The sequence below is a fragment of the Pseudopipra pipra genome, chromosome 1 (genome assembly GCF_036250125.1).
Source record: "Pseudopipra pipra isolate bDixPip1 chromosome 1, bDixPip1.hap1, whole genome shotgun sequence".
Lineage (NCBI taxonomy): Eukaryota > Metazoa > Chordata > Aves > Passeriformes > Pipridae > Pseudopipra > Pseudopipra pipra.
The window spans coordinates 119,620,368-119,735,717 of NC_087549.1; the positions used below are offsets into that span (position 1 = coordinate 119,620,368).

The following is a 115,350-nucleotide window of genomic DNA, read 5'->3' on the forward strand; positions in this document are numbered from 1 at the left end:
TCAGCGAATTCTTCTATGTCCAGGGAAAGAACATTTTCTAGGCTTCTGTGTAAACTCAGGGCCACTACAGAAACATTTTATGTCTCAGCACTACTGAGCAGTTGTCTACTGATTCCATTTCCCTCAGCTTGGGAGGGATGAACATGATGAAGCACACCTGCTTCTAAAATGGCCCTTATTCATGTTTTTTCAAATTATTAAGCAGGTCCTAACGTCAGTCACATCAGCACTAACTGCAAGCAGAGCTCCTTCAACCAAATGAGGTTTGGTTACTTATTCTTTAAAATAAGCTTTAAAACTGTTCTTCCGAAGAGCATTTTCAAATAAACAAGACTGAAATATTTTTGCATTATAAGCCTTGACTTCTGTCTCTTCTAGACTCTTTGATGTGTTTTTGAGAAACCATACCTGAACATAACACAGTATGGTGACTGAGCTGGGTGCAGATGAAGGTGTAGCAATTCTTACAGGCTAAAGATACGCGAGGAGTTCATTGTTTTTGTAGCATTTCTTATTCACATTATGCTTTGTAATACTTCAGTGAGATAAGTCTGGCTAGTATCTGGTTTATAACCGTCTCGGTTCTATTTCTGCATGTTAATCTTCATGCTGTGGTGGACCCAGCTGTGCAGTCCATCTTCTAGCAGAATGGTACCAGTTGCCATGACAGCAGAGAGCTACCTACTGGTGACAGAATAATAGGCATGTGACTTCTTTAGAAAGTGTCACACTGTCATTTAGTCGTGAGCCAGCAGGTGGGGCATGAAGCTAACAGAAGCCAAATACTGTTAATTTAAAAAACCTTTCTCTTGGGCAACACTACGGTCTGCCTTTTTACAATAAAAGCTGTCCATCGCAGAATATAGCAGTTCTTATTGTAGACTAGTTAATTTCTGGGTTAAAAAGTACAGCTGTAAGAAATGCAATGAGAGCACTTTGTAAGATTGCCAAAGGTTGTATTATGAGTTGTCGTGGGTTTGGCAAAAAGGCAGGGTTTGTGAGCAGTTTTGACACTGGTTCCGAGTGTGTCAACAGGATAGAACTGGGCACTCATAGGGAAACAGGACTGGAAAGTTTAAACCACTGATGTATTCCATAGCTGAAAAATTTTTGTCAGCTTATTTGTAACTCTTTTCAGTTCCTCTCTTTATTTGTACAGTGCTTATAAATAAATCCTTAAATGAACTTGACAGTATTTCAAAAGGATATGAATCAGTGAGTCAGAAAAGGCTTTGGTCCCCTGTTCTGCTTTCAGGTAAGTCTAGTTTATTCTGCAATCCCAAGAATTTGATAAATACACAACAGTTAAAGAAAGCCCGTTAAGAGATATTCAAAACTCAGTATATTCAGAAGGTACTCATTTAGCTACCTTCTTTGTTCCCTTTTTTACAGAGGTGGGGTTGAAATGAGTAAGAACATGGACCACTTCTTTAAACCGGGTACTCATTCCTGGTCTCTCTGTTCTTGTAAATGGAACACAGTCACTGGCAATGGATGGGAACTCAGTGCTACCAGTGCTCAGTGTTACCTACTGTTTTCAGTGTTTCCTAGGACCAGATCCCTCTAGGTTGGTTGGAGGAGGGGAGTTGGTTATCCAGCAGAAATTGTAGATAATTTAATTTTCTGTTGCTGTGTCTGCTTTCCCTAGGGAATTGTGATCTCTATGAAATGTTTGCTTTCTTGGGTGACATTTTCCAATATCAATGATGTTTTATGACAGTATTATGAAGCCAACAGTGAATAGACTAAAAAAAAAAAAGGTTCACCTACATATTCGCTTATCTTGTTATTATAGAAACACCACTAAAGAAGTAAAAAAATTAAAGTAGTATTTTTGCCGAGTTTCTACATTTAACAATCTTAGTTAATAAACATATAAACATATTAAAAATAAACAATCTTAGTTAAGAGCTTCTGTACATGTCAGATCAAATTTTGTCTAATTCATTATTGTACATCATTATTGGAAACCTGTCTCTAAATGGAAGAGTAAAAGGGCAAGAAAACAGATCCTTGAGAACACGCTCAGCTTCTAGTAGGTTGTTTTGCTCAGGTTTTGATCTTTTATTCTTCCTTTTGGTATACATTGAAGAGAATACGAAGGCAGGCTGTACTAGAGTATTTTGCCACAATGTCATAAAATGCACAACATTTGTTGTATGACTCCAGTATGTTTTGATCCTTGCTTTACAGACTTAGTAATGCTTTAACCTAAATAGCAATCCATTAACTTGCAAAAAAGCTGTTACTAAAAAAAAAAAAAAAAAAATTAAAAAATGAAATTATGAAGCAAACTTCTTTCACGGATGATTGGAATTCTTTAACAGATTTTTTGCCATACTCAATGTTCTGAAAAGAATTTAAATTCTGTATAAAAAACCCAACCCTATGATGGAACTGCCTAAAAAGAAAGCAGTAGTAGATAGTACTATGTATTTAGACCTAGAGTTTTCCAGAAGTACTCACTGTCTGTTGTGAATATAGTAGTTTCAAGTGCAGTGTACATGCTGCCTAAGCAGCCAAAAATATTCCTGTATGCAGAACTAGAAGCAGCTCCTGAGGCCACAGGACAACCTAAGTCAGGAAACTTCTCATGTATATGATGAGATATCGTCTGAATAAGATTGTTATAAAAAATGTAGGGGACATACGTAGCCAATGATGATTCCTGACGTCATCTTGAAGCTTTGAGTTTTGGCAACAGGTCTGTTACAAGCTACTAGAGTGGTCTCTTAATCCAAGTGGCAGGGGTCTGTGTTTTGGCAGCAGATGATGTATTATCTCAAACCAGCCTGCTTGGCTTGTAACATGCAGCTTCAGAAACTATGAAATTCATGTTTCTGTGTCTGTTCCCTCACATATGTACAAGCTAAGGATGACACAGAATTGTATTATAGTACTGTTAGTTATTTGGAAAGAATGCTTTTCAACTTGGAAAGCAAATGTCTCAAACCTAATTAGAAACAGAATTCTGTCTTAGTTTAAGGACAGGAGCAGTTAAGGGGATTGGCCGAGATGCCCATTAAGTGCTCCTGGCAAGGCTCTGTGGGAAACAGAGAGAATCTCTGTCTTGCCTTACTCGAGAACAAAGTTTGATTTACTTTCACCTGAATTAAATAACATGGAGAGTTAAACTTCAGACTCTTTAACATGTTAGGAAACTGAAGTTTGCAAACTAGATTTTTATGATACTAAATTTTAGGAGTCTTGTTATCTGCTCTTTTAACCTGTGTGTTGCACTTCATATGTAGTAACAAAGAGGTGGAGCTAGTGGGGAAAATGAAATGCTGTAATTAGTTACAAATGCCATTAGTTTTCTTACTGTATTTGTTACTTATGACAAGGATATACTTTAAATAAACATACTTAATTGTAAGGTCAAGGATGAAACTTAATGGTTTTATTTTTCAAATACCGTTTCCCAGGTGCTTTGCATGGCAGAGTAAGGTTTCTAAAGATTCTAAAGGTTTTTCACCTTACCATCCCAGAAAAGTAAAATAGTGCAGAAAATACCAACCTTTGCAGTTACAGAAAGTCGGTCAACTTAAAATATTTATTTATTAGTACAAGTGCACAGATAACATCAGACAAGTTCATGTTTTGTGTCCATATGGAAACGCTGATGAGTATAGAGTCCACATTTATCTTGTTCGAATGCTACTTGCTTTGTTAATTCGTCATGTGCTCAAGCACCTTCTCTTCAACACCATTGGCTTTCTGTCTCTGGTGTCCCAAGGTTCTGAATGCTGAAATCACTTTCAAAATCACTTCTATAACGGAACTGCCTAGAACGGTATGGTTTTACAGTTTTCAAAATCTGAAACTGTTCTGTAGCTACTCCACTCATGCGTTTCTCTTGATGACTGAGTCTTTTCAGAGCAGGCTATTCTTGTCCTGCCCTGTTACTTCTAGTTGGATCTAGAGTAGAAAGTGCTCTTTGATACTCATTCTTTATACTGCTTCTTAGGAGTCTGGGTAAGATTGTGGTTCTTGTTCACTTTCTCTTTTGTCAAACTTCATCTTATTAGCTATACTTGATCCAGTTACACAACAAAGATATCTGAAAAGGGCCTTACACTTTTTACTGGGGAGGGTGAAGCACTGTTTGAATACTTCTAGGTCTGAGAAGTTTAAAGAAAATTTAGAGTAGGGTAGTTCAGGCCACAGTGATACTTCTGGTGTATAAAACAACACACTTGGAATACACAGTTCATGTGCAACTTGTGTGAGATCCTAAGTTTGCAGAAAGGATGAATTCATTACAACTTACTTTTTCATTAATTTTCAAATCTTTGCATTAAGTACTGAAATTCCTAGGACTGTATCTATTCAGATGGTAACGAGCAAACTCTTTCCACAAGTTATTACAAACAAGACTAGAATCAGGTGTTCATAACTTTAAGATAGTGACCCATTAGTCTTTTGTCTAATCTAGTCCCTGTTTTGCCATTGGAACATAGCAGTCTATAACTTCCTCAGGAGGGGGGGAGTGGAAGGACACACAGTGATCTCTTCTCTGTGGTGACCATTGAGATGACCCAAGGGAATGGCATTAAGCTGTGTCATGGGAGGTTTAGGTTGGATGTTAGGAAAAGGTTTTTTACCCAAAGGGAGCACTGGTACTGTTCCAATACCACTGGAACAGGCTCCCCAGGGAAGTGGTCACAGCACCAAGCCTGTCATAGTTCAAGAAGCGTTTGGACAGTGCCCTGTGGCACATGATGTGACTCTTTGGGCTGTCCTGTGGAGGGCCAGGAGTTGGATTTTGATGATCCTTGTGGTTTCCTTCCAACTCAGGATATTCTATGATTCTGTGAAATTTGTGGAATAGTATTTTTCTGGGGTGTATTTTACCTATCCGTCTACTACAAAGATAATGGACTGTTTAACACTTTGTAAAAATTTCATTAATTTTTGCATTATTTAAAGCCTGGTTGTCTAGTCCTTTTTTATATTAGTGAAATCTGTTCAAATGAGAATCTCAGCTGACCTCACTAACACATTTCGGCACCAAGTATCTGGTAGGTGGAAATCTAAAACTTCAAAAGTTCCAGAAATTACTTTCCTTTATATGTGATTTAGCTTAATGCAATGGAGAAATGGAAAGATGCATTGATTGGTTTATAGTCTGGAATGTTCAAGAAACAGAAATATGTATGAGTACATATCTAATTCCTTACTGATGGTGCTAAGCAGTGCTTAGTCTGGATATCTAATGTAGGAAAAGGCATATATTCCAGCTCCTTCAGTAATTTAGTGTTTCTTGTTAACATGAAGTCTTTGCCTTCTGCACTGGCTTGTAACTAGCTGACCTTTTATAGAGAGCTTTCACTTGCAGGTTTTTTGAAGCACCTGTGCAAGAGAAACAGCTCGTGGAATGTAATCTGAAACAGGTCATAGCTTCTCTAATGCTTGCTAGGCCGGCCCTTATGACAAGGAAAATCTGGCCACTGTTCTCATGACATAGAGCAAGAGCAGCTTTAGTGCCAACTTGATACAGCAGTAAATCTCAGTCTCTGGACAATGGTCTTCTATATGCAGCCATTTGGGGACATATCTCTCTTGTTTCTGAAGGTTCTTCTACAGCTTGGATTTAACCAAAATTATTAATGAGATGAGAATGTGAAATCTGTGTTATATGTCAGGTGTGTACAGAAACATTCAAGAAAGGTGAAATAAATAGGGATGAATTAAATATACTGTCAGTAATTCTTAAATGTTGCCACAGCTTTCCTCTTGCTCTACACAGGCATATCCTGTCAGATACTGATCACATCAAAATTACGTCCACATATTGTTATATAACTATGTGTAGTCTTCAGAAATTTATGGCCATAAGTGTATTTTAAGTTTCAGGAGTACAGAAAGCACCTTTCAGAAAGAGCTTCCAAACAGAAAACTGGTCCGTAATTATACCCAGCCTCTGCAGCTCCCTAGTAGTTGCCGACAAATGAGCAATAGAAGCACTTTATTAATAAGAAATATGTTGTCCTGTGCCATTAAAATGCTCTAGTGGTAGAACTCCTGTTGAAGTCACTCTTCTTGGGAAATAAAATATGAGCTATTTTAAATACCTAATTGGGCTAAAATTTTGAGCTAGTCAGAGGCACAGGCTGCCTCCATCTTCTGGAACCCTGGAAAGGCATAAGTAGCTTCTGCTTCTGAGCAAAGGTTAGGTTGTGTGCTGCTGCTGCTGCTTGGGCAGAAAGGGTTATATCACCATCACCATTAGCAGCCGGGGACTGGTCTGATTCTCTCTTTAGCAGCAGTATAGATCCAACTTCTCCAGAGCTTTCTAGTCTGTCTGAGTTCCTTCAGATTTGGAGGCAGTTTTCCTGGTATTACGGAGAAGCTATGGCTTAGTTCTGAATAACACCTGATGACATAATTACTTTGCAATAAGGAAAGAGTTCATCAAAAATTGAAACTTTTTATTTCCACTCAAGCTTATCATCACCTCTATGTCTTGAGTCCTTCAGCCTGTTGAAGACTCAAATGTTGAAAACTACAAGACATTCAAGACCTTGAGAGTGCAAGAGTCTTGGAAAAACAAATCGGAACCAGACATGGGTCAGACGATTGCAGATTCTTTCTTGGAGCTGCCACAGTGGCAGGTTGCTTGGCACTAAGGAATTGTGCAAAACTAAAGGAATTGTTTTTCCTAGCGGTCATACCGTTTTCTACCAACTGAGGTGGAAATGGAAATGAGTACAGGGGGGATGATGTGTTTGACATTGGTAAGACAGATGTACTTTCTACTACAGGGCCCAAAATAAAAACTAGACATCAAAAATGAGGTATCTCAACAAGTAAGAAAAAGGTCTGATCCTTGGGTAATTAAGATGTTTCACAGCAGTTTGCACTGGTGATCTGAAACTAACTAACAGTAAATGAGGAAAATATGCTAAATGACTTGTCTACCTCAAATGGAGCCTAGTTTTTCTCATTTTGTATTTTCTTTCTTATTTTGTCTTGTTAATAAAAAATTCATTAGATCCTAAACATGCTTTTGCAGAATGATAGGTAAATAACAAAACTAATTTTCTTTACTGATATTTTGGTATCTGTTTTTGATTAACAGGAGTTAGTCAGAAGTAACTTAAGTTTTGCCAAATCCTGTTCAGTGTGATGTTGCAGGTGTCTCTTGCTTTTTGACAGAGGAAACAAATTTTATTCTCAATGATCTTTAAATATTTTTCACGCAACTGCAAAAACCAGAAAAATGGGATATGGTTAACTCGGATGCTGGAGTCTAACTTTGTAGTGAAAATAACAGCAACTGGCATTGCACTGAGTGTCATGCAAAACAATAAATGAATGTCTTTGCTTTGCACCTGTGTGTATCTTTCCAATTAGTTGCTCAAATAATGCTTGGAATAGCCAAGCAAGGGGTTATTTAGTCGCATAACTAGAAACACCTTGCACAAGAGAGAAATGCTGTGATGTGATTTCATGCTGCTTTTCACAATATGTAATAATCTCTGCCTAGGCCAAAGTAAGTACAGATATTTGGTCAAGCTGAATTATTCAGTGCCCTACCAGTAGCAATTTACACCTACATTGAACTTGCCTTACCCAGCTGCACCTAAGACTACAAAGTGCAAATGGAAAACATGATCACTCCTGCTTGTGATACAGGAGGTTGTGGAGCTCTGCACTGCTAAATGTGGGGATTTACAAAAGAGATTACGCTGGCTAGACACAGAAATAAAACGTATCAAAGCGCTTTTTAACTCCTAATGTAAACTAATATTCCCTAATGGAGTGTCTAGGGGCAACATCTTACAGTTGATTAAAGCAGGTACTTCAGTTGTTTGTAGTTAAATAGTTGTTAGAGCAGTATTTTACTTTTTAATTACCAAGTCACTTGTGCTTTGCAGTAGTTTATTGTTCTGCAGATAGGTATTTGTGTGTGACTGTGTGTATATATATGTATAGATATACATACCACAACTCTGAAATGTCTAGGATGCTTGTTTAGGTTTTTTTCAAGTTGATCAGATTTCTTATGGAAATAGTGTTGCCTGTTCTTGGAGTACCATGTGAAATAGCTGTTACTGATAAAATATGTTCTAGATCATATCTTATCAAATCTGTACCAACATGGTCTGAAAGAGGCAAATAATTTCAAAATATGGCAAAAGTGCATATTAAAAAGAATATATGAATACTAGTGAGCCAGAATCGAATTCTGAAGTTCTTACAGTGGTAGTCTAGAAACAATAGTTTAGATGTACAGCATCAGTGTAGATTTTGTGCTGTGCTTCAGCTTACATGCCTTGATACCAGGCACTTGAACCATCTTTGTTTTGCTGAATTTCAGTGTTGGCACACCGAAATAGGTGATAGTAGAGGTGTCTATCTTGGTAATCAATCTGCTGCTTCTCAAATATACTCTTGTAGTTAAAGGAAAATGTCTTAATGGCAAAAATCCTACGGAACCAACTTTTAATTCAAATTTGCCTCTAATAAAAAGTGCAGGAATGACATAATGGGTTATGTATTTAATGCTGGAATAGAAGAGTTCCAGGTTGAAACTGGTGCATCAAAACACCTCGTATCTGATCCCTGTTAAGTTTGCAGACATGTCTGATGCATGACTTTGAAGTGGGCAATGGAAAGATGTTTTGTAGTGCCTGGGTTTGTGCTGTGTGACCCACTGTAAACACTAATTTGAAACACTTTTCATGTGTACAGGACTGCTACTTCATAACAATCTACAGACATCTAGGAATGTTGTTTTTCTAGTGTTGATGTTCCTTTATGTGAGAAGACTGCATCAGTAAGAGTCTTCAATGTTGTCAGACATCCTTTCAATTCAACCCCCAAGGTGTAGATCTGCATTTCCCATGGTGTCAGCAAGCTCTGGTGCCTAGGATGCTCCTTCTGGAGCCATCTATGACCTGATGTGTTTACAGTACAGGGAAGGCTGCACTTTCGCATCTTCCTATACACTTAGCAATCCTTCCCCATATGCTTTAACAGTAGTATTAGAAAAACAGCTCAATTACACGGCACCCTGATGGGACTGCATGCTGCTTTCTCACATGGTCAGAAAGACAGAGAAACTAATGAGTGGAGGAAAAATGACAAGGGACAAGGAAAGAGGAAAAACTGCGTGTATAATTAAAAGAAATGGAGAGGATAAAACCAAAATACACAGAAGGAAATAGAAAAAGGAGATGGGTAAAGTTCCCAGACAAAATGCATTGGTAGTGTTTGCTTCGTAGTTCAGTGCCGGTGAAGTAACTTGATTTCCTCATTTCAAAATGTTTTGATGTTATGCTTTTGGCTACTAACTGCTCGCTAATGGTGATAGTTGTGCTTTAGGAGGACTTAAGGCCACTGGAGAGATCTTTTTGTTCCCTGATAGCACTTAAGGGAAAAGTGGGGGCAGTGCTTTCAAATAGATTTTATCCATCACAATAGCAGCACTTAATACAGAAATGTTCTGCAGTTAGGAAGGAATTGAGGTGCCAGTGTAGCGTTTGCTTATATATTTTTACATAAATTAATTTTGTTTATGCACCTGCACAGTAGGGAGAGAGATTCTTAAGTGGACCATGTATAGCAAATGTAGTCGTGCCTGCTGAGCACGAGGACTTCAAGCAGTTTCTGTGTTAATCGGGTGTTTTAGGAGTTGCTGAACAGGCTTTTGTCCTAATAAGGGAAAGTACAATAACAGGTGGTACACAAAGTTCCAGACTTGGTTCACAAGCACAACATTTAGGATGGATACATGGATTTCTAGAGCTACTGGAAAGATGAGGATGGAGGGTTGCTCACTCTGTAAAAAGAGTAGCTGAAGTGTATGGAGCTGTCGGATGGACAACAGGCTGGTCCAGAACGCTAAGGCTCAAAGGAGGACTACTGAGGGTGATGGTGGATTACAGATTAGCTACTCATGATGAAGGTTGATTAAAATAGCAACTCAGTGACATCTCTGGCTCACAAATCCTGATTCTTGGAGAGGGGTTAGTCTTTCTGACAGCTGGATGGGATGGAAACAACCTTGCAGATTTCAGGAAACCATTGTGGTAGATGCACTGAATGGGCCAGCCAGGGCCATGGATGTCCATTAACAAGGAAAAACTGTTTAGAAATGCAGTAATAGAAACTCTGGCTGTGGTCATGGTCTTACAGTGGAGCTCAAGATCCTGAAGGGAGCGAGGACTGCAAGTTCTTGGACTTCAGAGAGCAAACTTTGGCTTATTTGGAGAACTGATAAATAGGAGGCAACTTTGAAAATGAAGGGAGCATAGGAAAGCAGGCAGATTTTTAATGGGAGCCTTTTTCCGATGCAAGAGTGACACATCCAAATAGGAAGCCATCTTGATGAATTGGGATACCAGCTAGGCCAAGCAGGGAACACCTGATTGGACTTCCTTGCAAAACTATCAGGGTGGAAGCAAGAACAGGTTATGGTGAAGAAGTTACAGAAATGTTGTCAAAGCACATAGGATGTGGTTGACACACAGAAGGGCTTGTGGAATCTCATGTTGCTCTCAAAAAACCTCTGTGAACAGTAAGAGGCTGAACAAGGAACATGTAGGCCTCTTGAATCCGGATACAGGTAAGTCTGATGTACTCAGAGCTGCTTTTGCCTCAATGACCTGACCTATGTGCTTAGAGGGAAGATTCAAGCAAGCAAAAAGCTGCCAGCAATGGATGAGGATCAAGAGAGGGATTCTTCTGAGAAGTTGACCTGTACAAATCTGCCTGGGCTGGGCTGGGGTTCTAGGCTGCATCTGAGGGTGCTGAGAAGAGCTGATTGATGCCTCGAGAGTGGCTGTATTTTGCGGTGTGTACGAGTGACAGGAAGGAGAGTGGGGTGAGGATAGTCCACAATTAACTAAAGCAAGGCCATTTCCAGAAAAGGCAAGAAGGACAACTTTGGGGAACCATGAGGAAATCAGTCCCTGCTAAAATCATTGAGTCCCCTTGGAACAGACTTGCTTTTGTATATATCATGTCTAGAAAGGGTGCCATCATGCCTTACCAACTGCTTGCCTTCTTTGATAAAACGTAGGCATTTGCAGGCATGGGGATAGTAGTGGATGCCATGGCAACTTTAGTAAGGTGCTTGGCACTGGTTCCCATGCTATTTTTGAATGTGCTTAGGATTCTGCAGTCTGGATGGGTGGACAGCTAGGTGGGTAAAAACCTTATTGCATGGCTGGGGTCAGACAGTTGCAGTTTAATGGGTTGCACTTTGCCTGGAGGGCAATACCAAGGGGAGGCCTGTTGTATTTTTACATCTTTTTCAAGGACCTGGAGGAGATGACAGGATCCACTGTTTGCACGTGACTGCATACTGGGGGTGCTGTTGACAAGCTTCAGGGCTGGGCTGCTGTCCAAAAGGACCTGGGCAAGCTCAAGAACAGGCCAGCATGAACTTTTTGAAGTTTAACAAGGACAAACATTCAGCCTCTGGAAAGGGAGGATACCTTGCACAGATCCAGACTGGGAACTGCCTGTTTGAGTGGCAGGTCTGTTAGTAGGCAATAAGCTGACCATAACCATAAAGGTAACAGCATGCCAGTAGCTTGGAAAAAGTGATGATCCTATTTGGCAGTCATTAGGGCCCTTCTAGACCATATGCTGTGTCCAGATGTGTCATTCCCCTCTCAGAATCCTGCTGACAAGCTGGGACAAGTTCAGTGGAGGGCCACCAAGGCTAGGGCTGGAGCATGTGTCCTGCAAGGAGAGGCTGAGTGAGCTGAACTCATTTGACCTGGAGCTGGGAGGGCTTGCCACCATCTGAGAGAACAGGCATGTTGAAAAGAGATATGCAAGGCTCTGGGCATAAGAAGACCTGTTCCACTGTGTGACCCCAGCTCTGGCTCGACAGTGTGGAAGCTGAAAGCACTAAGCCTATGCTGGCTGGGGGCAGAGGGGAAGGAGCACAGCTGTAGTACGGAGTCACAGAGTACCAATTCTGTGCCAGGTTGGAAGGCACCACAGTGGGTCATCTGGTCCAACCTCCCTGTTCAAGAAGGGTCATCATAGAGCTCATGGCACAGGATTGCATCGAGACAGTTCTTGAATATCTTCAGTGAGGGAGACTCCACAAACTCTGAGCAATCTGTTCCAGCATGCAGCCACTTGCACAATAAAGAAACTTTTGTGCATCAGTTTCTGCCCATTGCCTCTTGTCCTAGGGGTTAGTACCACTGAGAAGAGCCTGGCTCCATCCTCTTCACACCCAGCTTTTAGATATTTATACACATTAACGAGGCCCCCTCTCAGTCACCTCTTCTCGAGACTGAACAGTCCCAGCTCCCTTGGCCTTTCATTGTAAGAGAGATTCTCCAGATCTTTGACCAGCTTTGTAGCTTTCTGTTGGACCTGCTCCAGGAGCTCCATGTCTCTCTTGTACTGAGGAGCCCAGAACTGCACACAGCACTCCAGATGTGGCCTCATAAGGGCTGAGTAGAGGGGCAGGATCACCTCCCTCGACCTGCTGGCAATGCTCTTTCTAATGCATCCCAGGATTCCGTTGACCATCTTGGCCACAAGAGCACACTGCTGGGTCATGGACAGTTGCTTGTCCCCCAGGTTCTTCTCTGTAGAGCTGCTTTCCATCAAGTTGGCCCTCAGCCTGTACTGGTGCCTGGGTCTTATTCCTCTTCAGGTGCAGGGCCCTACATTTGATGTTGCTGAATTTCAGAAGGTTCTTCTCTGCCCAACTCTCCAACCTATCGAAGTCCCTCTGAAGGACCACATAGCTCTCGGAGGTACCGGCCACTCCTCCCAGTTTGTATCATCAGCGATGATGGGGGGGAACATGGGGGAGCCGTACCTGGGCCGGGGTGTGGGCTGAGGCGGGCAGTGCAGGGGGGACTTCCCGCCCTGGCCGGCGGGCGGAGCAATCCGCCTTCGGGCCGTGTCGCAGGAGCGGGCGGGAAGCGGCGCTGCCCTCACGGCTGCCCGGGCTCGGGCTGGGCGCGGGGCTCGGCGCCGCCGCTCGGAGGAAGAGGAAGTGGCCGCGGCCCCCGGCCGGGCTGAGCGCTGAGCGCCGAGCGGAGCCGCCGCCCCGGGCTGCGCCGCACAAACTTTGTGCCGGGCGGCGGGGCCGTGTGGCGGCGCGGCGCTGCCCCGGCACCTCCCTGTCGCGGAGCCGAGGGGGGAGCGGCCCCGGAGCGCGGCGGGCGGGCACGGGCGGCAGCCAGAGGAGGAGGAGGAAGCGCTGTCAGCGGGGCCGGCCGTCTCCGCCCGCCGGGCATCCTTCAGCACCGCCGGGCTGCGCTTCGCCCGCCGCCTGCCCCAGGTACCGCCGCGCACCCCTCCGGCCCAGCGGGCAAACTCGGCGAGGGGGCGGGAGGGGGTTGCTGCTGGGCAGGGTCGGCGCGGAGAGAGGAAAACCGCTCTGGGGCTCCGGCTCGTCCCGGTGCTCTGGCTCCCGAAGTTCCGAGCGGGGCGCGGGCTGGCCCGGCGTGCCCTGGATAGGAAGGGGCTGCTGGAGAGCCTCGCGGGGCACAGAGGGGCACTGCCTCCTGCCCGCTCCCCGGCGGGTTGCGCTCTGTGCAGCCTCTCCGAAGGGTCCGCCCGCCGCGGTCCTGCCGAGGGGCCGAAGCGGAGCCCGCCCGGGAAGACGCCGTCCTGTCAGCCCGTGTGTGCAGAGACCCCCGGGCTCGGCCCGGGGGGACCGCAGGCGGCAGTGCCGGCAGTCTCTCCCAGCCAGCGCGGAAGTCCGTGTCCAGCCGTGGCCGCCGTGGGGCAGAGCCGGGAGCGGAGCTCTGAGAGGAGCCGGGTGTCCGCCCGCCCAGCCCGGCGCCCTCTTACATGCCGGGCACCTGGAGGCGGCGGTGCCGGGGCGTGCTGCCGTGTGGCTGGCTGGGGTTTGGGCTTTTACAGGTCGCTGTTTTCTAGTTTTAATGCCTTTTAGACTTCTCGATGCTGTTTCAGCACGTTTTTCTTGGAATGTAAAGAGAGGCAGGATGACCATGGGGTCAGCATTTGTACGTCTGAGTATGAAATACATCTCTGGTTTATCTGAATTCTTGTCAGAGCAGCCTCTTCTCACAGCCTATGTGTTTCTGGAAAAGGGGAATTTAGTTGGATGGACTTTTAGAGCTCTTCTGTGGTACTTTCAGCTTAGTCTAATAATTAATAGGAGACATTTGTTTTCCATTACGCCTGAGCGTGCTTCCCTCCAGAGCGCTTCCAGCTCGGACCCAGGAAACGAGCTGAACCAGAGGCTGCTGTGTGGCAGGACGGGGAGCGGTGCTGGAGCCCGCTTGTGGTCTTGGTAGGGGTGGCTGTTGTGCTAAAGCGATTGCTGGATTTAAAATGATAACAATATAATTATACCCGACAGAATGTTCTTTAATGTTTTCAGCCAAACTTTGGAAGCTGTGGTATGATTGTATGCCACTTCTGTTTTTATTCCCTTTAAAAAAAAAAGATTTTATTTATATATTTAGTAGGAGAATAACTAACATTATGAAGACTTAGCTGATCTCCAGCTTACGAGGGGAAATCTTTTTGTACATCTACTTTTATGTTTTATTTTTAATGAATCCAGTCCATTTCAGCTTCTAGTAGTGAATAACAAGTTGCTGGCAATCACAGTGCTAGTGATCACATTTAATTTCTGATCATATTTAATTTCTGTTTTCTCTAAGGAAAAAGAAAAGTCTCAGAATGAAGGGTTATTTTAGGAATCTGACTTAACCTCAAGTTAGTTACATTAGACAAGGGGCTTTCCACCCTGTGAATGCTGGCATTCCCTGTTCCAAGAATGAGAATGTAGCATGAAATGATTGTATACAGCTGTGATTAAATACCTAAGGGAGTTCTGAGCTGCGGTACTGGGAAATGCAAATACCATGTTGGGTATAATGAAGTGGTCTCAGACTCTGTGGTGTAAAAGCTGGAGTCATAGACTTGTGAAGAAGAAAAATCAAAATTGATGAAGTTTGTATTTAAAATAAGTAAAAAATATTGGCATAACTATTATTCCATCCCCAGCTTTACGTGAGATTCCACAGTTTCACACCTGACACCAGTGATCCACTGTAGCTTTTGCCCTCAATCAGTTGGCTGGGGTTTTGCTCCATGGCAAACTGGCAAAAGGCAGTAAGCATAGAACTGTCTAGTTTGTCTAGTTTTGTGTTTTACCATGGTTTTACTCACTGTCCTGAAGCAACTGTGCATACATTGCAGTATGCATCTGTTTTTCATACCTGTTTTCTGTGGATTCAGAGTGGTTTGGGGCTAACTTTAAAGGAAAGTTGGATTCCTAACATTCCTACACATACTTTTGTCAGGTTCATTCAGTCTTTATTTTCTAGACAACAAATGTTAGCTGCTGTGATTTTCCCTTATGTTTTTCAGGGTAGTTCTCTAGTCCTTCTTAGCATTTTTGTAGTCTCCTGTCTTCGGGGGAGGCAACTTGCTTGAACATTTGCATGTGGTGTTTTGAGATAAATTTTACCTGTGCCTTGTTCAGTGACATTAACACTGTTATCTTGACCAGAAATACCCTGTGTGAAAGTATTTTCTAGAAATATGAGGTACTGTTTGAATCTTTTGCTGTGCTGAAAGACAGCATCGTGGTATCACCAAGTATGAGATATTTTGGATGAGCATTACAGGGGGATGTGGGTAGGGTAGAAAACAAGGGTCTCCCACCAGCCTACTGTTCCTCAGATTGCTCCCCAACACTAACACAACTTGACTTCCTCCTCTATCAGTTCTCCCTGATCCTGTTTGCTCTTCCCCACATGCACACACACAAACCCCAGCTTTGTTTCCCTAGAGAGGGTTAAGTGTGGCTGATGGCAGCCCCTGGTTATGGGCAGGAAGCCCACAGAGGTGGCCTGATGACCTGCAGGCCCAGGGACAGCACAGAGCAAAGTAAGTGTGTGTTATACAGGGCAGCAGAGTTGAGCCCAAGTCAGTGTTTTAAACACTGCAGTAAGGACAATAGCACCTAATAAGAGTTTGTTGAAATCATGTTATCATGGTGGCGTGTTATTTGACATGCTGCATGCTAGGGCTGTGCTTTCTTTGTGACTTGGGTATACAAGACCTGTCAGGGTCTACTTTACTGTTCTAACTTTACGGAATCCATATCGTATTTATCCATGTATTACTTTGTTCCTCAAGCTTAGAAACTCTTGAGGCTAGACTAGCAGTTGTCTTAATTGACCAAATTATGTTCTTCTCCATTTTTTTTGTGTAGTCAGTACATTTTCTTGTCTCCCAGGGAGACAGTACCAAACCCGATGCAATAGTTTGGTTTTTAATCACAGAAATGCAGTTCATTATGACAGGGCATCCAGAGTTTTTGGTATGAGTCCAGGTTAGTCCTGATTTGTGTTCTGCTTCTGTTGAGTTGTGCTATCTTTGACCTCTCCAACTTGCCTTGGCTTCTGGCACATTTCATTTCATGCTGGTGTTTCTTGATCCAAGACTATAGTTTCCTCTGCTGAACTTTGTTCCTGTCCCTTGACATCTCTCTGCTTTTTCTAGCTTTCCTTCTTTATTAAGTAAGTCATCTTGCTGTGTCTGGAAACCTTCTTACAAATCCTCTTGTCACTTTCTTGGGTTCTAAGTTCTGCAGATACTCATATTATAGTTTAAACATGTTCCAGACCTCCCCTGTGCTCACATCCTCCTGTTTGTTCCTGTTCATCTCACTGATGAATTCTTTAGTTTTTGAGATTTGCTTTTAGAAATTGGAAACCTTAATTGCAGATTTACTTGGGTTGCTCTGCAGTTTAATTTAAATCAAATCAATGATAAAGGATAAATCTGGGATTATTCTTTCACCAACCTTTCTGTAAGCTGAGATTTAGTTATCAGCCTCCAGTCTAAAATCCTGACAGCACTGCTCAAACTTGTAAGTATATGGTGAAAAAAAATTGGTCAACTGTAACATCCAACAATAGATGGGACTATTGGTAATTATGGGATTTATGGTAATTATTCCTTGTATTTTCAAAGTAAGTATTTAAGAATCTTTCAAGTTGTTTGGTAAACTTAAGTTACTTAAACAAAAGATCCATCTCCACAAATAAAAATTATTTCAATATTTATTGAGTATATGCTTACATACTTTCCTCTGGTAACACCCACTTGATCTTCCTTTTTTTTCCAATGTATCTCTTGGTAAGGAATTTCCCTCTTAAACAGTGTAATCTCAGAAAAAACCTATGCAGTGGTAAGCCAGGGCAGGAAAAATGGGGATATGTCACGGACAGGGTTCTGTTCTAGGAACTGACAAAGGATCATCCTGGCGTACTATTCTGCTTTCTTTGTTTGTTTGTACACCCAGTTTGTCAGGTCTGATGTTCTTAATTCTTTGCTTCAGTTATGCTGGTTTTTTGCCTTGTTATTCCTCCTCTGCTTCATTGCTTTAACTATGCTAGGAAAGGGACTTGACCATAATTTGCAAGCTCTCTCAGGTTTTGTTCAGAGCTGAGTGGGGGACTAAACACTCTGGTTTTTTGCAGAGTGGGAAGGATGCAAGAATTAAGTGACCACATGCTAGCAAGTGAACTGAGCATGAAGTGCTTATTATGTTGAAAATGGAAAGGTCAGGATTGCAGGAGTGAAGGTTTAAGAAAATAAGCATGTCTCATTACTACACAACAAATGTGAAGTCCTGTAATTATTTGTAAATGCCTTCTAGCATCCCTGTGAGGTACCTAAGTATTACCCATGAAAGGAGGAACGAGGATAAAAGGTCTTAAACAAAATCAAGAGAGAAAACCTATTAATACATTCCAGTTATCTTGTTTCCCAGCTGCTGCACTCATCAGTAAGAATACTATATTCCATAATTTTGTGAAAGGAACTTTAGCAGTAAGTTATTATATGTATTTTAAAAAATAATTTGTGATAAACCTTACAGAATGCAGTCACTAGTCCTGGACAATAAACACTTTAAAAATACTAATGCAGGAAAACTTATTTTCACTAATTGTGCTTAAAAACAAGCTGACTAGCATGAATTGTCCATATAGCACATTGTAAATACTAAAATTACCTTGGTTCTATTTCATATGGTAGCATATTACATTTATATGTTTGTTAGAATATTCTATCTAATGCTATATACTTAGCAGTTGATTCTAATATTATAAGTATTTAAAAGAATTGCATCAGAATTCTTTTCAAATTATCCCCCTAAGTAGTCATCGACACAATGCATTGATACAGTTGAAATAAACTATTTAGCCAATATGTACTTAATTGATAAAAATCCCTTAAATTACTTACTCTGGTAATGTAGTCAAGCTTCCATTAGCCATGTGGTTCTGTTACATTTCAGTGTAATTTTCATTATTATTCCTTGAAGATAAATTGTTATGGAGTTTCATGAAAGGATGGATCAATAAATCAGAAAATTAGTTTAATTTGTTCCCCAAAAACTCCAAACAGAAAATCAGATCAAAGGAAAGGTTTTTTTTTTTCCTCTTCCTTTTCTTTGGGCTCTTTTCCTGCTGAAAAGCAATTCTGGGGCTTGAATAACTATTAACAAGAAAATAAGTTGTTAGCTACATGGTGTTATTTTATCCTTATTGTTCTTTGCTAATTCTGAGCTTGTTGTATTTAATCTATTTTGGACACACCCTAGCAGTGTGAGAAAGCAAACCCAAGCTCCAGAGGTTATTTTAGAAAGCTTAGGTTCAGAGATCAGTAGTTGAGAACTCTGTGCATCTCTATAAAAGCTGTAAAAATTCTGATGTTATATTTGAGATACACTAATTTTCGTGGGTCACAGAGGTGATTAAAAATGGAAATATTGTTGGATTTTTTTTTTCTCTTGCTGAGTACAATTTGTTGTCATTTTTTGGCTTTTTTCATGGCAAAGGTTTCAATAAAACCTGTTTTGGGAAGGAGTGTTCACAGGGAGGTCATGTGCCATGCTAGGGTGAGTTTCTATCCTGTTTTCCAGATGCTCCACAGAGCTCCTCTACTCCTGAAATTCATGAGTAATGGGAAGGAGGAGGTGGCAGCAAGAGGCTTTTTCTGTGGCTTGCAAGTTGGACATTTGCTTGGGTTGTATGAATTCTGGGTTACATTTTTGAACTCGGTTTGCAGAAGCAAGCTGCTCCTTCCCTAACCAGTGAAGGCCTTTGCTGTCATTCACAAGAGAAACTTAAGAATTAATTGACTAGGCTTTGCTGTTGTTCAGCAACTCATTGTACCTTCTATTTTTGATGCTTTTCAGAATTAAAGCGAGATACAGACTAAAAAAACCCAATCTGTTGTTAGATTTGGGTTTCAGTTCTAGTTTTATCATCACATGGCTGAACACATGAAAAATTTGAGATTAACAAGATCAGAAAGCATGTGTAAGATAATTTGCAATCTAAGTGAGTTTATTGACAGAATTAGTTTTTCTGGCATGTGTAGTTGTAAGAACTCATAGCTAAATCTTAATTTTAGTGGTTAATATTCTTCGTTAGATGTTACTTTTTGAAGGTATTTCTTGTAAGTAAGGAACTTGTGACTTGATAATTAATTTTTGCATTCATGAGAAAGAAAATGTGTGTCTTAGAACCTACTGCAGAGCAAAAAGAATTTGAAAATTTGGTAGTGTTTTTGAAGAATTATTTTTCAATTTACTAAAAAGTGGATATTAGTGATAATATTTTGTTTTAATATGAGTAAAAAAAAAGTGGAATTCACATGCAAGTATAGAAAGCCAGGATAAATATAAGTTGTACAGTAACCTTAAACATCCCTTGTAGCCAAATAACATACCTCCTGAAAAAGTAGATTGAAATGTGTTTAGGTTACTTTGAATACATCAGTGATGAATATTTCTTACAGCACTCTTTGATAACTCCAGTGTAGAAAATTAATAAGGTGAATAATGTCCTGTTGGCAACCGAATTTGTAACTGAAAAGCAAGGAGATTTTGTCAGATGATGGTGGGAAGACTCTGAACAGCACTAACTTTGCTGCAAATGAAAGGAAGAGGGTAATAACTAATGTTGAAAGTCTTTGGAAAGTTATAAGGCAAGCTGTCTCAGTAGGAAGTTTGTGGGATAACTTTGAGGAGAATCTGGTGATTCAGTAGTGACTTGTCATATATACATCACCAGCATATTTGAGAAAACTTTAAGTATTTGTACATCTCTGGAACTATTTTAATACTTAGACTCCTGTATTAAAGTAGGAACTTAATTTTTTAAGATTTGTTTTCTACTGCTGTAGGACTTGCATCCTAATTACGGTGGAAAAGGTTGTGATGTTGTGAAGCTTAATTTTTTCTCTCAATCCCTCATTTTTTTTCAAGAGAAAACATTCTTTTCCATCATCCTTTTCCATACTTTAAGTAACATAAGTGTGTATACTTAATGAAATGCGAGGAAGCATTTATCTTCAAAGATATTGATTGAAATTTTAGCCAAGCAGCACAAAGATGAAAATCAGTCTTCTAGTAAGCAATCACTAGGGAATTAGCACCAAAAAAAGGGTGTTTTCAGTCCATTTCCAATTGGGCAGGTATCCCATGCTGAATGGCTTGTGGGTTGGCAGTGTTCGCCGAGGTCATCGCTCACATGGACAATGAGGGTTGACCAGTTTTTCTCCAAAGGGCTGAGGAAATGCTTGCTGGAGAGGCACAGGAGAGTGTCTGTGGCTGCTGCTGGAAGCACAGTCTTGTATTTTCTAGCACTTTCACCCCAATTTAGGAAAGAATGCAACTCTCCACAATGTGAAATACTGAGTCCCTGAGGCCTACTTCTGCTGCCATCACTCTCTGAAGAGTCCTGTGGATTTCAGACTATTTGTATAACCAAAAGTTGCAGGCACTGTGGCCTAATGACCTCTGAAATGGAGTTCTTTTCCTTATGAAGTGCTGTCCCGTGTACTTAAGATGTATAAGAATTACTGGCCTACTGCTGAAACAGGAAATTTGATACACTTTCTAATACTTACTACTATCTCAATTCCTTACTAGCACAAGTATGCTGCTAGATGTATTCCATTACAGCTCATGGAAAAATGCCTAGTATCTTGTTAGGCTCATTAATATGTGGTAGATGTTTGTGTATTAAAATAAATAACATTTTAAACTGAAGCTAATAATATTGCACAGGCAGACAAAAGAACCTGCTGTATATACAAAGATGGTAGTACTTGTTACTACCAAAAAAAAAAAAAATGGTAGAAAGTATCACTTTGGGAAAATAAAAAGATCCTGGGGATTTTCAACATTAAATGCCAAATGAGAAAAAAAAGTCACAAACCTTGATTTCATTGGTAGAAATTGTTAAAGTAGTTTTTACTTTTCTCTCAAAGTAATCAGGGAAGGTTGTTTTCTGTTGGATGAATCCACCAAATATTGAAACTTCAGGAACACATATGATGCGTCATCCACTTTTTTTGATGCTGCAGGTCTTTCTAGGAAATGTTTTTTTCTGTTTCCAGGTTTTGTGTCATCAAATATTTACTATGTTGCTTTTTTCAAGTTTGGTGTGTTGGTCAGTCCAGTTTTGATCTATTTATTAGTGACTTTGCAAGAAGATGTAAGTATGCATTTATGGACTCTGCAGATGATCAGAAGATGGGTGGTATTGTTGAGCCTGGAAAGACTTCCAGCTCTTTCTTCCAGGAATGCAGGAGAATGGGATGAGATTATTACTGAGCAGTAGAAATGCAAAGAAATATAGCAAAGTTATGAGGGATGAGTTGGAAACTTCTCAGTTAGCTGTGTTGGATAAAAATAAAGAGAAACAGGTTCTTTGTCTGCTGGGAAGTTGACAGTAAACTGTGAACGTGATGATTTAGCTGTGAGTGATGATCTTGGGTGCAGTAGGTGTGTTATTTGCAGTAGAGACAAGGAAGCATCAATGTTATTTTAATAAGCCTTGTTAAGATCTCTTTTTGAGCATATGGTCACCTGTGTTCATGTAGAGAAATGAGAACAGTGATGCAAATGAGAGTGAGTGGGGTGGTGAAGGGAACAGAGATCCTGTCTTGGAAATGGCAGAACAGGACTTGAGAACATTTGTCCTAGCAAAATATGCTAAGGGATTTGGTAATTATTAATAAGAATGATTTCACAAGGAAATATGACGGAGTGAAAAAATGTATAAAAGTTAGAGCACAATATAATTATAAATAAATTTCTTGAAGTAGATTCCAAATATGTTGAGGCTGGAAATTTGACTTAACTTTCTAAGCATTTGGGGGATGGACCTGTGGCATGAGCTTGCAAGCAGCTCTTTGGAGATGGGCAATCTGAACAAGGTTTTCATTTTCTTCTTTAGGTTTATTAACTGTCAAGGTAAAGGCAGCCCTAGTCTGTGACTGAAGTTTTTCACGTGCTCATTGCTGTACACTGGAGGTTGCAGGGAGGCTGTGACACTGATCTTCCTGATGCTCTGTGCAGTTTCTTTACACTGAATGGATCCCATGCCTTGAGGGGTGTGGAATGGCCTGGGGGAGCCACTCTGTCACTACTGAGTGTTAATTCTGCGTTTCCCTCTCCATCCCAAAAGCATGAGTTTCTCCATGTAGGTGGAGGCAGGATGCTGGGTGGGTTGTAATGAAAAACCTACTTGATCTGTCTTTATTGTTTCATACTTGCTGCTGGTTGAAATAATTTGCTTCAGTCCCACCAATGCTGGTGAGAGGAATGAGAGAGTTTGGATCATCTAAGTATTTTAACCAGGCAGTTCTTCCATTCTTTCATACTCAGATAAGCCATAATGTGCGGGATATTGAGAAACATTTAGTGTGTAGCAGGAATGGTTGTCAGAAGTAATCTTTTAAAATCTTGTGGACTAGCAGCTTATTAAAGAGAAACGTATTTATCTAGTCCAGTTCTGTAGCCATGCCCCTCTTTTGTATTGAACGTGGCTTCTGGAAAGTGCCATTATTTCCGGTGGTTTACCTAAAAAAATGAGGCAGGAGGAAGTGAGTTTGTTTTGTAAATGCTGTTAGTTCTCTGCAGACCTGCTTTTTCCATTGAATTAGAAGGCTAGATACGAATTTTAATGTTACACAGATCTGTGTAAAGCTTAATACTAGCTGCTCTCATAGTAGTTGCATATATAGAAATTATTATTAAGTTGTCAACCTTTATATTAGCAAGTTATTTTGGATTTTCAGCTACTTTTTATAATGGCATATGTGTCTTCCAGAGTATACTATTGAATACCTTTGAAAGATGCAAAATACATGCATTAAACTGTCAATTTTCCAATAAAATAATAGCATGCCTGAGGGTTGATATGAGTACTATATACTTCTGTTACTATCTGAGCATTTATTTAATTATACTATTTCATATAGTTTGTAGTTAACTTGTATTTAAAATTAAAAATCCCCAAATGTGCTAGTGTAGGGCATGAAACCAGAAAGAAAAAAGTAAAAATTAATCGTGTTTATGCGTTTTCCCTTTTCCCTTTCCCTATCTTTGTATCAGGAGCTGCTGAAATGGGTTGTGGATTGAACAAACTAGAGAAGCATGATGAAAAACGACCTGGTAATATCTATTCAACTTTGAAGAGGCCTCAGGTAGAAACCAAGATAGATGTTTGCTATGAATATCGATTCTTGGACTTCACAACACTAAATGATAGTAAGTACACAGTATTTTTCTTTAGATTTTTTTTTCTATTCAAATTAACATGTTAATTGCTTCATAATAGCTTTTAATAGTAGTTAAGTTTTTTAAATGTCTTCAGTTTCTTTAGGTATAATGCCTTCTCTTCAGTCATAATATTTACGTGCTGAGAGCTTAGTGAGAATTTTGTGTTAATTTTTAACCTTAGAGATAGTTATAGGCTATCAGATTTTAGGTTCTTTTATGCCCCATCCCCTGTTTTTGGTTGTTTTTTTTTTTCTTTTACTCTGGTATAGATGTTTGTTTCCTTAATTTGCATTTTACCCAAGTTTTGTATGGTAAAGCCATTCAAGTCTGCCAGGTTATATACTTTACTGCTCTTTTTTTCTTCTTCCCTTTCTGCTCTTTGTGGTCTCTCGGGGATATTTTGAGAAGCTGGTGTTTTCGTTTTTGCTAACTTGCCTTAAATAACTCTTATGCAGTTACAGATGCTCACAGGTGCACCCATGTAGATGGAAACAGGATGGTGGGTGGCACTGAAGATCTAAAACATCAAAGGGGTGATGGTCCAGTCTCATGCAATTTTTACCTTAGGTTTTTTCTTCTCTCTGAAATAGTCTTGTTTTAATTCACACGACAATCCACAGACATTCCGTTTCTTTCCCTGCTGATTGACATCAGGTATCACTGCCAGTTTTGCTCACACCATTGCCATTGCCCTCTTTCACTTCAGAATTAGCCTGTTCTACAAGCAATTACTCCTCACACCATTTGGAAATCTGAAGCTTGAGCAGAAGGCTGAGACCTGCTTCTTGCTATATATAAAACAACACAGTACCAAAATCTGTTACAGCTAGCTGGCAGGATGCCAAGTAGGAGCCTCTGTGCTTTTGCCCTGTGACTTGTCTTGTTTTGCAAGTCAGGTCAGAGGAAAAGCCAAAGCGGTGCCTCTCTCACGGTGTGAGACAAAGAGCTGCTGGTACGTTGCTTGATGCGACACCTCTTGTGCAGTTCAGCGTGTCAGTCCAGAGTAATGGGAATTTGTTGGTTTTTAAAACTTTCTGCAAGTAAACTGGAATTTGGGAAAAGGTGGAGGTTTGGAATAGGTGGTTGGACAGGGCTGTGCTTCTGTAGGCAATGTGAGAGTTGAGAAATTTTGTCTTTGCAGACTTTTAGTGCCGTGCCTCCAGCACTTGTGTTCTCCGGTGTTTTTTGATGAGCTAATTGGGATGCACTGCTGTTATTGAGAGCACCAAGCAAATGGTAGAGGAATTTTTTTCATATTTATGTATTGCAGTTGTTTAGACATTTATGTATTTTTATTTCAAAGTGAACTGTTTATGTCCTTTGATAGTTTGACAGCTTTTACTGAGATGTACTGCAAGTTGTGTCATTAGTAAAAGTGAATTAATATTGAGGACACACTTCTGTGGGCTTTTCTGGATTGTTCATCACTGTTCTGTCTGGGTGCCTCGCAAACCTTTAGCATGTGCATTCTCCTGATACCTCATGAAGTGTCATCTTTGGTGTTCCCATTGAGTTTTGCTTGGGCATGTTGTATCCCCATCACTCCAGTCTCTGAAAATGTCAGCAGATAGGCTGATGTGGGGGGATGGAGCTGTTGTTCCTGCTTTTTATTCTTAGTATCACCTAAGGCTGTGTGCTCTCAGGATGGGCAGGGCAACAGGTTGTGGTTATGCAGCTCCGTCCACGTTCTACTCTTTGGCTGTACGAAGGCTCACACCGCGCTATGTGGCGTTACGTCGTTCCAGATTTTTCTTGGTAACGGCATCACTGGTTGATTTACATTTTTGCTGAGAAATAACCCTTGTAGATAACCAGAGTTAACGATGAGTGTTTCACCTATATCTGTGTGGATTCAAAGGCTTCTAAAAATGGAGTGCTCATAGCTGTGTAAAAGGAACATTTGGATTGTGAAGTCTGTCTTCTGTGAATCTACTTTAGCCCTTTCGGTGTGTGTATATATCTCCTGACATCATTTTTTCCACAAGTTTTCTGCTTCATTGGGTTTTTAGAATAAGCCATATTAAGTTATGAGTGGCTGCAGAGTACTTTATTGTATCCTTATGCTGGGCCTTATTTACAAGAACAGGGAGCCTGGCAGTGCAGACAGGTACTCATTTTTCTCTGGAGCTTTTCTGTAACACTGACTGCTCTGATAAATGTATTTCTAAACTAGCGTTTAATCTTAATGGTGAGAAGGATGCGATCATCTCTTCATGTTGCAAGTGGGAGCTAATTCACAGGTTACTGCCAGAAGGTTTCCAAATGCTTAGCATTTCCTCATGTGTTCCAAAAGCAGCTCATATTGACTTCAGACGTAAAGGTGTATGCTCGTCATATCTGCGGTTTAGAACTGCATATATTGGCAAATCTGATATCCAGACAATTAGAGACCAGTTCCAGAATGTGGCATTTGCAGTTTGGCTGGCAGCTGGGTGGATGTAAGTTTTCTGCAGCTTGGGAAGATACTACTCTCCTCTCTTGCCTCCTATTCAGTTCTGTGAATTGATTTAACTCATGTATCTGGCAGGTTATGCAGCTTTTTTGTTTCGTTATCCTCTGCCATAACAGTGTCTTGTGGAAGGGTCTGAAGAAGGCTGGAGCCGGTATAAGTGGTGGGAGTATGTTGTCAAGAAAAGAAACAGGACCTTCTTTAAATCAGCACACGCTGTTATGAACTCACAGAATCACAGAATGGGTGAGATTGGAAGGGACAACAGTGGGTCATCTGGTCCAACCTCCCTCCTCAAGCAGAGTCATCACAGAGCCCATTCAACAGGATTGTGTCAAGTTCTTGAATATATCAAATAGGGGAGACTGCACAATCTCTCTGGGCAATCTCTTCCGGTGCTCGGTCACTCATACAGTGAAGAAGTTCTTTCTCATGTTCAAGTGGCACTTCCTGTGCGTCAATTCCTGCCCATTATCTCTTGTCCTAGTGGTTGCCACCACTGAGAAGAGCTTGGCTCTTCCTTTTGACACCTTCCCTTCAGATACTTCTATTTGTTGATGAGATTCCCTCTCAGTTGTCTCTTCTTAAGGCTAAACAGGCCCAGCTCCCTGAGCGTTTCCTCTTAGGAGAGATGCTCCAGTCCTCTAATCATCTTCGTAGCTCTCTGCTGGACCCACTCCAGGAGCTCCATGTCTCTCTTGTACTGAGAAGCCCAGAACTCAACACAGCACTCCAGAGACAGCCTCACTAGGGCTGAGTAGAGGCTAAGAATTACCTCCCTTGAACTGCTGGCAGTGCTCATTCTTTTAGCATCACTGTTGAAAACAGGGATAAAATACTGTCCTGGTGATCATTTTTCTGCTGTGTTTGTTAGCAGTTTAACTTTGCTTGCTTGCTGTTTCTGGTTACTGTTTACCTTCTGGCATACACAGCTAAAGGAATATAAGAAATATGCTCCTGTATTAAATATTTTTATTCTTTTTCAAACTTTTGCCTTGCTCTGCATTGATGCAGATGTCCAGTGGAAATAGCGTTTGATCACTTGTTTAAGTACTGTATAAATAATGTATAGATGCAAAAGACAGAATTAAGGTTGCAAGCATAAACTTCATCTTTACATTTCCCAGTGTTACAAGATTGATATACTTGAAAGTAAAGTATCTAGGGAAAGATTTTCCAAATTTTCAAGGAAGTAGACTATGGAGAACCCATTGGTTTCTGTTGTGTGCCCCACGCTGATAATCTGCATGGTTTCTTCAGAATTAAAATGGTTAGATTTGCCACTGTCCTTTATTTCTTGAGCAAGTGTGGAAATTGATACCAGCAAAGGGTTATCATCTAGTGTAGACTGGCACTTGAGGAATAAGGGGCACCTTCCTAAGGCATTTCAAAACCTTGAGGTGGGCATGCTTGTTTTGAGTTATTGGCTTTATAATATCTGCTTATGAGCATTACCTTTCTTAGTTCTCCTAAGGTGGCCTCTCTTCCAAGAAATCACAGTCTGTCTTCCATGTTGTCCCTTGACAGTGTCATCCTGTGCTCTATTCTTTAGTCATCTGTACTGTCCAAAGCTTGTAGGCTGCTGCTCTTCCTCAGGTGAAATCACACCAGTTTTCACCCAAATTAAATTGATAAAATCATAATGCATTTTTACTTGTGAAGAAGACATTAGATTTGTGAATTGGGTGGCTCACTGCTGGGTTGGCAAAGTGCCAGAGGAGGTGCAGAGGAAAAGCAACATCTTCCGTCTGCTGACAGCAGTGACCTTACTTGGTTGCCCCAACTGTGACACATAACTTCATTCCTAGTGGGCTCATCCAGCTCCTGAACTCTGCCCACCTCGCTGTCATCTCGTTGCTGTCATTCCTTCACAAAGTCAGGCTCATCTGTCACTGTACGGTCCAGTTTCGTGTCATCTCCATCTTCAGCAGGTTTCTTCAGACAGGTTTAGACCCCCAGTCATTTCCTCTGCCGCTCCCTGGAGTCATTCTGTCTCAGAGACCGGCCACTCCCACTGGTGCCGTGCAACAGGTGCAGGTAATGCCTAGGAGAAGGTGTACAATACCTGTATCTGCAATAGGAATGTTTTTCTAGCATTCTGCTGGCAAATCCTCACTTCACACTTGCTCAGTTGGTTGCCTTCTCACTGCCTTTGAGACAGTACTAATGTTAAGTGGCAATGATTGAATTTTATAGCAATAAAACATTTGAGGAAAGTAAAAGACAGTAGCATTAGATGAATGCTGCAGCAAACCTTTTGCTAGAAAGCTGGAAGAGACAAATTAGGGTCTATCTGTATATACTTCAGGCCTTTACTGGGGAAAAAAACCCAAACCCAAAAGATTATATCACCTGCCCGAAAGTAAAAAATTGTTTTTATTTTGCATCTGTCTCCTTATATATAAAAGGAGCTGAATAATGATCATCTACCTCTACTATCTCCAAGTTTTATTAGAAATAAGAGGCAAATGGTGAGCAAGCCTCAGGAGGAAATGTGCTTGCAAATGTAACAGCCTTAATTTAAAGCAACCGTGTTTTCAACAGTGCCTTCGTGGGGTAAGCTGTTTTTTGTTTGGTTATTTTTTTGGAAAGAGAAATATTTCAATAGTCTGCATTCCTTACTTGCTCTTATCTCATCTACTGGTTTTGGAAAACTTCGCTTACAATGACAGATCATACAGAAACTAAGCTAACTTCTTCATCCTTTATTTCTTTTCTTCTACTTCTTTTCCATTATGACAGAAACTGGGAATCTGATAGTAATTTATTTCTTCACTTCTCGGAATAGTGTGGAAGTTTTGGTATTTAGGAGAATTTTTTTTGACTGACTTGATTAGATCTTTTTTTTTTTTTTGCTTTGCTTTACATTCCTATAATAAATCATTGGCCTGATGAGTTACGACAGGTTTTGGCCTTGAATAAAGTTGGCATGAAACATATGCTAGCCATGTGATGAGAATGAAATGGGTGTATAAATTTTTTTAAATGGGGAAAGGCTATACTCTGAACAAGCCATTTGTGCTATAAAACCACTGAAATCCAGATGTTTTGACAGAATGAAAAATAGCAATATTTCACATGTTCCAGAGAAGTTTTTAAGTTATAATATGAATACATGGACATATGGTTTTTATCCTGATTATCAAGAATTTGTCTATTTAGTAAAAAAAAAAAAAAAAAGAAGAAAGTTATTTAAAAGTAAGATTATTAGTTACATTCCAACATTCCTGACAGTACTCTCAGTGTAACAATTTTGCTACATACATAAAACACTCTGATTTGAGACATTTTCATGTGTATGTGCCTATATATATATATGTGTGCATATATATATGTGTGTGTATATATATATATATATATAAAAAAAATCTGAAAGTGTATCTTTCAAGTTTTGACAAGCATATGGATACTTTACTGTAATGTTTTGGAGCCAGTTATACTGCTCAAAAAATACTTGTTACAGTCTTATTAAAACTGCTAGGGCTGGGCTTTTGATTTTTATTGCTGGTTTTCCAGTACAAGACGTAAATAATGTGCTAGTGAACTTTTACAGAGGACATTACTATATTAGAATCAATAATTAAGACTATATCCATACTTGAGTTTTCTTTAATTTGAAATTAAATTTCAAAAAATTAAAAACAAAACCAAAAGAACCCCCAAACATAAAGAAAACCAACCCACTTCTCCAAGCAAGCAGCTTGTATGATTGAAAAAAAAGAACAAAACCTTCAACTCTGCATTTGCAGGTGTTATTTGATTTAAGACTAGTAAAAGCAAATGTTTCCCCATTGGTGAAGTTATTTAATTTTCTGTTTTCATTTCTGTAAGCAAAAGAACATAAATTAAATTAGCATTTGAGTTTTGTATTTCAAGTTGACCAGGTCTGTTACCACCATTTTGTCCTTGGGAGTGATGAAATAAAATTAGCACAGCAAAATATTGTTAGGTTATTTATGAGATGTGATAACTTGAAGCAGACTGTGTATAGATCATCTATAATGGACTAAAACATTGCTTCAGAGGAGATTAATATATACCAGGTTCGGAGCAGAAAGATGAGGAGCAGAAAAGGCCAATGGATTACTTCTGTGTAGCCCAGATCCTGCTAATGCTTCCCCTTTGTTGAAGCTTTGTCCATGTGCGTATCCGATTCAACTTAGTTTGATTATATGCACGTGATAAAACGAGTCGTCATAAGGGTTTTGCTGGATTTGGGCTTCAGTCCTTTCTATTAACGCAAGTATGAAGACATGAAATGTTTTTGGCTTCTCTTGGTTTTCTTTTTCTCTTGGTTGTGAACTACAGTCTGTAGCAATACGGAACCCTTCAGGACTTGCCATTGTGAGTCACAGCAAAGTGAAATGTTCCTGCTGTAACAGTTTATAAAACTTGTGTGTCTTGGGAAACTTGCAGTTTGACATAAAAGGAGCATTCCATATGTTAGGAGTTTAATAAATGCCATAAATTACATCATAAATGTAATTGCTTTAAAGAGTCATTAGATTTGAACGTTACCATTTTTTACATTTCACTCAAGTGAAAACTGTTAAGACGTATTTCAGTTTCTAAGTGGAAGCTTTGCTTTCAGTAATTATTGTACCTAGATCCTTGTTGTGGTAGACTGCATGCACACACTTCTTTTTCTATATGTATAAGCTTATCTGTATCTGTGCCTCGATAATGTCTGCAATACACAGGCACACGTGTGTATTGTATATGCACTTGTTGAGAGGGGTAATTCATGGGGATACAAGCTTTCAGTCACATTTTGCTTTATGGTTACACTTAATTGTAATATAACAGAAGGTACAAAGAGCTTTATCTAAAGTCCTGTGATGACTGTGACAGAACTGGGAATAGGTCCTGGGCAGTTCATGGTACTGGTAGCTAGATCATGGCCTTCAAAGCACCGTTCTCACTGAATCTAAGGCAAGAAGCCAGTCAATATTATGAATTAAATATCCTAGCATATATCTTACCAGTTATAGACCTGCAGGAAAGCTGTACCATTGAAATAATTTCAAATGGGAAAAAAGGCTAAAGTTTGCTGACATTGCCTGTCCCCTTAAGATCCAGCTGTACTGTGGCGCTGCTATTCTGAGTTGGAATAATACATTGTAGACTAGATGAAAGCTTTGATACAATATGGTATGTGTATTAGAACATCTCAAGTATGTTAAAGAATATGAGTATGATGTGTTTTGGAACTGTACTTTCAACTGTGATTGGAAATACAGGGTTTTTTTAGATGCTTTTATGGAATCTCACCCCCAATACATCTAGCAATATCATAGCCGCTTTTTCTATATGGATTCTGCATGTGTATTTAGGCAATGGGTGTGTGTGAAACAAAAATGGACTAGGAGGAAAGGAACATCTGCAGGGTGTTTTTTCTATTTATGCATGTTCCACATGCATAAATACTACTGTGTGCCACAGTAGTCATGTTTATGCTAACTTTTCTAGTCTGCACCTGTTCATAGACTGAAGATGGTGTGGCTGTAATACTCCATTCTTACCATGTAGTCATTGATTGTATCTACTGTCTTAGCTGAAGGTTCTTCTTAGTGTAGTTAGTGAGTTCTTACCAGAGTTCCATACCGTACATCACACATACATGAATGTTGTAATTCACTCGCATCATGGAAAAATACAGATATGTCTAAAAGGAGCTCTCAACTTCAAGAAACCTTTTCTTTCTATCAGCAACTGCACATGATCCTTCTGAGTGGCTGTGTCCTTTCTTTGGCCTTTGACTTTGCACATTTTTCCAGTCTTCATGTGGTTTTCATCCTCTTGATGCTGCTCAAGATCTAAGGAGCCAGACCTGGCAGTCTGCAAGGCCAGCGGTCAGGCGTTTCTGATGGAATGGTGAAATTCTTCAAGCCACAGGGGCCCAATTCTGTTTTCTCAGAAACAAAACCCCCCCTGTGTTTAGCTGGAACAGGAGATCACACAGTGGCTTGGAACTTCAAATAACAAATGCCTTATGGTTTTATTACTGGAGAGAAGTGATGAGTCGTCATCATCTCTATAGTAATCTGCTTAGTCATTTTAGGACTTGTTACTACAAATTCCTGGACATCATCCAGATAAAAGATGATGTGCAAAATCTGTGCAATATTGTAATGGAGTTCTTAACACATTTACAAAATAAATTATTGTTGTTTGGTTAAAATCTCACGCAAATGAAAGGTTGAGAATTGGTTAATCCTGAGTGGAGGATACCCCCTTTGAGAGAAAAAAGGACCTTTTGGTGTCAGCTGCTCTTGATCTTGAGAAATTACTTCTTTTATTCATACTGAAAGTAGATGTACATTAATTGTGGGGGAGTTTTTTTTTTTTTTGTTTCCCTTTATATTTCTCATTTTCTTGTATGAAGAATGAAGAGTCTCTGTTGTGACAGAAGTGGCATTTCACATGGCCTGTAACAGTGTCGTGGTGGGTCAGGCCCAAGGGTCCCCATAGCAGAGCGCTGATTGGTGTCAGGCTGTGTGTTATCTTAAATCAATAGTGGGGTGCAAGAGGAGTAGACAACCAGATTGGAGCAGTTGCTTCTGGGAAGTTTACACCACATTAAATGCGTTTTGAGGGTTTTACTTCAGACAAGAAAGTTAGTGTCTTCCTGTACACTGGACATCCCACTGCATGTTTCAAAGCAGCCTGCAGGAAAGGTATCTGAAAAATGTTCCCATCTGGCTTGCAAGCCCTTCTGGGGGCCACTCCAGGAGGTGCTGTTTTGTCCCAATGTCTGTCTCATGCACATGACTCTGCTTGTCGTTGCTCTGCCAGTGACACTTGTAAAGAGATTTCACATGCAGAAACACGTCTTAATTTCTGTTCTACATCTGTTCTGGGTTTGTTTTCTGTTCCTGCATTTTCATACATGCTACCATTGCAGCTACTGCCTGACAACTTCTGACTTTTTCTGCCACTGGCAGCTACTCTGTGAGCACACTCCAGATGAGCTGACTCCTGCCTGCTTCCTCCTTACCTTTGTCTGAGGAGGAAGACGTGGACCATGCTTTACCTTCGTGAGTTTTAAGTCTTCTGTGTTCTCTGCCCTATAGACAGTGGAGGGTACCATGGATGTGGGACGCAAAATTCAACTGCTAGGGCTAGTGGTTCCCTCTCTGCACTTGAGGATGGTGTGATAGGCCAGAATTTGCACTTGTACAAGCTACTTCCATGACTTTGCTATCACTGGATGAAATTCTGGGAGTCCAAACTTGCTTTCAGGGGTGTGTGGCTGTCGCCGTATGGAGTCCCATGGTTGCAGTAGCTGATGGTCAGTGGCTGGCCAGTTTGGGGAGGGAGGACAAGTTTGCAGTGGGCAAAATTATGATCAAGTTCTGCAGTGTTATCCTCCAGACTGTTCCAAACACTGTTCTTGCAGAGAGGATCAGCAGAGCTGAGTGTCTAGAAGTGAGCAGATTCACTCTTTTCCTGGTGCCATTTGGCTGTCCTGCATGGGCATAGTCTCTTGCCGTACTCTCAGTGCCTGTTTTGACTTTTTCTCCCTGTTGACAGATGCCTTCAGCTGCTGGCTCAATGGTCCTCAGGAAGAATAACAGACTTCAGACTCAGTTGTTTGCTAAGGAAAAATATGACTGACAAGTAGCAGCAGCAAACTATGCAGGAAAAGGGAGGGGTGAGGGTCAAACTTGAGCCCTGCTCTTAAGAGAAGTGACAGAGGAAGGAGAATTGACAAAAGAAATGGTAATAAAGTCTGCCCTTCTGCTCCACTAGCTTGGAGGGGAGAGACTTCTAAGGAGAAGGAAGGGGGGTAGTACAGTCTGATGAAGTCCTGCTCTCCCCTACTCAACAAGAAAACATGTATCTCTCCCTGGGAAGCATCTGTTCCTCCCTTACTTTTCTCTTAGCTTGCGGAGGAAATGGCCTGCCAGTCCTGTTCCTAAGCTTTTGGCTGAAGCACCCCATTCAGAGAAGGACCGTGCCCTGTCAGCTGCTTGATAGGCTGTCAACACTCAGCTGACGTGTCAGCTCGTATGAAGCTCCAAAAGGTCTTCATAGCCAGAATCCTTCAATCCTAGAAACTGCCTGCACACTCTTTCCCACAAAAAAATGCAGCAGTCAAGATATCTGTCAGCCTTGTGTTGAGCTATAGCATCCCTAGCCCAGGCTCCCTGCCATAGCTTTCCTGCTGCTGCACCCCAGAAAACACACAGGCTCTTCAGGCTTCTCCACTGAAACAGTGGAGTGGAAGGCACAGCTGCAGCTAAACACCAATGGGTCAGAAAAAGAGTTCAAGCAACACCTTGGCCAACTTTATTCTCAGATGAGACTACCATGGCCCAAAAGTTACAAGGAAAGTGTTATGAGGAAAGCAAAGGAGGAAAAGTGGGATCTAGAATCTCAGGAGCGGGGGCAAAGACAACGAAAAAGGGTGATGTGATGACATGGCATACACCATAAACATTCCTCAGTGGATCATCATGACCAGAGAAGTCACTGGAGCAAAAACTAGCCCAGCTTTGGCGTCTGGCACTGCACCTACAGACATGAGGAGAATGTGAGAGATATGCACCCTGTCTGCAGGCTGCATGTTGAAATGGAGAATAAAACCCAATCTTCCAATATCCTTACATTGAGTAGAACCTACCCCAGTACAAAATGATGTGTCCATGCTGTGGGTATCTCTGCAGCAGATAACACACAGAGCTAGGAGGAGTTCCAGGGGCAGGACCATGTTACTAAGGGGGTATGGGACCAGGTGACTTGTCATGAGTGCAGAAGGGGAGGGCACCACCCTGACAGCCTCTGACACCTTAGTACTATGTCTTCTTGAGAGGTAGAACCACCCTGGCCGGGACCAGTTGTAGGTCATGGACATGGAGACCCCAAATGTTGTGTGTAATGCTATTGCTGTGTTCCTCTGTATTTGGACAGGGAAGGGGCTTCACAGCAGTGCCTGTCTATGTCTGGAAGCCTAAGAATGTGGTGTTAGCATGACACTTACTATAGCCTGCTCAGTTTGTTGATAGATGTGAGCACTTGTGCATGGTGGGAAGAAGAGACACAATCTTTACAAAGGAGAGGACAGCAGGAGAAAATAGAGCAGATAAAATAAGGAAAGAATATGAAGGGGCAGGAGGAGATGAACACACAAACTAAAAAAACTTGAGGGTCATGGGTGACTGTAAAAATGGAGGGACAGATATCATTTGACATGTTAAGCAGGAAGAGAAGACATGGCATTGCATGAGTTTTCAGTGTTTGGGGAATTTTCCATGGCCAGAGGGATGCCTTTTTGTTGTATTGTATCAGTGAAGCCTGGCAGGGACTGCTGCTGTCATTCTGACAAGATTTGCTGTCAAGTTTTGCCTGAATAAAAAAACCCATGGTATCATGCATGGGCAGGCACATGGTCTTTTACTAAAGAAGTCAACTTACATTTCTGGATTCAGATCCCTTTTGGGTCTTTCATGGCAACTTTTTTTTTTTTTTTTTTAATTTGAAGTGACATGAAAAACCTCCTCTGAGTGTCTTGGACTTATTTCGTTACTGGGCAGGGAAAGGTTACTTTAAACCTCAAAACGCTATCATTTCTAGGAAAGATCAGCATTCAATTTAAATTTTGCTTGAAGGATAACCTGAGAACATTTAGGTAGCTTAAATCTATCATGTCTATTGTGCATGGAAATGGCAGGATTTCTAATTTTCTTTGTCCAGTTCTGTAAATACATAGAATTGTTGCTTTAGCAACAATTTGTGACTGCAACTTAAATAAGGTTATGAATATTGTACTCAGCAAGATAATGTAGTTTGCAAACCTTAATGATTGGGTCTCAAGTATTAACTGTTTTTCGGGTTAGTGTTCTTACAGCATTTGCACGGGTTTTGTGTGTGAATGTCTGACCTGAGTTTTCTTTACTTTTGCTTTGTATAGAGAGAGGCGTTGATCTTATGTCCACGAATCTGCATTATCTACCTGAGCCCTTTGCTACTGTTTTGTTTTTCAGTACCTGTGTGAATATGCACAGGTGATAGGTAGCCTAATAAGTCTGTAGAAGATGTAAATGTACTGCCAAGCAAACGCGTCACATTGGGCCTGGTATAATGCACCTTTTTTGCATTAGGTCTCAGTTTAGTGTTGCATTCCAGTGCTTGCTGGTTCATGGATAGTCTGCAGCAGCTTCAAAACTCTTCAGTGTAATAATTTGGTGAAATACCATTTGAACATTACTATCTTGCAGCCATAACATATTACAAAGCTGATAAAGATTGATCCAGGCCTCCAGACTGTGGCCTTCTCTTTAAGCGATGAGGCAGTCTGGAAATATGTTAATGGCTCATGTAGAGGACAAGGACTTATTAGCATTTGCCAAACACTAGCTCCTTTGGCACTCGTTCAGGTATCTTGGCAAAACCCTGACAAGTGTTGTATATTCTTTCCCAGTATCTAAAACACTAAACACAAGTCTTAGTGACTTGGTTTCATCTTATTGCAGTCATACGAATATGTAATATCCTGGGCTTCAGAGGAGTCCGAGTGACGCAGTTACCGCATGAAATTGCAAGTTGCTTTCTGTGATATAACTTACACACCCAGCAAACTCTTGGTTTGTGTGCAGTCATGCTTTTGCAAATGATTTGATACTTGTGACACATTGTGCTATATGATAAACTTAGGATCAGAGTAGTGTCAGGGAGTTTCCGAGATACAAGGTGGCATATGAGAAGTTTCAGCTGAGTCTGATGCTTGCTCAGCAGCCACTGCAGTGAACTGGTATGACTCTTCCTGGTAAGTGGTAACCCATGCACTGTGATAAAGTCTTGCACAGGAACTGCAAGTCGAAGGCTTCCCAGCCAATTGCTTTTTGCAAACCCTGCTTATTTCATATACAAATTTTACAGAACTCTCAGCTTCCTTTTCCCCCCAAGTAATCATCCTCTCAACTTGAGACTTGCAGTGATTAGCTACAGATTCTTCTTGAAAAAAACAGTCCTTTCAAGGGGAAGAGAATCTCATTAAGCCTTTGCTGCAAGCTGCAGCTCTTGATCAACACACAAAAGACAAGCTTGACAGTCATCAGGTGAGTTAAGAACTGCAAAAACATTATCTGTCTCTGTTAAACAGTCATCAGTTGAAAGAGTTCATCTCAATCTGAGAATACAGAGGCTTTTGGTACTATGTGGCACATAAAAAATTAAAGGATGTGAGAAGTGTTAAAGATGCCATGTGTTTCCAAATGAGTTGATAAAAGGCCTTAAATCTGAAAGAGAATGAGGTATGAGGTTTACAAATAAATAGATACAATTTTTTAGAAAGTTAGAGGTAAGCCAAGACATGGTTGCTGGTGAAATATAAATAAATAGCAGTCTACTGCTGTAGCTCCTCAGTTGCTAAGCCCTCTGCAGTGTTCTTTTGTTTGAACAATTGTTTCCTGAATTTCTTAATAACAACTGATAATAGAATTGACAAATAGTGCTAAATTACATGGGTTAATTCGCTAGCAGTTATTGCACAGATTATTAGTAAGCAAAAAAAATTAGCATCTACTTCTATCTCAAATTACAAAACAAAAGAACAAAAAGAGAGTGACAGAATAAATGGTCTTTTGTTAAGTTAATGTCTCATAAAGTTTGGAACTGTGTCAGAATTGCTTTTTTTGTTTTGTTTTGTTTTTGTTGTTTATTTACTTAGGAATGCTCGGCTCAGATGCAGCATCTGTCTTTCTCTGCAGTCCTTCGACCCTATTTTTCCAGCTGGGTTGAATGCCTTGATGAAGCCTTTCAAGTGATCAAATAGATAAAATTGTACAGATTCTGTGGGATTATTTTCATTGTTCTTCACCACATGTTCACTGAATACAACACTTTATAATTGTAAGACTTTGTTTTCAAGCTGCACTCTTGCACTACTTGTTGTCTTTGTTTTATGTTTAGTTTTTCTTTATTATAGTAAATTTTTGTGAAAAATTGGTCTTCTCATCAAGAGGTACTTCCAGGGAACCCTTCCAGAAACATTGATGCAGACTACTTTATCAGTGATATTTCATTATTAGCCAGTAGCAGGTCTGGCCTTTCTTGACATAAAAGAACTTAGAAATGGTTCTCTGTTTTACAGAATCCATTTAGGACTGGGGAGAAGTGAAAGTGTCTTCAAAGTGACGTGGACTGTCATATGATTAGAAGTTAGAGCCGTGTGAGGTTGCTTGTGACCTCTCTTTGGGTTGCTTTATTAGGAACAGTAAGAAAACGGTATTAGCGAGGGCATAGAGGCACTGTGCTTCGTGTTCCTTCACAGGTTTGCCCCTGAGGTACTTCCTGTGCTAGCAGGAGCTGACAGGAGTAACAGCCAACAGTTCTGTTGTGTGCTCACCGTGAATATGCATCGTCACACATCACTGTGCCTCCTGTAACGGGTATTTTCTGTTCCTCGTAAAGGGGACTGAGAAAGTCATCTGTTTATTTGCCTCTGTATTTTATTATTTAGTCAGTAAGAATGTGCATTTATGGAATTAAGGTTTTCATGTCACTAACCCGAAAGGGAACCTTCCAGGGGGTAAGGGAAGTCTTCAGTCTTAAGATGGTCTGCGTAATGCTTTTTAATTACCACCTTCATATCATAAAAGAATTCTGTCCCTGTTGGAGAGGACATCTGTTACATCTTTATTGCATATACTTACTACTTTGGGATTAGATTATATTAACTTCATTAACTTATTCCTTAACATCTTTGAAGGTAAGGTGTCCCTGGTTCTTTCCTTTTCATTTCCAATAAGTGTTTTCATTGAAGCACTTTTTCTGATGGAACAACACTGATAAAACAATGCCTTCTCATAAACACTTGGAGAAATATTCTGCTGCTCTTTGCAAAGAAAATTGCAACAAAAAACATTTTTTTGCAAAATTAAAAAAATAAAAAATATAATTTGTCTTTTGTTGTTCCATTGTAATGATGCTTGAATTTGTGGCCATTTTCCCATGACCCATATTAAACAATGGATTTGCATGCTATCATTATTACTGTGTGGGAATTCTTCATTTGAAAACAGAAACTGGCCACATTTTTCTGAAACGAGGGAGTAGGAGTTCAGATTCTGGGGAGTGACAGGAAAATTTGCTCTAAGCAAAAAAAGCAGGGTTTTTTTGCCAAGAAAAACTTTTTTCTTCAGTAAATCCATCACCCATGCTCTAGCAGACTTGCTTAAAAAAACAAAACAGTACTTTTGGGAAGTGCTTTGTTAACTTTTAACAGCCTTTTCCACTACTCTTTGGCTTTCAATCAAGCGTTCTTGCCAAGTTGAAGTGATGTGGTGTGTTTGGCAGTGACATATACTGCTTTTAGGTGCCAGTGGTGAACTATTGCTTGCTAGTCGTTTTCAATATTCTGTGAAAGCCTTATCACTGTTAAATACAGTCTTAGAGGTGTTACAGAAGGCAATATCCCATAATACCTTTTGCAGGATTTTCTTTCGAGGTCCTTGTTTTTGAGGGATTTTTTTTTTTTTGGAGCGTTTGTAGGTGGTAGTGTGATGGATTTTTCTGTTTTGTTTCTGAACTGGTTTCCTAGGGAAACGAGAGTTAAAAAAGGCTCACAGTCTGTCTGTCTCATTCCTCCAAATAATTATAACTGCACAATTTCAGAGCAATTTGTGAGAAATTTTTAAAGACAATTAGGCTTCTCCTAGTTTCATGGAAACTGGCAGAAGACAGAGACCTCTATTAGTCAGGGAAAGGCAAGGAAAACCAAGATGTGCACACTCTCCCTGGTAACAGCTCGCTGTCCAGTGAGCCAGTGCATTGCTCCAATGTAGCCATATATCGCTGTTTCTCATCATTATGAGGAATCCAAGAGGTGGGAAGAAAAAAAAAAAAGAGAAGTTTGAGGCTGTGGCAGCGAGGTTGAAGAACAAAAGCCTTGTCAGTGGGAATCTCTCTTCATTAGCTAATGGAAAAAACTTGCACAGGAATTTGTAGAATAGCACTACAAACAGACTTTATTCTAGTGATACAGTTAGCAAAAAATCAGCAAGTGTTTTATCTAGTACTGATTTTAATCATGTCTTTAAACACCTTTGTGTACCACTTGGTAGATGCAATAACATCTTGACTGTAAAGCAGGTCTTCTTTGCATAGCTAGAACTCTCCCTTACCTCATTGTGCAATTGCTTAATTCATGCGATTGCCTGATCTGTTGTGAAGTAACTGATCCATTTGGTGGGTCCAGCTTTATATCTTCTGGAATTAGTTTTAGTTTATATGGTCATCTGAAAATCATAGATGGGTTAATACATGGCTCTTCCATATGCCAAATTAATCAGGAACCATTGGAGAAATTGCTTGATAGGGATTTCTGCTGCCCTGTATTTTCACGTGTTCTCATGCAAATCTTTGCACATTAAGCATGTCGTGGGTTTCCTGTGACAATTTTAAACTGTAAGGATTTGGACCACAAGATCTTCCTCTTCAGCTCTGTTTTACTGGAAATATCAGAAAAGCTTTAGTTTCAGCTGGATTGCTCCCTTTGATGCTGTGAGGTAGCTGAGATCTCTAAATACTGCTCACCAGTGGCACTGAGGGCAAGACTTGTGAGGGTGGTATGAGGTCTGCTGTCACAGTAGAATTTTGATCTTGCTTTTGTACAGACACAGACTCTTCACATGAAATTCTTATACCCTAACAGAGGTATTCTTACAGTTTACAGTGGTAGGATTACAGTTCTGTTACCAGTAGAAAAAAAAGTAAAAGTGTTGGGCAGGAAAGCTGAGAGGAATAGTAAATACTTTTTGGAGAATGTTTTGCATTTGGTTTTTCATTCCAGTTCCCCAGACAGACCTACCGAATGGAAACTAAGCCAGATCTAATTTGCTTTTATTCCTTTTTAAAATTTGGTGTTTTTCTGAAAATTTTGATGGAGTTAGATGGCTCAGTTTTGTTTCTGTTTATAATCTAACAACTGTGTTGTGTTGTGGGTCTTGTATAGGTGTCCACAGAAGTGTTTGTCTTAGAATCACTACAGGATAATGTGTTTAAAAAAAATCCAAATGCATTAAAATGCCCTTTCCTCTGAATTTAGTTTACCTGCCTCTGAATATCTCTGTTTATACTGAATTTAATCATGTAGCATTCTCTTACCTAACTTTCTTTTTCAAGCATAACTAAACATGGTGCCAATATCTAATTGAGAATACACCTTCAAGTAACACTGCTTGGTTAGTTCTATGATGTATTCTACATTTTTGGCTGCTTTTTTCATTTATTTAGTTTTGCCAGTAAAGCTGAAAACAGTTTAAGAGACATTTATGAAACATTGTAACATTGTCCAAATAGGGGAGTTTGATTTAATGGAGGCCAAAAAGAACACTGAGAAGTTACACTTTATGTTACCTTCCAAAGGAAAAACACATATAATTTGGAAGTGTGTTCTCTTTATCTAAAAAATGTAACAATTCAAGCCAGGAAAAAGATAAAAAGATGGAAGTTACAATGGTACTTATTCTAATTTAAAATATTAAGTGCTTAGTGTCTGCCACTCCCTTTTGAAGAAAAGGAATATTATTGTTTGATGCAGCCAAGAAATGAGAACATATGAAATAGGGCAATATATGGACTTTGATGACACGACTGGAAAAAATCTTTTTTTAGCTTTAAAAAAAAATCAAACAAACTTGTCATGCAGTATCATCCTAAGTAAGATTTTACAAGAAAGACTGAAACACCTATTAGAAGGGGCAAATACATATGAAACACTGGAGATATAAAGTGAAAAGAAACAGAAAACAGCAGGTAACATTTGAATAAAGCCTTCAAGCATTCCTAAAGCTATCTGTCCTTTTCCATGTATATAATGCAAAGTGTTATGTATAAAATATATACAGGCGTGACCTGCCAAGAGGATTTTGGTTTCCCTGGAGACTATCAGTTCTCTGTTGCACAGGTTGGCTTGGGGAATAAGAGCTATCTTGATAAATCTTAACCTTTCTTCCTGAGGTTATTTGATATGTCAGTAAATTTAGATCTTTGTGCTGAAGGCTGAATTTATAAAATTCAAATTTTTAAAATGTTCTATCTAATTTCCAGTTATTGAACTGGGGGAAAAAGGCCACCTTTATTGTAATACTTTGATGGCAATTTTATCTTCTTGTTTGTCTGAGTTGTATCAAGTCTTTGATTTTAATCACAATTATCAGTGTTTCATGAAAAACATGCATCAGATCATAGTGAATGTATTCAGCCATATTTACCACTGTGTTGACTTCCTTCTCCTCCCTTTTCCTTAAATGTTTGAAATCCTCGTGTCATTTTTCAGTTTGAAAACTAGGCTTCAGCGAGATTTATAGTTATTAACTATCTTCTGAGTATGGAAAAAAATCTCATGTAATGAACGTGAGCTACTTCGTTCACCTCTGCTTGATTAGAATTAAAAACGGTCATGTAAAGGTTGTTCTCAGTTGGTTTGGATGGAAATATGTAGATTGATATGTGGAGCTTTCTGCTTTTTAACTCCTTAAAGAATCAGCACATGCAGCATTTTATTAACAATAGGATATAGTGATTTGAAAAGCTAAGAAGTGCTAAAAATTCCATTTCAAAGGATATTTTTCTCATCTAGCAAAGTATACTGTAAAAAGAATACATTCTGCATGACTTGAAACTTATTAAAGTAGGCATTTTTTCTGCTCTTCTGAGGATATTATCTATGCTTTTTATGTGTTTTTTTTACTGCAATGTAAGTTTGCTTTTTTGTGAAATTTGCAAAGAAACCAGCGTTACTTCTTTGTTATATTCTGCAGAATCTGCAAAGGAAAATTTGCCAGAAATATGGAAAGAACATTGAAGTGAAGCAGAGAGAAGGAGAGGAAAAGGAAAAGGAAAGGGTTATGCCATGAGGGAAAACCAAAATACATATATAAAAGTGTGTGAGGGAGGGAGTGAAAGGATTCTGTAGGCTGCAGGGTTAGCTGTGAAAATTGGTAGTGTTAGTATTGCTTCTAAGAAAAATGGCTAGCACATTAGCTGGAGAGGGGTCAAAGCAGAAAAAAGCTGCATCAGCCCTCCAAATTTTATGATGCCACCAAGTTCTAAGATATCAGAAGGTCTCTTTAGTAAGTTGTACTGTTTTTTAGCTCCTTGAGTAGCTCCCCTTTCCCTCCCTTTTAAAGTATTTGATTACTGGCTACTTGCTGTGAGAGACATGACTTGCTGCACCACTGGTGGAAGTGATGGGAAATCCTATTTCACTACTTCTTAAGCTGTTAAAATGAACAGCATGCAGTGTTTGACTTTGACAGGTAAAGTTATTGGCATCAGAAGATTCATTTGGTGTCTAAAGGCTTTAGGACAGGGAACCAGTACTTTTTTGGGCAGTGGAAATACATGTCAATTAACATGCTGGCCCTTCCTGTAGTTCAGAATTAACCCCTTCTCTCTTGTGTAATTCAATGTGATTCTTGTCTTTTGGAGCTTACACAGTTAACAAGTCTGCATGAATAAAATGTTGCAACTTTGAACACTTTCTGCTTTTGGTTGGGCATAATTGGAGTTTTCTTGAATTTGTGAAATGTAAATTATCTGTCTTTATTGTCTCTGTGTTTAGTCTGCATCAATTTAGGAAGTACAGGCAAGCAGGAGAGAGGGACAGATTAAAACCCCAGTATTCCAAAGAGCTGCTCAAGTACAGAAGGGATAGTAGGATTTGCTTGTTTTTTTCTGTGCACACTTTAAATGAGAAGTCCTTCCCCCTTTTCAGCTTCTTTTATTTTGTTTTTTGCACAGTAATTAACCCTTTTTGCCTTGAGTAGGTAGTCTTAATTTTTCCCATTTTGCATAATTCTGCCCACAAGCTAATGGATATAAGATGTGAGTCATTTAAGAAGTGCTTGTTAATTTAGGTAACTAAATGTGTTTAGTGATTGTTTCTTAACTTAGTGGAGGTGATAGCCTGGGTGTTTCCTTTTTTCTGAGACACCAGAAATAAAACTGCCCCCTGTATAATCACATCATGTTTGTGGCAAATGTATGCAGTTCTTTAGGTATTTATCTTATGCTTGCAAGGCACAGAAATGAAACTTTACCTGGACAACAAGCAAGATAACTCACAGATGCAATGAGGTAAGACAACACAATTGATCAGACAACTTCATCTAATCTCATTACATCTGTGAGTTATCTTAATACTTTCTCAGTTTGACTGATGCATGTGTCTGCTCTTTCCTAAAGGAAAGAAAAAAATGTTGGTGTACGTCTGTATGTGTACATACATACACATATAGGCACAAATATAGTATGCTTACATACATATATGTACACATTTCTATATACTTACATGCTTTCAAAGGGTATATATGCAGTTTCACAATCTTTCTGCAGAATTTTTCCCCTCTACCTTCTTAAGATACAGCACTTTGCTTTGGAATATTTCTAAGTTCCTTTATTACATTTTCACTAAAAGTAAACACTAGGAGCTTATTGAACAGCCATCCTTCATTTATGAAGAAGTGATTACTCCTGCATATTCATCCTTACTTTCTTATATGGGGACATTTATTGTATTTGCCTTGAAGATTGAAAGCAAAAGCACTGAAAACGTCATTTAGCATAACTAAAAAAAAATCAATGTGTTATATTAACACCCAGTGTCTTGCCTCTGGCGACAGCTTGAAGAGTGGTGCACCAAGACTATATGCCCTCTCTTTGAAATTAAGGAACCTCAGGGAAACTCAGGCTCTATTCAGAAGGAAAAAAGACAGCTTGTGTAGTTGTTACTCCAAAAGCTTGAGCTATTAGCTCATTAAATTCTAGCATTAGTGTGTTTCAGGTAATTCAAGCTGCGTGATAGTGTCAGAAGTACCATATGTTTTCTGCTATGTTGGTCATACTGCTTTACTATTTGTTTGGTGGGTTTTGGTTTGGTAACAGTTACTTGGAATTCCTCACAAAACTTGCCAGAAATCTGTTTACTGCTTTGTGTTCTTTAAGTTGCATTATTAGTGGGTTTGCCTTTATTTTCATTAAAAGTGCTCTGATTCTCTGGTAGGTTTGTGTTGTTGTCATTGACAAAAAACTATTTGTGGGTTGAATGAGGAAACAGTAGTTAAGTGAGAGTTACATGACTGCATTGTTCTGCCACACAAATGATTGGTGCTATGTGAGAGAGTTCCTTAGTGCTTGTAACAAAAAATGAGAAGTTTGCAACAGATGCCTTAATATTTTTTTGTTAGAGATTGACACTGATTGGGAGTAACCTTTTCTCAGAATCAGTGTATAAGTGTTTCAATAATACTGAAGCAACACTTTACTTTCTACTCTCTGGAGTAACAAATTGGCCTTACCAAGCCTTAATAGTTGGAAAGGATGATGATCTGGATTCCTTCAGCTGTTCTAAACTAACTGCTGAATAAGTCAGTGAAAAGTACCTTAAAAACTTCCTTATTTATAGTACAGAGAGGAGATCTTTTCCAGTCTGTGCTGCATTATTAGACAAAATCCAACACTTCACAATAGATTGTTGCCTTGCACCTTCCTCCAGGTGAATTCTGATGTTCACCCAGCTCTCTGCGAGGAGCTGTGGTACTGGTACGTTCAGCCCTCAGGGCCTGCACAGAGAAACCCAGGGATTTTGGCAAACCAAAAAGAGGCCTGACAGGATGGTCCTTCATTTAGCAGTCAGCGTTCAGCTTGCCGGCACAAACTGCTTACAGCACTACTGGTTTGTTTGTGTATCCTAATTGTGACTCTCTCACTGCAATTCTACCTTCCAAAAAGAAATCACAGTTCCAGTAATACAGGTAATTCCAAAGTTTCAAGCGAAGTGGAAATTCATAGAACCACTGGAAAAAATGTGCTTGTTTAACCACTCTGATCATGTAAAACATGCATACATCACTTTTAAATTGCTGAACATTATCCAAATTAAAAACTTTGCTGCAATTGACGTGTTCCTACAAAATGTTTTAATGTAGGTGAAACTGCATCTTTTGACAGTAAACTTTCTAGTTAAATTTCTTTGGCTGGCCCTGATACAAAGACAGGGTTTTGCTCTTCTAGAACTTAGTCTGCTGTAGATTTATTTAAATTAGATTAAAGTTGCTGGAAAGGAATTAATGTTAAATTAAGAATCAGCAATCCTCATGCTAAATAGAGGAAATGTGCTTGCTTTGCAATTCTACAGAATGATCAGGGCTGTTACAAACAGTCACAAACGTGCTTGGGAAGTGCCCTGTGTGAAAACATGGGAATTTTTCTGGACTTGAGCCAGGTTCATGTGTCTGCTCACACACATGCTCATTGATATACTATCTTCCCGCATTATTATCTCCATTCGTTGTTGCTATTTAGTTTCCTGCCAGCAGACATGCAATCACGACAGCCTTGGTGGGATGTGTGAGGCGCAACAGAGCAAGATAATGCTATTTTCCATGAAGCAGTCACTAAAGGCAGGAGGTAAATAGCCAGATCTATTATAAAGCCCTGCAGGGCATCAGTGGATGGTGTTGCTGTATGACCATAATTTTGATCGTACCTTGTTTTTGTCTTACATGCTCATTGCTAGATTTGTTAAGGACTGTAAATTCTAACACCAGGACACTATTCAGGGTCTTTCAGGTGGTCTCCAATGTGCTCTGCAGAGTACAGGGGGGAGATTTGGGTGCTTTGGAAGGACAGCAGCAAAAAATTCATGCTGTGTAGGGGAGGTGGGTGGAAGTAGTGAGTAGCGTGTTTGAATGTTTGCTTCTTTATAGCTCACTTGAGCCCTGCTCAAGTTCGAGTATGTGGCTTTGAGCCCACAGTGGGGAGAGGGAGAGCTGTGCTGAGGTTGCCGCTGTGGCCCTCCTGTCAGCCACCTCCCTCTTCTGAGGAACGCTCCATAAGCCCTAAGCTCTCCTGGGGAGATGAAGTTCTTTTCCTGAGTCACCCGAAGCATCTCTAGGTTTGTAGAAGGGCCTGCAAGTCTTTGTGGTGCTGGATGGAGGAGGTTCCAGGAGGAGTACAAGTGACTGTAGTTCACTGGCTGTGAGTGCCTTGAACTGGAGTGGCTCACAGGAATGACAATGGATTGGGAAATAGTCTCAAACTGTGTTTTGAAAAAGAGAACAGTTAGGACTGTATTTCCTGAAGAGTCTGAGCCTGCTGATGTGTGTTAGGCCTGGTCAAATGACACAGAGTGCAAGTGGGCAGATGATACCAGGCTGAGTGGTGCAGTTGGCACACCTGAGGGTTGGGATGCCCCTCGAGGACAAGCTCAAGGAGTGAACCTCATGAGGTTCAACAAGGCCAAGTGCGAAGTCTCACACTTGAGTCAGGGCCGTCCCAGGTATCAGTAAAGGCTGGGGAGTGAAGGGATTTGATAGCAGCCCTGCTGAGGACTTGGGGGTGCTGGTGGATGAAAAACTGCACGTGACCCAGCAATGTGTCCTCACAGTCCAGAAATCCAACCATATCCTGGGCTGCATCCAATGCAGCGTGGCCAGCAGGTCAAGGGAGGTGATTCTGACCCTCGACTCTGCTCTGGAGAGACCCCACCCGCATCCAGCTCTGGGGCCCTCAGCACAGGAAAGACGTGGACCTGTTGGAGTGGGTCCAGATAAGGGCTACAGAGTGATCACAGGGCTGGAGCATGTCTCATATGAGGAAAGACTGAGAGAGTTGGGGTTTTCCAGCCTGGAGAAGAGAAGGCCCTGAGATGACCTTATTGCAGCTTTTCAGTACTGAAAGGAGGTTTATAAGAAAGATGGAGACGAACGTTTTAGAGTCGAGTCTGCTGCGATAGGACAAGGTGTAATGGTTTAAAACTAAAAAGATTTAGATTGGACTTCAGGGAGAAATTTTTACGATGAGGATGGTGAAGTACTGGAACAGGTTTCGCAGAGCAGTGGTGGATGCCCCATCCCTAGAAATGTCAGGTGGGTCAGGTAGGATGGGACTCTGAGCAACGTGATCTAGTTGAAGATGTCCATGCGCCTTGCAGTGGGAACTGGACTATATGATCTTTAAAGGTCCTTCCAACCCAAACTATTCTATGATTCTATGAAATAGGAGTAATGTGCATGCAGCTACCGGGTAACTGAGTTGCTGCGTCGCTTGATAGTGTGGGTCCATTGAGTTTGCCAGTCTGTCTTTTGTTTCAGACCCCATTGCACATCACATCTTGGGCAAAGTGCTTTCTTCTGTACCCAGTATAGACAGAGAATGTGTACAATCTATGTACACACCAATTTGATCTGTGGTTGTTTTAATGCAAAGGCGGGGGGTTGGAACTAGATGACTTTTAAGGTCCCTTCTGACCTAAGCCGCTTCTATGAAAAGGCTTATTCTATGAAAAAGGCTTATTTGATGTTTTTTAATACATTGAGGAACATGAAAAATGCAGATGAACGTGAAAACTTAAAAAGGGAACAAAAAATAGTTAAAAGGAGTCCCCATCATTTTTGTGAAACATTTTCATGTGTAATGTGAACTGTCACTAAGGGTTCCCTCTGCCTTTAACAGCTGTGACTGGAATAAGAGCCTAAAAGCTTAATCAGAAAAACATGTTAAAAAATGAAGACCAAAAAATCCCAACACTTAATTTGTTTTGTTGGAGCAAGCAAACTAAGCAAATCTTACAAGATAGTAGATACACAGGATAATAGAAATTTAGAGTAGAACTGTATACTTGTCCTTTTAAATAAAATATTAAGGATGAGAGCACTGATAAACTAAGACACAGATTTGATCCTGAATTTGACCACTTCAGTAAAGAGAAATTAAATAAATGCCATTTTGGCATTTAACATTTTAGTTTTTCTGGCGCATAGCTATCATTCAACTAAAAGGAAATTAAAAAACGAGTTTGTTTTATCTTTGTCTTAAATGTAACTATAAAGAAAAGGAAGTTGCTGCTTATCAAAGAGAATAGAGTTAAAAGCATCTAATTCTGTTGAGTATATATTATATAAAGATGTGCTGTCCTTGATTGTTGTCACTAAGCATGGGCTAATAGGTGAATCCAGGCATTATTTTATAAAGCATAGCAAACCTTTCTTACTTCAAAGTGTCAGTTTATAGCATCTCAAAGGTACCCAGATCTGTTGTTTTAATACAGAAAAAGCAGCCTACTTTTTGTAGACAGTTGCTGTAATTGTCTTTTCTCTTAATATCTGATTGGGATACATCTACCTCTTTAGCGTGGACTGTAGCACAATTGTCAGAGGTCATATGAGATGCTTCAGTTTGAGGCTGGTCAGTGGCTGTTTGATTTCTGTGGGAGGAGCCCTGGATGATCCACTGGGAAGGAAAGAGGAGCTTCTTTAACACAGGAGGAACAAGTTCTCTTCAATGCCTGTCACCCCAATCATATTTCTCAGCCTGCTCTCAGTCCCTCAGGATCCCTGTGGTAGATTGTGCCTCCTTTCCCTGTTTCCCATAAATTGCTTTTTGGAGTTGCAGAGATGACCCCTTTCATATATACATGACACAACCTGTAAATTTTTATGGAAACTCACTCCTTTTATTGATTTTTCTGTGGTAAGATGAGGACAGTGTGAGTGTTTCGTCAGGTTTTTCCATTAGCAGCAAAGAATACACAAGTCCTTACACCCAGGAAAGTCACCTTATGAATATCAGTTGTATAACACAAACTTTGTTTCTTTTTGAAGGATCTCTAAGTTGTAGTTCTCTGTGTGTATCTGAGCATTGCTGGAAGTGTTTTCAGCTTCAATTATCAATCAGGCAACAAACTAATTTGCCTGGTAATCAGTTCCAGAAACAGCAAGCACTACTATTTCCACTTTCAGCCTTAGCCAAAATGAAAAACACCGCCTCTGTCATTTACGAGTTTCTTACAGGCTCATCTAGATGTAGACAGGGTAAACAAAGGAATCTTTTGAGGTCAAGATGTGAAGTGCAACAATAAATAGGGAAACATGGACCAGAATGTAAAACTGTGAGCTAACTGTGGTTCAAGAGCAGCAAGGAGGCTGCTGAAAGAAGTCAGCATTATCTTTTGGCAACATAGAGGCTTATAAGCAGTGGAGTTACACAAGATTTTATTTATTATTTCTTTTGCTCTTTTACCTTATGCAAGTCCCTGTTGTACACAATTTTCATTTTCCTTTTACTTCCCAAAGTGGCATGATTAGAATTCTCTTTAAGAACTAAACCAAATGTTTCAATGGTTTTTACTGGAAGCTGTGTAAGGTTTTCTGAAAATGTTAGCATTTTTCTAAGTTAAAGTAAGGAAAAATCAGATTGACAACTGATTTCATAAATTAGGTGTTTTCAAGTAGGTCAAACTTACAGGTATGCACCTTAGAGGAATTAGCTGAAGAAATAATTGAAAGCTTACCATTTGGACTAAAGAATGTTGAAGGATGAATGCAACTCTCTGGGAAAGTGTGATGTCCTTTTCTAACCTACCTTTAAAGAGAATTATATGATTGTTAGCCCAGCTTAATGCCTAGAAAGATACTGGAAGAAATATCTTACTTATAAAATGACCAGAGGATGATGAGTAGCAGTGATTTCTGGAGAGGAATCTGCATCACACAAACCAGTCATAGAATAACAAGAATGCACAGCACAGGTCTGTAGACTCAGGAAATTCATGTAGACTTTGTGGGCATCAGCTGTGTAACAGGAACTGTCTTTTCTCTCCAAAAGATCTCTAGTCCAAGGAGAAATTAGCAATAGTTTGGCATCAGCCCATAAAGATATATTAACTGTAAAGCTTAAAATAGTTCTGTTCAGAGTCTGTTAAAATTCATAATTTGAATTAATTATTCTGACAATAGACTACTGAGTGTGTTTATTGAGTTTTGCCAACCTGAGAAGTACTGTTTGCTCTAGAAATCAGAATCCAGAATGGCCCTTGAAAAGTGAAAGAAAAAAACCGAAATTCACTAAGGGCTGGGATATTTGGCCACTGTTGTGGGGAAAATAATTTCCTTTCCCCCTCACAATGATGTAATCTGACATGAGATGTAATAAATGTTAAAGAGCTTTTCTGTGCTACGAAGCAGTGATGAGACTTATACTGGATTGCTGTGATGAAGCTCACATACTATACCTGAAGAAAAATGTGGACCAATTTAAGAGAATGAGGAGAAAACCATCAAAAGTTATTTAGAAATACCGAAAACACAAAAGAACAAGAACATTGAAAGGACCAAGTTTATACAGTCTAAAGAAAGTAAGATTAAGGCATGACAGGTTTTAGGAATTATAAAATGCTGCTGCAGAAAAGAAATACTCTAGTGGGGAAGTAGCAATCTTGAATTTCGGAGAGGGAAATTTAGGCCAGGTGCTAGGAAAAGGTTTGGAGTAGTTAGAATAGAGAAGTGCTGAAACATGACTTACGGGGCTTGTGGAGTCTCCATTACTAAACGTTTTTAAAAATAGATGAGAAAAACTGTGAGAAATAGCTAAACTAGGACTGATCCTGCCTCTAGGTAATAGGATGAACCAGCTGGATGATCCCACCCATTTCTTATTTTCTATTACCTTTCTTTTTTAATCAAGTGACATCCCAAGGCTCCAATTACATGCATTTTCACACTTTCTGCTCATGTTTAGCTTTTAGGAGGAAGCAATCACTCTCCCGTGTTAATGACTAGACTTTCTACTAATTTTACCAAGGTATCCTCAGAAGAATCCTGATACTATGTACATATGCAAGGCAAGCATCTATTTTCATAGATGATTGCTAAAAATTGGAGCACTATTACCAGAATTAACATTACTGAGTAGTGTTTAGTCATTCCATTGTATTCAAGTAAAGCCCTCATTTAGAAAGGTATTCTGATTTTCTTATTTTTTTAATTAATTGAATTATTTGCAGTGTAGTCAAAGATATTTGGAGTCTCTGAGCCACAGGAGGGCAAATGGAGTTCTAACCTCTGGGTTTCCCCATTTTGATCCCCAGTAGGGTCCAGTAAGTAACAGTTGGTTTTATTACTATGCATTATTCATTGTGCCATCTCTTTTTATGACTCTGAAGTGATTTGTATGCTGCTGTAGAAGGTAGAGCCCTATTGTCTGTCAATGTACACGTAGCTTGGATCTCATTTTATTTGCAAAAATAATAAAAATTCTGCATCTTAAACTTCTGGTCGAAAAGTTCCATTATCCTCTTCTGGAACGTGGTCTTATATGAAGAAAAAAACATACCAAGCACATCTATTCTATTATTATTTAAATTATTCCTCTGTATTATTTGGTTTGAATATTTATTAGTTTTTTGATAACCTCTTAAATTATTCATAAAGAGTAGCCACATGGTTTGATGAAAAAAGCAGTACAATGAAACCTTATTTTGCATCGCTGGTGTCTTTCATACAAACTATTCTCCAGTGCTGGTTTTTTTCGTGACGGCCTGCAAGGTTCTGGGAACCCCTGCTGTGTTTGTTGCAACATCCCTTCCCCTTTCAGTGGGAAGGGAGGAACATCTCACCACCCTATATGCTCTCACATGGTTTATGGATGAAATAATAAATATCATCCAAGAGAGATGGAAATGAAGAGGCAAAGGTCAGGAAAGAAAGATGCTTTTTCACACAAGATATGAAAAACGTATGAAGAATTACTGACATAGAGAGGAAGAGAATAGAAAGATGTTTTAGGTGATTTATGGGGTTTTCTTCTGAAGCCCACAAGATTCCAATTGCTGAAGTATCTGTGTGTATGTCGAGTGTCTGATGGGAGTCAGCATCAAATACTTCACAGGAAGGCATAAAACCCTACAGTAAGCAGATTGGAAAAGGATTATTTTCATATACTGTGTCTCATCCTCGTCTCTGATATCGTATAGGTTTCCTTAAACCCTGAGGTGTAAGGTTTAGTGTCTGTTCTAAAAGGTTTCTCATCGCTGTAGGTATGCATTACTCTTAGCGTTCCTATTATAAATATAGCAACAAAGTGGTCTTCAGACATATTGGCAGACACTTGGTCTCATCAGCATTTTGCATCAGTGATCTATTAGTCTGATAATACAAATTTTGTGTAGATGGATGCTTCTCTTTATTGCTTTTGAATTTGACATGTTCTACCTTCACTGACTGTCTTTTTTCTCGTTTTGTATTTTTGACACACTCTCCTCTACTTGCACTACTATGACTGCTACTAAAACTTAAAATGTCTTTTGACCAACTGCCTTGTTTTTACTAAATTCTTCATTTCATCTCTGCCAGACTATGTAGTGAATTTGGCATTTTAACGTATCTATTTAATTGCACCAGTCTCTTGTGTAATACAAGTCCTTTGCCAAGACAGCCTGCCTAAAATCTGAAATACAAAATCGGAGTCAGGAAAGGTCGCTTTGGTGTTAATATTGTAGATCAGTGTGAAGCTTGCTTGACTCTGAAGAGCCTGAATTTTAAAATACATGATAGTCCAGTGTAGGATTATTGACCAATTTCTTTTTGTTTCCAGCTGAGCTGCCAGGATCATCTGCAATCAAGCTCTCCTCCTTGTGTGATCTTCCAGCTCAGCTGCAAGAATTGTACCAGCAGGGCTTTATCTTGGCTGCTGTCCACCCTTTTGTGCAACCAACTGATGAAAAAGAGAAAACTCCCCAGGAACAAATCTTCAGGGCTGTGCTTATCAAGAAAACAGAAAGGTAAAGCAGTTCCAGTGAACTGGGATAAAAATAGACAATGTGATTTCCCGCTGAGTTTTGACCTACATCAGGAAATTATAGCAGAGTTTACTGTGCAAGACATGATTTTTTTTTTTGTTTTCTTTTTTTTTTTTTTGGTGGGCTCGAATAGGCTTAACATGTTCTCCGTGTTTACAATTCGTCTGCAGTTTGGCAGACAACTCAGAGAATAACAAGTTGAAATATGCTCTGTATTTTGGGATGTGTTGTCATGAGAGGCAAACAAACAAGCCCTATGCCTGACAATTTGTGAGGATGGTCTCGTTGGTACCCTTTAAGAATTTATTAGATTAAGACAGAAGAAATGTTTGCTTAAAAAAGGCATATTTTGTGCTTAAACAGTTATGGTTAATGCAATTAATTTGAGAACTATAGTACTAATACATACTTCTCAAATTTATGTGTAGACTTTGGACCTTTCTTTCCTCTAAGCAGTTTCTTTTACATTTCTTTTACATGTTCTTTTACATTTTCAATCGGTGTGAACTCATCAAATAAAAAGATTGCTGTCCTGCTTTGTTCAGTTTCTTAAAATGTATTAAGAATATTTTACACAATCGAAGTCTGAAGATGAATGAAGGAATAGGAATTCTGTTCTTTTATGATTTAATGTGATTTTTAAAAAATCAAGAGAATGTGCTGCTAAATGCCCCAGAAGAAAATTAAAATGTGAATATTTGTAAACATAGGATTTTTACTTAATTATTTAAAATCTAATTTAATATTACCTGACCACTCACAACTCTGCAGCTACCTGTGTTGTTGCAGCCATTCTCCGTAGTTTCCCTACATTAGTTGCGTTCCCTGGTCCACCCCTTCTTAGAATGACAAATACTGAAGGCTTGGGGATAATTAAACCTCCCTTTGCCCATTGTAGTCCTGCTCTTTGTGCTGATGCTTTAAAGAAAGGATGCAGCTGTTTTAGACATCTCTTCAAAAACTAAACCATTCACCATTCAATTTGCTACAGCCTGGTAGCCACTTGGTAGTGGACAGGGTTAAACTTCAGTCTCTGACCCAAGGAAAAAGTTTTTCGTTCCATTAACAAATATATGTAGGCATTAGGTGTCACAGACAACCTGAGCTTCTAAACTAATTCTTAATTTACCTTGATTTTGATTTTATTAATGCAGAACTTCATGCTGGCTTGCCTGATATTATTGTTTAAAGGGTTTTCAGTTTTATGGTCAAAATGTAGGATGTTTGGCTGAACAGTGGACTTGTTGAGTAACATCAGGCTGAGCTTTCCTGGTTTTGGGGCCTTATTTTCTTTGCCTACAAAATACCTTGCTGCAAGTAATGAAAGTATTTACATGCACAAGTTTCCAATGTTAAGCAATCACTTAAGGACTTTTGTTGGTTTGGAGTCCAAGGGTTCAGCATCTTCCAGGTCTGAGCTCTGAAGACATATCACAGAAGAGCAGCATCCTTCCCAATGGGGCAATACAGTCTTCAAGCCAGAGCGCTCAGTGTGTCACTGCTGTCTCATGCTGTATCCAGTAGTTTGCATCTGTGCAGAACGACTGTGAAAGAGTACAAAATCTTAATTGCCTCCTCACTCACTTGGGTGCCAGTGGTTCATACACTTTAGACAGCTGTAAATGACTGTACAAAATTGAAGCCAGTAGAGAGTCTTGAACCAATTATATTTCCTTTTGCATTTGCACTCTGTTTCTTTGCATTCTCTTATCTGTCATTTCTGACTGCCTAGGGAAGTGGAAGAGACTTGGCGAAGCAGGAAAAAACAGACAAGTACCAGAAAGGGAAGTGACATCAGTTTGGTGTTCTATGTAGCTTAAACATTCTGGAGTTTGGCTAAGAGTGTGGGAGAAGCTGCTTCCTTAGTGTGTAGGTGCAATGAATGTTTGCATTGCCAGGTGCAATGAAGAGGGATGGGTGTTGCATAGATTTCAGATCTGGTCTCTGTGTGGCCTGTGTAGAGACCAGCTGTATTTGAACCATGAGTTCATGTCAGTCCACATGCAGCTGTGGAGAAAAAATGTGACAGTATGAAACAAAAAGACATACTGTCAATTTTTTTAACTAACCTTTCTCATCACACTGCTGATAATGATTAAATTACATTTTTTTCCACTGGGGACTGTCAGATGTCTTGTCATCGCTAGGCTGTCTCTGTATAAAACAGTTGAATTCTTGGGTAGAAGTTAGGTCTGCTTAGGATGGTTGTTGATCACATGAGTGTTTATATCTGTCATAGGACTTTAGGAGTACAAGTGGTTCAGCCACAGCTATAGAATCACTGGTAACATCATTTATGCTGTGAGGTACAGAGTGGTCCCCTTGGTGGTATGGTGTTTTTGGGGAATGAGTCAAGGAGTCATAAAAAACTCTGTACGTTGATGTGGGGCCCAACTTCAGGCTTCCTGGGTGCTTTCTGCAAAACACCTGAGGCTGTAGCTCCTTTCTTACTGCAGGTGTTTCAACACAGATGGCTCCAACACTGTACACCTCATCTGTCTGTTGTCTGTCAGATACCAGATGTGGTTTTCCACCTTTCTTATTTTTGTTGCCTGAACAAAACAGAAATGAAATTGTTGTATGAGTCCCTTTTTGATACAGTAATGTCAATTCTATGTGTACAGAGACAGAACTGAACATTTGAATTATTCTTCAGTCATTGTTGCATCCTTCTATGTCAGTTTTATGTTTTAAAATTAATACTGTTGACTTATACTCTGAGGACTTAGTTTTATACCTCTGCCTCTCCAAAGGTAGGAAGAGTCTATACTAGCTGCAACAGATGATGTGCATCAGGAACTCCATGCTGCTGCAGTCACTGAGTTGTGCAGTGCCTGAATTTGTTCAAGAATAAAATGGAAAAGGTAGTGCTGAGGTGTGTTGCGCATTAGAACTCATGGAAAAAGTACCTATTAGTGTTATTTATCCTATTTTGCCACTGTCCTATTGTCATGTAGTTTCAAAATAGTGTGTATTTGCAGCATCACTGTATGTTAAGGTGACTTTTAAAGTTACTTTGGGAGTTTTCTGTTTGATCTGTACTGGTTCCTCTGTGGCTGTGTTATGTTGACTGTGTAATCATTTCTGGTAAATAAGTAAGTAGGAGTTGTTCCTGCTGTAGGACATTTGAGGAGACACATTCCTAACATATATGGAAGCTGTACCTATTGAAAACCAAGGATTGACCCTTGGAAATGTTAGGGAAAATGTGGCAGATCTTTAAAAAGCAGTTGTCTGTTTTACTGTCTGTGCTGAGTTCTGAGATACTTGGGTTTCTTGGAGAAAACATGTTGTATAAATTATGCAAAGAAAAATCTTCAAGCCCAGGTTTTTACAGGGGTTTTTTTTCTGAATTTAGGCTCCAGGTATGAAGTATAGGCCATGCCCTGCTGGTTCACATTGATTCCACTTGAGAAAAGTAGATTCACACTGATTTACACTTGAAGACAAGAATCTCAGGAAAAGGAATATAAGGTGGTACCCTGGAGAGTGTGAACATGTGACAGCATGTCTGTGCTGGTGGAAGGGTCAGGGGATGGTTGGTGTATTTGGGAGGTTCTGGCTAACCAAGATAAGGACAGTAACATGTATGTTGCTTATGTTCCCCCTAAGAACAGAGATCGTTTGTTCTTTGTGTGTGTAGTAACCTTTTCTCCTTGCCCTTTTATTTCCATACTCACTGGTTTTTGACACAACAATCTCAGTGTAGGTGTCTTGTGCACGGTACTATTTTGGACAGCCTGTGGCTGTGGCAGGTAACCTGTTCCTGCAGAGAAATCTCAAAGTCAGTCCCTGAACAAAACTGTAACAAAACCATAGCACAAAGCTGCTGAAATTTGTTCCCAGCTTCCCCTAGTGTGATACCACTGCCTGGTATCTTTAAGTTTCAAAATTCAATGTCAGTTAAAATGTTTAATGTCCCTTTCTAAATACTGTGTACTGGAAAATAAGCTCCGTTCTCTCTCAGGAGAAAAGATACATGGTCTGGGCTCATAAACAGTCTGCTTACAATAGTTTTGACGTGTTTGCAGATGCTCCATCTTGCCTCAGTAGAAAAGCAAGGGATATAAATTGAATTCCAAGGAATTTATCTCCATTGTTCAACCTGTGTCTTAGGACATGCAATCTACAGGTTTTGCCTCCAGTCAGGGAAGCAATCAGCAGGGAAACAGTGCTGTGCAGAAGTAGATTAAGTAGTTTGATTTAAGAATAATTGTTTTAGAGTTTCTAAATGTTCTAAATGTTTTAAATTTGTATGTTTACCTCAAACAGCTTTGCAGCTGTTTTCCCTTTCTGAAAAATAATGAGGTGTCAGGTGTTGCAGAGGTTTACTTGATGAGATGATTCTGATTCTATTTTTGTAATTTCCCTATATCCATTAATCCTGTAATGCAAACTTTCATCACTTGGCTAACAAGAATTCTGTTTATCTGCAAAGGAATTTGACAGACTGAGTTCAAAAGTTTAATAGTAAACCAAGATTTTTACAGTTTCTTGGTTTTGCTGGTATTTCACTTCGGTGTTTTCGCTTTGGTGAAAGTAGGTACTTAGCATTGGTACAATATATTTTTAATTCAAATGTAAATGCATATGTGTGTGTGTGTGTATCTATTTGGTTTTCATGTAGGATTTAAGCCTGAAGATGAGAAACGTCTGAATTTGTCTTCGTGAGCATTAGGATCAAACATGTTTGTGTGCAAATACAGTGTGTTGTTGCTCTCAGCAGGCTGATTTCAACTTAAGCGAAAAGATATTTATTCTATACCCAAGAGTCAACAGATATCTTCCTTTAGCTCAAAGGACAATGGCTTGAGTTTTGAAAGCTTGCTATTTGTTACGAGTTCAAAGAAATACATATTTCCTCACAATAACTTTTAACGTTGACCCAAAATAAATGTTCTTTCATCCGTGTTCTCAAAATTATAAACACTGCACAGTAAAGATGCCTATGTATCCATATGTGCCCAAACTTTTCTCAAGAAACTCTATATGCTGTCATAAAAAAAATGTTTATAAATTTTACTAACTAATATATTCCAGTAATAAGGTTTCCTATATAAGGAAATTTCTAGTAAAGAAAATGTTTAGATAATAAAGTTGAAACACTGTCACATGGGTTAGAGTTGAGGCTGTCATGATACAATATACTTGCTTTATTTTTATAAAAATAAAATTTTTAAATTTTTTGTTTGTGTTTGTTGTGTGGGCATCATAAAACCTATGGATTTTTAGTTGCTGCTTTCTTGGTTTTCAGATATTCTAGCTTTCCTAGGTTTTTAACCTGGAATCATACAGACACCAGCTGCTCACGTTAATCACTTTGGTGTGGTTTTGGTTTTTTTGTAACGTAGATCAGTTTGTTATGAATGTACAGTTATATTTTGAACTGTAGAGCTCTTCCTGTGTAGTGGAAAATCTCAAAACTGCACTTACATTCCCAGCATCATCTTAATCAAATAGTTATTTTAGAGTGTCCGTGCAGTTTACAAGTGTGTTTCAGCTTGCCAAATTCATGGGCATGGGGAACTTCAGGAAGATTAGGACCAAATGTTGGCTTCCTCAATTCCTTCTTGTGTCTGAAAAGGATTGGAAATCCAGTTTGTAACAGACATTGAGTTGTCAGCTTTAATAGTTACTGTGTAAGTTACTGGTACTCCACAGCTGGTTATGGTTTATCTACCATGAAATGGTGCTTAACAACAAACAGCTGTGCAGGAAATGACAGCCTACTGCAACAACCATCGTAAAATATTTTTGGCCCAAGAACTTCCAGTTATAAGGGAAAATCTTATTTATTATATGTATTTTCTTCTTCTTTAGTGGCACTAGAGGTGCTATTTAGAATTCAGGATGACACTGCTTGTAAGCCTGTGGTCCTCAGCTGTACTGGTAACATTTGAGGGTACCCTCTACCCTGACCCTGCCAGGCCTGCGAATGTTGTCTCTTTGCTCGGCATCAGGTAGACTGAAATTTCCTCTCAGCACTTTGCCATCCCCTGCTTAAGGGTGTCCATGGTGGTCACTGAAGATACCTACAGTGACAGAAAAATCCTTTTTCAGGAAAATGGATAAACAAGCAACGAGGTATATAGCAAAGGAAGAAAAACAAATGAAAGCCTAGGGTATACAAGTTACAATGAAATTTCCTGTAAATCTCCATGGCTAACTAGTGGTTATCCTCTCTGGGAGCAGTGGTCAGGAGACTGCCCTTCCTCACTGCAGGGCAAGTGCTGGCATTGTTCACACTGTCCCTTCTGTTACCTTTCAGGTGTCACAAAGTGTGTTAGAGTGAGTACAGGGCATTGTGATGAGTCGGGATGTACCAGCTTCTCCAGTCATCTTGGCTTCTAAGAAGAGTACTGCATGAGTGTATCCAGATGTGCTTCTTTCAGGACTGGGCCATTTTTAATTAACCCAGCGATTTTTTTATTTTAATTGGAGTAATAAAAGTAATAAAAACCCCTAAATGTTTGCAGGCAATGAAGGGAGGAAGGTTCGATCTTCCAACTTAGAAGGAGGAAAAGAAAAGGAAGAAATTGCTTACTGCATCCAGAAGAAAAAGAAGATCTTTCTTGTTGGAGCTCACACATTTTTTTGACTAAACTGATCTCAGCATTTCTCTTTCGCCTTCTGTTGAGAAATATTTTATTATAGGAAAGTAGAAATCAACTTTAAACTCATTACTTTAATTTTAAAATATTTTGTACGTTGGACTGCCAGTAACATCCTGTACTATAAAACTGGTGGATTATTGGGTTAGTTCTCAAATTATTTACATCAGTTCTTCAAAACAGAGCAGAGGAATGAACTGTGCTCTTTGGACTTTTTCCATGTTGCTTGGGATCTTGATAGATGTGCGTATTTTGGGGATCGTAATTCATAATCTCTAAGGAAAGTGATCCTAAAAGTAGTCCCATTAAATTAATAAACCCAAAACTATATTAATTTCTGTTCAGTATAGAATTTACCTGTACCTATATTTAGTTACTTCCTTATGGCTATACTAATAATATTCAAAGAGTTTAATGTGAGACTTATATGGTATCTATGAAATACTTCATGATACATGTTTGAAATGCATTGATAATTGCATAGAGACTGAAAATAATTTCTTGCCCACCTAGATTTGCTTAGAAAATTATTTTTGTGGTCTGTGACCACGTAAATATCCGCAGATATTTATTATTTTCGCATGAGAAGCTGTGTTTGTTTTTGACAGAATAACAGGTTCTTAAAGTTTTCCTAAAAAGGTAAAAACTACCAGTATAGACAAAGACATGCTTTTAACATATATGGACATAATTTACTTGAAAGCATGGAAAAATATTTCTTAGTAATATAGGGTACTTCTGTTGGAAGATTTTAACTTAGGATTTTACGACCTTTAGTAGAAGCTGTTAAGTGTGTTCCATAAAATAATGTTCTTAACAGAGTACAATGGTATTTGATGCAGTTTCTTTATGAACCCTAGTGCAGAGGTAGCCCTCAGAATCTTAAAGGAGGAATTCACTGTCTCCTATTCACTTAAATATTTCCAAGCAGCAAGAGTATTTCAAAGTAAGTGCTTCTTAAAGGAGTTAAAATAAACAGGACATTTTAGAGCAGTTGTAGTAAGAACTATATTTTTATGGCTATAATCTGCATCTCAGATAACTCTTACTCCTTTCAAAGAGGTTAGAAGCAGGTCCTCAAAAAACTTCACACAATCAGAGCCCAGGGAGCTGTTAAGGGAGAGGAGAGGAATCCTTACACCTGTATATAAACCTCACCAATATAGGTTGAAAGGAATTTATTTTTACAGGTAGCCAGTGGGTTTAAAATGAAAATACAATCTTTCTCATTCTTTCAGAGTAATTAAAATAGTAAGTTTTTGTGTGTGTTTCAGCAAGTATTTACAGTAGTGCTAGAGTTGATCACTCTGTAAGGAACAGACTTTGTCGAAAGAGTGGGCACAGAGATAGCATGGTGCACACTTAATTTCTGGGATTTGATACCTTAACTTTGAGCAATAGTATCTCAAAGTCTCTGGTAGGGGAGTATGGCTTCCTCAGCCAGGCTGGAAGGGAACTGTGATGGTTTATCCCGGTAAGGGAAATAGCAGAGATGTTTGTTCCTCCCATTTGTAGAGTTTTGCAGTTGACACCCCAGAAGGGGATTGGTTGTCTAGAAAGGGCTTGGTTCCTTGCTGCATGTTCCTGGTAATCCACTTCTGGTTTGTAATGATACAACAGCTGAAGCACTGGAGAATTGTGTTTGCTCCATTTAATGTTGCAATATTGAGTGGCAGTTCTGATGGTTTATTGATCGCTTGGGCATTAGAGAGTCCTAGTTCGTATTATTTCTATCTGGAACATGGCTAGATAACATCAGGGCTACAATTCCAGTTGGTCATATTCAGATTTTAAAAAAAAAAAAGTAGATATAATAGTAAGTACTCTAGCAGCGAGACTTTCTAAAGTTTATTTTTATGTCCTTGAATTTATTGAATTCATCAGTGGTGAAAAATCTGCACAATGGTTGTCTGCAGTACACATGTTGCCCCTCACAGAATGATTTTTTATTTTCTTGATAAAGTTGTTCCGACTGCTTAAGTTAATTCATGTGTGCCTGTTACAGAGGAGTAGGGGTAGAATACTTCTAGTCCCCCAGTAATGACTTCTGTAAGTCCTGTATTTGGATAATGTTTGGAGAGTTTTCATGGACACCAGTGATTTGTTAGAATTTTTTTCCAGAATCGTGGGACCACAGGTTATAAGAAAAACCTAGAAAAGAGGGGAAAAACTAATGGGAAAAGGACTTCAGTATAACCAAACAATGCAGAGTCAGGTACCACCTGTCCCACATGTAAGTGAGATGAGAGAAATGAAGTGAGAGTGTAGCTTGTGTGAAAGGGGGAGGATCCAATACAAAATACAACGTCATGTGGTACTTCAGAAAATGTCTGCAGTATTGCCTAGGAAACACACTGCCAGTTTGCAGTCAGCAGCCTACACATCTCATGGCTCCAGGGAACTGTTAGCATCTCGGGAAAGCCCCTGGGACCATCTGTAGCTGAAGCGTGTTTTATGTATCACACAGTCTCAGTCCCCAGAACAGGGCTTTTGCACAGACTTGCTTTTACAAGCATGGCAAGTCTGCAAAACCCTTCTTTTGTTGTTTTGCTGCTTCCTCAGCATTCTCATTTCAAACTTCTGTACCTTTCTTCCTGTCCTGTAGGTACCCAGTGCATCAGACCACTGCTGGTCACGATTAGTTCTTTACTTCAAACTAGCTCTTTTGATTCTCCGTATGGGGTGTTAGATAACTACTTTGTTACTCTTCCCAAGAATTACAGGCTAGCCTTTGTTTTTGTGCATTCTTCTATGTGTTCTCCTAAAGAACTGAGGAAACATATGATTCCTTAGTTATCCTTTATTGATCAGATGTATCCTTTCATGAGAGGTCAGAGGAGGCGAAAAGTGCACTCAGTAGCACTTCTTTGCAGTCCATGCCTACAGACTTTCTTAAGAACATTCAGTATAACTTCCAAACTTTCCCTTGGTGTATTTTGACCGATACCATGTCTCCACAGTGCTGCTTTGTTCAGCAATGTATACAGCAAATGCCGTATGCTTTGAATTATTTTAGGAGTTAGTGTCTTCTGAAAGAGGAGGGATTTCTAACACTGCTTTAAGTGTCTCAACAACAAAGCATAAGGGAAGACTGAAGGATAAACTACTTTGATTAGGCACTGATTTTTTAAATGTTGACTTGGAATGCTGCTAGATAAGAGAAGGGATTTCTTTTTAATTGCTGTCTGTGAAACACATCTTACATCAGGCTGCCCTGTGTGGCCCAAAGCATCTGTCAGCCCATTGCATTGGAACTTTCTTTCTGTGTATTCTGAGTTATATCACCTGTGCAACTCCTTGGTGTTGACCATAGATGCCAGGCTGACAAAGTGTTTCTTGGATAGATAAAGAAATTTGGAAGTCCCTGAAGCATTGTATCATCTGCAGTCACTGGTGTGATTTCTTCCCCTACCAGGTAGATGAGACTTGTCAGAACTGTATTGAACTCAGTGGGGTCAATGTATTGGAACCAAAGTTTTGTGTGAAGGTTAGGTCTCCAGGAGAAATATTTATTAATGGGATATCTGGGTATCCAGTCTTAACAACAGAAAGTGATTCTTTTTTTTCTGTCTGCCTCTTTAGGTCTCCAAAAGGTGACGTCAGTAGTGAAGGATATGTCTTGGAGGTAGAATGCTGCTCCTCTTTTAACCACCTTTCAGAGAAAAAGGAGATACCTGATTTTATTAAAAAAGTAAGTAAAAAAAGAAAGAGGGGGCAAACCCCAAAACACAGTATGCTTTTATTTGCAAACTATTTGTTTCTAGTCCTGTCAGTTTGACAGTAGGGATATGTATACACTTTGTCCAGCTGAAACACTGCAGTGGAATTTGGTGGTTTATAATTTTAAGTAGCTGAAGGGCAGTTATACTTATTGAGAGAAATAAGTTTGATCATGTTATTATGAGAAAATTATTTGTAGTGTCACAGGAGAGTGACCTATCTATCATATATGGATGGTATCAACTAAGTTACCAGTGTAGAAGGTGGTCCTATAATGTGCAATGTTTTATGTTGAAACAATTTATATAATTTCCATTTTAGTGTCAGAATAGCCTGTTAGATAGTACTTTACATAAAAGGCCTATTACCTCCCGGAAACTCCCAGATTATTTAAGTTTTGGTTCAGTATTACAGGATGAGCAGTTACAGGTGGTACTGGTAACCTAAATCCTTTTGTCATCCAGAATAGTGTTGCTTTCAATTAGCTATTATATATACTGGTGAATTTGAAGAGAACACTGCAATTCTTTGTTTGTTGCCTTCTTTTTAAAATTATTTTTGACACTATAATATTCTGCCAGATTGGAAATTAGTAGGTTATGTCCATTTTAATGAAGACAGATTCACTGTGGATGTTTCAAATTTTGCAGCATCTGTTGTGTCCTGTTGCACTTTATATAAACTAGCATTGAGAACTATATTTACTTAGCCATGGGGTGTAAGAATAGTAAGCAGGTATACTCCCCTACTTTTATTTCATCTTGCAGTGATAATAGTTAAAATTTTGTAGAGTAAATTTCTTGATGGGGACTCAGCTTGACAGACTACACTCATTTGATCTTTCCTTTTTACTATGAATTGTAAAAACTAGATTAAAAATAATGCAGCTATAACTATCTGATCACCGTTGTCAAACTTAAAGATATATAGATTTTGATATCAGAACAAACTGAAGTTTTCTGAACACTTAATAGCATTCAAAAGTCTGAGTCTGAATTTTGCTTCAGGTTGAACTGCATTACTGCACCACAATTCTGATGTTATCTTGGATTATTTCAATATATTTACACTTAGGCAAAACTAGTGTAGTTGTTGTGTGTCACTTTCAGCACATTTGATTTTATTCTTCAGTTCTTCAAGTCAGAGAAGAGAAATATAGGCATAACTGTCACAACTGGTAGCAAAATTGTGCATCATTGCGACAGAAAATTTCTTTTCATATGTAACTTCAGAAAGAGTATGGCTAACATGAAAACAAAATGACAATCCAGGAGTCATCTTATTTCCATAAATATCCAGTTCTGAGACTCTTTAGAGTTCTTTTCTAGACATGGAAGTGTTTCTGTTGGTAGAAGCCATTTGATTATGGGGTTATGAAGATGCCTTTTTGAAAGATAATAATTTAAATTTTAATAGCTAGAATGTATATTTACCTTTTCTCTGTAGGCTGAGTATGTCGCTCATCCTCAGATGTTATTTGATGTAGAGAAATTTGAAGTTCTTTGAAGCTGTTGCTGTCAAGTGTGTGCTATGTCACTGTCTGTATCTGATTAAACACAATTGTTTAACAGTTGTGAAATTCTCAACACTTTTATGTAAATCATACTCAGGAAACAGGACTTGTTTGGGAGTAGGAGTTAATTGTCCTATTAACTAATTTGTCTGAGCAACAAAAATGTCCATTTCTTTTAAGGGCATATAAACCAGATGTTTACAAACAAAATAAATGAAAAATAAAGAGTGTTCTTCAAAGAAAGCAGTAACAAAAAGCTGTTAGAGAGGGCAGTTGCTTGCTTTCAGAAAAGAACAGCCCTATGATTCTTCTCAAACTGTGGAATACAATTGAAGTTAATACAATGTTTTAACTGCATAGGCAAATCCTTGATCACAGAGCTTTTAATAACAGAGACTTCTAGCACAGGTTTACCATCTTACTGCATTGCAAATTACTGTATTTAAAAAAACCCAAACCAGATAGAATAGCTCTATTTTCAAAACAAAATGAGAAGTCAAAAATTTCTCTATGAGCTTGTCGCAAAAAATTCCTATACCCGGAGAAAATTAATTTTGTTAATTTTATTATGCACTGCTGAGCAAGTATTGTTTACCTGGAGTTTGAACAAGGATGCAATTTTAATAACTTTTCTTAACTGACTTTTTGTTGCATTGAAAATTCATATTAAATATTAACTGCTTCCTTCAGCAAACACAAAAAAATTTTGTAATGACATACAGTGTAGGTATTATATGCTTTTTTTCCCTATAACTCCATATAAATGTTATAATTTGGTAGAAACAAGGACATTATTTCACCTGGAGAATGCTTTTTGCTGACTGAAACGAAGTGCCTCAGTACAATGTTGACTACAAGGCATTTAAGAAATGCCAAAGAAGACTCTCTGGTCAAACCTGTGTTCTGTTTTTGAGATCCTTCTGCACTGCTGGACTCTGTCCCAATTCTCCACTCTCTTTGCTGGTTTTGAAACCACCACTGTGGTTTCTGGCTATGGCAAGACTGGGGACACAATGTCACATAAAATACACTCCTCCTGTACCTTAGAATGGTGTTGACATCACCACACTCTGTTTGTTTGTTGATATCCACCTGGATCTGTGCAGCTTAACCTGTCCTAAAGAGCTAAAATAGTCCCATGGTGTCTTTGACACATAATTTGTGGACAATGAAAGAAGTAACTGTTATGTATATACTGTATTGCTGAATTGATATTAGCACTCCTGTGCTAACTCCTGTTTAGCTCTCAGGCAAAACAGAGATTAAAGATTTGCTCATCTGCTTTTTAATGAGCAAAGCTAACTTCTGAAATTCTGATCACTGCGGCTCAGATCATTCTGAAGTAGTTGAAAATCAGAGATGTTACTTCTAAGATACCATATTTTGTAATACTTTGACTTGTATCTCATGTCAGATAGGGTAGCCTTTAATTACTTCCTTAGTTGCTTTTTATTTCTGTGTATCCTGTTATCGTTTTTTTATCTGAGAGTGTTCTTCTGAATCTATGGAGACAAGTAAGGGAAGCAGAAGCTAGGCTGACATCACAAGAAAAGGGTTATTTTGAATACACAGTCATATATGAATGCCAAATATGTTTCTCATGACCTTTGTCTTCTGTTCCAATCTGAGTTACATGCTCTAGAAGAACTGTAACAGGCAGAAGGTTTTACTGCTACACTCATATCTTTGTGGTATAGGTGAAAGGGAATGGAGGATTGTTTCTGTACCATGTCTCCCCAGTTTTGACTTTTTAAAATTTAGGAAGTGCATCTTTGGGTCCTTGGTTGCCTGCTTAATAATGAGAGGAAGTTCATTTATGGTAACTTTTTTTCATTGTGATGCCATTGCAGGGTTCATGTTTCTTTTCCCTATGGACTCATTATCCTTCTCTGGGGAAGTATAAGCACAGAAAAGCATGGTTTGAAAATGCTTTAGCTAAACTGAAATCCAAATGCAGGCATCTTCCTTTTGTGTTTTTGGCTAGACAAAGACCCCTCCCCACTGATCTGTCCTTACTTGACTCAAAAATTCATCTGATTTCTCCCAACAAACCTAAGGCAGTACTGATCAATAATTGGGTTTACATTTTCAGAAGTGGACCAGTTCCACTTGGAACATGACTGCCATCTTGAAACACCTTAGTGATGTTTATTGTGCGATGAAATCTGCCAGATGAGGCAGTGTGTGTCAGATCTGCTCATTGCTGTTCCCTCTGCTCGTGTCTTGGTCAAGTTCAGTGAGTACAAATGTCAGTAATGTGTCGCTCCCTTAAGTGGTCCTCAGAACAGCTTCTGTAGTCCAAATCACCTTGCAAATAATCTCGACTGCTGCTGATGTAGTGACTTTGCCAGTAAGTTTGTTGACACTTATTGTTTAATAATAGCGTTGCTGGGCCAAGGAAGTGATGGTACCTCTCAGGCTTAAGCGAGTGGGACCCCAGGGAGGAATAGCTCAGGAAACTTGGTCTTCATGGCTGGAAGAGTTTCATCAGACAGACTGGAGACTTCCCAGAGGAAGCATATGTACACCAGTCCTGTTGTTTCTCTTCCCTGACAGTCTGTCATTATACTTTTTTTTACATTTAGCAAAGATTTTATGGACAAATAGGGCCTTGAGGGGAAGCCCTGTGAGGAGCAGCTGAGGTCAACTTGGCCCGTTCAGCCTGGAGAAGAGGAGACTGAGGAGAGACCTCATTGCAGTTACAACTTCCTCGTGAGGGGAAGAGGAGGGGCAGACACTGATCTCTTCTCTCTAGTGACCCAAGGAAATGGCCTGAAGTTGTGTCAGGGAAGATTTAGGTTGGACATCAGAAAAAGGTTCTTCACGCAGAGATTGGCCGCTGGAACAGGCTCCCCAGGGAAGTTGTCATGGCACCAAGCCTGAGAGTTCAAGAAGCATTTGGATGATACTCTCAGGCATGAGAGCATGGTGTGACTCTTGGGGATGGTCCTATGCAGGGCCAGGTGTTGGTCTTTATGATCCTTGTGGGTCCCTTCCAAATCGGTATGTTCTGTGAATATGCCAACAAAACACATTGCAAGGATGCTGCCACCTGTGTACTTGTTCTAGAGTTGGCATCTGAAGGTGTGACCACCAATTCCCTCTGGTACAGAGGCAAGTTGTGTGGAGAATTGGACAATTTTGAAAGAAAGGCTGTACAATACTAACACTTGTATGAAGAACTCACATCCTGCATTGCTGAAAAGATCTGCTGTATTTGAGCCCTCTTGACAGTTTTATGGAAAAGAAAAGGTTATCAGGAATAAAACTGGAACGAGATATTAGTATGTTTCAAGTGTTACTTTCTGCAGTGGAAGTTGGTATGCGTTACTAAACTGTAGTTGAACTTTGTGTGCTCCTGAAAGGCGAGACATTTCTTGGAGGGGTTTGATCCTCCTGCTTGTTATCTACCCTCTCTCCTTTGGAGGGAACCTGAGGCTGGAGACTGGCTGAATGGTTGGGTAAGGAACTGCTACACCCCCCAAACAATCACAGTTGAGTCTCACTGCATGTTTCTCCATATTGGTGTTTTTATCAAAATACTGAGATCCTTCTTTTCCTGCTGTCTTGATTTTTCCTCTCCATTCACGTGTAGCTTTTTGGAGTTTTCGGGATAACTGCTTGGTTCATGCATATCATTTTCTGCAATCATCTGTGTTGTGATTCTAATTGGTAAAGAATTTTTGTATTACTGTTGCTCTTAAATGACAGGTTAACTCTCAGGCTTCTTTTAAGTTAGATAGAAGGATGGTTGAAGTATTTAGGAGGATTTCTGTTTCTCCTCTAAAGTAATAGCTAAATGCCTATATGAATTTTCAAGAACTTTTTAAATCTTTTCCATAGATGTTTCTAGTCAAGGGAGTGATTCACTTACTTTCTAGATATTTACTCACATAAGAATGAACATTTGTTTTGTATGATGAAAACAGGGGACTTCACATACCCACATATTGTGTGAAAGCAATATTGAATGATTTTGAGCTCTCAGCCTCTGAGTTTTAAAACTCTTTAGCATCTAATTATGATGATAAATGTATCAGTGTCTCCATAATAATATGAATATATATATAATTATTTGTGTTTGTAACAGTATGACAAGCAAATGAGAAGACAAAAATCTGTAATTTTCTAGAAAATAATCTGAAAATTACTAATATTACAATTTTTGTTTTTTACTTTCACTTACAATAGCTAAGAAAAATATTGGGGTTTATGTAGCTGTTCCAGTATTTCTCACTTTCTTGTCTCTTTCTGTTTGTCATTACTTATTCTTCGTCTCTTAATCTTTGCATTGAGATTTCTTTTTTAGAAGGAACAAAGAGATGCAGCATATGTGTTCTGAAGAGCACTAGTCTGTTATTGCATTTCTTGACTCAGTTGCTGCACTCTTACAAGGATCTCTTCTGAGAAGTCTCCAATTGCTCTGTTGGTGCCAGGGTTCCTTAGGTGGTTATGGTAATCCTAAGCATTATTCTTTACTTGAGATATGTTTTAGCTGGCCCGTTTGGAAGTTTCCTGCAGGGTACACACTCAGAGGAGGTGGCAGTAAAAGATAGAAGAGGGGAAAAATTGCATCTTTAATATAGCTCAGAGGTTTGTTCTTCCAATTAACAAGCAGTTCAGATTTACTTCTGTGGCTAGAAAATGACCCCTCTAGAGTCCTGTTTATTACCTAGGATTACTTACCTAGATGTGAACTCAATCTCTTCTAAAATCATTTCCATCCTTAAAACAAACCCAAAAAATCCCACCCCAAAACCTTTACTCTCCAGGGTATTTGCAAAAGAGCAATACAACGTTTATTTCTGTAGTGCATTGTAATGAAAACCATTGCTAAGCACTTAGCTGACTGCTTTGTTTTCTGCAAGTTTTCAGTGCAAACAGACCCTATTCTATTTTTTAAGTATTTGGATGTTTGTAGATATGGTCATGAAGCAGAAGTTGAAACTCAACATCAATGGTTCAGCTGTTTGTAATCTGCTGTGATAATATTTATTAAAGTGCATTCTGTTAACATTTTTTAAGTGTATATATAACAAGAGATGTTAAAAAATAGCATATACTGTATTTTAAACAACCTGGTGTGAAGGGAAACATCTGTTCCTAGTTAAGCTTCTTTCAACTTGTGTTCTTTTGACTAAGCCCTGTAAAAGTGGTGTTGATATATATCTTCCATGGACATTGCAAAACTATTTTCAGGACTCTCCCAGGAGCCTGGTTGTGCTTTTATAATCCTTTGCCCCCAGCAGCTTCCAGAGTCATCCCCTTGTCCAAGATAAAAATAGATATTATGAAGTATGTCGTTGATGTTTTTAATGATCCTACTTCTGTCTGGTGGGAAAAAAACCTTTTTAAATAACAGTAAATTTGATAATATTTTATACCGTGCTAAAATAAAATATGGCCAAATTGTTCAAATTGTAATTTTGGCTACGAGTAACAGATGGCTTGATGAAACAATGTGATTTTAAAGAAACACTCTTTGGTTGATCTAAAAAGAAAAGAAAGTGTTGCCTGCAAATTAAATGTAAAGCCTATAGGTTTGAGATGGAATTCCTACTTTTTAAAATATTCCGGTTGTCCTGAACCTTTTTATTTGTTTGTTTTCATTGCCTAGGACAGAGATGGACTAAACCACTGTCCCAGTTTTGAATTGCATTGTTGCTAGTTGCTACAATGGTTATTAGATACAATACTCAACTCTACATCTCTGTGAATCTTTATTTTCCCCTGGCTTTTATTCACCCATTATTGTAGGAGTTTTTTGCAAAAGATTCCTGGACAGGACATGATCTGCATTTTGAAAATGCCAGTTCTCTAGAGCAAGAGCTTGGGACAAGAGTTTCCACAGACTTTTTTTAAACAACGTATATCAAGTATTTGGGTTGAGTGAGCGTAGCTGCCTGCTCTTTAGCAGTTTATCCCAAGGCTAAAACAAGTTTTAGGGAATAGGTCTTAAATTATGTATATAATTTCAGGACTTTCTTTCAGAGTTTATGGCAAGGGTGGGAGGATGCAAGTATGTTAAGTGGCTTTCGGGCAGGTACCACACTCACCAAACCTTTGTAGCCTGTGGCCAGCAATGTTCACGCTTTGCCTTCAGTGAAGAAACAGATGCTAAAATGAGATAACTTGAGAAGAATCATCACACCCAGGACCACAGAGGATGAGACTGGTTTCAAGACCTGTCATCTAATGAAATATGCTAAAAGGAGCAGGTGTACTTGCACCATGCTGCACTACATGTTTACTGTGGTTGTATTGTTCTCAGGAGTAAAAATAATGCAAGCTGAAGAGGAATTCCAAATTGTTAATCTCATGTCTGCCTTGGCTTGAGTAGCAGGAGACATATAGCTTGCTGTAATTTAATATCTCCTGCAACACTGCCTTAAGATCCCATCTTCTGTTTTAATCAGTGCAGGAGTAAGTTGCAGTAGCTTCTTACTTCGGTACATTTCTCCCTGTGCTGTTCGTAGCTTTCAGTTCACTTTTGCAGAGGCTACCCCGAAGAGAAGATACAAGGACTCCCTGAAACAACATCTCAACCTTGGCCATATTGATCACCACAACTGGTCTACTCTGGCCTCCATCCGGAGGCCTGGAGACACACCATCTATAACGCAGCTGTCTCCTTTGAGAACACACGCAGGATCACCCTCGAGGAAAAAAGGCAACGCAGAAAGAACCGTGTATTGCAGAATACACCATCTAAGGAATCTTTCTGCTGTGCCTTTTGCAATCAGACATGTCTGTCTCGTATTGGCCTCATAAGCCACCAACGTGCCTGTAGCAAATGTGGATAGAGCCTTCCCAAATCTTCGTTCGCGAAGCCCAGCCATGAGATCACTTTTGCAGAGGCTACTACAAATGGGCATGTTGTAAAAGTGCAAATCTTGCTTTCTTGCCCTGTTCAGTGCCTTATTCTGCTCTACCACAAATGCAATGAGAGCTCAAAATGGCAAATTAATGGTTCTGTTGGATTTCCAAAGATGGAAAGATTAGGTTTTACCTTTTGGGTTTGTTTCTGGACTCTATCCTCTTCTGTTGGATCTGTGAATTTCATTCTGGTAGTCTTATCTAAAGTTGCCAGATGTTAAAATTCTGGTCAAGGTTTTCATATATAAACACTGCCAACAACACTGCTTAAAGGACTGTTCTGTGATTTGGGATTATAGTAACATTTTCCAATGCATCTCTCCAGTATTTTATCCCTGATGGCCTATTTTGGTGTAATTGACAGTGAAAATATTTGGTAATTTGAAAGCCTGAATGCAGACTGGGATTTTACTTTCTAAAAGCTGCATTTATATTTTCCTATATGTATATGAACCTGAACTATCTGCCTCAAATTCAGAATTTCCAGTGTAAACTGGGAAAGGTTAAAAATGCATGAAAAGTACAGGCTTAAATGACAGAACATCCTGGTCAGAAAGGTTGTTTGGTTTGGAAATCTGCAAGTAGTGACACAGTCTCAGAGTAATAGGACGATTGGCAACTGATGCTTTGCTCTTTGGTTAGTGGAATTTTTCTTTTAACGTAGTATTAGGGATGCAAAAATGCCAAAGTTTCAAAAGATTTGATCCATATAGAAAGAACTAAATCCGTCCTTCAGAGCATTAGCTAAGCTTAGTTGATTTTAAAATAAGCTATAAACTCCTGATGACTGTTGCTGTCTTCTAAGGAAAGAGCATGTGCGATGTGTGGAAAATATCAGGGGCAAACTAGAAGCCTGTCTTAATTTTAAACATCTGTTTCCAGAAATGAACAGACTACAAGGGGGATGTGCAGTATTTCTGATGAAATGTGTACTACTAAATATTAATGAAGGAGGACACAGTTGGAAGACTGTAGTCTTGAGGATACTTTTCCAGTCCCTGGCATGCAGTACATAGCATTCTCCTCAAACCACAAGTTCATGTTCTTTGCATGAAGATCCTGGTGCTGTTGTTAAAGGAGATCTGCTTGAATCCTAAAAAGAAGGTAGAAAAATACACTCATCTGGTTTCTGGTGCACATTATGAGTTCTAATGCTTTCATCCTTGTTCTTTTCGAAACGACAACTAAAAAAACAGAAAAGCATTTCTTTTATTGACTAAGTTCATGCTTGGTTTAAATAGATAGCTCTGGGCTAAATTAGCCGGCTATTGTTTCCAAGGCCATATGTTTGGCCATCAGTTGGACTAAGTAGCAGTCCTTCCCGAAGTTCACAGCAGAGCTAACTGCATCTGACCACCGAAAACCAGTTCATTGCTCCTTGAAAATGTTGTATTCTCTCTGAGTGCATATTTACTATATATGCTCCTCATAAATTATTTCTGGGTTACTGTTTATATTAGCAGCAGTCCCCTTTACTGGGTTGTTACTAAATTCTTTCAATATCTAGTTATATCATGAGCCATATAGCAAACCTATTAATGAAATGTTCACTCCTCGTGCCTAGGTTTTAAAGGTGGTTTGTTTTAAAATAAGGAGAAAGTGTAAGCCTTGAGACCATTTAGGACTGCTGTAAACTAGAGTGCCTTGATGACATTAGTAAAACTGCTTTTCTTCTGGATCCACCCCAAATAAGAGTTAATCCTGGCATAAAAGAGTTAAGGGAAATTCCTAACACTTATTAAATAATTTGTTTGAAATTCTTATCAGAGAGAGGTCCTCATTAGTAAATTTCTGTGTGTTATTTTGCATTTTTATTGATGTGGCTGGAGTACTATCTTGAGCTTGATGGAAGTGTTTGATTTTCATTGTGCCATCCCACAGGGATGCGATCAGGATCTCCCTGTAAGCAATTGCCAAAACTGACAAAAGGTGTATGATTCTGTTCAGCATGGTATCTCTATCCTTGAGTTTCCATATTTATAAGAGTACCATCATGCTTGCTAGCAGTAGGAGATTATTATGGTGCTGAAAGTGCAACAAGAAACACAGAATCACAAACAATACTTGGGCTGTACAATGGACTTGCCAAGTGTCTTTATTCAAAACAGATTTGAAAAGAAAACCTGTATGTGGCTGTTCAAAATGAACTTCTTAATGTGGGTTCTCACATGGCTGTGAGATCTGTACACTAAAAACAAGTAGTTTCCAGAAAAGAGGATTTCATCATTCAGCCATACTTATTGCCAGGTGTGGTTTTGCAGACCTTTAATTTAGAGTGTCAGCCATTTTCTAATTAGGTAGGGAGTCTTCAAGAGAACCAAAATAATTTTAAAAGGTGAGATATAAATTTACTACATCCACGTAATGTTTAGTGACACTGCGTTATGCTGGTGATGGGTCCTTTTCTTTCCAAATGCAGTGTAAAAATAGCAGTCAGGCAGTTCTGAAATAAACAATAACATTTCACAAATGTTAAGAATGTTAACACAAGTGCTCCAGCTAAAATTCAATTAAGGTAGTGACATCGGGGTTGGACACGGTGCTTGTTCCTATTCCTGCTAAAGTTCGTGGGAGATTTGATATTTATGTCACAGACAGCAAAGGCTAAATCTGTCATTTCTTTCCCTCAGGGAAAATGCCAGGTTTCTAATCAAGCAAATTATAGGGATGACATTAAATTCTTTAACTGCCTTGGCCCTCTGTACATGTGAAATTTCACCCCTTCTTTACGCAGATTCTATTTTTAAACTGACGTTAATCCAATTTGTTGCAACCGGGTTACAAATGAATTTGGATGTACCCACTTGGGTGTTTATCCAGATTGAAATAAATAAGTTTAAGTTCTACTTCTGTGGTTGAACAATAGCATCTTTTGTGATGGAGATCTGGTCTTGTATTTGTGGTTAATGTAATCCAAGCAGCGCTTTATGAGGCAATAAAAATGTTTCTGTTCCTATCTGGGGAAAGAAGCAAAGATTATTTTTTTATTTTCAATTTTGTTGGAATTTCCCTTTTCACAATTTCCAAAGATGTAAAGGGCAAGTATGTAATATATTTAAAGTACAAAAAATGTCAGTAAAACATTTGAAATTAGTATGGATCACTTCATGTAAGGGCATTTTTAATCTATTAATCTTATCTGATATGAAAAGTGGTAGAGATGCAGTTGTTGTCTTTATGTTTTTTCCTTGCATTTAGTCATACAATCCAGTAAGACACAGGCCTTTCTTAGTAGTCTTTGTTAGCGCTCTAAACTGGCACATAAAGACAGGTAATTGTGTTGTTTATCTAATCTGGAATGTATCCTGGGTGATCCTATCCGAGTAGCATCATGTTCTTCCCATTCAATGCAGCTTTACCCCTGCTTTCTCCCATGCATTGCCCAACACTGCATCTGCTGACATAATTTCCCAAAAGGCTGGAAGAGACGTATCTGTCTGTGTGTACCAGCACAGAATGCCTCAAAGAGTTCAAAAACCACAGGTACCTGCTAGGAACAGTCCTTCTGTCGTGCATAGCTCCTGGGCACAACCTCTCCAGTTACTGAGGTTTGGGTTAGTTTAGGTTTGGTTTGTTTTGTTTTTTTTATAATTCAAATATTCAATATTCGAAATACAGGAAACAGGAATCGTGAATTTGTACTGGATGGCATAATTCAGTTTGGATGTGAAGACAACTAAAATTTCATGCTATTTAAGCTCTCAACAGGATGCTGAAAAAATGAATTGTCTTTGTAGTTTGAAAATGTTCAGGCTCAGGCTTTATACTTTCTAGTGAGAGCTAACCTCTTCATGGTTTTGTAGAAAGGTGAAGGGAGAGACTGTGTCTACTGATACATCACTCTGCTGTTCTGCAGCATACATCACAATGTTGATGTAGCTTTTCCTGATAAATTGGCTTTATTGAAAATAATGAGATGCTTGGTTCTACCATATGTAATTGGGAAAATTTGAAATACATGTTTAAATAAGATTTTGTGTTCTGTATACTGTCTATTAACTTGTTGGGAAAGGGCTACAGACTTTTTCCAGTTTTTCTGCTAAACTATTAGGATAATACAGCTTAGACTACAATTCAGCTCTTAGTTCCTCCCATTTCCATTCTCAGAACAAGAGCCTCAGAAGAAACACCTCAGCATCAGGTATTCCTTAGAACAAACACTTTTTTTTTGAGTAAGGCAAGACTGTAAAGCATTGCTACAATATCTGTGAAAGCTGTTCTCATCCAAACCGCAGTGTGGGAGTCTGGTATAGATTGACAAGCGGTCTTTATCGACCAGGACCAGTAAAATTGCTATGTATATACTATCCCCAAACACTTTAACAGTTGCATACTAGTTAAATTTCTTTAATTAGCTGCCCTGCAACCTACTAAACAAATGTAGTGTTGTGTCTGTAGATGAGTGATAAGAGATGAAATGAATTTGTAACTCTATCATTGACTATATAAAAAAGTATTAATCAAGTTACAATGGAGAGTCTGGGCCATTAAGCATATTATGAATGCATCTGTTATTGACATTCACTTAAACCTTCCTGAGCAAGTTACATGCTAACTTTCTTTGTAGACAGATACTCATTTGATCAGGACACTGCCAGTGGTGTTTTTATTGTCCTCTTAGAGGTTATTGTCCTCTTTAGCAATGAGCTTTTGTTAAGTCAGCATCCCATGTTTTCCAGGCTAAACACCTGTGAAGACCATTGCCTTGTTTCCTGGAGACCTCTGTTTTAAGTTCCTGTGATCATGAAATCAAGAGTTAATTTAACATGGAAAATATAATAGTAGTTTGAAAGAGGAAGTTCTTGTTGTTGATCAGGTAACACGTTACCAGGAAGTAAATGATTCATTAAAAAAAAAAAATCTGGATAGAAGAGATGCAAACATGAGCTTCCTCTTAAATTAAAAAGAAAAAAAAAAGTTTTACAAAATTCTTCCTCTTTACTTTCTATTGAAAAACCCCGTCACTGACCTGTTTCTCCTAGGTTGATACTAAATTGAGCGTAGAAGAATAATCAAAACACTTTAACTCTCTTGAATTACATGGTGTGCAGAGAAAATGAAATAATTTCTCCATTCTCGAGGCATTTCTTTTTGAAACATATATGTGTATTTAGACTTTGCATTACACGAAGAGTATACATTACATGGAAACCTTTTAATTTCAGTGATTGATTTTGATAAATGAAGCAGTAGACACTCATATGTTTTCACAGAAGTCTGTCTCGCACTGCAGCTTCTCCTGGGTTTGAGGGGTGTGAGGCTGGTGACTGGAGTGGATGGTGCATCCGTAGTGCTGAGTCTGCCTGAAAGAGATTTCTCTTTCTGCTTCATCTCAAACCTTCGTTAGTTAATTCTGGCTTTGTCTAACTGTCATTACTACTAGCCCAATGTGTTTTTTCTTAGGGTCTTTTGTGATTTGATTCCTTCCTTTTCCTTCTTTACCTGAAGTGTAAAGGATTAGTGATAGAGACTCTTAGTTTCCTTTTTCTTCCTTCTTCTTAGCTTATGTCACAATGCCGTTTTCTATTCTGAGTTCTGTATCTTTCCAAAAATGGTGTATTAATATAGCTTTGCTTTTATTTACTCATTATGTGAAAGTCAGCCATTTGTTTCTCAATCCAAAATAGGACAAACAACAACTGTTGTTATAATGGTGCATATATCACAGTTAATTAATAATCCTTTCCTTGCATAAATGTCATAATCACACACCTAATACAGCCGATGTAATAATAAGTCTCTGACTTATTGAGAATGCCACTAAAATTCTTTTTGTAAGAAATACCACTTTGAGTAATTTGTAATAAATAAGCTTTTCAAACAGATACTTTTATCTCTTGTGAAGAAATATGTAGGCATTTTCTCTCTCTTTCCCCCCCTTTATTCCTTTTTTTCCCCCTCCATTTTCACATTATTTCAGATGGTGTAGGGATCTTTTCATTCTGCTTCTTTAGAATAACTTTTTATGTAAATGCAACATGACAATTTCTTGTGGTAGTGGACAAAAGTAGGAAAATGACATGCTTGCTGCCTTGAAGGGTGTTATTTTCTGTGTTTCTATTTAGCTAAGACAGCTTGACAGTTAAAAATCTAATCTTCTTCAACTTGTAGATTCAAGATGCTGCAAGTCAAGGCTTGAAATTTGTTGGAATTATACCTCAGTACCATTCCCAAAAGAACTGTCTTGTCAGCACCTCCCTGACACCTGCCAGTAACAACTCTGTGCAATCAAAAGATAATAAAAATGTTTCAAATTACCCTGAGGATCATGCTTCACCGGATGGCGAGAAAATAGATGGCATTAATGGATGCAGTACTTCAACACAGAGTGAGGAAAGTGCTGACCAATGTGCCACATCCAGAGAGGGCTGTAGAGGTGAAGGACAGGCTGCTGAAGAGCTGAATCTCAAGTCTGCGAAGGGAAACGAGGAACAGTTTCAACACGCGAACCTGAGTGTAAGAGGAGCAGCAGACAAGATGAATGGACTGGCAGAGAATGAAACACCAGCACGATGTTTAAAACCACTTACTGGCAGTAAGTATTGTAGTGACCTCTCCTACATAAAAGCCAAGTTAAAATTGCCTCAATTATGTTCCCAGCTCCTTTAGGGGGTGGGGATGCAGGGGGGACATTACCACTGTGATAGTGAAGAAAAGATGCCTCAAATGAGCCACTTAACCTGATTTCAGCATGGTTACACAGTTCACAACAACTGAGCATAACTCAGATGGCAGAAATGATATAAGCAGGTGCAGCTTTGTTATGGCCCATATGTATGCCTGAGTGTAAAGACTTATTTTTGTCTGTTTGGCTGAATTGGTTCATCTCTGTATTTGTTACTATACCCTGAGAGCTCTTGATCTTTGTGTCCTTTTTGTCTGTTTGAGTAAAAAGCCCTGCTAATCTGCCTGACAAGGTTTTGCAGCAATAGAAGGAATAAGTCACAAAGCCTTATCACAGTTAGCCCCTTTGTAGCAGGTGAACATAGCTGGAATTAAACCATGTCAGGAACAGCAGGAATATATGTGATCTGGACCCTGAAGTCTCCTGGTATTCTATCGTCAGGCTGGGGGTCAGTGCTACAGTCAGAATTGTAATTACTGGAAATCAGCAGTTATTTTTGTTAATGACTTACATTTGCTAATTCATAATAAAGATCGTCTTGGTATTGGGGCTCCTAATAATTTGCCTTCCAATTCTTTCTCTCCTTTTTTTTTTTATTTTTAAGATTTTTCTCCATCTACTAGGTTTTTTTCTCTCATTTCTTTGACATATTTTTCTCCTCAGGCATACTTTCCACTTTTTAAATGTCATTTAGTGCCATCAAAGACCACAAGTCTCATCTGAGGTCCCAAAATAACTTCCATAAGGTGTTTGATGCTCAGGGGTTACTTCTGTAGCAAGAACTGTAGTTCAAAACAAGATGTAGACCAGAGTAATTTAGAAAATTAAAAGGAATCAAAAAAAGGTTCTTTCCTCATTTCCAGTTTAAACCTCAAAATACTTTTCTTTCCTATATTTGTTTAAATCCAAGAAAACTGTGTTTACGCTGATTTCTCTTACGTTTTCCTTAATTTTCTTATGAGCTACAAATCTCTTCAAGGGGAATGTAGATGGAATTTCTAAAGCTGGTACTGTCCTTGACTTTAATTTATCCCTATTCTTTAAGTCTTACATAGATTCAGTCAAACAATTCTACCCCTGTGGGAATTGTGTGTGTAGGACCAAGAATGACTTAGCGTTGTACTCTCCTTGGACTATTGTCTTGGTTTCCGGTGCAGTTTGGTGTAATCAGCTTTTCACCATCAAATTTGGATCATGCTCTAGTAACCTTTCACCATACTTTCTTCAGTTTTTGTTGGGCAAAGGGGCACCCAGATTTGGTAAAAACACAGCTATTCTTTGAACAATTTCTTCTGGTTTACACCCTTAAGGGTTGGTCATCACAACACTAGAATCTTATACATAAAAACCTCTCTTAGTTTTATAGTTAAAAATTAGTTATCTCCAAGTCTAATCAGACCAGTTCTTTCTCTTTTTATATATGCTATGAGAGTTAACTTAGGAAGTTTAATCACCTTTTTGATGCTGTTCTTCTCCATACTGAACATTGAAATTCCTTTCTACAAGTAACCATGTTCGCTGTATTTCTGCATAATGTGAAGAGGATTACTTTCAGTCTTTCCAGCTTTTGTCTGGAACACACCAGGATTTTATTACAGTGCCTGATTTGCCAGATAAGAGGGTTTATTTTAAAAATGCATTTAGTTTTCTCAATTATCTTTCTTTCTGTGTGTGCTTTTTGGCTTTGTTTATTTTTCATTTATTTTTTTAATTGGTGAGTTATGCAAATAATTTCCAAGACTGAAGGACTGAGAAGGCAGTTTTATGTGACAGCTCATCTACAGTAGGATTTTCCCGAATCCTGTACAACATTGCTGATTTCTTTATTACTCTTGCATGAATTTTTGTTATTATAGTACTCCCTTTTCCTCCCATGGAAAATGTATTTCAACTTTTGGCACGAGTTCTCCATCCTTCCTTGGGAACGTGAAGATTGAAAGCATCAGGTGGTGGTTTGCTTTTTTTTCCCCTACGTATTCCGTAGGAGGTTACCGCTCTTAAACTCCTTCTTCCCTATGTGAAACTTCAGGAAAAAAGTTACTATTTCTTAGTATTTGTGGGATCTTAAATTTGTTCTTAATTTTTGTTTTTTTAATTAACATTTTTTAAATGTTATTTTTATGCTTCTTCACTTTATTCCTAAATGTTTTGTAGTGCTCATTCTCTTTCCCTGTTACTAAAGGGCTCTTCAAAGCATGTTGAAAAATATTTGCCTGTGAGCAAGGCACAGATATTCCAACAGTATGTCCAAAAGTGCTGTGTTACCTAGAAGCAACCTGAAGGTGTCTTTGTCCATGCTGGAGGATTCAGGATTCAGGTTTTCAGGTGAAAACTGTTGTCAGTAGTGACTTGGGTTAGACTGGTGTATTATGCAGTGACAAACCAAGACGACACGGAAAGACTCCCACACATTTTAAATGCATGTTGGTAACAACCCAGTGTCAAATCCAACCTACCATCTCCCTACAGATTTTCAGTTCCATGATTTGCTGTTGTTAGTATAATCATGAAATAGTTTGGATTGGAAGGGACTTTATCATATATTTTCAAGCCCCTGCCTTAGGCAGGGACACCTTCCAGTAGACCAGGTTGCCCAGGGACCCATCCAACTTCCAGAGGTGGGGCAGCCACAACTTCCTTGAGCAGCCTGTTCCAATCCCTCACCACCTTTACCATGAAGAATTTCTTCCTAATATCTAATCTAACTCTGCCCTCTCTGAGTTTAAAACATCATTGCTTGTCCTATCACTCCATTCCCACATAAAAAGTCCCTCTCCAGCTCTCTTGTAGGCCCCTTTAGGTACTGGAAGGTGCTCTAAGGTCTCCCCAGAACTTTCTCTTCTCCAGGCTGAACAGCCCCAACTCTCCGAGCCTTTCCTTATAGGAGAGGTACCTCATCCCCATAATCACCTTGGTGGTCCTCCTCTGGGCTCACTCCAACAGGTCCATGCCTTTCCTGTGCTGGGGACCCCAGAGCTGGATTCAGCACTCCAGGTGGGGTCTCACCATAGTGGAGTAGAGGGGCAGAATCACCTCCCTCGACCTGCTGGCCAAGCTGCTTTGGATGCAGTCCAGGATAGGGTTGGCTCTCAGGGCTGTGAGCGCACATTGTTGGGTCATGTCAAACTTCTTGTATTAGTGTCTTAATACACAAAAGGAAAATCTCCCTTTCCAACATGAGTCTCTTCTGGGGGTCAGAATCAAAACGATCAGAGGAGCTTTCTGCGTGTGCTCTTCTGAGTTGGGATTATCATAATTTCTTTCTAAACAAGTGGTAAACAGCAAGAGGACTCACATTAACATTTATTCCTTTTTACTCTATTTGAGTTATGGTTTATGTCTGTGATCCTTAGATCTCTTTTCATGTCGGTTGCATCGTGAGCTTCCAGCTCTTCTCTTCAAGTGCTGCCAGCCTGTTTCTGAGCATCTCCCTTCTGGTATCTTTTTCAATTTACACACTGCTTCTTGCTCAGTGACGTTTGTTAGAGAGCAGTTGTAACCTTTGTCTTGACATCTCTTTCTTTACTTTTACTTCTACTTTTACAGTTAGACTGTAATAGCTTGGAAACGAGAGGAGCTTATTGAATGAAGGAATTTCTTATAATGTCTTTACCTTTTATATTAATATATTTTGGGAGAATTTTTGGTATTTGGAAGTCAATAGAAGTTTTACCATTTATTTCCTTGTCCAGTAATAAGTAATAATGTGCCCAATTTTTTATTAGTTATTTTATTGACCGTTGTACCCTTGTGAGAAGGAGTATCTGCATTTAAACTTGATTTCACTTTAGGGCTGTGAAAGCTCAGCTTTGCTGTCAGCAATGACTCTTTTGCCTACAGTAACTGCTTCTATGATGTACTAGAGGAGATATGGAGTGGAGTCTAGAAGATGTTCTCACTTGTGAGACCCTTCACAATTCCACTTTTAAATTTCATTTGCTGTTGTGTCAATGTCACACCTTGGCTCAGACCCAGACTAAATCAGTGAACCAGCTAGCACAGTCTCTATGTGAATGATTAATTGCATTTTCTTGAGATGAGACTGCTGTTGGCTGGTTCCATGACATGGTGTTACCAAGCCCAAGCTATTTAATACTTTAATGGCTATGATTTACAGACTGCAATTCCTCCTAAATTTGCAGTAAGATTTTGTATTTGAACTGATAGCTCCCATAGGGGAGTGTTGCATTAGTACTCAGGTATTACTGTCTCTAAATGTTTTATTATCAGCAGCGAATCCATTATGAGTAACAAATACTATAACAGCAAACAAAATACTGTATTAGGTTTTGGGACCCTACTGCAAAAATGTATTAAGGAGATAACCTCATCTCAAAGAATTTTTTGCAGTTGCACAGTGTGATTAGGCAAGGGCAAACAGTGGGTTATATTGTTTCAGCTGAAATTTTATGATACGGTTGTTGCATTACTCCATCTTTTTTACTCTTTGGTAGAAGCAGAGATCTTCGCTCTCTTCAACAAGCCAAAAACCCCACAAAAGTGCAGCCAGTATTACACAGTGACTATCCCTATGAGGATCTCCAGGAATGGGCAGACTGTCAACAGCTTAGAAGCAAATTGGCTGGAGCACATGACAGATCACTTCAGGAAAGGAGGCTCATTGGTAAACGGCATCTTCAGCCTTGGAATGGTAAATGGTATGGAAATTACAGTAAGCATTATGCTGTAATTATTTTCCTTTTCCTCTAATAGAGGTCATTATCTTTGAAGAGAAGATATTTGGGAGATGCTTTAATATGGGCTTGGGGAAGATTTGTTTTAGATCAGCCTCTTTCAGTGAAGTGGAATGAAAGCACAGGAAATATTTTGGCATTTGAATAAGGAAAACAGATCTTGTATTGTATTTTATAATACAATACTAGAGATGATCTTGTAATTGTGGAAATACAGAGAGTTAATAAACAGTAGCGAGTAAAGTGAATTAAACTAATAAGATTGTAAAACAGATGACATAAATAGAAGAGTGACTTTCCTCGTAGCTGTCTGGCCACACACTGCATCTGGATCTGATTTCAGGTCAGCGTAAGGACTCTTGAGTTTTATCTGGCCAGTGAGTGGTCAGTTACTCCCAGTTCTTGCAGAGGCCCTTTCCACCCTGATGGCACCATGTTTTACGAAATTGTCTCCTATTTTTGTTTTATCCTAGCTAGAGTGATGTATAAATGTTGGTCTTAATATAAAAGGATTAAACCCCCCCAGATTTTTGCATGTTGTGAAAATGTGGCACTAAGTCCAGCCTAATACTTGTAGCCAGTCTGTACTATATCTGTGGCCACCATGGCTTTGAAGATAAGCCTGCTGTACAAAGACAGACTTTGGTGCATAGTAGGGATCCAAGAGACATAACCAAGGAACCATGAGAACAACTGAAGAGAAGTACTTAAACACAAAAATGTTGAAGTTACAACTGGATTAATTTTACTGGAAAATTATGTGACTGGTATACTTCATGGTTAAAGTGCTTATGACTGAATCTTTCACCTAATTTTGGTTTGTTTTGCATTCTTCAAAAGGAATGTGGTAACTCAGAGCTTGGACATTGCTACTAAGATTTGTGCTTCAAAATTACAGGGGAACTGCTTCCAAGCATCTTATTCCCATTTTGCTGCTGGTCAGAATTTCAGGGCCCATGATAAAACACAGTAATATGAGTCAGTTCTGGTAAAAGTCAATCAGGAAATTAACAGGCAATCCTAATTTTTCATTTTACAAACAAGTATCAAAAAAAGGAAGGTCTAAAGTTCAGCTGATGGAATGCTTTCACACAGCTTCCTGGAAAGCCTTGTAATTGCTAGTTAACTTGCTTAAAAACAAATGGTCATTTACTTTCTGTATATAAATTGCAACTCACAGAGGCAAACCTAATTGACTCTATCAGGCTCAATGTGGTTTTTAAAATAAAATCTGCTTATCAGTGAACTCTAAAATGATTTAAACACAGCATTTTTTCAGTTATTTAAACTTCTGGAGTTCATTTACATAACGGAGGCCTGGGGGGAGTTAATGTACTTGGATACCAGAATGAGGATTGCTGGATAACTGCCTGTGAACATAGATGAAGTAGGCTTGAATGATGACACTAAAGTTTCAATGCAAACAGGACAACAAATTATGTAGAAGTGAACAGATTCAGGATTAAGTCAGATTAGAGATTGAAGGTGAAAAATTAGTAAACATTTTTGTTAGCGTTTTACAGTTACAAGAAGAACAGGTTTCAAAATCAAAAAGCTGGAACAAGGTTTCTGAAAGTGTATTGTGCTATTAGAAGAACATTACTAAGAACATCTGTGAGTTACTATCAGTTGCACTTAAATGTTTTATCATTTAAATCCTAATTTTTTCTTATGCTGCAGAGAAATGGAATACCTTTTTCATTCATATGCCAATCAGTATCAAACAACGCAGGGTAAGGAGGAGGGAAGAAGTGGGGGCTGAGGGCTTCTCAGCTCCTTGCAGCCTATCTTGCTCTTCATAGCTAGTCTTATTCACTGATTAATCCTCTTCCAAATTAAGGTAATATCAGCATACTTTAATTGGTTATATCACATTTCTTTGTTCTGGGGGCTGATTTTCTTTTTGGCTTAAAGTATGAATTCATTATTTTGCTTATTAGACTTACAAGCAGGGTTATTATCTTCTTCTTTTCCCCCTTGTCCTTGGAATACCCAATGAAGTGAAGATTTCCAGATTGTCAGCAGTCATAAATCTGTTTCTTCCTTCTGCTAACAGTTTAATAATTAGTCTTTAAAAGACTTTTAAAGTTCACTGATAACAATTGTTTCTTTTTGCTTATTGTAGCAGATAATTATAAACAGAAATATAACACAATTACAAATCACAATATGTAAACCATAAAGAGTTACACCATATATTAAATGTATTCACATTGTGCTAGTAAGTCAGAAACAGCAGTATGCTTGGTTCTTGAATGTTCTTATGCTGACAGATAACAGTTATTTATTTAAATTTGCAGTTCAGTTACTTGATGGTGTTTTTCATCCGACTGTAATTGGTAATCCTGCCTGTAGTCCCAGATGTAAACTAGTCCTTCCTAATGATCTAAAGTGATCATAGGAATTCACCCTTGCCGTCTTCTAGTGAGAAGTGGAGATTGTAGCAGCAAGCTACAGATTATTGCCAAATGGAAAGGAAGTAGCAGGTGGGGTCTCCTTTCCTGTGACTGCAAGTCTCCAATCAGCAGTGTGAGAAGGCAGGAAGAGTCAAACCTCTTCAAGGTTGTATTTTGATACCTTAACAGAGTAATCACAAGTAGTTGTTTTGAACGTCTTTAAATGCCCGGCATTCTTGTATTTGTTTCACTATCCTGTCTGTGAATTTTCTGCCTTTCAAACTTGTAAAAAGCCAGCCAACCAACCAGGAAACATCGACAGTACTTAAACACAAAGCAAATGAAAGAAAACGTGAGTTGCTTGGCAGGGGAAAGTAGTCAGGTTTTTAAGAGGGCCAGACTGATGGTCTCTGTTATACTCGCACTGCCTCCGACAAAGATGAACCAGTGATGCGTTTGACCGATTATCGTCACCTTAGCCACTGAAGTGGCTGGGATTGCTGTCCTCCATATGGAATTATTTTCTCTGCGTGTACTGAAGGTGAAAAGATTCAGAAGGAGGGAGGAATGCAAATCTGAAGCAAAGGCCAACAGTCAGGTCACTTGCCACATAAAGCCACAGAGAGCTAGTTTTTTCCTCATTGAGAGCAACAGCAGCCTAAAGGTTGGTTTCCTAGGTAAGGGGAATTTGTAGTTTAAAGACAACAAGGGGGAAATTGTCACCCACTAGGACAGCTGTCATGGTAAAGTAAGTAATCTTTCCCCATATACTTCTTGGAAATCAGAAGCAAGAACATCAAAATAGCTTTTTGTCAACCGAGCTACATCAAATATTTATACAAGCCAGTGAAAATAGCTTTTTGCACACAGTAGGATGCCTTAATAAAAAATGCAGTGGTAATGGAACATTTTCAGAAGAAGGACAGTGATTGCAACCTTTATTTTTGGAGCCTTTTCTTCAAGAAAGAGTGAAGTTCAAGATTAGAGATTGAGAAATGATGCTACAAATGGCAAAGTAAGTCAAAATGCTTTGGTTTATTGGCATTCCTTACTGCCCTATTGCAAATGGACTAGAATTTGAAAGTCCTAAGGACTTTTTAACTTAAGCGAAGTTTCAGGAGCTAAATCTTGTTAAAAAAGAGATTACCAAAAGAGAATACAACTGCATCAGAATCAGGAAATACTTTGCATGAGAAACAGTGGAAACTGGAAAAACCAACTCACTATTTAAAGCTTTAGATGGCTGATCTTTGTAGACAGGTTGGGTAACCTTCTGCTGAATAAATATAGGCATCTGTCCTGCAGGTATCTGTGTATGAGTTGTCACCCCAAAGTGCCATTATAATCAATGGGGATCTAGGCCTAGACCTATATAGTCAGTAGGATTTGTGTTACAATTCACCTCATCCTACATCAGGATATGCAAAAGAGATAAGATACATCTAGATAAGACTGATACTTGGTGCTTCCTTTGCCTTAGTCTTCACAGACACAGTCTTCAGGCATCTGAGTTTCGAGGTAAGGTTCAAGGAAGTTGCAGGACTAGCAGCAGTGGATGAAGATCAGTATAGAGAGTGCCTCAGTTTCTGAGACCAAACTACATCCAAGAGTTCTGGGAGAGCTGGCTGGCATTATAACAAGGACACCCTTGGTCATCTTTGGGAGATCATGGAGATCAGGGGAGGTTTTTAACAGTTGAGAAAGGCAAAGGTTGCACCCATGTTTAAAAGAAAGACCGAAAGGACAAACCAGGGACCTACAGGGTGGTCAGCCTCACTTAATTTCTGATTGGATCACTGAGTCGGTCCTCTTGGAACGTGTCTGGACACATGGAGAAGAAGACAGTGATTGGGAACAGTCAGCATGGATTTAATAAGAGTAAAACATACTTGAAACTGATTGTCTTCTGTGATAAAATGACTGGATTTGTGGATGAAGAGAAAGCACTAGATGTCACTTTGGGTGAATTCATTAAGGAAATTTTACTATGGCTCCCACAATATTTTTGTATCCAAGTTATGACCGTGCAGCCTAGATGGGTAAAAGACTGGTTGCATGGTTAGACTCAGAGGGTCGTGGATAACAGGTCACACTTTACCTGGAGTAACAAGTGGAGTACCAGAGAGATCTGTCCTGGGACCTGTTGTGTTTAACAATTTTATCAGTTATGCAGAGGAGGCAACGAGGCTTGCTTGTGTCACATTTGTGGATGGTCCCATACTCAGGGGTGCAGCTGATGTGCTTGAGGACTGGGCTGTTGTCCAGACAGACCTGGGCAGGCTGGAAAAACATGCCAGCAGGAGCTTTCTGAAATTCTATGAGGACAAATGTCTTGCCTCTGGGAAGGGACACTGCCTTTTCACTAATCCAGGCAGGGGACTGCCTGGCTGGGTAGCAGCTCTATGGAAAGGTCCAGGGCGATGTTAGCAGTCAGCAAGCTGAAGGTGAACCAGCATTATGCCCTGGCAGCAGAGAAGGCAGCAGCATACCAGGCTGTAACAACAAGAATGTAACCAGTAGATAGAAGGCAGTGACTGTTCTCTTCTGCTTGGTGCTCATTAGGTTTTGTGTAGAACACATACTGTATCCAGGTTTGAGTCCTCTTTCAAAGAGGTCAAGGAAGATATTGACAAACCAAAGCTAGTTTAGCAGAGAGTCAGCAAAATAGAGAGAGTCAGTGGCTGGAGCATTTTTCCTGTTAGGGAAGACTGTGAAGGAGCTGGATTGGTTCAGCCTAAAGAAGGGACAGCTTTGGGGGACCTGGCAGTGCCTGTGAGGAGACTCAAAAAGGTGGATCAAGGCTCTTGACTGTGGTGTGTGGTAGGAGGATTAGGAAAAATGTACACAAATTGAAATGAGAGCGGTCCTTTTTGGGTATAAAAAACCACTTTCCCATCATTAAAGAAGTCACTTTCCAGAAGAAGCTGCTCAGGAAATTGTACCATCTCCATCCTTGGAGATTTTGAAGATGCAACTAGATAAACCCATGAGCAGTCTGGTCTGTACTTGTATGAAACCTGCTTTGAGAAGGAGGTTGGACTGTAGACCTCCTGAGGTCCCCATCCACCTGAATTATTCTATGATTCTATAAAACTGTTAGATCGTGTGCACCTTACCTAGAACAGCTCTAGAACATGTGTGTATAGACTGAAGTTGCTTTTAGATCTAGAGTACCTGTGTGATAAAATACTACAGGCAGACTCAGTGCATCTGTCCATCTTCTTGTCTTTCCACACCTCTGTGTTAAGTTTCCCTGATATTCCTGCTGATCCTGACAGCATAGTGTGAGTTGTGCATGGCTTTTCTCCAAAATATGACCCTGTTAACTTACTTTCTGCTGCTTTTTCCTTTCCCCCAATTATTCTCTGCATCCCAAATGCTTCACATGCAAAGGACTTAATGATCCAATTATTGTTTTCTTTACCTCCCCTTTTCTCTCCAGAGTAGTAGATGGCCTGTAAAAGGGAAGTTGTACAGCCAAGGTGTGAGAATTGGAAGGTGTGCTTTCATGGCATGAAAGTTTAAAACACTGTGGTACGACAAGTAGAGAGGAGGTTGGTTATGGTTAAGAGGGAAAATCTTGAGCATCATCAACCAGTTTCTTTTATAGAGTTTTTCACCAGCATCACTCTGTTGAACAGACAGTACTCTTTACATTTACAGCAGCTGTCTCTCCCTCATCGTTTCCTCCCTCACAGTCTTTTTATTTTCTATAGGTTTCTTTCCTAGTAAAAAAAAAAAAATAAAATCCATGGATTGCAGGATCGATGGATGTAGCCTTCAAGAGTAATCACTGTACAACCAACAAGAAAGCAGTCATAGAATCACTTAGGTTGGAAAAGACTTTTAAAATCATGAGTCCAACTATAAACCCAGCACTGTCACAGTGGAAGTGTCTGCTGCCTGTAGGGTCTCCCAAGCTCAGCTATTAGTTTCTAAAACATTACATATGTGCCGTGATATTCACATATGTGGAAGCTGTGAATTGCATGAGTGGAATGTGCAGCAGAATAAACCACAAAGGATGATTTATGAGGGAGTGTAAACACACACATGCTGATTGTGTTTTGATCGCTTATTAATTAGCTGGCAAATGCGTGGGGTGAGCTCAAGCTGCAGTTGTGCCAACAGTGTGACACCGAATTTCATTAAGAGAATTCACAACACAGGAGCAGTGCACTGGTGCCGTATAAAGCTCCCCCTGGCAAGATCTGGATGTCTGTGTCTAGTAGGGATCTATGGGTTTCTGCTTTCAGTCTTAGATGCTGTCCTGTCATCCCTGCTTTGGAAATTAAAGGGTTTTTTGTACATTGTGCATCCTGAAATAGATTTGGGTATGGGTTTGGGTGTTGGAATGTGATACACTGCACAGAAGTTCCCTCTTTGCAATGTCAGGTCTAGTGCCTTTTTTGAATGGAATATGGTAATTAAAGCTTGTACCCATAGCAAGCTTGCTCTGCCTGTGTTTTCAGACCTGTAACCCAGCTACTTAGTGATCTGGCCTGTTATTTCACAACAAAAATGTCTGTTCTCTTTACTTGGATGAGAAATCTGCCTATATGACAGGAGTTACTGCTTTGTAGTCCAGCTCATCCTCCTTGGAGCAATGTGTAATACTGGCTTGCTGTAGTGGTGAGGAGTCTTCGTCTCTCTTTATTCTAAATAGAGTTGCAGGAAACCTGCCTGCGAAGGAAGTGTGAAAGTAGACAGTGTTTTTCTTCTTTCAGTCTCCCAACACAATCTCAAGGAGAATCTCTAGTAATTGGTTTACAACTTTTTTCCTTCACAACTGAACTGCAAATAAATATGCTGTGTTAATTTAGAGACAAGTATTTGCATCTCCTCACTTGCAACTTAATGACTTGACTTCAACTGCAGCAAGAGAGAGTAGGGGACAGTGCAAGTAGAAGCAGGGGGGCTTGACACCTGCAGCAAGAGTCTTGCTACAGTGTGTGTGTGTAGATGTATTCCTCCAAATGTAGGAATCTGGTCAGCTGTGGGCTTTGCCCACATCAAATTTGTTATTTCCAGATAATAAATTGGATTTAGATCATGTAATGACATCAGAATATGTTGACTGAGGTTGTGTCTGCAAGAGGTAAGAAGCCTCAATCCTCTTCATTGCCTCTTTTGTGAAAATTGTTTCTGAGTTTGATGTATGTTTTCCCTGGGAGGCAGCAATGCTTCCCTGCTGGCATTTCTTGACCTCATAACATCCACCAGGAAATCAGGAGGACCCGATGAAACACCTAAGCAGGCTTATCCAGAAGATTCCTATCAGTTCAGGAATCTGTCCTTTTGGCATGTGTGACTGCATTTCAAAAACATGTATCCTACCAGTGCAAGGAACATAATTTTCCTAAAAGTGTAAGGAAATTATCATTCAAAAGACAAAACCTGGGGGAGGGCATAAGCAGGGTCTTTATAATCAGTCATACAGGGTAAATATATTATTCATACTAGAAAGGCTGAAAAAGATGCTTTGTGACAACGTGAGAAGAGTTTTCTCTGTTTATAAAGAATACAGTCCTTCTTATTTACAGCTTTTCTAAATATAATTCTGTTGCTTCATCAATTAGCTTATTTTAACAAAGAAAAGTAAGTGTGTTTTTTCAGTTATTCTGATTCTGTTACATCACGGAGCTGACGAAACGTGAGTTCTTGCATATGGGAGCTGATTATGGACTATTCAGTTAAGTTGAAGGAGAAAGTGCTCGAGTAACTTTAGTGGTATGTGTTGTCTGAAAAAAGGCTGAATGTGTTGGGAATGCAAATGAGAATAGAGAAGCACTAAACCAGATGGTCAAAATGCCTTCATAAATTGATTAAATAGTTATGAATGTATCTTTTCTTTCACAGTGTTCAGATATGCCAGATCATCCTTAGTCCATTTAGCTCACTGAGATGCAGTGGCTGATCCATGTGCAGGGTTCTGACTTCTGTGAATGAATAGATATAGTAATATATATAATAAATATCATAAATACAAATCAGTATACTTTGAACAAGCCTTGAAAATAACACACTGACTTAATACATGGTGTTTAGTGCATTTATAACTTCAAGTAGGTGAGCAGTACTGCTAAACTGAGGACTGAATTAATTTTGCCTGCTCAGTATGGGAGAGCTGTGGGTTCTGGTGACAAACTGTGGAATAACAGAGCGGACAGCAAGGTTTGCTATTAGGGAGTAGTATTGCTCTTAAAAACTGCTAAAGGTTAATAGAGCTGGACTATTAGAGAATGTCTGTGAACTTTTTAGTAACATCCTTGGAAGAATATGTTATTAATAAATTCAGATGCCTCACTACACAAGGAATGCCTTCCATAAAGCTGACAATCAATCCTGTGTTTTCACAGAGTCTTTACACGGGACAATGGATGGAGTATTTCTCTTTGAAGATGTTCCTGTGGAAGACAGTAAAACCATGCAGGGCTATGATGCAATTGTGGTAGAGCAGTGGACTGTCTTGAAGGTATGTGTACAATCTTTCTTCTTTGATTTTTTTTTTTTAAATCAAAACACTCTAAGACTGCGTGGCAGACTCTCATGTGCTGATCTGTGCTCCAACAGTATCAGACAGGCAACTGAGGTAAAGGGATGGAACATAGCAGTAATGCCAGTTAAACCACACTTTAGTTTTGTACAGTGCACTTCTGATTTTGATAATCTTCATGCTTTTTAGGGGGGACAGGAAATGTCAGCAATGGCGAGCAATGAAACTCAGGGCTATCTGTCCCAAAATTACAGATGTCTGCTAGATCTGTAAAGAGCATCTCCATTGGTTGCCAGGGCAACATGATCACACCAGTCACTGTAGCATTGCAGTTCTAAAGAAGGCAGCCCTTTAGGTAGGCTGAGCTGCAGCAGGAGTGCACAGATAACTGCCTTGGTTTCTGTCTGACCTTCTTCTTACGCTGAAAGAACTGTGCATTTTGGATAGGTCCCTATAAACAAACCACGTTATGGCTTGGCTTTCTATAGATCCAAGTGCCCACTCGGATCAGTAGAAACATTGTTTAGACCAGATTGGTCAGTAGCGATCTCCCACCACAAATTTGATACACAGATAGATATTTGAAAAGCTGGGCTTAAATTCTTTGTGACTTGAAGCAAAAAGAACATGGAGGAAAAGAAGAAGTTGTGTAACTCTTAGAAGGTTTTTATTTTTTTTATTTTATTAATTGTCTACTAAAAATAGATATTATGTATCTATAAAGGCAATACCTGATGTTATCACTTGGAATATACTGTAAATGGTGTAAAATCCTGAGACAGACAATCCATCCTTTTGGCATACACATGCCATAAGACTGGATTAAAGGAAAATGGGACAGATGCTAGATTAAGTGTGTAAAATTCCAGGAGACTAGGATTAAGACTTTTGTTAGTAGATAATGACTTTGCAGTGTAGCAAGAAATGGCCATATAGTAACAGCTAGAAACAACTTGTAGAACAGTATAATACGTTAATAGCAGCTTTTCTTGTTGATGAGGGGCATCTGAAAAAATGATTCCTATATTGCATTAAATGTTAGTCATGACAGACTTGATTGTAAATTCTTTTTCATTTTTAGGGTCAAATTATGGTGTTGCCACTCAGGAACAAGGTTTTGAGATAATGACAGATGGTTCCATGAGTGCATTAGGTCAGGGCTGATCAAGAAGGCAAATGTTAAGAAGCATTAATGTTAACCATATGTTTAAAACTGTTAGGAAATGAATAGAGAGTGAAACAGCAAACATATACTACTACATACTACTGTGTAAGCTGTGTTTGACAGCACCTTGTTTCAGAAGGTTGTGTTAGCACTGTAATTTTTCAGAGAAGAGCAGTGGGGATAATCCATGATACAGACAGCTTCCATATTAGGAAGACTTTTCATGGGTGTGTCCTTTCAGCCTGGAAAAGAGAAGAGTTCCAGGGAATGGAATAGGTAGAGACTTCCTAAATCATGGGAAACATGTAACAGGAATTGTTTGCCATCTCTTTCAGTACAAGAGCTAAGGACTGCCCCACGGCACTAGTCAGGGCCACGTGCAAAGCAAGCAAAAAGGAGATAATTCAGATAATTATTTATGCAGCAGATCTGTACAAACTGGATTTCTTTCAGTAGAAACTAAACCAGATGTGCTGAGAGGAAGTACACAAAATATTTGGGGCAGGTATCCTGCATGATTGACCTAATATATATTACTTTTCCTTAGCTGTCACTTATAGCCATGTTGGAGAAAGCTTTCCAAGCTATAAATGGATTCTTGGCTCAAACCAGTTTGGCTCTCAGACAACCAGTGAAAGGTTCTCTGTCTCAGTAGGATATCGCATCAAAGTTAGTCATAATGGCCCCTACACACCTTTTGGGTTGCTCTTCATGGACACCAGCAACTTTGTGTCAAGCTACATGACAAGGACGTCTGCTAATGGGGATCCTGTGATGGCAGAGTGCTGGCCACAACTCCAGGACACAGCAGAAGAGTATTTTTTGCAGGGCCATTTGAAGTGTTATAGCCCGGGTAGGTGGAGTATCATTTGCTTTCAATTCTAGCAATTCCATGCTGGAGACACAGCTGGTCAACAGATTAGGGAATCAACCTCCCGATGCCATCTGGTGTGTCAAGAGATGCTGTACTGCTACACATCATGTCTATGTGAGGACTAATGCAGAGAATCTCCTGTTCCAGACGTAAGATTTGGGAGGTGCAATTTCAGAAACTGACTTACAGCAAATACACAGCTTGTTGGTGTGATCAGATTATCCTCTGTTGTAATTAAAAATTTGGATGCTGGGTGTTCCCTGGCAATTTTGCTCTTTTCAGATCAAGTGTGGCTCTTTTGTGGACATTATGAATATGGTGCCCACCAAACTGAAAGTGGAAGAATATAGAAAAGAAAAAACTTGCTGAAGGAAAGATGTTGAGGCATTAGGGGACTCTTGCAAAGGTTTTACCTATTTAGAGAAAGAGCAGAGCTGACCACCTCTGTTTTCTCCTCCTGAGATTTAAATAACTGCTGGGATGTTTCATGCCTCAAGCTTTCTGAGACGTAATAGGTATAGGTAGGTAAAGTCATCAAATTGATGAAAGTAAGGCTGGAAGCTGGGGGATCTCTAGGCACTTGCACAGTGTTGTACCGAAAACCAAGTTACCTCTGTGTAAACCCTGTTGAAATTCACCTTTATTTACCATAACCATGGAATAATGCAGTGCAGAGGAAGGGACTGTAAAATGGGGAAGAAGACAGAGTTCACTAGTGACGGAAGATGTCCGAGACCCAGTAAAGGCTTTCTTTCTGTTATGAGTGCTTCAAAGTATAATTGTCACAGGAGTAATTATGGAGCAGTGGAATGACTCGCTAATGTAGAATTTCTTTTTTGGGGAGGTATAGGTTCAGCTCTGATCCAGATTAACCGTTTACATTTGTTGTTTTCATTTGTACTAAAGCAATGGAAGAAGCTGTGATGGGCAGCATGCCATAAACGTGTATAATGGATCCTTATTTTAAATTTGTATCAGATTTGATTATCTGGATGAGCTGTGGAGTTGTTCAGATGTGGTTGGAACTGAATGTAAATTTATTGTGCTGTATCCCAGTTACGAAGAAACAAAAGAATCCCAGCCACAACAAAAGAAAGCTTTTTTAAAAAGGAAGACGTAGCAAATATCTATGCCCTTTAGAAAGAGAACCTTTCTAAATGGAAAGGTAAAGGTTTGCTGTTTAACCATGAACACAAAATAGAGGGGTTGGCACACCTCTTAGCAGAGAAAGGGCTGCCTTTTTAATTGCTAAGGCTAATAGATAAAACAAGCTGAACAGTGTGATGCACTCAGTATGTGTGTAAAATGTCAGTTTGTAGAGGATGTAAAGCTCGCAGCTGTCACAGTATGTGGTCCCGCCAAGCAGCAGACAGGATGTAATAGCTCTGAGTAATTTAACTCTTTCTTCTCAAAGTAGAGCTCTGATATCCTCTACAAATGACCACAGGACTTGTTATGACAAAATACTGCATTCATCCTTATCCCTTTAACTCTAAAAATGTCAGGACATATTATTTCCACCGCAGTCTCTGAGATCTAGCCCTAAAACTTGTTTGATGGTTTTAATTCTGCTTGTGTAGGCAAATGTGGGTAGACAGTTCTGATTAATCAGAGCCTGCATGATTTGTCTCTCCCCAACTCTAAATTTGTCACCTTCTCTTCCCCATTACCTAAGACAAAGTAGCTAATACTGTCCGTAAAATTGAGTGCTGTAACGTTTATTTTAGATTTTGCCATTGTTCTACCTCTGAAGCAGTGTTCATTTTGGAAATAATATCCTTAATTTACAGGTATTTTCTCATTGAAAATCTTCAGCCGGTGATTCTTCACTTTGTATTTGCTGCTGTACCATACCTTTGATGTATCTCAAATATATTGTGGTATTGCCATTTCCCTGGCAGACTTGAATGGGGTCAGTCTCCACCGTAGACATGGTAAACCTTTTAAAGTGTGACATACCAAAAGATTTAAAAATTTATCTCTGCTGAGCCTAGGTTGCAAGTTGCCTTAATGTAAGCCTTGAAACAAATTCTCTGGAAATGAGGATTTGATTTGTCTGTAAATCTGATTTAGGTCATATGTCAGCTAAGCTATGTTTTGCTGTCTCTGGCCACGGGAGAAAGGCATGACCGGGTCAGCCAAGGAGCTGATGGCGATGGACATGAAAAGCCCAGAAGAGTCGTGTGTGTGACCCTCTTTACCACCCAAAGGACATATATATTGCCTGGGCATAGTATTTCAGCAATGTGCCCCTTGTTGCTTTTTAAGAAAAGCTGAACAAAAACCTTCAGGAGCCTGTTATCTTCCAAAGGTTTTTATAATTCTTCTTTCATTCTTTTATGTAAGATATGAAAGCAGCATATATACATATGTATGTATATGTGCCTATATATGTCTGCTGAACTCAGCAGACATATAATCTATACAGGATTAAAACCCACAGGCTAATCTTTCATTGGTTTTGATGATAAATTTAGTAATAAAATCTGGAAGTATGAACTTGGAACTCCCCTGACAGTTTCTTGTGGTGCTGGCAGTACTGAACATCTAACAAGGCAATTGCTTCTTCTATATGAATAAAGGGCACTTGAAGTAAACAGCCTGAAAAGCACAGGATTTAAAACAGTATGAATTAAAAAAACCCCTTTCCTATCTGTCACAGTGTTCTTAGGTTTGTGACAAGATCAGAGATAAGAATTAGTTCTCTGCTCACCCATAAAATTTTTCAGGAAAAAGTGAGCATACGAGCTTGTACACTTCCTATAAAACCACACAGGACACAAATCAAGTTTTTTTTCCCCAGCAGATCCCCTTTAGCCAGGCAGTAGTGGGACCCCATAAATTGCATGCACAGCCTGCACGTAGAAGGGCAGTGCCAGTGTTTGTGTTCCTGCTGCCTGAACTGCTGGTAGTGGAGGGTCTGGGCTTCAGCTGTTTTGCTCACATAGAAATGTTCCATAATGGTGGAGTGGTGCACAAAGCCTTCTGGCAAAAGCCACATTTTGTTTGAGAATAAATTATAATCAAAGGAAATTATGTTGGGTAAGCTGCATGGGAATGATTCATCTGTGTGTGGTACAGCACCTTGGAGTACACAGGTTCTCAGGTAGTGTTTTTCTGTGTTGGGGTTTTTTTCCCAAAACAGTTCATGGACAAATGGTAAAATCAACTCTCCCTTTAAGGTACACAAGTGTTGCAGGAATTGTGAAAGTAAAAACGCCAGAGTTATTTAGGAAAATGTACTGATGGGCTGCTAGATCACATTTATTTCGTGTGTTCCACCGACAGTAATGTGGAGTTGTCCCATTGTGTGTACGTTGCCTGTGCAGTGATGAGTTTAACACATTACATAGGATGTTTCCATGTTTCTCGTGCATGGAGAACCCTCTGTGTCAACACATTCACCTTGTGCAGCTTTGGCTACCGACTCTGTGCTTCTATAAATGCAGAATTGTGTTGCTGTGCAACACAGGTGTGTTACAGGTGCAGGCAATATCAGGAGCGCTCAGATGTTTTTGTATATGCTAGAAAGTAGGATTTGTATCCACAGAATTCAGTGAGAGAAGTGGGCGAAGTTTGCCTTGTGGGCAAAGAAGGATTTTTGGTTATTTTTTGTTTTACCCTAGATGTGGAGCCAGCTGTGAATGCTACTCAGCAGTCTATGTGTATATTGAATTTGTGACTGGGTACATCTGAAGTGCCGGAAAACTGTGTTATCGGGATGCTGCCCCATTTAGTGTTACAGCCTTATTATATTCTCTAAAATATTTTACATTGCATGAATTCACATAGATATTAGTAATCATAAATAACTCCGAATTGCATATGCCTAGAATAGTGAGGAAAAAGCCTGTCTGTGGATTTATTTATTACTCTTTTGCTCTGTTACCATTTCACTAAGGTCCTCATCTGGCAGCTACTCTGTGTTGGTCAGTGCCAAAAGCCACTGGTGGTTTCTAAGGGTGCAGCAGCCACCCCACACCCCTACAGCTAATGGCTGTGTAGCAAGTGTCTGCTAGCAAGGTGCTGTGGAGTATTACACGTGGAAATGTAGGAGCAGCTCAATACTAGAGGAACATAGTCCAACTTTATTGCTGAAGCATTTTTGAAACTTCTCTTTTGCTTCCGATAAATGTTTTTAACAGTTCAATAGTGTTACATTGTTAGCAGAAATTACCTTTTGGAAGGAGTCTTGAAAAGGAAAAAGGCAAATCATTCGCAAATTTAGAGCTTGTATTTAGTCTTCCTGTCGGCCGTGTTACTACAAACTTAAAACGTTTGCAGCACACTTTTACGGGGTCATTCTCACACGGCCTGCATATTCAATTTCTTTCATTTTATTTTTTTTCTTTTCCATTAAGGTGCAAGTTGTGCTTTTGCCACTTCCTCTTCCACCCTTCAGTGCCGTAGGACAGAAAAGCTTTGGCTTTGGCAGTGCTGGGGACTGGTAACGAGCCTTGGCGGAGGGTGCATGTTGCCACCCTCCTAGACTCTCCCCTCTGTTTTTTGTAAGGAGCTGGGTTTGAGTGCAGTGCCCATTTTCTGCAACAAACAGTAGGTTACACTTTCAAAGCAACTTGTGTTTTCTACTTCCCATCCTCTTTTGCCATCTGTCAGTATATCTTGGTATGCAGTCTGTTAGGATTCGCTGATAAAGGTTTTATTAAGATTTATTTAATGGGCTTTTCAATCTTCCAATCTTTAATCCATGTTGGAAAAAATATTAAATAGTGACAATCTGTAGCTGCCTTGTAACTAAATCACTTAGCCCAGGAAAGAATGATTTCTAAAGAACTTCTGTCTCACAAGAGCTTAGTAGTTGTCTTGTTTATTACCTTGCTGTGGTTAAAATTGCTTCAGTAGCTGGGGGAAAGAAAAGAAAAAATTGTTAATGCAGTTGTTTGTGTGGCTTGCCCTAGATATTATTCTTATCTTTTTTTTAATCTTTTTTTTTTTCCTAATGAGCAGAAGGAACTGTGAAAGGCAAAAATGCTGAAAACAAACAATACAACTACAAATAAAAAGAATTCTTTTCATGTGATGCAAGTCAAGGGAAAATCCTAGCTCAATATGCTCTGGCTTCTTGACACTCAAAGTGTGATCAGAGATTACTTATCATCCACAGGAGAGTGGGAAGCAAGTTAATTAAAATTTTCCACCCTTTCACTGAATGAAATGTCTCCCAGTTTGAGACGCATTATTTGAACGCTTCTTTTTCAGGAGAGCTCTGGCACTTTTTTTCTGCTTCTGCTGGTGTTCAAATCCAGTATTTGCTAGCTAGAAAGAGCATCACACTTTCATCTGATGGAGCAGTATGTTTGAAATTATATTTCCATTGTCTCTAATAATAGTAGATAAAATAATTACTGTACTAAATATAAAGCAAATAGAAGATGACTCTTTTCCTCTGCACCCATCCCCGAGTGTATTGTTTCTTTAGAAGCATTTTTGCTTTAGAAAGCATTTAATATGACACCAATTAAAGGTCTCTATAACTGTGACTCCTGCTGGCACACAAATTCCAGTCGTGGGATAGGATTACAACCGATGATTCAGGAGGGGGAGGGAGAAGTCATTTCTCGTGGTCTTACAGAAAGCTTCAATTATCTGTACTTGCAAGTAAGGAGCTTGAAGCCCATGTGGATTACACCTGTTTATTCTGGAGTGACTCCTTTCTCTTGTCTGTCATCTTCAAACTCAGGCAATTATTAGGAGTAGTTTATTCCCCAGGGACCTGGGGAAGAAGTGCAGTGACTGACTCCAGCGAAGGAAGTGTCGTGCAAAGTCGGAGAGGGCTTGTTGAAGGGCATGTGGAGCTCAGAGGAGGTGTACACCTCTGCATGATGGATACACTTCCTCCCTCCAAACAGCCTAACATGTACATTGGGGTGTTGGGTACCAGCACATGGGAAAAATAAGAGTTCACCTTTTTGTAACGTCTGTACAGAACTCTTTCAATGGGCGTTTCTTTTTTTTTTTTAATTTCCAGATTCAAAAAAACCATTTCTTTAGGCCTAATTGACTTTAATCTTAAATGTATTTTCTGATAACTTTACCCTTTTGAATGTGCTTACCTGCTTGTTTCCTTTCTGCACCACTGGATTGTGAAATACACCATCACCTGCTGCAGATGATGCTTAATCCTGACAAGTCAGACAGGTCCAAAGCCAGCCTTGTCTCGCTGCTCAGAGCCTGCAGGGACAGTGGGCTGTGGCAGGAGTGATGGCATGTCCCTGAAATAATTTGGCTTCTACAACAGTCAAATGAGCTCTGCGTGGTATTGATGTCCTCCCTCATTGCCATAATCACTCTCTGATTTCTGACATTTGTTGCGCATCCTGATGCAAGGAGAAGGTTCTCCCTGCTAATCACCCACCTTAGGCAATGAATTCAAAATAGAAATCCTCTTTGCAACATAAGATGTTGCTGGGGCACAAACAAGGTCTGCTGTGCCAGTCTTTCCTGACCTGCTAGTCTTCCACCCTCTAAATGAGTGAGCTCCTTCTGGTTTTTCCTCTGCAAACACTGTTTGATGAAGGGAATGTTTTAGTCGGGTCCTTTTATGTGGCACCTCATGGCAGGTTTGTGATGGTGGATGCTCTGACCTTATTCTTAATGATCATGTTGCATATTTTCGTGTTTATTTTTTGAAGGCGTTGTTGACCAATCTCATAAATCTCTGCATGTTAGTAGTATGTTTTCTTGAGACATTATCTCTTAAAAGTGTCTAGATATGTTGTAATTTTTGCGTTACCTTTGGACACTCTTTTTAAAAAGTGGAAAGAGGGCAGAAATATCCATCTTACAGAGGGAAATTGGAGTCAAAGGAGACTTTGAATCTAGCATTATCACTGCTGCATGATGAGTCCTGATCGCTTCAGAGGACGAGTTAAGGGCCACGTGGTATTGCACTCCTCTTGCAAGGTGTCTCTTTCCTCTCCTGGAGTTACAAATTCCAGTCTGTACACGGTGATGTTGTAAAGTAGCAGTATTTCTCTAAGTCCCCAAAAGCCTCTGCACAGAAATCAGAAGTTACATTAGTAGTGTTCCCTTGCATGCACTTTCTGGGGTAGAGCTTTTAAACATTCTCCTTTTAAGCAGGAGTAATACAGCTTCTTCAGCTATTTGCATTTGTAGTCATGATCAGGTTTTTAATAGGTATAGTCAGGCAGCCATTCAGTGATAAAGATACCAAGTGACCTAAATTACATTTGTTAGAAGAAAGGAATAGCTGAGATTGGAATTCACTAAAATACCTTGAAATGACTACAGCAGGATTTGGATTAGTTCTGATCAAATGACTATTTCATTACTGCAGAATAAATGGATTTTTTGGAGCTGCAAAACTGTTGTGCCTTCCCCAGTGTTGAGAATTGGCAGTTAAAACTCCTTACGTGCACATGAAACCTGTGTAAGCGCCTGAGATTCTTGGCAAATATAATTGTTATTCTAGTAGAATTTATTGATATTTGTAGAGACTAGTAGTTACCACTTGTCTGCTTTCTGTTTATTAAAATTAAAAACTACCAAGTAACCTCTAGCATCTATCTGCTATATTACTGAAAGTCTTGGCAATCAGACACCTCACCGGAGCAATCTTTGTCGAAACCACGGTGGTTCTTTCTGTGTGAATTACAGGATCTGCCATTTAGTTGAAAGAGAATCAGGAAGGCTCTGCTGGGTACATGTGCAGCAGGAGCCAGACTTCTGTGCTGAAAGCAGTGCTTTTGGTCTCGCCCACAGATTTCCTGATTCAAAATAAGAAGGCAGCAATGCGTATTTGTGGGTGGTAAAAGGAATAGACTCGTACTTACATTTTTTGTTGTTGTTGTTGGCTATTTTGCTTTTGATCCACCATGGTAGAGTGCAGATATTCAGGATTTACTGTAGCCTAGACAAGAGCAGAATATGAGCAAAGCAGTGTTGTCCTTTTTAACTAGAACGTAATTTTGCTTTGGAGGACATAATTGATAACATACCATGAATTTGTCCTGTTCAGATCTGGAATCATCTAAAGCTAGATGGATGACTCAGGCAGTGCAAAAACAAGATCACAGATGTTTACCATTTTAAACAAGCTCATTTAATAGTTTGGGATGTATGGGCAATAGGTCTTGTATCTCATGTTTTTGAACGTTTTCCTTCCTGCCCAGCTGAACTTAGAAAATGACCCACTTCTGTACAAAACCCCTTCTCCCTCCAAGAAAACCCACAAATGTTTTTTTTTCGGTTGTTTTTTTTTTTTTTTTTAGTGTCGAACTGAATGTCACACTCCAAGTGGTGATGCTAACTGTTGATTTTCCTTCCCCAGGGAGTTGAAGTGCAGACAGATTACGTTCCACTGCTGAATTCCCTTGCCATGTACGGCTGGCAGCTGACGTGTGTGCTTCCTACTCCCATTGTGAAGACAAACAGGTAGGGAGGGGGTGGGTGCTGCCTTTTGGCCAGAGAAGTTGCTGTACAAGCACTACAGTCTGTACAGGCAATTCCCTGTGCAGTTAGTGTGGATTTCCTCACAAACCCTGCTGCAGCTGTTCTCTGGGTTTTCTCAGCATCACAAGCCACATGTGGCAGGAAGCACGTGTCTGGTGGGCAGAACACTGCAAGGTGGCAGTGTGGTTTCTGCATAAATTTTCTGGGTATTGTTTCTGCCTCTCTGTAAACTCCTTGACTGTAAAATTCCTGCTCTGGATCTTCCAGTAACCCCTCTTAGAGCAAAGACAAAATGTGTGATAATGTTTGGAGTGAGGTGTTGTCTATATGAAGAAAATAAATTTTATTCTTAATAGATTTCTGTCTAGTGCTGCTGATACAGTCCAGCTGAGCAGAACCATGTGAGGCTCGGGTATCATTGCTCTAGTAGCCTTCTGTGCAGATATAATAATTCTGTGGTCTGCTTTGCTGTTATTAATATTCTGAGTTTTAAAATATAAACAAAAGTCACTTAAAAATACTCTTCACGACTAGTGAAAAACAATTATCCCACTTGTTAATCATGAAGATGGTGCTTTCTGAATTTTCAGTGGTCAAGAATATATTTATGTTTATATACATACCCATATAATCAGTCATGATTTTCTGTCTTTAAAGAGTAAAAATACGCAGAGCTCTTTATGAGGTCTAGATGAAGACAACTCCTACATATAAAAACCTAAAAAGCAGAGGCCATCTGTGCGGGGGAAAAATGGTATTTGAGTTTGTCATACATGTTTAAATACAGGAATGAATAGAAAATCACAATTATGGTTTGTAAGCCCTATCTCTTAAAGATATATATGATTTTCTTTCTCCTCCAGCTTTCTGTATCCCACTAATACCTTCAATAAGACAGGTCAGGCTGACAGTGCAGAAGGGCACCCTCCTAATGAAACTGCATTTGGTTGTTCCTCCTGCTGTGCTGCAGGCCTGTAGGCAGCACCCATCCCCATTCCAGATCAGTGCCCTGGGAGGCAGGGAAGGAGGGAGGAGGCACTCTGAGACACACAGGCTCCGGGGTGCTTGGGTTTCTTCCTTTTTGTTCCAAACAATTTATTCTGTGTTTACACACTAATGCTAAAACATTCAACAAAACTGTGTCACAGGCTGACAGGCTCTGTCAGACTGAACATTTCCCACCCCACCCCCTCTGCAAAATACCAGGCTGCTCAAAGACACTGGGGACAGGCAACATGTGGATCATTCTTCATTTTATTCTTCTTTGACCTGCAGAAATAAATGACTGAGATGGATTTTCGCTTTGAATGATGCTGGATGTGAATTTAATTCATTCTCAGGAGTGTGCATTTGTTTCTTTTCAGGGAGGGGAATTTATCTACAAAGCAAATTGTATTTCTTCAGAGACCTTCTTTGCCCCAGAAAGCAAAGAAGAAAGAATCTAAGGTAAATAACCTTGAGTTTCTGGTTTCTTTGGGTTTTTTTAGTGGTATTTTTATATTGCAATTGATTTCCCATAGAAGGAAAAATGGCCTATTCAGTGTTTCTGTGATGCAGTAGCCAGACACAAGGAATGGAACTATTCAAATGAAAGAAACAAAAAATGCTCAAATGATGTGAAAGCTCTTAGATTTCATTCTCTGTTGAACTTGTGGCAGCAGAAGGGATGTAGATTTCTCTTTATGTAAACCAGCCATAAATCTCCATATATGACCTAAAATTCTCTGTCCATATTCACTGCCTGCAAGGTAGAACCAATACTGTTTTCTCTCACCCAATGCCTGTCTTTTTCTTTTCTGTTTAAATTGCGCTCTCTCTCTCTCTCTGTGTGTGTGTATTTTGGTAGAGCCTAGCACAATGTAGGCCTGATCTTGGCTGGTGTTTCCATCTATTGTGTGAATGATAATGAATTCTGCTACAGTTTAACCATAAAAAGCTTCCTGAATCCAGCTAAATTATTCGAGGACATAGCTGACAGCTAATGATGTATGGATGTGGGTACATGTATGTATTCCCACTTCCATTTTCAAATGTGTAGCTGTGGGAACCCCTGCCCAAACTTGTCATGCCATACAGCTGAGAGACTGGGAAAGTGATGACCTTCCTACAGTACTCAAATTTGCCTTGCCCTTTTAGTATGGAAGGGATCAGGAAAGCCAGATGAAGTATGGAAAAGATCCCTGAAACCACACGACGATGAGCGTCTGATGAATGCAGCCTCGTTTGTGTTCTGGGTCTGTGTGCTTAGGTGGGTGCTGCCCAGCCTGATGTCTCCTGCAGGAGTGAGGCCCTCGAGACCCTGCAGAGCTGAGCTGGAGTAGGAGATTGGAAGTGCTCAGCAGAGCTGACCACGAGCAGCATTTTACCCAAGAGTTTATAGAATGCAGATAGTTTTCATCTATAAATCCCTCACTGTTCTGGAGCCTGGTTCTGTGAGAGTTGTCTTTTTGATACAGTGCAGAGCAGGGGAGTATTTGAGCTGACTGAAGTAGGAGAGAAGTGCTGGGAGTGTGACTGTGATTTAAGATGTACCCTCTCTCATTAGCAAAGCTGGAGCCCGGAATATTGTCTTTACATGTTACAAAGCCCATCTTTCTTGTTTTTTTCTCTTTGTTTTCCGGTGATTAAAGGGATCTTGGGATGAGCATTAAGTGCCTCTATTTGGTCATTCTTTTCCTACCACTGTACATGGTTTTAGTGGAAGTGGTGGGAACCCGTATGTGGTTGTACTTCTTCAAATAGGGAAACTAGTATGATACTGATTCCTTGTATTATAACACATACATACCATCCAGATGATTCAAAACTTTGTTTAAGTTTTTTTCATTCCGGGTTATAAAAACTTATTTAACAATGTCTGGTTGACAAAACAAAGGACTTAACTTGTTGGCAGCATTAAATATACAGGCATATTTGAAGGCAAGAATCACTACAGCACATTTTCATACCAAAGGTCAAGGAAAAATGACATACCTTGATTATAGTTATATAAAGAGATGTAAGACTGGTTCAACATCTGTAGGTGGTTGTTGTGAGTCACATCAAAGATACCAAACCTGGCATTTGACTAAGTTGCTGAATATTCTGCACATACAAAGTCACAGACTTCTAGGTTTTTTTTTTTTTAACTTGAGATATGGCATGTCTAAAATGTTTACAGATAACCCTTTGGAGGAGTGAAATAGGCTGGTAAGATTAAAAGGATATTGCATTGTTGGAAAATGATCCATCCTGTCTTTGCACACCATCCAACTGCTGCTCAGGGTACCTAGAGAAACAGAAAAGGAAACACTCAAGGAGTGGTACAACTTGATTCTCTCTTCAGTAAGTCAGAAGTACGCTTGCTACTGCAATATTCAGTCAGTGATGAGATAATCATTTTCAATCACTTTATACAAAACTGATGCTATTTCAGCAGAAACTGGCTGAATGCATTTTTGTGAAATACAACATAAATACCTGACTGAGTACACGTACATTAGCATGTACACACAGAGTCTCCTACAGTTTGATCTTTATCTCATTGAGGGCCCTGATCTTACCTTGCGTCAAAGAGAGCTTTGAGTTAAGGGGAGCAGTGGGTGCCCAGCACTTCTGCAAATCAAAGAGGAGAAAACTCAGGTGTCTGAATTTTAAACAGTTGAGCTCTAGAACTGAGATGTTATCGTTCCTCTTTCTCTAAATTGCAGTGCTATTAAAGTGAAAGATAACTTCCTCTAAGTAAAACCGAGAAGAATCTTGTGAAAGCCAGTTTCTTCTTCCCCTCCCAACCTCCCCCCGCCCCCCCCCGCCCCTGCCTTTTCTTTTTACATTAAGTTCTGACCAACAGAAGGAAAGAGCATAGTTCCAGCTTTGTAATCTAATAAACTTAATAGGTTTTGAATGGCTTTTTGATTAAGGAATAAAGAGCTAGATCAAAAATTTATGAACACAAGATCTTCTGGCCAACTTCAGCACAGACCTGGTTTCTCTGGAGAAAATGGCTTTTGGAGCATGGCTGGATTTACTCAATGTCCTGATGAGATTATTTACACCATACAAAGGTTGCCTACTAACCCACCCCTGAGTTGCCATCAGCAATGGGCACTGCTGACAAAATGGCCATGCGCATTCCCATGTACCCAGCAAACTTGTGTAGGATGGCTCAGCAGCGGCTTGGAACCCTGGAGCAAATCCAGAGCAGGGCCACGAAATTCATAAGGGGACTAGAGCACCTCCCCTATAACGACAGGCTAAGGAAATGGGGGCTGCTCAGCCTGGAGAAGGTTGCATGGGGACCTCACAGCAGCCTTCCAATATCTGAAGGAGGCCTACAAGGAAGCCGGACATGGAATGTTCATCAGGAACTGTAGTGATAGGACAAGGGGAATGGTTTCAAACTGTAAGAGAGTAGGTTTAGATTAGATATTAGGAAGAAATTCTCTACCGTGAGGGTGGTGAGGCACTGGAACATGTTGCCCAGAGAAGTTGTGGATGCCCTAATCCTGGCAGTGTTCAAGGCCAGATTGGATGGGGCTTTGTGCAACCTGGTCTAGTGAGAGGTGTCCCTGCCCATGGCAGTGGTGTTGGAACTAGATAATCTTTAAGGTCTCTTCCAACCCAAACCATGCTATGGTTCTGTGACCCTATGGTATGGCTTTCCTTGGAAAGGTTCATTTATTTTTTGACAAGTGAAGCAGATATAATAATGGCATATTTGTCAGCCTTTATGTATGTTACACCTGTCAAGTCAGTATTTCCAGGTACTGCTAATTCCCATTTTGTTTTAATTGTAGTCAAAACACTTCTGAAAGGGTGGCTGTTTCAAGTCTTGTGCAAGTTCTGCAAGAGTCAGCCTCATGCTTTCTAATCAAAAAACATTCATACAAATAGTTCAGAATATTTTACTGTTTGGATATAGTCTTGGGTATTAGTTCTGCTGCTAACCTGATGAAAAACATTGGAATAATGCCGTAGGATTGTTTCCTCTGTCTGCACTTGTGCAGCCTTGCATATCCTTCCTTTCCATGTGGTGCAGGTGGGCTGCCGGGGTGCCACAGGCCTTAACAGTGACACGGTGTGTGGAGAGGAACCCACTAGGTCTGTGCAGGAGCAGAATTCATCAGAGTCTTGTTTCTCTGCCTGACAGGTGTAGGCAGAAATGATTTAAAGCTGTCTGATTTAGTCATGCAGTTTTTTAAATCTTGGGTCTTTTTGGTCAAACTAGTCTTTGAATTAAAACTACATAATAAAAACATTTCTATTCAGGAAAATAAATGTCCATGTGAGATTGTCTCTAATGGTCTTTAACATTTGGATCCCTTCTTTGTAGTTTCACTGGAGGTTCTCCAAGGAAGACATGCACAGCAGAAAAATGAAGAATTCCACAAAGGCTAAATTAAGTACTAGGGACAAGCAAAGGGCAGAGGAGAAGCAGGAATTTGAAGTTACAGAGAACACAAGGAACTTGGAAGCACAGATCTCAGCAGCAGCCAAGCCCGATCCAGAACAGCAGCTGGACGATGTCATAGACTTGGGAGACGAGGGCGCTGGGACCAAGGACGCAGGTCCACATCACGACGGGGCGTCGGAAGACACGAGTCCTGCCAGTTGGGATGCTGCTGGCAATGCCGACGCTGCCGGGCCTGCCTGCCCCAGCCAGAGCGAGCCCGGGGGGTGCGAGGCTCCGGCGGCTGAGGGAGGGGACTGCGGGGGCAGCGATGGGGCAGCGCTGGGCGCGGACTGCTCCTGTGAGTAACACCTGCGTTTCAGGGATCCCGTGAGTTGCTGAGTCTTTGCCAAGTCAAAAGAACAGGTTTTGATAATCCCCGTTGCAAACTCCATTCCTCAACTCAGCATTGCTTTGGCGCTGTGCTTGCTTTGCTCCTTAGCACACTGATATCTTGATGTTTCAAGTAACTACAGGGCCCAGACTTTTCAACCCACAGAAAAGGCAAAATTCCTTCCACTGTACACAGTGGGAAATGCTCTCCTAGAGCTACACTTTAAATTAAAAAGTAGTGACAGACAGAGAACATCCTCACTTTTTTCTGTGACTGACCTTAGCAAACAAGCTTTGAGCCCAGGTCAGGGCAAGTGTTCCATTCCAGTTGGTCAGATTTTACTCTGTAGTACTTTCTTGTCCACATAGCTTTTCTGGAGAAGTTGTTGTGCCATATGTTATTTTGTCACTAGGCTTGTAGTGTCATGAAAATGGTATTTGGGCTTAAACAGGCTGAAGTTGGAAAGCTTAGATAAGATGGCTGTTATCCTTATTTATCTCCAGTAGCATATTTACTGATGATACTCTCTTCTGAATTTTATTAACCCTTGCAGATCTTTGAACAATAAGCAAATCGTGTACCTACTTTAGGCACAAAGTAGGTAAACAAGCCCTATGGTAAATTTGTGTGAGGCAGATCATTCTGATATAAAATGCCATTTCCTATTCACTCTTTGCCAGTCCACAGTTCATCAGTAGTTGTGGGGACTTGAGAAGACAGAAAACAGGAAACAAAAAAGCAGATAAACAATACTTCTGTCAGTGGTTATCCTCACAAAAATTGGAATTAGATGTTATCTCCTGACCTTTTTCAGGTGGTTTTGCACCACTTCCTCACCATTACAAAATACCTTGTGGGAAAGAACTGAAATTTTACACAGGGGTCAGTGGACAACAGATGTCACTAAACGACCTTACAAAATGCAAATACCTTAATAGAGCGTTTTTTCATACAAGTAACCATATTTTGGGATGGATAACGAACAAAATTCTGTAAAATTACCAGCATTTTTATGTTTGAAGCTACATTAAAATATTTACAAGTGAATGTACATGTAATATAGTTTCTGTGCCAATGTTCTCCAAGTACTTCAGTATTTTTAAAAACATAGGAGGAAGTGGTTTCTCTCTTTTTGACCACCTTCATCCTTATTTAGAAGTGGGGTAGTAATCTGGTAACGAGGTGAGAAATACATTGTAAATTCCCCTGCTTTTTTTGTTTAAAGAAAGAGCTCTGTAAGTGATTTGCCATTTTTTCCCTTAACTTGTGCCTGATAATTTTCTTTAGTCTTCAAATCAAAATGCTGTACAAAGAACTATGTTCTGTATCAGATGTGCACCTAGAGTGGTTCAAAAGCATCTTCTATGCCTAAAAATTACACAGTAGGCAGAACATTGCAGAGAAAGGAAAAACTCTTTGAATATTCATTTAATTGGGACGAAGGCACTCAAGTTTAAACCATTTGATTTCACACACAGAAAGCACGGTGGTATTTTTGGATTAAAGAGTTTTTTATTTTGAATTCAGTGGTTTAATCACAGGACTGTAAGTAACTGCAGTTTCTGGTGGTATTTTTCAATTATTTCCTTCAATATCTCGATATTAGAATGGGGTTCCAAAAGCCTCAAAAACAGGTTGTTTCAGTTGTTCTACTTAAATACAAGGTCTCTGCTCTGTACAGTTTTAAGTACCTGTTCGCAGATTTTACTAGCTTAAGATCCTTCTACTGATGGTTTCTATCTCAAGGACTAGCTTTGTATTAATCTTGTTTAAAAATTCACTATATTTAATGAACGTTTTGCTAGTAGAAAGTGTTGCAGTAGAAAGACCTCTCCAAATACTTTTTAATAGAAAACATTTATTGGATTGCAATTTGACCTTGTTTAACTGGATCCCAACTGCTTACAAAACTAAGGAGAAATAAAGGTCATGAAGAGATTCCTTATTTGTGATGCTTGCAAAATTGCCAGTAATTTGTCCCCAAAAGGGAGAACTTGGGATCTCTAAGTGGTGATGAGGGGAAGCTCCTTACTACTGAATTAGCAGTATTTACTAGTGCTACAGAACTGGCCACTTCATTTTCCTTTCCCAGCCTGACAGAGCATGGAAGGGTCTGGGGGGAAGTTGTGTTTAAGTGAAAGCTTGGTTTAAAACTTTGTTCCTGTAAGTGCTGGAGTGGCTTAGGGTTGGGAAGAGTCAAAGAGAACTTACCTGTTTTTTCAGTTTCATAAGAGTGCAAACAGCTTTGGGTTTATAGTCACATAATCAATTCCAACTCGTGACTTTGAATTACCCTGAGCTGGTTCAGCTGTCTGGAGTTGTGCATGTGCTTTCACTGTGTCCCCATCTCAAGGAAAGTGAGAAAACTTAAATTCACCTCACAGTCAGGTGATCCAGATGTGATGAGGGCTGGGTAGTAATGCACGTGTGGGGTACAGCAGCAAGGCTCCACAGCTGTTATCTGCATTTTATCTCAACTGCTTTTGCTATTTTGGGCCTGAAAAAGCAGGAGTGGCCAAGGAAGTGAAAGGAAGCAGTCAGCACCTTATTTGAAGGTTGAATGGAGAAGAGAAAGGATTAGGCCAGGGCTCAAATCCTGTCTCTGAAAACCTGACCAACACGGGGAAATACGCCAATGGAGTATTTCCATTGGAGTGGGAGAAGTCTGTGGGAGAAGCTGAAATGGGCTTTCGGCTGCAGAGGTACAGCCTCAACTGTCAGCTCAGGGGGGACAGTGGGAATCCATCCTGGCTGCTCACAGAGAGAAGCCACAGTGATTCTGAGCCACCAAGTCTGCAGCAGGGTTGGTCACCCCTGGCAGGAGATGCAGAGAGAAGCCAGGCCCTTTCTTTTCCCACAGAGAGCCAGCATTTTAAGCCAAACCTGAATTTTCCCCCAGATTAGGCAGAATCTCCCCGTAAGGATGCAAACGAATCTTCCCATGCCTCTCTTGGAAGGATGAGCGTTGCCAGCATGTCCTGGGGAAGGAGCTGATGGGTTGTGCTACCACATGTTCCTGGTGTCAGCTGGTGACGATGCAGCCCCACAGCACAGGTGTGTGTTCTAACCTGAACCATCCCTGTCAGACCACCACAACTCAGGTGTGTACACCTGTCCCGAGAGTTGCCTGTCTCTGAGGGAGAAGCACGTGGGATACTCTGTTGAGAGGAGTTTTGTGTGCTGGTGTTTGGAGCAAGTGGTCATCTGAATAAGCCAACAATTGTTACAATAGGATAAATTCTAAGGAGAAGATCCAGCTCAGGCAAATGAAGAAATGTCAAAAGAGGAGTGGCTGAATTAAATGAAGGATAAAAAAGGGGTTTTATATTGCAACAAACAGTGGGGAGCAGGGGTAGAGGGGTACAACTATGATGGGTAGAATGTCCAAACTGTTGAAGCATCATAATGAAAATAGCTTATGTAGAGTTCAGGAGGGGTTAAATGCACAAATGATTGGACTGGCACTTCATCTTGCATAATGTCTTTGACTATTGGATCTGTGCATTTGAAAACAGTATAAGTGAAATAGCCCCAGGTAGCTTTAACATATGCGCGGACATGAAGCTAAGTACAAAACAATATACCCTTTTTCCCTACTTTGGCTCCTCTGTCAGCCTTGGTTTCTGAGGTGAGCAGGGGAAGGGCTCTGCTTTTGGGTACCCTGCTTTTTCTTAGTAGTTGCCGTGACTCTATGTTTGCCTCAGGGAGCCAATTATAGGGCAGAAATGAAGCATGATCAGCCTTTCATGCAGGAGTTTCATCCTCACAGAACTGAAGAGTATAAGAAGAGCAAATACTAATTTCTTGCTGATAAGTGCTTCTCAGAAGCATGAGGAATGTGGGTGAACAATACCAACGCACCTATGAATTATGAGTTGTAGACACAATTCATATGTCTCCAAGGCTGTTAGTGGAGATGTGCTTTTTGCTTTAGAAGATGATCCTTGCCAAAGCCTCCATCCTGAGAAAGGTGCCTGTGGTGCTGGATGTGGCAGCTGACTGTAGTCAGTACCCTACCTATATGCTGAAGGGGAAAAAAAGGCTTTTCAATTGAAGTGCTTTCTGTTACTCACTCTAAAAGCACCCTGCTAACTAAAGTGATGTAATGATAAGTGGATAGCCATTCTTTTTCCAGGTAATTAATGCAAATCCTATAGGAATACTTCATACTTATTGTACCAGATAAGGACAGGCAAACTAGTAAAATACATACCACAAGAAGAAGAAGATAAAGTCTAATAAGGCTGCAACACCAGGTAACTCACAAAACATCTCCCTAAGTTCAAATATAAATGTATAGAGAGGCACATTTCTCGCTTCTCATCTTTTGTTGCAAAAAAAGAGTATCAGTCTACTTCTCTTTCGGTTGCTCCTTAGCTGCTGGCACAAGTGTAAGAGGAATAAACATTTTCTGTGATTACATGATTCTCCAATGTGATGAGAATATTTCTCCAACCCCGTAGCAGCTGAACAGCAGGGGCTGCTCTCTGTTCCTGCCAGTGCAGACCAACATCCCATTTATTTCATTATTTGTAGACCATATGTTTATATGGGTGAATGTTCCTGGGGTGTTATTTTTGTCTTCAGTTAAAGCAGAGTCAGATCCAATAACAGACATTAGGGTGAAACTGATGTTTCACTACAAGACTACAAGACTCTAGAAAGAAGAGACTACTGAAAGATTCCTAAGTGTCAACAGGAAAAGGCCATGGAGGAAGGGAATGTCAACAACTTTCCTGACTTCTTGGCTTAGAAATGGCATTTATTACAAGGTAAGAAAGGACTTCTTGTTGACATTAACAGAGGTTACCAGTATTTGGGGGTGGGGAGGTATGAAATTATTTTTCTCCTCTCATCTTTCGGTGCAGTGTGTGTATGTTTACTCCTGCTCTTCAAGTGGGTGAGCCCATACAATTACAGAGATATGCCCTTGCCCCACAGCGCTCAGCTTGAGTGTAACAGGGGATGACAGAAAGAGGTTAGAGGGAAAAGAAGATGATTACAGAAGCAAAGGGTTTCAAAATGCCTTTGTTAAATGGACATTTTGGGGCAAGTCTGAAGAGGGGTTTGTGAAAGAGATGTCATTTGGGCTGCAGAAAGCCTATGCATTAAGCGGAAAAAAAGATATACCAGTTTATAATCCACATAATGATCTAAAAGTCATAAGAAAAACAACATGTAAAGGCTTCTCAGAATCTTTTTATCATTACACTGTCAAAACACGCAGGAGCCTAACGTGTGGTTTTTATTTTAGGGCACCAGTACTTCCCGATAGCAATGTATTGCACGTTCCTAGGAAAACCCTGCTGCTTTCAAGCATCAAGCTCTGACATGTCAACTGCAATCCTTGTGAATGCAAAGCCCCCTTGGTGTTATTTTTTGTGACAAGCATGCTGTCCTATTTACATTCTAGAGTGAACAAACAAGGAACCATTCCTTGAAATAGGGGTACTCAGAAAGAATCTTCCTCTCGTCTGAGGAGGAGGGAATTCGATGAGACATCCCCTCTGGGTCTGCAGGGACTGTGGAGGAGGCTGGCGATGTCAGCGGGCGGCAGAGCCGCGTGGAACACGAGCACAGACCTCAGGGGATGAGGCTGCAGGCAGCAGAAGGCGTGAACTTACAGGCAAGGCCTCATTGCAGTGCTGTCCCCAAAAGGCAACTCTTTAAGGTCCATCAGTCAGAGTCATGCCCTCCTGATGGAAAATACAGCCTGTCCTTCAGCTGTGTGTGCTCTGAGCAGCAGCAGGTATGGCCTGTTCTCTTCGACACTCAGGAAGCGCTGGCATCATTTCAGTTGTTGAATCACCTTCTGCCATAATTACAGTAGTAGTTTTGTGCTTCCCTCAAAGCAAGGGCCTGGAGTTTCCCAGCTGGGCTGCCTTATTGGATTTTGAAGATGAGGTGCATGTGGATATGGCAGTAGGTATCCTACAAGCTGTACAACGTACCAGATTGATAAAAAGAGGGCACTACTAGAGGCTAAACTCAGCATGCTGAAGCTGAAATGACTTTTGGGAGAGAACTACAGCTGGGCTGGAGGCCTTCTTTGCCAACCACAGGGATGTTATGCTTGAAAAACAAAGTGCTTCACACCAACAGTACTGCTGCAGGCTGGAATAGGCTGATGGGATCGATATCCTTGCAACCTCTGTTTAGGGCCAAAGAAGTAACACACTGATGGCAAGAAACTTGCTGCATTACCTAGCTGACTATTGTCTGAAACATTTAACACAAGGTAAGGAGCCGCTAACAAAGACAAGGCCTTATCTGTTTAACATTTTTACTAATTCAATATTAATTTAGTATTTTTGATACTGTTCCTTATTGAGGTCTTCAGATGTACACTGGGAATCTCTACCACTTTAAGGACTTGAACTGTCTATGCAGGTAATTGGCAAACTCACTCTAGCTTTTTGTTGGTCTCAGATTCTACAATGAGTTTTTCTACAAGATGGGCAAAGAAGCTTCATTCTGGAAGGGCTCAGGTGTCAGCCATGACACAGAGAGGTACACTCATGCCTTACAAGAGCAATCTTTCCAGAGACTCTTCTCCAAGCAGAACTGATACGTCCTGGATTCCCCTA

At 39.7% G+C, this 115,350-nt stretch overlaps 1 protein-coding gene across 2 annotated transcripts; it reads left to right on the top strand.

Moving 5' to 3' along the window:
- Positions 1 to 13,036: 13,036 nt before the first annotated feature.
- Positions 13,037 to 110,701, top strand: RFTN1 (raftlin, lipid raft linker 1). 2 transcript variants are annotated; one of them, XM_064673670.1, is made up of 10 exons: positions 13,037 to 13,270; positions 23,399 to 23,554; positions 53,394 to 53,580; positions 63,792 to 63,900; positions 78,430 to 78,853; positions 83,398 to 83,601; positions 92,393 to 92,508; positions 102,880 to 102,983; positions 104,366 to 104,447; positions 108,313 to 110,701. In XM_064673670.1, the coding sequence occupies exons 2-10, from the start codon at positions 23,410 to 23,412 to the stop codon at positions 108,736 to 108,738; spliced, it is 1,797 nt and encodes a 598-aa protein (XP_064529740.1). In that variant the 5' UTR covers positions 13,037 to 13,270; positions 23,399 to 23,409; the 3' UTR covers positions 108,739 to 110,701. The 2 variants fall into 2 exon arrangements, with proteins under 2 accessions (XP_064529740.1, XP_064529730.1); XM_064673660.1 differs by having other exon boundaries at positions 13,190 to 13,270; positions 23,402 to 23,554.
- Positions 110,702 to 115,350: the final 4,649 nt, after the last annotated feature.

Excerpts from the sequence above, each read along its gene's own strand:
- RFTN1 (XM_064673670.1), top strand. The coding sequence starts at position 23,410 with ATGGGTTGTGGATTGAACAAACTAGAGAAGCATGATGAAAAACGACCT. Across the intron at positions 23,555-53,393 it reads CTTCACAACACTAAATGATA|CTGAGCTGCCAGGATCATCT; the intron begins GTAAGTACACAG and ends TTTTGTTTCCAG. Across the intron at positions 63,901-78,429 it reads TACCTGATTTTATTAAAAAA|ATTCAAGATGCTGCAAGTCA; the intron begins GTAAGTAAAAAA and ends TTCAACTTGTAG.